Source organism: Ovis canadensis, chromosome 11, assembly GCF_042477335.2.
Source record: "Ovis canadensis isolate MfBH-ARS-UI-01 breed Bighorn chromosome 11, ARS-UI_OviCan_v2, whole genome shotgun sequence".
Lineage (NCBI taxonomy): Eukaryota > Metazoa > Chordata > Mammalia > Artiodactyla > Bovidae > Ovis > Ovis canadensis.
The window spans coordinates 17,008,211-17,120,651 of record NC_091255.1 but is presented as its reverse complement, the minus strand read 5'-3'; the positions used below and the strand labels follow the sequence as shown (position 1 = coordinate 17,120,651).

The 112,441-nt window shown below is 53.4% G+C and overlaps 2 protein-coding genes across 6 annotated transcripts; both read left to right on the top strand.

Moving 5' to 3' along the window:
* Positions 1-11,744: 11,744 nt before the first annotated feature.
* CUEDC1 (CUE domain containing 1) lies at positions 11,745-97,051 on the top strand. 5 transcript variants are annotated; one of them, XM_069602565.1, is made up of 11 exons: positions 11,745-11,895; positions 75,794-76,320; positions 80,266-80,393; positions 85,622-85,748; positions 86,455-86,647; positions 87,689-87,769; positions 89,554-89,625; positions 90,380-90,473; positions 91,543-91,601; positions 93,490-93,560; positions 95,639-97,051. In XM_069602565.1, exons 2-10 carry the CDS (start codon positions 76,000-76,002, stop codon positions 93,555-93,557), a joined length of 1,143 nt encoding a protein of 380 aa, XP_069458666.1. In that variant the 5' UTR covers positions 11,745-11,895; positions 75,794-75,999; the 3' UTR covers positions 93,558-93,560; positions 95,639-97,051. The 5 variants fall into 5 exon arrangements, with proteins under 5 accessions (XP_069458666.1, XP_069458668.1, XP_069458665.1 ...); XM_069602567.1 differs by having other exon boundaries at positions 11,748-11,841; XM_069602564.1 differs by lacking the exon at positions 11,745-11,895 and adding an exon at positions 12,487-12,637.
* An 8,558-nt stretch (positions 97,052-105,609) lies between these two features.
* Positions 105,610-112,044, top strand: MRPS23 (mitochondrial ribosomal protein S23). Its single transcript, XM_069602563.1, has 5 exons — positions 105,610-106,902; positions 107,722-107,892; positions 110,898-110,975; positions 111,176-111,302; positions 111,652-112,044. Exons 1-5 carry the CDS (start codon positions 106,859-106,861, stop codon positions 111,802-111,804), a joined length of 573 nt encoding a protein of 190 aa, XP_069458664.1. The 5' UTR covers positions 105,610-106,858; the 3' UTR covers positions 111,805-112,044.
* The last annotated feature ends 397 nt before the right edge of the window (positions 112,045-112,441 follow it).

The following is a 112,441-nucleotide window of genomic DNA, read 5'->3' as shown; positions in this document are numbered from 1 at the left end:
TGACTGCAGCCATGAAATTAAAAGATGCTTCCTCCTTGGAAGAAAAGTTATGACCAACCTAGATAGCATATTGAAAAGCAGAGACATTACTGTGCCAACAAAGGTCTATCTAGTCAAGGCTATGGTTTTTCCTGTGGTCATGTATGGATGTGAGAGTTGGACTGTGAAGAAAGCTGAGCACCGAAGAATTGATGCTTTTGAACTGTGGTGTTGGAGAAGACTCTTGAGAGTCCCTTGGACTGCAAGGAGATCCAACCAGTCCATTCTGAAGATCCGCCCTGGGATTTCTTTGGAGGGAATGATGCTAAAGCTGAAACTCCAATACTTTGGCCACCTCATATGAAGAGTTGACTCATTGGAGAGGACTCTGATGCTGGGAGGGATTGGGGGCAGGAGGAGAAGGGGACGACAGAAGATGAGATGGCTGGATGGCATCACTGACTCAATGGAAGTGAGTCTGAGTGAACTCCGGGAGAGGGTGATGGACAGGGAGGCCTGGCGTGCTGCGATTCATGGGGTCACAAAGAGTCGGACACGACTGAGCGACTGGACTGACACTTCACATTTCCCTGCCTTCTGTTGTGCTGTTCCACATGGTAGGGGTGCTTTTCCTTCTCATTTATTTTTGTTGTTGTTGTTGATTTTTTTTCAAGTTCTTATTTTGTATTTGAGTATAGCTGATTAACGGGCTTTCCCGGTGGCTCAGTGGTGAAGAAACCGCCTGCAAGGCAGGATGACCCAGGAGATGCGGGTTGGATCCTAGGTTGGGAAGATCCCTTGGAGGAGGGCATGGCAACCCACTCCAGTATTCTTGCCTGAAGAATCCCATGGACAGAGGAGACTGGTGGACTACAGTACTTAAGAGTCGCAGCACGACTTAAAGACACAGTAGGGCACGACTGAAACGGTGGAGCTCGCAGGCACACCTAGCCCTTTCACAATGTCTTGATGGTTTCAGGTGAAACGCGAAGGGACTCAGCGATACATGTTCCCCAAACATCCCTCCCATCCAGACTGGCACAAAACATTGAGTAGAGTTCCATATGCTATACAATAGGTCCTTATTGGTTATCCATTTTGAATACATAAGTGTACATGACCTTCCCAAACTCCCTAAGTATTCCTCCCCTCCCCCAACCATAAATTCCTTTTTTAAGTCTGTGTCCTTCTCTCTGTTTTGTAAGTTCGTTCGTATAATTTCTTTTTAGATTCCACGCATAAAGGGTGTCATACAATATTTCTCCTCTGATTGACTTACTTCACTCAGTATGACAGTCTCTTAGTCCAACCGTGTTGCTGCAAATGGTATGATTTCGTTCTTTTAATGGCTAAGTAATATTCCATTGTATGTATGTTCCACAGCCTCTTTATTCATCCCTCTGTCGATGGACATTTAGGTAGCTGCCGTCTCTGGGGTCCCAAAGAGTTGGACACGACAGAAGCGACTTAGCAGCAGCAGCAGCATGTCTTGGCGGTTGCAAACAGTACTGCAGTGAACACTGGAGTGCTTGCAGCCTTTCAGATCATGTTTTTCCTCCAGATATATGCCCAGGAGTGGGACTGCAGAGTCATATGACAGCTCTATCTTTAGTTTTTTAAGGAGCCTCCATAGTAGCTGTACCAATTTGCATTCCCACCAACGGTGCAACAAGGCTCCCTTCTCTCCACATCCTCTCCAGAACTGGATGTTTGTGAATTTTTTGATGATGGCCATTCTGACCAGTGTGAGATGATATCTCATCGCAGTTTTCATTTGCCTTTCTCTAATAACTAGCCATGGTGAACATCTTTTCATGTGTGGCCATTTGGAGAAATGTCTATTCAGGTCTTCTGCCCATTTTTTGAGTGGGCTGTTTGTTTTGATGCTGTTATGTGTCATAAACTGTAAATTTTGAAGGCTAATCCCTTATCAGTCATATTATTTGCAAATATTTTCTCCCAATATATGGCTTACTTTTTAAAAAAATGTTCTTAGGGACTTCCACGGTGGTCCAGTGGTTAAGACTCTGTGCTTCCAATGCAGGGCTCACAGGTTCGATCCCTGTTCCAGGGACTAGGATCCCACATGCTGTGTGGTGCAGCCAAAAAATAAGAATTAAAAAAAATATAAAAAAATTTAAAAATGTGCTTAAATATTCTTGATCCCCAAGCTCTACTGGAGAAAAAGTTGATTTTAGGGCTCGGGCAGCAAAAACCACAAAGTGAACCTGCAACTGTTTTGAAAAACTTTTATTTGGAAATAATTTCAAACTTACAAAAGCTGCAAAGGTGCAAATAGTACGAGACACCTGTACACTCTTTAACCAGATTCACGTATTGCTAACATTTTATCCCTTGCTTATTCACATGTGTGCTCCCTCTAAATTTTTTTTTCTGAACCATTCCATGGTTTCCTACATCATGAACCTTACCCCCGAGTACTTCTGTGAAGTTTTATACATTTACACTTATATAATACGTTTATTTAATCTACAGCCCATATTTCAGTTATGATCTGATTATGTCCTTGACAGCAAGCATCTTCATCCTAGGACAAGGTCCAGTTTAGGGTCAGGTGTTGCATTTAGTTGCCCTGTCTTTTTAATCTCCTTAAACCTAGGCCATTTTTATAGCTGGCTTTTTTTTTTTTTTAATTACAGACCCTTGCTTTTTTTTTTAAAAAAAAAAAAGAAATTCTTTATTTTGTGTTTGTCTGATGTTCCCCATGATTACATTGATATTATGCATTCTCAGCTGGAATCCTGCCGAGGCAGCGTGTCCTTGGGATATCATATCTGCAGGCACATGACAGCCTCTGTCCCTTCAAGGTGACGACCGCTCAGTCAAGGCATTGCTTAGTTTCTCCCTTGTATAATTATTGTTTTCCCTCTTGCAACTAATAGGAAGTCTGTGGAGAAACACTTTAAGACCATTCAAATATCCTCCTCATCAACACATCCCCCTAGATTTAGGACCGATGGAGGTCTGATGCAGCCTTTGCAGTGATGGTGAAAACATCTCTGTGCAAGAAAGTCAGGATGGGAATGTATCAAAGATGGGATGTATCAGAAGAACACAGGAGGGACGTGCCCGGTGGTCCAGTGGCTAAGACCTCATGTTCCCAATGCAGGGGGCCCAGGTTAGACCCCTGGTTAGGGAACTAGATCCTACAAGTGGAAACTAAGACTGAAGATCCCACCTGCCACAACTAAAACCTAGTATATCCAAATATATAAGTTAATAGACTGGGGGGGGGGGGGGGCTTCCCTCATAGCTCAGTTGGTAAAGAATCTGCCTGCAATGCAGATCCTGAATTCTGGGTTGGGAAGACACCCTGGAGAAGGGATAGGCTACCCACTATTCTAAACTGCAAGGAGATCCAACCAGTCCATTCTAAAGGAGATCAGTCCTACGCCAATATTTTGGCCACCTCATGCAAAGAGTTGACTCTTTGGAAAAGACACTGATGCTGGGAGGGATTGGAGGCAGGAGGAGAAGGGGACGACAGAGGATGAGATGGCTGGATGACATCACCCACTCGATGGACATGAGTCTGAGTAAACTCTGGGGGTTGGTGATGGACAGGGAGGCCTGGCGTGCTGCAATTCATGGGGTAGCAGAGAGTCGGACACGAATGAGTGAACTGAACTGAACTGATTCTGGCCTGGAGAATTTCATGGACTATAGTCCATGGGGTCACAAAGAATCAGACGTGACTGAGCGACTTTCACTTTCAAATATATTTTTAAAAAGAACACAGGAGTCAGCAAATGGCCAAATTCAGAGCAATCTATGCATCAAAATAAATATTAGTAACAATAATAATAAATTACAAGCTGTTGAGAATTCCCTGGCAGTCCAGTGGTTAGGACTCAGCACGCTCACTGCTGTGGCTGGGGTTCAATCCCTGGTCAAGAAACTAAGATCCCACAAGCCATGCATTGGGGCCCAAAATACATGTACCTATAATGTATAAATATATCTATATATTTATATATGTACATGTGCCTGCGTGCTAAGTCACTTCAGTTGTGTGCGATTCTTTGTGACCCTGTGGACTGTAGCCTGCCAGGCTCCTCTGTCCATGGGATTCTTCAGGCAAGAACACTGGAGTGGGTTGCCATGCCCTCCTCCAGGGGATCTTCCAAACCAGGGACTGAACCTGCATCTCTTGTGTCTCCTGCGTTGGCAGGTGGGTTCTTTACCACCAGCGCCCCACAGGAAGCCCATATGTATACGTATCTATAGGCTCTTGAAAAAGGGAAGGATCCATGACTGCATAAGTAAACAAATTAGTGCCTCCTGCTGCTCCTTGAACTCTCAGTTTCACTTTCTGGTGAAGCGGTCCTGCAGTGGCAGCTGTGCCCCTCTCGCCAGCTGTGCTGGTCCTCTGACTAGCCACCACCGTGTGACAGTTCCCTGGGGAACAGAGCTGAACTGAGCCCAGGCTCTACTCCCTCCCCCCGAAGGGGAGCAGGCCTTACAGCCTCAAGTGCAGGACCTGAGCTGAAGGTCTGGACCCTAGGACCCCATCTTGCCATAGCCCCAGGGTCCTCGTGCCCCGAGGGGCTCAGCCCTGCTTCAGGGAGGGGTTTCTGTATTCCTTTTCAAAGAGACACCTGGTGAGTGAAATCTCCTTCAAAGACATCACTCAGCCCCTTAGGGTCCTCCACCCACCACCCTGGAACTAGCTGTGGTATGTACAGCTCCACCCAGGGAGGTTCTTCCAGTGAAGAATAAGACATTTTTGCCATTTCCCCTAGTGCCCAGAGCCCGGCTCAGGGGCTAAAGAGGTAGTGTCCGCTTCCTCTCCTTCCTTTTCCTGGCCATTTACTGGTGCTCCAAAGGGTCCCTTCCCCAAAGCACAAAGGAGCCCTCCCCAGGACAGCAAGGCCCAAAGGCTCCTCCGCCCGTTGCCCTGCTGCCCAAGCCCCCCAGGCATATGCCTCCTGTCCCATCCCCAACATCCTCCATGGATCTCCATCCCTGGAGAGAATCAGATCTGAACATCAGGATGAAATTGATTGCAGGCAGGCCTCCTTGAAATGAAAGTGAAAGTCGCCCAGTTGTGTCCAATTCTTTGGGACCCCGTGGGCTACAGTCCACGGAATTCTCCAGGCCAGAAAACTGGAGTGGGTAGCCTTTACCTTCTCCGGTGGATCTTCCTGACCCAGGAATTGAACCCAGGTCTTCTGCACTGCAGGCAGATTCTTTACCAGCTGAGCTACCAGGGAAGCCCCCTTGAAATGAAAAGCATGACAATAAGTTAAATTGTCATCATTCATGAAGTGTATCCGAGCGACAAAGAACAGACTTTGCAGCCAGACCCCCTGAGCTCCTCTCCTGGCTCTGTGAAGAAACTTGGGCAAGTTACTTAATCTCTTTGCCTCTCGGTTTCCTAGAGTGTAAACAGGGTCTCGAGCATTGGAAGGCAGATTCCTAACCACTGGACCACCAGGAAAGTCCCTAGTTTTTGTAATTATCTCCAGGAGTACAGTGAAGTGCATGGGCTCCAGAGACACAGGCTGGGGCCATGTCTTGGCTGACTGTTGGTCTACTTATTGTTGGATCCTGGGAACACTTCTGAGCTCGCTTTGTCTCAGTTTCCACATCTGTAAAATAGATAGGGTAATAACACCTGCCCCTTGGGGTTTTTCTGAAGACTAAATGAGCTAAAATGTGCAAAAGTACTTAAAACAGGACCAGACATTGTAAATGTTCAAGAAAATTTATTATTATTTTTATCTAGTGAGGAGAAAGGTGATATTTTAGAGATGAGGGAATCAGAGAGGTTAAGTAATTCACCCAAGGTCACCCAGCTTGTAAAGAGATACAGCAGGAACTTATTAGTACCCTGGTCTGACTGGCACGAAGGTCTGGGCACTTAGCCGCTACACTGTACCTAAGGGTTTAGAGGGCGATCAGGAGGAAGAAGGAATCTGCTACTTCAAGCTGGGATTGAACCTCTAACCTCTGTGAATGTTTTGTAGCAAATGCTTAACTCCAAGCTGGCTTTTCCCAGCAGCTGATTTGGTGCAGGACCGGTGGAGGTGGACTTCACCGTCTCAACTCTTGGAATTGTCAAGAAAATAAAAATGAAGGTTGATATTCTGTTTTTAGATTCGAGCTTGTGCCCTCTCTGTAGATTCCTTGGTGTGGTGTGCCAGGCCTTCCACTGCACAGTCTCACCTTTCCAGCTTCATCTGGCTACATTATCCGTCACCCACCCCACACTCCGGCCATCGTGGACATTCACCCACATCCAAATATGCTTCAATGTCCTCACCTCTGTGTCTCTTCTTATGCTCTGCCCCTCAGATAGGAGCACCCTTATCCTCAGTTAAAACCTTTTTCATCTCCCAAGGTACAGCACGAAAGTCAGCTCTTCAAAGCGGCCTTCTCTGACGGGCCCTCCATGAGAATGAACCATTTGCTTTCCTGGGTAGCCTCAGAGTCCTCTACTTACACCTTAAATTTAGTGTCACCCTCTGCCTTGTATTATTTTGCTAGTTGCTTCAAATCCACCTTGCCCTTTGATTTGAGGGAGTGAAGAGGGGCTACATATTGTTCATCTTTGGGATCTCAGTATGGGCATATGGGAAGTCAACAAAAATGGTCATGGAACTGGATTGAAATAGCCTAAGTTAGACAAAATTATGAAGGAAAGCTACTTATATTCACTTTCCTCTTTCCAATCATACCTAATGATTTGCAGGGGAGGGTCTGCACCTCTTGGCATGTAGGATTGAAGTTCCCTGGCTACAGTCCACCAGGGATCAAACCCATGCCCCCAGGAATGGAAGCACAGAGTCTTAACCACTGGATCACCAGGGAAATCCCCACACATAATGATCTAGAAGGCTACATATATATATGATTATAAAGGAATGTATGTTCAAGGTAGGAAGTTTGGAAAATCCGGGAAAATATTCATAATGCAGTAAAAGTTATCTATAAACCCTCATCCAATAATTGGTTAACATGTTGTCATATCAGTTCAGTTCAGTCGCTCAGTTGTGTCCGATTCCATTAATCGCAGCACGCCAGGCCTCCCTGTCCATCACCAACTCCCGGAGTTCACTCAAACTCATGTGCATCGAGTCGGTGATTCCATCCAGCCATCTCATCCTCTGTCGTCTCCTTCACCTCCTGCCCCCAATCCCTCCCAGCATCAGGGTCTTTTCCAATGAGTCAACTCGTCTCATGAGGTGGCCAAAGTATTGGAGTTTTAGCTTTAGCATCAGTCCTTCCAAAAAACACCCAGGACTGATCTCCTTCAGAATGGACTGGTTGGATCTCCTTGCAGTCCAAGGGACTCTCAAGAGTCTTCTCCAACACCGCAGTTCAAAAGCATCAATTCTTCGGCACTCAGCAGTCTTCACAGTCCAACTCTCACATCCATACATCACCACTGGAAAAACCATTGTCTTGACTAGATGGACCTTTGTTGGCAAGTAATGTCTCTGTTTTTCAATATGCTATATAGGTTGGTCATAACTTTCCTTCCAAGGAGTAAGTGTCTTTTAATTTCATGGCTTCAGTCACCATCTGCAGTGATTTTGGAGCCCAAAAAAATAAAGTCTGACACTGTTTCCACTGTTTCCCCATCTATTTGCCATGAAGTGATGGGACCAGATGCCATGATCTTCGTTTTCTGAATGTTGAGCTTTAAGCCAACTTTTTCACTCTCCTCTCTCACTTTCATCAAGAGGCTTTTTAGTTCCTCTTCCCTTTCTGCCATAAGGATGGTATCATCTGCATATCGGAGGTTACTGATATTTCTCCTGGCAATCTGATTCCAGCTTGTGTTTCTTCCAGCCCAGCGTTTCTCATGATGTACTCTGCACAGAAGTTACATAAGCAGGGTCACAATATACAGCCTTGATGTACTCCTTTTCCTATTTGGAACCAGTCTGTTGTTCCACGTCCAGTTCTAACTGTTGCTTCCTGACCTGCATATAGGTTTCTCAAGAGGCAGGTCAGGTGGTCTGGTATTACCATCTCTTTCAGAATTTTCCACAGTTTATTGTGATCCACACAGTCAAATAGTTAGACCTATAACTAAATAAACCAAATAGCCTCATATTGCATATACTGTTTTTTCCTTTTTTTTGGCTGCACCGCAAGGCATGTGGAACTTCCCTGACCAGGGATTGAACCTGTACCCCCAGCAGTGGAAGCATGGCATCTTAACCACTGAACTGCCTCAGATTCCAAATATACTGTTTTGTAGCCTACCTTTCCCATAAAATATTTTGAATAGTTTCCTAGACATGTAATATTCTTTTATTCTCCTTTAAAAAAAAGTTTAATCAGAGGATAATCGCTTTACAATATTGTGTTGGTTTCTGCCGTGCATCAACATGAAGCAACCTAGGTGTGCGTAGGTCCCCTCCCTCTTGAACCTCTCTCCCACCTCCCAACCCCACATCTAATAGTCTTTAAAAATCATTTTAATGGTTGCACAGAATTCCATTTATCTACACCTAATCTCCACACCTGGGGCTTCCCGGGTGGCTGAATGGTAAAGAGCCTGTCGTGCCAGTGCAGGGAGTGGGGATTTGATCCCCGAGTCAGGAAGATCCCCTGGAGAAGGACATGGCAACCGACTCCAGTATCCTTGCCTGGAGAATCCCATGGACAGAGGAGCCTGGCAGGCTGAAGTCTATGGGGTCACAAAAGAGTTGGACATCGCTGAGGGACTAAACAAGAAAAATCTCCACCCCATCACCTTGTAGAGGAGAAGCTGACAATCTCCGTACAGGAAGGCAGGGCTCCTGGGACCTTACAAACATTTACCAGCGAAGAGAAGACCTGGTTTTATTAAGGGCATACCAGGCAGGTCTCACGACCCGTCGCAAGTCAGTCCTTTGGCAAATATTTACACACTCATGGGAGCAGCCAGGCCTTGGGCTGGAAGGTGTGGGCTCTGAGACAGAAGACACGACTGACCTCCCAGGAGCTCATTCGTTGAGCTCAGCCACAATACCATACGCTCTATAGAGGCCGGCAGGCGGGACAGGAGTCCGTGGGGGCAAACTGTTATGCAGGGCAAGAGGGTTCAAGGGAAGTGCCAGAGGCACCTGGGGGTGTGCAGGTGGGGGAGCAGGAAGGTGGTGGGTGAAGTGGTAACTGGGATGAATGGGAGGTGCGCTCTTCTGGGCAGAGACTCTGCCACATGAGAGGCAGAGATGAAGGATCCCAGAGCTGCCATGCTGAAGGGGAGGTGGCTGTGGGGCAGGCTGTCCAACCAGGAGTTCACAAGAGGCAGCAGGCCCAGGAACGGACATTCAACACACTCTTTTTTTTCCCTAACATTATATTTAATTTAAAAATTTTTAGATTTATTTTTGGGGCCGTGCCACAGGGCTGGTGGGATCTTAGTTTCCTGACCAGGGATGGAATCTGCCCCCCTTGCAGTGGAAGCTCGGAGTTTTAACCACTGGACTGCCAGCAAAATCCAACACACTCTTTATGGGTACTGACACCAGCGCTCGTTGAACATTTAAGGTGTCAGGCAATGTTCTGGGCACGTCACGTGTGTGAATTTGTATTATCTTCCCCACAGTCTTTTGAGGTAGGCACTGTTGTAAGCCCCAAATACCCATCAGGAGACCGAGGCACAGAGGGAGTTAAGCAACCCAGAGTCATGCAGCAACAGGTGGGGTGATCAGGGATTGGTGTCCATGAGAGCATGGTGAGATTTACGGAAAAGTGGAGAGGACCATGCCCTAGAAATGTCCCTGGGGCAGGCAGAGCTGAAGAACTGAAGGAATGAATTGGCAGAAAAACCACGGAGGCCTTGGGTAAGAGTTTCCTCAAGAAGGTGGTCAGAGCACCTCGGTGGCAAGAGAAGGGTGGGGAGGAGGCCCATGGGTTGAAATGACTGCAAGCTGGCTGGTGCCTCCTGGAAAAAGGTGACTCTGGAATGATGGGGAACTAAGCTGGATTCTGAGGGTTGTAAAGGGACTGAGGAAGCAGAGAGGGGATGCAAGGTTGGTTTTTTCTCAGAGGAAGTTAACTGATAAATGGGCAAGAGAGAAATAGGGCAATGGTCTAAGGGCAGGTTGGGGTAAGGGTTTCTTACCAGGGCACATTCTGTAGCGTTTGTAGGTATGAAGTAAAGAGAGAGAGAAGGAAAGGACCGGTAGGTCTCCTAAGGCAGGCAGCAGGGCAAGGGCTTGAAAGCCAAGGGAGCTCTCCTGCACTGTGATGCGCAGAGATGCGGGGGCCTGAACCAGGGCCGAGCAGGGAAACTAAGGGAGTAGAAGAGGGCGGTGGCTTCCCTGTGGGCTCAGCGTTAAAGACTCTGCATGCGATGCAGGAGACTCAGGTTCAATCCCTTGGTCAGGAAGATCCCCTGGAGGAGGGCATGGCAACCCCCTCCAGTATTCTTGCCTGGAGGATCCCATGGACAGAGCCTGGTGGGCTACAGTCCATAGCGTCGCAAAGTCGGACAACAGAAACGACAGAGCACAGCACAGCTCAGGAGAGTGAGGAGGAAGGAGCAGGACTTGATAACCAGTAGATCACAGGGCAAGGACACCGCGCACTGAGGTTTCCAGCTGTGAAGCCAGATGGAACAGGGAGGGAAGGAAATGCTCTGGGCCTCTTGCCTCCTTGCATTTGGGGTGTCCAAGGGTCCCACAGGTGAGGAGCCTCCATAGGCAGCTGGGTGTGTGGGGCTAGAGCCCAGGAGGGTGGTTTGGCCTGGTATCCTGGGAAACATTCAGCTCACAGGCAGTGGCGGGAGCAAGGGAGGTTACCCAGTGCGGGTGAGAGGCAGGGAAGCAGTCTGAGAGAAAGCCTCCTGGAAGAGAGCCCGGAAAGGAAGCGTATGTTACCAATGCCTAGGAAGCATTCTTCAAGGAGGAGCCACCATCACAGTGATCAGTTTCATCTGATGACTATGTGAATAATATATGAAAAGATTCCGTGAGCACTTGCCTAACAGCCAAAACTTCCAGTTTGCAGATGCATTTTCCCAGCTCCAAAATGCCAAGGTGACAGGGAAAGGAACTGCAGCAGGATCTCACCAGTAAGCAGAGAAGTGGCAGATGAACTGCACCCTGGGCAAGTGTAACATAATCTAGCGGAGAGGATTTGGGAAAGGAGACAGGAGTCATCACGGAGGCATGGGTCAGTCCATCTAGATTAAGGATCTTTAACCTGGGGTCTAGGGACCACCTCTAGGAGTTTGAAGGGCCCCCCAAACTGAATATACCACGGCGTGAAGGGGCCTGGGGAGAGGTGGGTGGGAGAGAGGAGGTCCTCAGAGGAGTCTGGGAACCTGGCCCTGGAGCTCAACTCGACAGGCTAGTCAACAACGGGCCTCCCCAGAAGGTTCTGAGGTTGCTCCCCTTCCCAGGTTCCCAACCTGCTGAAGAAACACCCTCGACAAGCAAATGATGGAGACACATGGGTGTCTGGTGCACTCTGGTTTGTGGTTTTTACCTTCGGATGTCTCTGTAGCTAGCACAGAGTCCTCTAGCCTTGTCTCAGCAGGCTAGGGGACTGCAAGCCCTGGTTGGTGGGAGTGGGGGTGCTGTTCTCTAAGATCTGTACCCAGATGGGCAAGTGGGTCTCTAAGGCAGGTTGTCCAGGAGGAGGGTGCGGGTCCTTGGCAAGCTGCCCCGGGGGCAGGACTGGAACTGCCCTTCATGGGTTTCAGATCCCTTCCTTAGGTAGCGCCTCTTCGCAGCAGGATGTTTGGCACCTGACCCGCCCTACCCCCATCCCCCAATTAGGATGTGAAACTAAAACACGTGGAAAAGGAAGAGCCAAAGCTGATTTCCCGTTTATGAAACAAGTTCTTCCCCGGGAGATCTTTTCAAAAAGTTCAGACGTCCCTGAGGTGACCTGGTATGCTGGGGAGGAGATGGGGAGATGACAAGTGGTATCCAATGGTGTGAATGGGTAATAACTTTGATTTCTTGATCTCCTCTGATCTCAACCTTTTGTTTCCTCTCCTGAATGCTAATACCCCGGGGGCCGCCCTCCTCTCCACTTCAGCTGTCCCAGGCCCCAGAGGCGCGGCCACACCCTCTGGGCAGCCCTGCTTTTAGGTCCCCCCACCCCCAGCTGAGGTCTCGGGTCCCCCGCCCCACCTTCTCCCGGGTGCGCCCTCCCGGCGCCGCTCCTGGAGCAGGGAGGCGCAAGACTCCCCGCGCGGCCCGGGGGACCGAGGCTCCCCGATCGCGTCCTCCGGCCCTCCAGCCGGGAGTCCCCGTGGCTGCCGCGGGGGTCGGTCCCCGGGGATCCGCCTCGTCTTTTCCAGGCCCCCACCCTCCAACCCCCCACCCCCAGCCCCTGCGATTGGCGTCGCTGGAGGCCCCCGACCCCGCTACCCTCCCTTCTCCGAGGGGCCGGCCGCGGAGAGGGTCTGGGGGCCGCGGCCCGGCCCGCGCCCCGCCCGCAGGCCCGCTCCTCCCCGCGCGGCCCCACTTGTGGCCTCGCGGCGGCCGCGCAGGGACAGCTGCATTTCGCGCCGCCCGCCGCTAGGAAGCCGGCCGCGCCTCGCTTTCCCCGCCTCCCGCGCCCCGGCCGCGCCGCCGCGCCGGGCCCGCCGCCGCCGCCGCCGCCGCCGCCGCGGGGCCGCGCCCCGCCCCCAGCCCCCGGCCCCTCCGGCCCGCGGGGAGCGGACGCGCGCGGCTGCTCGGTAAGACCCCCTTCGCCCCCGCCGGCGCCGCCCGGCCCGCGCGCGCATCGGCCCCACCTTCCAGGCCCGCTCGCCGAGGCGCCGCCGCGAGGGTCGGGCGGGCGCGAGTTTGATTCCCGGGGCGGCCGCCCGGAGCCCGCGCCGCCCCAGCCTCGCGCGGCGGGTCCGGCTCCGCGTCCTTTCCGGGCCGCCGCCACCGCCTCCCGGGCCGCGGGCGCGCCGGGAGCGCGGGGACCCGGGGGGCCGGGAGGGGAGCGCGCGGGGAGGCGGGTGGTCGCCGGCGGGCGGGCGGCGCGGGCAAGGCGGGCCAGGCCTCGGCGAGCTGGCGCCGCCCGGAGCCCCTTCCCCGGTCGCTGCCCCTTTTGTGTGGGCGCCCCTCCCCGCTCGGCCCGGGCCGGGGGGAGCCAGCTGCTTGGCGACGGCTGGCAGGGGGCGGCGGGGCGGTGGCGGGGGGCGCCTGCCGGGGCCTGAGCTCCTTTTAGGAAAAGGGGAGGTGCGCTTCCTGCCCCCGCCGGGGTCGGCTTCGCTTTCTCTGGTCCCACCCGGTCCCTCGGGAGCTGCATCTCCCGCGGCTCGGCCAGGGAAAGTTCACCGGGCGCCGTCCCCGCCCCTCGGCCCCCGCCCCTCCGGCTCTCGGTGCCCCGGGCTCTAAGCTCCAGGGGGGTGGTGTTGGCGCTAATTCATCCTTTCCTCTCCGTTTGCGGCATGCATTGTTCATTTTACACCTAGCACGGGCTTGTCCGTTTCTTTTCCCCTTGAAAGAAGTTTTCGTTCCAAGAAATTTACACTGAAAGGAAATTCCTGGAGAGGAATCTGATGTCAGCAGAGGAAGCTTTTAGATTTTCTTCCTTTCGGTGAGAGTGGAGGGTGAGGCGGAACGACTGGGAATTTTTCAGTTATCCTAGGGGTGACCTAGGAGACAGGACCACCTCCCTCCCCTCCTACCGCTCAGGCAGGGGCTTGCTGAGCACCGGGAGTAAGCCCTCCGGTTGGCTGGGCTTCCTGAAAACCCTGAGCCACCCGGTTCAGGAGAAAGGACTCAGGGAGGTGCCTGAGCCACTCGTTCCTTTTCCTTGCCACGCATGCTCACCTTGCCAGCCTGGGTGGAGCTGGCCAGGTGTGCCTGAAGGAGGTGAGGGACGCCAGGAGTTCTCTGAGAGGGAGTCGTCTCACCATGAGATTTGGCGGCAAGGAATTAAGTGTGAAATGGGGCCCTCTCTGCTGTTGGCTGATGAGGTCTTTGGGACCTCTGTTGGCATGAAGGATAGCATCTCTGGGATGGAGAGAGAAACCTGGCTCAGGTCACCAGGAAGCTGGAAGGTGTGTGTGGGAGGGTTGGCTTTGAACTCACTCCCACTCCTGCCCCAGTCCACCTTCTGCAGCTAGAAGGAGCAGGAGGCAAGGGACCAGGAGTGGGGCCTCAGGCCTGGACACATCCTTAGACAGGAGAAAGGCCTTGGGCAACTCGCATGACCCAGGGATGATAATACGCGGGGGTGGGGGTGGGGTGGGGTGGGGGGGTGGAGATTGGGGCCAGAGGTAGGGGTCATGGGCCTCTCTGAGTATCTGGTGAAAGCTCTAACTCCCCTCTCCCTCCCTCTGGCACAGGCAGGTGTGCAGGGACACATTTTGTATGCAGCGTCAGAGGGTCACTGTGCCCCTTGCAACTGGGACCCCTGTTAAGATCTCAAATCTGTGGTTCAGCCTAGGTGGTTCAGAACAGTTCCCTCTTTTGTGTTGAGTCAGTGAATAGTTCCAGGGTGTGAAGAGCAGATCTCTCAAGAGGGCTTTTCTCATGACCTTCTGATGCAACTTTGGGCTTGTGGCCATGGAGACCTGGAAACTCTGAACTGGATCCCAACTCCTGACAGTGAGCCAGAGAATGGGGGCCAGTGGGGTGGCCGTTCTCCAGGGGCTGATTTTGTTGCTTTTGTGGTGAGAAGGCTCTGGGTGCTAACTAGGCCAACGCCACAGAACTGCTGAATTAGAGGTAAATATAGGGATTAGGGGCTTCCTTGGTGGCTCAACTGGTAAAGAATCTGCCTGCAATGTGGGAGACCTGAGTTCGATCCCTGGGCTGGGAAGATCCCTTAGAGAAGGGATCAGCAACCCCCTCCAGGATTCTGGCCTGGAGAATTCCATGGACTATATAGTCCATGGGATTGCAAAAAGTTGGACACAACTGAGCAATTTTCACTCTGAGTTCCCTGGTGGCTCAGATGGTAAAGAGTCTGCCTGCAATGCAGGAGATCTGGGTTTGATCCCTGGGTCGGGAAGATCCCTTGGAGGAGGAAATGGCAACCCACTCCAGTACTCTTGCTTGGAGAATCCCCTGGATGGAGAAGCCTGGCAGGCTACAGTCCATGCAATCACAGAGTCAGACACAACTGAGCGACTAAGCACAGCACAAAGGGATTAGGGTGAGGGATGCTGTCCCAATAAAATAGGAGTCAGACGCTGTAAGAGGCCCATCTCATTCTTGGGGGAGCAGGGTTGAAGTGGTGGAATGTGCTTCAGTGGAGAGTGTAAGTGTGAAAGACACTTCTTCTTCTTCTTCTTTTTTTTTTTTTTCACTTTTTGGTTGAGTAGCTCAGCACATGGGATCCTAGTTCCCTGACCAGGATCCACCCCACGCCCCATGGTGTCTTAACCATTGGACCGCCAGGGAAGGCCCAGGACACTCCTCCTTTTGAGGAGGTCTTTGTGCAGAGTTGTTCAAGGCCAGGATTGAGGTACTGTAGGTTCCTTGTTGTTCAGTCACTAAGTCAGGTCCAACTCTGAGACCCCATGGACTGCAGCATGCCAGGCTTCCCTGTCCTTCGCTATCTCCCAGAGTTTGCTCAAACTCACGTCAGGTTCCTTAGATGCTTATGGACGAGGGAAGGGGGAGCAAGCCAGAAGGAATGGCTGTCACCATCCCCAGTGTGTCCGCAAGGAGACCAGGCCTGCCTTTTCTTTCTTAACCAGAGCTCTCTGGGTCCTGGGCTGCTGCCCAAGCCTTGGTGGCATCACCCTTGTTGGGGATCTGGAAGAGCCTTTAGCAGGGTCTGCCATCTGTGGCTTCTCTGCTTGGTATTGAGAAGCCTTTCTTAGGTACCAGTGGACCCAGACAATGGTAGTTCATGGAGGTTTTTCTTTGACTAACAGACACAGTGTTGAGCAGATAGAAGCACTTAGACTTGTTTCTTCCTTCAGGGTTTCTTATCTGTACTTTGCCTTGATAGATTTCCCCTGATCTGGCAATGAGCAGGATAGGCCAGAGTGTTCTAGAGCCTTGGGAGCAAGAATCCGCTTCGACTATGCAAGGTGCCCTGGAAGGAGGTGAAGCCTCTGTTTGTTTTGGCTTTTATGCTTTCAGGAAGTGAGAACCTTAATGGACCTGGGGGTGCTCTGGTCGAGCGGGGGGTCCCTAACTTGGGACTTGACAGTTATTTTGTGGGCGGGCTGTAAGGGTCCTGCGGCGGTGACGAGAGGTTCCAGGACCAGTCTGCCTGCCGCCACCGCGGCCGCCACGGGTTGGCGAGCATGCTGGTTGTGCTGGCTCGCTCAGTTCCCTGATGGCCTCTGCTTTCAGCCTCCCAGTAGGCCTCTCTGATGTGTCTAACAATGTAATAGATTCCGAATAATCCAGCTATTGCTCTCTTCTTTAAAACAGGTCATAAATGACAGATACAGTAACAATGCCTGTCCACACAAACTCCCTTTTCATAAACTGTGAAATGCACTGAGGAGTGACTGGTGGGATAAAAAGGCTCCAAATCCCTCTAACTGCCACCCCTAGGAGACATCTGCCACTCCGTGTCCATTTCTAGAATGGCTTTGGGGTTTAGCGTGTAGCATCTGAAGTTACATACATTCTCCCCGTTGCACTCCCAGCTCTCCATCTTACTCTATGACTTTGTAGGTCCTTCAGTTTCTCAGCTTTGGAAACAAGTGAAAGGAGATAATATGCCAGACAAAGAGCAAGTCTTCTTTTAGAGTGGAAACTATTATTATCATTCTTCTTTCTTATTTCTGCACTTGGGCGCTAACGTTCCGAGGCATCTTATGATTAAATAAGATCTTTGGTAAAAACTGTAGAGGCTGAGGCTGGCTTTTGGAGATGTGGGATGGAGTGGGGTGAGGCTTAAATTTTGAGCAGAGGGGAACACACAGTGGGGAGATGAGCCTGAAGTGTCAAGGGTGATGACAGAGAAGTATCACTGGGGGCAGAATGACTCAGCACTCATAACCCTGCTGTGGAACTAACTCTCCTCCCTTTTCTTTGGAAAATTTCCCTTCTAAACTGGTGACGGTGGGGTGAGGGGGTGAGGATCATAATTAGTAAAGAGGGTTGGCTGGCTTTTTAGATTACTGTTAACAATTGATTCTGAAGGAAGGGGGCCTAGTGTGGGGGTGGGTAGGCTCAATGACAGCCCAGAGTAGAGGCAGGTCGGGGTTTCTATGAAGCCATAATTCCAGCCTCGCTCAACACTCACTGTGGGTCAGACCCTTTTCCAAGTGCTTCTCATGCATCAGTTCATTTAATCCTCACAAGATCCTATGAAAGGTTAAATCTATGTTTCAGTGAAGAAACGGAGACAGATGGAGGTTAAGTACCACGTCCAAGATTGCATGGTTGGAGAGTAGCAGAGCCAGGATTTGAACCCAAAAGGCTTGGTTACAGAGCTCACATTTTAGAGAAAGTCTGAGCGAGACCCCTACTGAGCTGAGGGCTGAGAGGCGGGGATGGTGCGGTGGTGGGGCTGGAGGAGTGACGGGCTCCTAGTGAAGGCTGACAGTGCAACACTCAGGCATCGCTGGGATGTGCTGAGGGCTCAGCCTAGCACCGTTTACTGAGAACCACTGGCTGAGGGCCAGACTCCCTCCTGGAGCCTGAGCCTGAGCACAGAGGTCACTGAGACGTGCCCCTGCCTTAGAGATGCCTGCAGTCTAGGTGGGGGGAACAAATATGTCAGCCTAGAACTTCAGTTGCCATGGCGAATGCTGCACTGAAATGAGTGCTGAAGAGACAGATGCTTTGGCAGCCAGAGGAGGAACTGGGCAGGGAGGGCTTCCTGCTGGAGAGGGCACTTGAGCTGAGTGAAGGTTAAAGGGGCTGTTGCCCCCAGCCTTTTGATCTGGTCAGAGTATGTATCGCTGTTCCACTCTGTGAACTCCTCAGTAGAGTTGAGTTTTCTGGATCCCACAGCACCCTTGCCTTAGTTGGCTCCCTTGGTACCTTTGTGGTTTTTAATAGTCACCTCCTCTATTGCCGGAGCGAACGTGCTGAAGAAAAAATAAAAATCTTGTCAGCGTTATCGCTCAGCACACAGTGATTCACTCCTGTCTCTCCATACTTAGAAGCAGGACCAGCAGCGAATGAATGTAAACTGCAGAGAAAGGACTTAAGTAAGATCTGAGGACAACATTCCAGACGGGATGTGAGGACAAGTGACTCAGGAGCAGAGGGGAATGGCCATCCCCGAAGGTCTTTAGTAATGGGAGCAAGTTCCATTTGTCTTTGTGGTTTAAGAGGTTTCATCTGGAGACAGGAAGATGAAGTAGAGGCCCCTCGAGATCTGTGTCAGCTCAGCACAGGGAGGGGAAAACAAGCTGGAATTTTTGAGCTAGAATGTCGCTCGAATCTGGCCTAACCCCTCATTTTCCTGTTAAAGTGACTGAAGAATGTCTGCCTCCTTAAGTGGGTCATTCATTAATGAGCCAAGATACAAACCACATCTGCCCACAGCTGGGTGCTGCCCTGCGTTGATCCCTGTCAGAGGGGGTGCACTCTGGGGGCACCCCACAGCCCTACCGGGTGGAGTCCATGCCTTGTGAAGAGGGCTGCAGGAACCCGCAAGGAGTTGGCTGTCTGGTTGCCGGCACTAGAGAAGAGCTTCAGCTCCTCCTCACAAACTGTTCTGAAAGTGGCCCAGTGGGAGCTAGCAGTCGTCTCATTCACTCCAGCATTCTTGCCTGGAGAAGTCCATGGACAGAGGAGCCTGGTGGGCTGCACACTGTGGACTCGAACAGACTTGGACATGGCTGAGTGACTGTCACTCACGCTGCTCACCCTCCTGGCCCAGCACCTAGAAGGCCCCTCGAGGGCCTTCAGTAAACCTGGTTGAATGAAGAGTAAATAGCAGACCACCCAAAAGTTATTTCTCTTTTACCAAACACTTGTTGGCCAGTGCGTTTCCCTTTTCAGCTCTGTGTTGCTTAAGCCAGCAACTGAATCATTACACGATGCCCCCAGCAACAGAGAGAGGCACCCAAAAGTGTGCTGGGGGCAAGCATGACGGACAGAACAGTTTGGGATTTTTCTCAATGTGTCTAATTCTTTTGAAACCATATCAAGGGCGGACATTATGTTCATTGATGATGACTTGCCTTTTTTTGTTTGTTGTAGTTTGTTGTTCCCAGCCTGAAAGTAAAAAGGCTGCATTTTTCAAATTTAGGAAAAGTGTGTGGTCTAGTTATCTAGGATGCATTCAGCAAGATGGCTACAGAGATCACCAAAGAAACAAGGCTTGCTCTCAGAAGAGAATCTGATTAAGGAGGAGCCAAACGGGAGCCAGTGCTAGACAATGAATTTAGAATACTGAGTGGTGAAGTTTACTTCCTGGGGTGAATTTCAGTGGACTTGTGCAAATTAAAGAAAAGCAGCAGCCGAAAACCCTATGGCGGGTCTCTTGCTTCTTAGCTATTCATTAAGGGAGCACTGAGTTCTAGGAGGCACCTGCACAAGGGTTTATTTCCCGCCCTTACCTCCCGCAACCAGCGCGCTAAATCTGGAGCTCTGATGAGAAGATCCTCTGCGGTCATGTAGGGTGATCAGGCTTAGGAAATGATTTCACTTTGTTCAGGTCTGAGATTAGTTTCGGTTTCAGGCTGTACCAGGAGCTGAGAGAGCGAGCCTGAGCTAGAGCGAGGGAGAGGAGGAGGAGGCTGCTGGGAGAGCCTCACCATTGGCTGCCACGAGTGGCAAGGTGGGCGGGCAGGGAACTCCTGCGCTGAGCAGGGAGAGGAGGAAGATGAATCAGAGATACAGTCACGGGAGGCAGCCATTGAGCATCTCTGTGTCTGTGGACCGGACAGCAGCCTATGATGGTGTCAGCAGCTGTGTGGAGGGCAAAAGCCGGCACAGTTACAGGAGTTCTGAGCCGGGGCTGCGAGGTCTTACGGAAGCTGTAAAACACAGACTACCTGGATGGAGTGGGTTTTGCATGAGCAGGTGCCAAGCTCGGAGGAAAGCCGGGTGTCAGTGTGCCACAAACCACCCCGCCCCCTTCTTATACCCGTATCCTTACAACTTGCGTTCTCTTGCATTTGAGTTTCCCCTTAAAAAAAAATAAAGACAAATGAAGGTTTTAGAGCTGATAGTTGAGAACCTGCAGACTTTTGCGAGTTGGCGCATCCTTTAAGATGCTGCCTTCAAGCTGTCGTTTCTCCTTGAGACGGTTTGCGGCCAGTCTGGTGGTTTCACAGGGCGGTCATTATCTCAGAAAATCAGTGCCTTCCCTCCCCTGACTGGCTCTGGGTGCGGCAGACACAGATGTTTCATCCCACCCGAGCAGTGTTACAGCACCATTGCATTTTATTTCTCCAAGTCATACATTCATTTTATTGCTGAAAGAGAGAAGCATTGAATTTTAAAGCCAGGAAGGATTTTGAAGATCATCCAGACTGCTCCTAGAGGAATTTGTGGTCCTGGGTCATTAAGCACCTTGAAAAAGAACTATAGAATGTAGTTAAAAACTCTTGAGTCAGACTGCCTGTGTTTGTATCCATCTTTGCTAGTTGCTGCTGTGTTCTTGGGGCAAGTTAAGTCAATTTCTGAGTCTTAGTTTCCTGAACCATTCAATGGGAGTGATAATATCCCCTAATTGTTGCTGCTGCTAAGTCACTTTGGTCATGTCCAACTCTGTGTGACCCCATAGATGGAGGCCCATCAGGCTCCCCCGTCCCTGGGATTCTCTAGGCAAGAACACTGGAGTAGGTTGCCATTTCCTTCTCCAATGCGTGAAAGTGAAGTCGCTCAGTCCTGTCCGACTCTTCACGACCCCATGGACTGCAGCCTACCAGGCTCTTCCGTCCATGGGATTTTCCAGGCAAGAGTACTGGAGTGGGGTGCCAGTGCCTTCTCTGCTAATTGTTGCTAGTGAGGATCAAATACTCGTTAAGCATTAGCACAGTGCTTGGCAAATCTTTAAGTTCTCAATAAATGTTAGCTACTGCTGTCATTTGTTATTATCCTCATTTCATGAAATCATATCATCATCAGTGGCTAATTGCTGTTAGAGCCAGGGCTATAGTGCTAAACTCTTTATAATACTAGTTTTCTCCAGCATGGCCATGCAGTGATTTAATCACAGTCTTGAAACACACAAAGAGCATTGGTGAAAGTACTTGTGTAGAAATCTAATGCATAAACATTCATAAAAGAGCTGGAAGAAATGGGCTCAATCCATGTATTAGATATAGTTAGACTGTGGGCATGAGGGCATGTATTTAACAAATAATCTGTGTCCACAGACACCCTTTATAGTGTTTAGAGGTTTCCTAAATGCCAGAATGGTTACCTCTGCTGGAAAGGTTGGGGAGTTCTTCGATGTTTTTGTTGAACTCTCCTCAAATTGGAAACATCCATTTCAATGAGTTGTGATGGCAAGCAGGCTTTTGGGTGTAATGGAAATATTTCTGCAGCCTGGCTGCTGCTTATCAAGGGTGAAGACAGTGCATGCTTTTAAAAACTATGGGCTTGGCAGAAGTCCGTCCTCAGGTCTTAGGCCAGGCCAGCACAAATGCCTTCCCAAATGATTTGCACTGACCTTTTTTGCAAATTGCTGACAGCCTGGGAGCCTCCCAAGGGAGGCTGAAATATTGTTGAGGGGGGTGTCATCCTTGGCCTTGAGGGGTCTTTTGACACTTTTGATGGGGTGGCATAAGGCTGCTTTGGTATATTTTCTTGGAATATGAAAACAAATGGAAATTAATTTTGTTTGGCAAATCCTGCAACATTCCCTTGTGATATTGCCACTCTCTGGGGCTTACAGAATTGAAATCTGTTTTTGATGCTGATCCATGGGACTTCTCAAATTTCCGTGCCTGAGGGAGAGAGCTTGTTAGAGTGTGAAATTTGTGAGCGTGTGATTCAGAGTCTAAGATGAGAGATCCAGTCTGAGCTCTATTGTGTGTGGACTGTCATTCTGAGCAGATCACTTTATTTCTTGGTTTGTACTTTTCTTGAGTTTAATCTGTTATTGTACCCGCAACAACAAATGGATTTTGAACACATCTGTTAACCAGAGCTGGTAATAAGAGTCGCTATTGCACTAGATGGGGCTTCCCAGGTGGCGCTAGTGGGAAAGAACCCGCTTGCCAATACAGGAGACGTAAGAGACACGGGTTCGATCCCTGGGTTGGGAAGATCCCCTGGAAAAGGGCATGGCAGCCCTCTCCAGTATTCTTGCCTGGTGAATCCCCACGGACAGAGGAGCCTGGTGGGCTACAGTCCATAGGGTTGCATAGAGTTGGAATGACTGAAGCAACTTAGCATGCATGCATGCATTGCATTAGTTGGCTGTGATGGTCTAACAAGAATTACAGTTTGGTTACCTACTTATTGCATGCCAGTCACCTCTCTGTGCATTTTAAGAGGATATATTTATTTACTCAGCCCATTATGTGTACAGTAGTATTTACCACTTTCCAGATGAGGGGATGGAGACTCAGAGGGCTAAGTCAACATGCCCAAAGGCACACAGTCAGGTAAGGAGGAACTGGGGTCTGAACCCTGAAGGCCAGGCTGCTGACTCTGTAGATGGTGTTTCTAAGACGGCTGTGTTGCCGTGCAGTACTTCTTGCTCTTCCACTGTTCCTCTTGTTGTTTGACGAGCTGAGGGAGGGATAAGCTGAGCCTGGTGGTAGATTAAGTGTACAGATCACAGTGTTGGAAAGAATGAGGAGACGGAGCATATGAGAGCTTTTTTTGGAGTTATAGGGAAACAGCTGTTTCTAAGTTTGGGACAAAGCCGAAGAGCACCGGCAGAGACAGAGAAGGACATTTTCTCGGTGGCTTTTTGCTCTCTGCTGTGAGGGGCTGTTCTGTGGATTTAAGGGCCATGTGTCTCTTTGCTCTCCTATCACATTTTATTGGGAAGCCTGTCTTTCCGTTCCAGCCCTCAGCTGTGACAGCTTCAGAAACTTAGAAAACTGCCATAGATACGGATAGCAAATTCTTGAGCCGTGAAAGGGAAGGTGAAGGATGGGCTTGTTAGTGGAAATTCTTTGTTTTTGTATTTCTGTGAACCTCTGTGGGGGTGAGCCATGGAGTGGCTTGTGCTCAAAGGAGAGAGAATTGAGAACTTGGGTGACTTTCTTCTCAGGAGTTGTCTTAATAAGAGAATGGATCATCCTAGTAGCTTTCATCTTGGAAAAGAGAGCGGGTGCGAGTGGGTGCGATGGTATTTGACGGAAACCAGAGGCCTTCCGTGTGTGTCGTCCCAGGGCAGAGCTGGGCCGACAGAAGGGCCTCGGTGGCTCGAGCCGAGGGTGGGGGGCCCCGGGGGCTTTGGGAAGGGCTGCTGGCTTTGTGGCACTGCTGCCTCCAGCCCTCTCTAGCCCTGAGAGGCTCTGGGGAAGGAATAGGCCCTATGAGAGAAATGGATTGGGGGTTGGGTATGCATCAGTTTTCAATGGGGCTTCCCAGGTGGCTGAATAATAAAGAATCCACCTGCCAGTGTAGGAGGGTTCGATCCCTGGGTCGGGAAGATCCCCGGAGGAGGAGATGGCTACCCACTCCAGTATTCTTGCCTGGAGAATTCCATGGACAGAGGAGCCTGGGGGGCTACAGTCCATGCGGTCGCAAAGAGTCAGTTGTGACTGAGTGTACACTCACGCATTTTTAAATGGCAAACCACTGGTGAAATTCATACATAGCAGTGATAACTTTGAGGATATTAATGTAAAAATTCATCCCATACAACTGGACAACACAAACATAATTTTTGATCTTTAGGGATGTGAATGGCTACTCTGACTCCACCCCTTGAAGGGGGTGGGGCGGGGCCCTCCCTGTGTTAGTTAGTACCTGGTTCCCCTGGTACATTTTGGGGGACCTCTTGTCTTCTTCTAGAACTAAAAAAGGAAGCTTCCAGGTCCTGGAGTCACCCTGTTTGTCTCTGAGTTTGTGAGGAAGCTGCAGGGCACATCCTTCTCTGACCTACTCTCTGTGACCTTTCTGCGGACTCTCTTTTGGATCATGAGCTGAGTCTGGGGTCCCCAGAGGAAGGTGAAGTCCACTTGGGAGGGAGGGATTGCAGGAAGACTCCCTCAGACCAGCCACCCAGTTTAGGGATGGTAACAGGGTGGTTGTGTTTTCAGACTTCCTTTGACCTCATGGCACAGTTTACCCAGAGTGGTTGTGTTTCTCCACAAGGCCCCACGGCCACTGTTTTGCCTCATTTTCCTTCCTTCCCCAGCTAGCAGCAGCAGACACTTTTTTAAAAAAGGAAATAGGTATTTGGCTGTGTTGGGCCCTGCTTGTGGCTTGTGGGACCTTTCCTTGCAGTGCACTGACTCTCTAGTTATGGGGCATGGGCTCAGTTCCTCCGAGACATGTGGAACCTTCCCGGACCAGGGATCAAACCCACGTCCCCTGCATTACAAGGCAGAAGTCCCAGTGCTTACTGTTCTTACACTGCTCCTGTGTATAAGAGGATTTACTCATGTCAAACATTTCACTTCAGTTATTTAATTTGGTCCTGTACCAAACATATACGCCAGGGATTATTGTCTTTTTAGATGGGGGAACTGAGGCTGAGGGCTAAGTAACTTGTCCAAGTAATAGCTACTTACTGTGTGGGATTTTTTTTTCTTTGTTTTACAGTTTATGATAAAAAGTTTCAAGTACACCCAGATTTAGAGACGCTAGTACAATACTTTCCCATGGACCCATTACCAAACTTTTTCACTCTTTGTGGAGAAGCCCCCACTCTGGTGCTTCTGGGGGTGCAGCGTACAGCAGATACCTTTGTGTGAATTCGAAGAAAGGAGCCTTTCTCCAGGGTTCACAACTTAGTGAGCTGAGCATAGGCGGATTCACCCCATCTGACCCTACGGGTGGACCCTCTGTGTAGTGAACAGCCCACATAACTGTATGTGATGGCTCTGCCTGCCTCACTTCTCTTCTCATTTAGCTTTTGACACGAAGAGTCCAGAGTGATTTCTCTGGTTGGCCCTCAATTATAAGGGATGGGGGAAGAAAGCTCAGGTGTTGGGGACTTCTGGGGCTAGAATAAATTAAGCAGGGGGGTAATTCCAGAGGAGATACTCTGGCTGCAGAGGAGGGTGAGGGTGAATGAGCTGTGTCTTTTATTGCTCCTGTTTTTCTGCTCTCTTTGATGGCTCTTCCCTGATGCCTTCTCCCTTCTGTTCTGTGCCCAGGGCAAGGGAGGCACTTGTATGTGTCCACGTGGCTGGCAGGGGGGCAGCTGGTAGAGCCCAGGGTATGAAAACTTGGTGTGGACTCAGTCTTGGCTGCCGCCCTCCTGGAGTCGCTGGGACAAGCTGTCTTTGCCTTCTGGCAGCTTACCTTTTCTTGGGGTGCAGTTGAGCCAGTGGCCCAAGGGGAGGTCCTGCCTTCACGCCTGCAGAACTGCTCCTTTTAGTCCCAAAGTCCGGTCTGTGGGTCACCAGATAGGGGCCGTCTTGAAGAGAGAAATTGGGTCTTTTTTTTTTTTTTTTTTACTGTGCTCTTGTGAAGAGTTGACTCATTGGAAAAGACTCTGATGCTGGGAGGGATTGGGGGCAGGAGGAGAAGGGGACGACAGAGGATGAGATGGCTGGATGGCATCACGGACTCGATGGACGTGAGTCTGAGTGAACTCCGGGAGTTGGTGATGGACAGGGAGGCCTGGCGTGCTGCGATTCATGGGGTCGCAAAGAGTCGGACACGACTGAGCGACTGAACTGAACTGTGCTCTTGGCTGTACCTGTTACAGCGCCTAGTCTAGGGGCGCTAGGAATATTTGTTAAACAAATGAATGTTAGGCAATTCAAGCATCCTGCAGACCAGAGAAATGTGCGGAAGAGCCCTGGTTGAGTGTCTTATGTGTTTCAGTTGGGAGAGTAGCCGCACTATTCTGCAGTAATAACCAAACTCTGACATTGCGGCGGCTTGACACAACTACGTTCCATATGTGCTCATAGGAAGTCTCACATGGGTTAGGCAGTCCTCCCCCCATCTGTAGTCACATCATCTGGAATATGGGGCCGTCACAGTTCCCCAGCCTCTGGCTTTTAACTGCCTTACCAAGGAACTGACACCTATTACTTCTATGCACATTTAATTGGTCAGAACTTCTCACATGGCTCCAACCTAACTGTAAAGGAGGCTGGGAAGTGGAGAGGGGCAAAGGGTTGTCTTCGTGGTTTCAAAGGAGAGGATGTTGCTTTGTTTTTGATAGGTAAGAAGGGAATTTATTCGGATTTGGAGAGGAGCACACTCCACAGATAGAGTGTGGGCCATCACAGAGGGCGCGTGCTGCCTGTATTTCTTATCTCTGGTTTTAATCCATTAGAGTGCCTACAGCCTCATCAATTATCGTCAGTTGTCATATTTTTTTAAAAACACTAACAAGAAGGGAACACCTGCCACTTTCTTTAATCCAGGGAAGAAGGCAAGAAATGGCCGAAGGGGAGTCACACGGCAGGAATTTTAACCTCTCCGTTATTACATTTTTGGGGATTCCCTGGTGGCTCAGAGGTTAAAGCATCTGCCTGTAATGCAGGAGACCTGGGTTCAATCCCTGGGTCGGGAAGATCCCGGAGAAGGAAATGGCAACCTACTCCAGTATTCTTGCCTGGAGAATCCCATGGACGCAGGATCCTGGTGGGCTACAGTCCACGGGGTTGCAAAGAGTCGGACACGACCTCACTTTCACTTTCACTTTTATTACATTTAATCTTGTGATAATCATTTAGTCACTCCACCTGTGTGAGCCTCTTTCCTCATCTGCAAAAGGAGGATAATTATCCAACCCATCTGTTAGTTCAGACTCTACTGACTGCAAGTAACAGAAACCAACTTGAGCTATTTGAAGCCAAGGAGAATGCAAGAATCAAGGGCAGGAAATACCGTCGGCCTCCCTAGTGCCTGGAACTGCAGGATGCCACTGCTTCTGTGGATGTATGCTAGATGTCATGGGTCCTCAGCCCCCAGATATACCCATTTTCCTTCTAGAAACATCAGACTGGATTGCATTTCAGACCTTTGATTCAGATTCGAGAGAAGAATCTGATTGGTCCCTTACTGTCGGTTGTCTCCTGCTGGTCCAATCAGGGATGGCCAGGAGCGCATGGTCATATAGTACCACCTGGCTTGGGCCCTTTCCCCTGTGAATGTGGGTGGGGGCAGTCCTCAGAAAAGGTGCTGATGCTTACCTGGTTCAAGAGTTGTTGAGCTGACTGGATGACTGTAAGAGAGCTTTGAGAACTATTAATATAAAGTGCTGCATAAATATGAGCTGGCAGGGTGGTGTGTGAGGAATCTTGGAGATTGCACTGCCCTGAAGAGGGGTGGGAGAGATTATATTGCCGTGAGAGGGAATTTAAGTTTTGTTGGAGGCAGGGGAGCTGTTTGTTGGAAAGTCATGGAGCAGAGACTGAAGGAAGTGGACGGACTAGCATGGTACATTGCCTGGGTCGCGCTATGTTTATAGGCCATTAGACCATAACGTTGTAAAAGGAGTACTCTGAGTGTGTTTTCACCTCTGTAGTTGAAACTGTGATTGTGGAAATGATGTTAGTCCAGATTATGGCTCTTTAGTCCTTGTCTGAGAAGGCAGTGGCACGCCACTCCAGTATTCTTGCCTGGAAAATCCCATGGACGGAGGAACCTGATGGGGTTGATAAGAGTCGGACACTACTGAGCGACTTCACTTTCACGCATTGGAGAAGGAAATGGCAGCCCACTCCAGTGTTCTTGCCTGGAGAATCCCAGGGACGGGGGAGCCTGATGGGCTGCCATCTATGGGGTCACACAGAGTCGGACACGACTGAAGCGACTTAGCAGCAGCCGTCCTTGTCTGACATGGTCCCAGTGGGCTATGAGCAAGTCATGTCACTTTCCCTGGGCTGAGTTGGTTCCACTCTTTGAAGATGTCCATGTAACGTGGGGATTAAGGCACGAAGTCTGGAAAGAGACGGTTGGGTCTGCATCCTCACCATTCACTTGCTAGCTGTATGACCTGGGGCCATCTCCTAACCTCCTCCAGTCTGTGTCCTCACTTGTGACAGGCGGATATTCATAGTACCTACCTCATAAGGTTATTGTGCCAGCTACAAGAGATGAAGGCTCGGTAAAATGTCAGCTAGTGTGGTTAAGGGGAGCCAAAGCTGCCAGCTGCCAGGGACCCGTGGCCAGTGCGGTAACACTGTGTGCTCAGTACTCGTGAGTCAGAGCGAACACGAGGCCTTCAGGGCGTGGGTGGGGCGCTGGAGGGGCCTGGGGACCCGCCACTAGAGGCAGGCTCCGGGCTGGCGCTCGCGGCTTTCCAATAATGCAGTGCCTCCCTGGAGACTGTGCCGCCCCCGGCCCTCGCAGCCGCTTCGGGGCTGGCGGTCGGCTGGGTTCAGGAAGTTCAGCGGCCCCTTCCCTGCAGTCTTGGGAGGTCCTGGGTCTCAAACCAGAGCCAGGTTTAGGATTAAACTGCTTCCCGTGGTGAAACGGCAGTTTCACCTCTTCAAACAATTTTGAAGATCTCTTCCAAAAATAAATGAAACCCCCCCAGACCACAGGACGGATTGAGGGCTGAATTATTCAGACGCCCGGCTGGCTCCTCGGGACGCGGGGCCCGGCGCGGCGACTGCGAGGGACACGCGGCCCGAGCCAGGGCGAGGAGGCAGGGCCGGGGCGGCAGGGCGAGCCGTCGCCGCGTTCGGGCCCTGGGGCGGCGCCTTCTGACGGCTGAGGGGCGCAGGGGCCGGGCAGGGCCGCGGGGAGGGCCTGGGCGGGTGTCCGGCGCCGCGCCGCCTCCCCGCCGGGGGGCCGTGGCCATGGCAACCCGGCCGGCCGCGGCGGCGCGGGCTCTCAAAGGCGGCCTTGTTCCCGGCGGGGGCCCTCCAGGCCCGGGCAGGGAGGGGCCGCGCGGAGGCCCGGCCTGCGGCGGAGGAAGTGCCGATCCGCGGCCGCCTCCCTGCCCGCTCGTTTCCTGCAGGCCCGGGTTTCCAGAGCTCCTGGAGAATGAAGAGAAACCTCAGCAGGAGGATGTGTTCAGGCGACAGAGAATGTGTGTGTGTGTATGTGTGTGTGTTTCTGGGTGTGTGTGTTTCTGGGTGTGTGTTTCTGGGTGTAACTGAGAGGAAGTAAGAAAGCTTGGGGGGAAAAAATCACTATCTTGCTGGCCTCGTAGAATGGAAGAGTCTGGTGCCTTAGACAGAGTTTAGCAAGCTAGCCAGTGCCACCGGAGGCAGCTCTTTAAGACTCACTCACCCTTTTGGCAATGAATATCAAAGGAGAAAATATCAGAGAAAATACCAAGTCACTCATTAGATGTAACCTAACCACATGGCAATTTACATCCTTATGTATTAGCTAGTGAATTTTGGTGAGAACTCTGGTCTTGAGAGCTTGAATAGCCTTTGCTGTTTTGGGGGGAAGCTTGGCCCCTGGGATTTCCCACCCTTTGTTTAGTCTTCAGTGTTGAAAGTGAAAGTGTTAGTCCCTTAGCTGTATAGGACTCTTTGTGACCCCTTGGACTGTAGCCCGCCAGGCTCTTCTGTCCATGGAATTCCGCAGGCAAGAATACTGGATGGCTTGCCATTCCCTTCTCCAGGGCATCTTCCCCACCCAGGGATGGAATCCTAGTCTCCTGCATTGCCGGCAGATTCCTTACCGACTGAGCCACCAGGGAAGCCCAAGTATAAAAATTGGGAAGGATGGCATGTTTGCTCTCTGAGCAGCTTGTGAGTGACGAATGCATTTCCACTTTGGGCTGCTAGGGGTTAGGAGCCAGATCTTCTTCCTTGACACCTTATCGCTGTTTGGCTTTCTCAGAAGAGGTGGCCTGCAGGGGTAGCCTCAGGTGTGGGGAGTTTGGGCGGCAGGACATGAACTTGACTGCATCCCGTCAACACTGGCCAGGCCACTGTCAATCAGTTCTCCAGATCCTCCTGGAGAACCCTTGAAGCAAGGTGTGGGGAAAGATTCTTGCCTTTGGGTCTCAGAAAAAGGCTAGTTCTGGGCCTGAGTTTAATTCTGAGTCATGATCAGCCCGAGGGAAACAGCACTGTCAGAAAGACTGGATTTTCTACCATTGTGGCCGTGCCTTGGCCTCATACCTTCCATTCTGGCCAAGAAAGGTGGAGAGGGGTCAATAATCTTGAGTACACGTAGGCGGGCACCCTGGCCATTTAGCAAAGGGTCCTCACACCCAAGCGACAGCACGGAGGGGGGCTCCTTCAGAGGCTGGGCACTGAAACCAAAGTCAGGCGGCTGGACTCTCACTGGCCCCCGCCTCTGTCCCCTCCTCCTGGTGAAGCTTGGAAGATGGTGTTAGTAGATTATTCTTGTCATATGCAGTTGAGTCTGGAGGAGATGGTGCTACCTGCAGTGGCTTCTTCATCTGGCGGGGGTGGAGAGGGCTCAAGAACTTTGCAGACTCTTCTGATTAGCATGAAATAGGTGCTGCATGGAGCATTGTCTAGAGTTCCCGAATGAGCTACCAGGGAAGCCCAAGTATAAAGATTGGGAAGGATGGCATGTTTGCTCTCTAAGCAGCTTGTGAGTGACGAATGCATTTCCACTTTGGGCTGCTGGGCATGGGGGGGCGCGGGGGGAATGCAGTTCATGCTTCTGCAGAAATTCCATCTAGTGGATGAACCAACCAGCACATTAAAGGAACATAAAGGGCCTGTAAAGTGATAGACATTCTTGTTTACTTGTAGAATCTTAGACCAGAATTAGAATGTGTGTGAGGTGGGCCCAGGCGCGGGTGAGTCAGAAGCTCCCCAGGTGTTTCTTACGCACAGCCAGGGTTTCAGGCCATCCTCCAGTGCAGTGTTGACAAACAGGGATGGTTTTGTCCCCCTGGGAGACATTGGCAGTGTCTGGAGATGTTTTCGGCTGTCACAAGTACTGACAGGAGTGAGGGCATCTTGTAGGGAAGTAGCACACAGCAGGGTTTGGAGGTAGGAGAATGTGGTTTGGGTTTGCAAAGAAGAAAGCGGTTCGTGGTTTCAAGAGAGTCAGCTGAGATCCGGAGTTGGTTTTTCAGCCTGATTCTCCGCAGTGTGGGTTGTGTCTTGTCCAGGCACTTTTGGTTCAGACATCAAGCCCCACTGGCTGTGTTTGCTGTGTGTGTCAGTAACCCTCAGGCCCTGTTATGAGGGAGATAAAGGAGCTGGTGTCAAGTACCATCAGCCTCAAGGGCCCAGCCCCACCCTGGGGACTGCCTTTCCCCGAGTCCATGCATGAGGGAAAGCTGCTGTGCAGAAGCTCGGCTTCCTCCTGGCTCCAGGAACAGGCCCTTTGCCTGAGTTGATGGAGTCATGGCCCCATTAGTCATTTATTCCCTGCCTCTTAGAAAAGGGTGAGTAAGTAGCCCTTGTCGATCAGGCCCATCGTGGGACCAGGCTCGTGGCAGTTGGTCCAAATATATTTTTGAATGAAAGAGTGAATCCCTAATGAGTGGGAGATCCGAACCTTTTATTGTGAATTGCCCCGTTAATAAGTACGCCTTGGGCCATAAGTTAAATTAGGAGAGACAGAGTGGTAATAAGAAGGACAGTCCCTACAGTCAAGAATTTCCAGGGAATTGGACAGGTAACCTGAAGCAAGTGGAAACTTCCCATTTCCCTCTGGAGTGGCCACTGAGGAGCCATTTCTGCCCTCTGAGGGTGACCCAAAAGTGCATGTGTGGTGATCCTCCCAGGACGCCACTGTCCAAGATCCAGCCACAGGTTGGGACAAGCAGAGCCAAGGCAGGAAGCACAGTTGTCTCTGTGTGTATGTGTGTGTGTGAGCCTCTTTTGCTTAACGTGGTATTCTTGAAATTCATCCATGTTGCTGTATGTATAAAGTGCGTGTATGTGTTCTCTTTTATTGCTGACTAGTCGTCTTCCATTGAATTAAGAATCCACAATTTCTTTTTTTTTTTTTTTAAGACAGGAAGAGCACCTCAAAGAGAAATAGACTTCTCTGAAAAAGCCTGAAATGCTCTTTTTCAGAATCTATGAATTTATGTGTTTGTTTATGGGCTGTGCTAGGTCTTAGTTGCTGTGTAGGCTTTGCTCTGGTGGCTGTACAAGGGCTTCTCACTGCGGTGGCTTCGCTTGCTGTGGAGCCCTGGCTCTGCGGCGTGCGGGCTTCAGTAATTGCAGCAGTCAGGCTCAGGAGTTGCCGTTTCCAGGCCCCAGAGCACAGGCTCAGTAGTTGTGGCCCACGGGCTTAGTCGCTCCTCGGAATGAGGGATCTTCCTGGTCCAGGGATTGAATGCATGTCTCCTACATCAGCATGAGGATTCTTTACCACCAAGCCACCAGGGAAGCCGCAGGAAGCACAGTTTAATCAGAATACCTCCTTTTCTCTGGTCTGGTTATAGGTAGCAAATGCTTCAGAGCTGCTTTTCTCTGCCTTTGAGGCCTTGTTTCTGCAACTCAGGAGAAAAGGGGCCTGGTGTCCCAGGCTTGGGCTAGGGTGGGGAAGGTGTGTTTCTGAGGTTGCCTATGATAGGAGCCCGGTCCCATGCAGGCATCCCGCCCTCTCACAGCCCAGGGGCTGTGCCTGTTCTTGGGCCAGTTGCTGGGTTCTGGCTGGCTTTGTCCAGTGGAGCTCCCGGTTCCACCTTATCTGCTCCTGAGTGATGTGCAGTTAGAACCTTGCTCCTTGATGTCAGTTCCCCAGACCAGCAGTACCCATGCCTCCTGGTTAGAAGTGGAGAGTCTTGGGCCCCGCTTGAACTGCCCGCATCAGCCTGCATTTTAACAAGATGCCCAGGTGATGTGTGGGCATGTAAAAGCTTGAGGAGTGCCTGCTAGAAGCCTGTTCTGGAGGAGGCACCTGGGAGAGTGGCCTCTTTTGAGCAGCATAGGTGCTGTGTTTGTAGAGGGCTTTAGGACAGTGTTTCTCAAACTCTGAGGTGAAGGACCAGTGGTTTATTTCATTCATCTGGGGACGGGTATGTGCCCCAGTGAGCACGACCATCACAAGTCTGACATGTCAGGGCTGGTCTGTACGCTTTCTCTATTCCGAGAGACAAGTCTGCCGTCACACGCTCGAGTGTGTAACTATCAAGTTTCTGGGACTTCTCTAAAGCCTTCTTTACTCTCTCTTCCTGTACTTATCTCCCCAAGGACCTACAACTAACAGTTTGGTCTGCAGACCTGCTTTAAGTGATCTTGTTCTCGGGTCCCATCTGCAGGGTCGGACAGACTTGAATCCTGGTTCTGTTACTTCCTCGCTGTGTGTTCTTGGGCAGCTGTTTAACCTCTCTGAGTCTTAATTTTGTCATCTGTAAGTCAGAGATAATAGTGCCCATGCCTCACAGGGTTGGAGTTAGGGATAAATGAGGAAGCGTGGGTGAAGCCTGGAGTGCATACCTGGTAATGTGCTGCGCTGTGCTTCGTCGCTCAGTCGTGTCTGACTCTTTGTGACCCCGTGGACTGTAGCCCACCAGGCTCCTCTGTTCATTGGGGATTCTCCAGGCAAGAATATTGGAGTGGGTTGCCATCTCTTCCTCAAGGGAATGTTCCCAAACCAGATATTGAACCCAGGTCTCCCGCATTGCAGGCAGATTCTTTACCATTCGAGCCACCAGGGAAGCCCGAGAATACTGGAGTGGGTAGCCTATCCTTTCTCCAGGGGATCTTTCTGACCTAGGAATTGAACCGAGGTCTCCTGCATTGCAGGCGGTTTCTTTACCAGCTGAGCTACCAGGGGAGCTCATGCTTGATATTGGCTGTCAAATGTGGGCAACAGCACCATTGTTATTGGTTGCTGTCTTGGAGCATCTGAAAATGAGGACAGTGGCCCCAGTTAAGGGGTACCATTAGTTTTAAAAATATTTATTTATTTATTTTATTTGGCTGTGCTGGGCTGTTAGTTATGGTATGCAGGATCTTTTTAGTTGGGGCATGTGAGATCTAGTTCCCAGCCCAAGGATGGAACCTGGGCCCCCTGCATCGGGAGTGTGGAGTCTTAGCCACTGGACCACCAGGAAAGTCCTTGGACACCATTGTTTTTATGAATAGATAGACAGTGGTCTTTGCATATGTAGCAAATTCATTTGGAACAGAAACTTTCTTCCCCCCTATGAATTTCTGATAGTCTGGGACTGCTGGTAAAGTATTTTCCGCTATGTGAATTCAAGCAAGAATTGGGACAGTGCTGGAACTTGTTTTTCAGTGGCTGAAAGAAGTAAAAAAAAAAAAAATGCTAGGTAGGAGATCCCTTTGATCCTCAGGGCTGGTCTGTTCGCCTTTCTCCTCCCCTACAATGTGTCTCTTGGATACTCTCTGCCAAGCAGGCCAAGGGGATTTTCAGTGCGAAGTTGCCTAATGCTAAACTGCCAGCACATCCTCTACTTCTGGAGAAATTCAGCTTTCCTCTTGGCTGTTTCATTAGCATGTAAGGAAGTGAAGTGAAAAAGCAGAGGACTCAAGTTAAAAGATCTGTGTCCTGGGGTCAACTCAGCAAATCATTGATTGGGGTATCACCTCATTGGCCCACATTTGTTAACCTCTTTTTGGGTTCCAGACCCCTTTTATAATCTAAAGAGAACTTTGACACCCACCTTTACCCTGAAAAGTGCATTCACACCCAAACACATTAAACTGTGCATTTTCTGTCCTTTGGGGTGGGGTGGGGGTAGGGGGGATTCATGGACCTCCTGGAAACCTCAAGGATTCTTGACTAAGCAGCTCCACAAGGCTCGTTTCTCATGAACTAGGGTTTCCCAGTGGCAAGTTTTGGAGTCGGAGTGCAGGAGTCTGAATGATTCCTCTGCTGCTTGCTGCCTTGTTGAGCTTGGGTAAGTTCATTATCTCCTCCAAGCCTCAGTTTCCCTATCTGTGAAGCCGGGACAAGAACAGTCCTTACCTCACTGGGTAGTTGTGAAACTAGGTGAGGCAGCGTTTGGCAGATGTCTGTGTTGTGTAATTAGTGTTTGGCCTACAGAATGGCCCACTGCCCCCTGGAGGAATCCCCCCTTGGTGGCGAGAACTTGTGCCATCCTTGTTTGAGAGCAGACAGAGAGACCGTGAGGTTTTCCTTGGGATGGGTGGGGAGTGGCTCCTCGACACACCACTGGGAAATTTGGAGAGCTGGACAGCTTTGGAGTGAGGCTCCTAGAAGCCCTCTTGGCCCAGCTGCTCCTGTTCAATAATTTCCATGTGCCGTTGTTGGTTTTGGCTCCGGGCTCAAGAGCCCTGCCTCAGGAGCTTCCTTGAAACTAGACGCCAGACCCATAGGAGCAGGGAGGGGGAAGGAAGAATGAAGACGCAGACTTTTTCTCCCTCCTTAATTAACTCTGACTCTTTTGCTCCCTGGGCTTTCAGTCTGTCTGCAGCCCCAGCAATTAGTGGGAGTGTTAACTGGGGTCAGGGCCGAGGCTGGGCTTCAGGGAACTCCCAGGACGGTGCCGGGGGAGGAGGGAAGTGCCCGTCTCCTGGAATGAGGGCTTCACCTCTGGCTGTCCGGCCGCTGCCCCCTTTGAGCTGAGCTGAGCCGCCTCCAGCTCCAGCCCCACACTCAGGCTCGGCTGTCCCCGTCCCGAGATGGGCTGGAGCTAAGGGATTCCAAACCAAGGGCCCCCCCGCCCACCGGGCCTTAATTGCATTAACGCACAAAGCAGGGGTGGCCGCCCTGCCTGTCCCCAAGAACAATCGCGTCGTGTTCTCACGGCCTGTTTTCCCCCAGCTGCTCCTCCCTTTCATCTCAGCGTCTTTCCCAGGGACGCGGGGCTCATTCCCGGGAGACCGGCCTGTGCTTTCTAACCTTCTTCCTTCTTCCTGGTCTCGCTGGTTTTGTGTATCCCTTTCACTCCCCTCTGGTTCAGGAGCCCCCTCCTGTGTTCCTATCCAGTCCTGATTTTAGACTGTGTGGGTGAAGGGTTTGAAAAAAAAGGTTAATGCGTCTGTTTTTGCTTCTCATTTGCATGTTGTCGTGAGAGGGGAGCAAAATGCCCCCACTTTATTATTTAGTTTTTATAATATTTTATTTACTTATTTAGCTGTGCTGGGTCTTAATTGCAGCACACGGGATCTTGTCGCTGTGGTATATGGGATCCAGTTCCCTGACCAGGGGTCGAATTCCCCTGCATTGGGAGCACCGTCTTGGCCGCTGGACCACCAGGGAAGCCCCCGTAATGCCCGCACTTTATAATGATGCTCCACTAGTCATACGATATCTTCTGTTGGTTTAGAATATGATAGTTTTAGGAGTATCATCACAGAAATGTTTTTCATGAATCCACACACATTTTGATGCAACAGCAAGGCTGGGAAGCACTTTCACCTAATTTAGGGGAGGGAAGGGGCATGTCACCAGCCCCACGGCTAGGAAGTCACAGAACAGGGACAAAACCCTGGTCTGACACTCAAGGCCTTCCTGCCTCCTTGGCTTCCTGAGGGTAGGCCTTTTTCACTCCACCCCAGGGTCTTCGGGCCCAGATGCCGTCAGCAGAGGACATCCAGGGGGCCCCGTCAGCGATAGTGAACTCGAGCTCCTTGCTGTGAGCTGTGAGGAAGGAAGCAGCATTTCTGATCTCTCTTCTTACTCTCTCTCCTCCCCAGCTTCAAGGGACAGGGACGTCACTTTTCTCCTGTTTTACTGTTGCAGTTATTCCAGGTGCTTAGTCCTTTAAAGTCTCCAGGGAAGGTGCTTCCCTAGTCCTGTCCCCATTCCGGTGGCCCCCAGTCCTGGCCCCCAGCACAAGTACCCGACTGTGTAACCCTGGAGACTTCTTGGTCAGCAGGACCTGTGTGGGCTGCTTTCTGGACTGGGGCTGCCCTGCCCAGCTGGTGACCGGCCTACAGCCCCAGCCTCAGGCTGGGCCCCGAGCCCGGGCGGCTGGGTGACCGCCTGGCCCCCTGGAGAGGAGCCTTGCTCGCAGAGCCCAGCCTGCTGCAGGCGGTGCAGCCCCCGTAATTGGTGTTGTTTTGACGACAGCTGGTGCCTCCCTTCACTTTAAACGCCTTTCCTCTTTCACATTTTCGCGGGGCTCAGGGACCTGCCGTTCTGCCTCCGCCAGCCTTCCCAGGAGGCTCCTGAGCCCCATATGGTAAAGCGCGTCCCTCTTACATCCTCGCGCTGGCAGGCTTTGTGGCACAGGCAGGAATCCTCGTCAGCCAGGGGTCTCCAAGGGACCCTGGAGCCCTCGGTGGCAACTGTCTTCTGCCCCCTCGCCTGGGGCAGGGCACCTGTCTGGACTGTTTCAGTAGGCATCTTTCACCAGAATCCTTTAGAGCACTTTGAGGGCAAATGGGCTTTTTGTTACGTTCCCTGGCTTCTCCGATGGCTCGGATGGTAAAGAATCTGCCCGCCATGCAGGAGACCCAGGTTCAATCCCCGGGTGGGGAAGATCCCCTGGGAAAGGAAATAGAAACCCACTCCAGTATTCTTGCCTGGAGAATCCCATGGACAGAGGAGCCTGGTGGGCTACAGTCCATGGGGTCATGAGCAGTCGGGCACGACTGACTAACACACACATATGCACACTGGAGAATTAAGCCCCCTGGGAAGGGTCCCCTGCTGGCCTGCTGGCCCACGCATGAGCACCGATGCCCGGGGGCCTTGGACTGCAGCCACACCCGTGTGGTCTCATTGCTGTGGGCTGCCCGCGCTGGGGCTGCGCCATCCCAGAAAAGCTTCATCCTGACCCATCAGACACATGGACTTCAGTCAGAATGCACTCCTCTCGTAAATCAACTGTTCTTCAACTTAAAAAAAAAGTGCTCTGCTTACCCCTGTGTAGTTTGTATTCTCATTAAAAAACAAAGGGAGGGGGGAAATGCTTAATTTACTACAGAGATTGTTCTGGTAATTTAAATATTGCCACCAATTTGGGCTTCCCAGTGGCGCCACTGGCAGAGAACGTACCTGCCAACGCAGGAGACATATGGGATGCGTGTTCAGCCCCTGGGTGGGGAAGAGCCCCTGGAGGTGGTCAGGGCAACCTGCTCCAGTATTTTTGCCTAGAGAATCCCCAGGGACAGAGGAGCTTGGCGGGCGACAGTCCCTGGGGTCTCAAAGAGTCAGACACGACTGAAGCGACTTGGCACACACACCGATAACATTTGATTATATTTCCCTCTGTTCTTTTTATTTTTTAAATTTGTATAGCTTCTTAAAATTAATTGTAATCTTACCGATTACATACTTGAAAAGCTTTGTATGTAGTTTTTTCATGTAACACTGTAGAATGAGCATTTTGAATGACAAGGTGTGGTTTTAAAATATTTTCAGTGACTGTACCATTAGTTCCTTGTGTATTCCCTACTGTTGACCACCCCCACTCCCAGCTCCTCTGGAAGCCTCAGGACTTTGTGGAGCATGACGATCAGGAGCCATTGTTGGATTTGCATGGGCGTAATATGAATCCAGAGTTGCCTGGGTGCTGGGAGGGGAGGCCTGGGGCCCCATAGGATGGAGGCTCCCAGCATGGCCCCTTCAGCCTTCAGTGCCAGAGCCCTTGAAGTGTGGGGCACTCATTCGAACAGGCTGTGTCTGTCTCAGGAGCCTTCTGTGGTTTATACAGAGGTGAGGCTGGGGTACAGGTGCAGGCTGGCTCTCAAGGCCCATCAGTCGGGTTTCATTTCCAGCCTTGGGCCTGGCCTGGTGGCCCAGGTGCCAGGAGCAGGTAGCTGTGACCCAGCTCAGTCTCCTTCCTTGAGCTGTTGGCTTTTTGGGACTGCTATCCCATAGCCAGGGCCTTCTTCTGAAGGTCTGTCAGGGGCCATGCACCCTGCCCAGGAGGGCCTGGAGACTGCAGGGGCCTGGGCTCAGCTGCCTGAATGGCAGGACAGACACCAGCCTTTTCTCCCAGTACCTCTTAACTATACTTCTGATGAGGATAATGACAAGTAATAACTATAATGCTAATAAGCATCATCCTTTCAGTTCTGTTGATTTATACCCTTTCCCCTTTGTCGTGAATGGGTTAAGTTGAGACATTGAGAGATTTAAGAGTTCTGAGCTTGGCTTCCAGTCCTGGCTCTGTCCTCGGTAAGTTCCATTGTCACGTATCCACCGAGCCTCTGTTTCCTCATCTGCACAATGGCAGCAATGATGCCTGACTTGCCGAGTTGATGGGAGGATCAAATAGGAGTATTTCTGTAAAACTCTCTGGCATGTAGTTGGTGACCAGTCAGTGTCATTTTGACGATGTTGTTCAGGGTCACAAAATATGCCAACCTCAAAGCCAGGGGGACTTGTCTGCCCGGTCCCTACCCTGCTCAAGTTTCCCTGGAGTCCCTTCAACCGTGCACTTACCTCGCCAGCTCCAGGCAGGAAGCTTTCCTGCTTGGCTGATCAGAGGAGGCTGGCCCAGCAGAGCTGTGATTGTTTTCAGCTGCTTCTGGATGGAACGTCCTGCCGAGTCGCCCTGCCCCGCTTCACCCCGCTAGTCTGAGTGAAGGTAACTTAGGACCCTTTCCTCCTGCCTTTCCCCCTGGACGGTGTTGAGAAGGCAACTCCAAGTGAATACAGGGTGTGGGGTCACGATTCAGTGTCTTTGTGGCCACACTTGTCTGCAGGCTCTTGGTAGATCATCCCCACTCTGCCCCACCTCCCACCGCCAAAAAAAACAGCATGAAGCCAAAGAGTCATTTGGGGACAGCCTCTAGTTCTGAGTCCTTGTGCCCCAGTCTGAGGCCATTTAGTTGGCTGTCTGCTTTCAGGAAGCCGTGAGCTCTAGCCTGGCTAGACAGAGCTTGCCTTTGAGACTTCCAGAGAAGAATCTTATAAACTTTTCAGCCATCTGCCCAAGACCTTGAGTTTTGAGTGCCATTCCTCCTGAGGCCACGGACCAGTGGCGTCACCAGGGGGCTAGATGGCAATACAGAATCTTCAGGCCTCGGACCAAACCTCTACTGAGCTGGAGCTTGCATTTTAGCAAGACCCTTAGGAGGTTCGTGTGCATGTTAAAGGCTGAGAAGCACAGACTAGAGCACACTTGCCAACCACAGGTGCGCACTGGAATCACCTGCTGCTGCTGCTGCTGAGTCGCTTCAGTCGTGTCCGACGCTGTGCGACCCCAGAGACGGCAGCCCACCAGCCTCCCCCGTCCCTGGGATTCTCCAGGCAAGAGCACTGGAGTGGGTTGCCATTGCCTTCTCCAATGCAAGAAAGTGAAAAGTGAAAGTGAAGTCACTCAGTCGTGTCTGACTCTTAGCGACCCCATGGACTGCAGCCTACCAGGTTCCTCCGTCCCTGGGATTTTCCAGGCAAGAGTACTGGAGTGGGGTGCCATTGCCTTCTCCGCTGGAATCACCTGGAGAGCTGTAAAAAAGGATCTGCTTTCCTAGGTCCTAGTCCAGACCACTGAATCAGAATCACTGAGGATAAGATCTAGGCATTGGCATTTAAAAAACAAACAAACCCCAAAACTTCCTAGGTGATTCTGATGTGCAGTTGGAGTGGAGAACTGATATAGCCAGATCCTTGTCTTTGGAATGAATGGTCCTGAATGAGACGATCATGATAGTAACACTAAGAGTTGCTATGTACTGAGCTCCTACTCCACATGAAAGGCTTTATTCTTATCTGGAATCTTCTTCCAAACCTGAAGCTTTGAGGACTGAGGGTCAGAGAGGTGACGTTAGGTGCCTTAGGCCATGTAAGTATTGTGGCTGGAACTGTCTGCCTGGAGGCTTCTTTTGCAGTGACTTCACTGTAACTGAAGTTCATAATGGTTTCGAAGGGCATGGTTCTTGGAAAATCTGCCCGGGGATTCTTTTCTTCCTCAGTCTCAATGAGACCTTCAGACTGTGTGGTTTCAGGATCGTCCAGTTTGAGAAAAAGCACACCAGCTTTTAGTCTTCAGAATTATGAGTCTCTTAGAGAAAGGGTTTGGGGGTGAGGTCAAGGACAGACATGTTGCAAAGGAATGATGGGAAAATCTTAAGGAAAAGGACATATTGCCAAAGGTCATAGAGAACCTGACCCCCCTTATTTATTTTAAGCTAGCCATGCGGGTTGGGGTAAGTCCCTTTATCCCTGTGGACCCAAACTCCACCCTTCCTCCCCCAGGGGGGACTCGCTGCTCTTTCCAGTTCTGCAAAGCTGAGTTCTAAGATAAAAGTGGGGAAACTAAGGCATCGGCCAGACAGAACCAAACTCTGGGCCCTTGAGCAGCTGGGGGCCAGTGCTGGAGCCGTGCTGGGAAGGCATGGAGAGCCCAGCAGAGTGGAGCATCCACGACCCAGGAAGAACCCTGACACCGCCTCACCAGTCCTGAGCCTGCAGAGAAACCTGGCGAGGAGCAGAGAGAATGAGAAACAGCCCTTTTTGTGTTTTGAACCTCATCCAAACCTAACTTTTAAGTTCGAATAAGGATTTGAAAATCAGCCTGGGGCTCCCACGGACGCTAAATCCAGGTTACTGTGTGTGTCTTCCTTATAAAGTCATGGACTGTCTGTGTTTGGGGAATGGAATGAGTGAGGGGGAAGGTTTCACTGCTTTCTTTCCTGGCTTTTCCTTTCAAGAAACACAGCACCCTGCCCTTCACATGGGCCTCTGGCGCTTGTTGATGCACGATTGGTCCCTGCAGCCACTCTGGGAGCCTAGAAGGGTGTGGGGGGGGACCCCCATTTATGCAGGGAAATAGCGGGCCCAGAGATGCCAAGTGAGGGCCCTGAGGTCCTGAGGCAAATGCAGGGCACAGTCTGGCCTTGAATCTGGATCTTTTGATTCCAAGCCTACACTCCTTTTCCTCCATTGCACTTCCCTAGGGTCCCCCTTCCTGGCCTTCCAGGGGACCATCAGTTGCCTCCTGTAGACATAGCTCATGAAATACCATCAATTTCCAGTGATCTGGAGTGGTTTTTTGTTATATTTCTTCATTTTTTTGGCTACAAGGCATGTGGGATCCCAGCTCCCCAGCCAGAGTTAGAACCTATTGGAAGGTGAAGGCTTAACCACCAGGCTGCCAGGGAAGTCCTCCGGAGTGTGTTTTAAAACATGCTTCTAAGAAAGTTATATAACCAATATACAACTCCATTCCTTTCATTAAAAATTTCAAATAATTCAAATGGTCCCCCTTTGACCACCTCTTCTCCCTGTCTCACACCACTCCTCAGAGGTAGCTGCTGATGACACTTTGATATGAGTCCTCCTAGCCCTTTTTAAAACATGGATTTTTCATATGTTCAGTTCAGTTCAGTTGCTCAGTTGTGTTCGACTCTTTGCAGCCCCATGGACTGTAGCACGCCAGGCCTCCCTGTCCATCACCAACTCCTGGAATTTATTCAAACTCATGTCCATTGAGTCTGTGATGCCATCCAACCATCTCATCCTCTATCGTCCCCTTCTCCTCCCGCCTTTAATCTTTCCCAGCATCAGTGTCTTTTCCAATGAGTCAGCTTTTCGCATCAGGTGGCCATAGTATTGGAGTTTCAGCTTCAGCATCAGTCCTTCCAGTGAATATTCAGGACTGATTTCCTTTATGATGGACTGGTTGGATCTCCTTGCTGTCCAAGGAACTCTCAAGAGTCTTCTCCAACAGCTCAGTTCAAAGGCATCAATTCTTCGGCATGTGTTACTGATGGATTATTGTAATCTCTAACTATCTTGCTTGCTTTAATTGCCAGCTGTGTGTGTGTGCGTGGGGAGAAAGCAAATATTCTAACATTACCTTCAGCAAGATAAAACCAGGATGTAAATCAGCTGGGCTGGTGGTTTAGAGCAATGTGTCTCTAGCTTGGATGTGCGTGGTGTAGGAATCATGCATCGATTTTGCTAGAACGCAGATTCTGATTCCATAGGTTATGGAGTAGGCGCTGGGATCCTGAATTTCTTAGAGGCTCTCGGTGCAGATGCTGCCAGTTGGAGACCACTCTTTGAGCAGAGTGAGTTGACAGCAAATGCTCTAGAATTGAACAAACCCACCGATCCTTGTGGCTTCCCTGGCGGCTCAGGTGATAGAGTCTGCCTGCAGTACAGGAGACTCAGCTTTGATCCCTTGGTTGGGAATATCCCCTGGAGAAGGGCATGTCTACCCACTCCAGTATTGCCTAAAGAATTATCTGGACAGAGAAGCCTGGCAGGCTAGAGTCCATGGAGTCGCAAAGGGTCAGACACAACTGAGCGACTAACACTTTCACTTTCATTGGGCCTTAAGGGCTTTCCTGGTGGCTCAGCGGTAAAGAATCCACTTGCAATGCAGGGGTCACAGGAAAGAGACGTGGCAACCCCCTCCAGTATTCTTGCCTGAAGAATCCCATGGACAGAGGAGCCTGGCAGGCTACAATCCATAGGTTCACAAGGAGTCAGACACAACTGAAGCGACTTAGCACGCACACACGTTGGACCCTAAATGCTTGGCAAGTATGTAAGGTTTCTGTGCTTGTAAACTGGGAGGATGAGGACGCTCCACCCATAAGACAGATGTGCAAACAAAGTGAACGAGGCCTGCGAAACACCTAGTCCAGTGCCTGGCATACAGTGGATGCTCAGTAAGTATCAGTGATCAGCATCGTCTGGAGACAAAAGACCATAAAGTTTTCCAAGCCAAACAGAAAGCACTTGCTGGTTGGCTACTATTTGGGGCTATTTCTGTAGTGCACTTCTCCGTTACTCATTTAATATTATCATCATCACCATATCAGGATTTTTAATATGTCTCTTATGGTATTATTCCCATGAGCTTATGGGTAACTTTATCTCGGCGAGTGTGTGTAAGTTTACCAGATCCACACAGCTAAGAAGTAGCAGAAATAAACTCACACCCAGGTGTTAGGTGTAACGCTTGCCATGTCCCTTGCAGCTGCCTTCTGAGAATCTATTACACTCATGGCCCAGTGGGTGGTGTGGAGGTTATAGCCCCTGAGTATAGCTCCAGGGAAGGAAAGACACAGTCTTAAAACTGTTTTTGCTCTCACAGCTGTCAAAAGAATAAAAACAACAGCAACAACAAAAAACTGTATCCCCTTATGTGTGGGTGTGTTCAGTTGTTCAGTCATGTCCAACTCTTTGTGACTCCATGGACGGTAGCCTGCCACGCCCCTCTGTCCGTGGAATTCTCCAGGTAAGAGTCCTGGAGTGGGTTGTCATTTCCTACTTTAGGGGATCTTCCCAACCCAGGGATCGAACCCGAGTCTCTTACGTTTCCTGCATTGTCAGGCCGCTGTGCCCCCTGGGAAGCCCCATACACTTAAAAATTCACATAAGCATTTTTTTCTCATAAGTGTAAGTAGAGAGTATTTCCTGGCTTATTGTATGTCATATTCTTCAAATATATGTTCATGAAAGCCTAGAATGGCAAATTCAGTTCACACGGTTGTGGAAAATGTCTGCTGTAGCTCTTAATTTGCAAGGCCAGATCTTGCCGTTAGACGATGAGCCAAATCATGCTTTGTGTTAGAAAAAGTCTGACTCCATTGTTTGATTCAAACGAATGTGTTAAGCAAGCACCCCTGTGTCGGCTTCCTTGCTTCCTAATTCTAATCCTGGAATACCCAGATGGGTATGCATGGGAGAGTCGGTCTTGGTAAGATGAGGCCAGCTCCCTTCTCAGTGTCCATCCTCAGGAGACTCCTTCCAGGAGCGCTGCATTCTTGAGTTGTCCCTCTGTCTGGTCAAAGTGCCAGGGCAAAGCCGGCATGGCCTTTCTTTTGGGAAGTCTTGAGGAGGGCCACCTTGAAGGAGAACTGGTGGGCTCAGATGGTTCCCAGTACATCGATACCAAAGGATACCACGGGGATGTGGAGGTTCTGGAAACTGATTCCCTGAAGGCCTGCCATGTCAGGGAGTTAAATTTCCCAGATGCACCTTGGTGGGCAGACCATTGACCAGATGCCTTCTGGAGAGGCTGCCCTGGGTTGTGGCTCTGTGAACATTACATTGCTCACTTCAAAGCCTGTGGCTCTTTGGGAATCTTGAGCCCGAACCTCCCAGGGTCTCCCTGGTGACAACCCTGGCCCTTGTTCGGTGTTTCTTCCCAGGTCCTTGCAGTTAGCTAGCAGGGGCACCGAGGCTACAGTAGTGAGCAGCAGAGCGGTACACTGAAGCCTGGGCCTGCTGAGTGGCTTCATGGCCCCAGAGCAGTCCACATACCCCACCAGAAAAGCTGGGTGCCATCCCAGGGGGGTGATCACAAAGCAAACCAGCCTTGGGTGTGTCAGAACTGGTCCTCTGAGCTCGTCCCCTGCCTCAGGGCAACTCACTTGCATTCTCTCCTCCTCGGCATCTTTGTCTGTGAAACGGGCTGATGCGGCAGGCATTTAGCCTTCAGAGACCTTGAAGTTGGGCAGACCTTTGTTTTGAATCCTGGCTTTGTCACTTAGTAGCTGTGTGACCAAGTTACATGCTTCTGTGTGCCTGTCTCCACGTGGGTAAATGGGCAATGACAGTGTCTCTCTCATGGGCTGGTTGAGGGGATACAGGAGACGATGGCTAGTGGGCACACTCAGGAAATAGTCTTGCCGTGGTTATACTTGTTCCTTGTAGGAATTAACCAAAAGACGGGGTGGCATGAAGGCCTGGTTGAGACTCTCCGAGGGCAGGGCGCCCCTCCCTGGGATGGCACCACACGCACAGAGGTGCTTCGCGGGTGTCACCTGATAAAGGGCAGAGCGGGCCCTGCCATCTGCTGAGCTCCCTGCTGGCCTCCTGCCTTCTTGCTCCCCTAGAGGAAAAGGCCACCCCTGATTGCTTGCTGCTTTCCCTGCAGCCTGAGGGCCCTGGGGTCCACCCTGTGGGAACCTGTTGGAAGCCTTGCTGCCTGGTCTCCCCGACTGGGCCCTTTCTGGGGGATGGGCTGCAGGCTCTCAAGCCTTCTGTCTGAAAGCTGCCTTGGTTGGATTTCCCGAGGGCCTCTCCCAGCAAATGTTTTAGAAGCAGAGTCGACTCCATCCCCTGTGCCTTCCCCGCAGGAATTTTGTCATCTTGTCTAAACCGACTTTCAGCTGGAGCTCAGTCTCTCCTCCTCCGCCCCAGAGGAGTAAATAAAGAAACAAAGCAGTGCTCCTGTGCACCTTGGGATCTGCCCCTTGCAAGGAATCTCTTTGTCAAGCAAAGAATCCTTTTGTAAAGTGAATAATGACTCCCTTTGGACTCCGGTTGGGATTTTTTTTGTTGTTGTTCAGGGTCTTTCTCAAGAGTGGGGGCCAGGCTAATTTGTAGGCTTGGGGGCGGGCGGAGTGGGGTGGCGGCAGGCCACCGCGTCCCTCGCAGCAGCTGAAAGCGCGCTCGGTTTGGCTGCTGATCTTCTGATCACCCTTCTTTCTTCCAGTGTCTTCCTGTCAGGGCTCTGGCCCACCGACATCGATCACGCAGGCCCGGAAGGTGGTGGCGGTTTGTGTTTCTTGCTCTGTTTTGTTCCTTTGCTTCACTGATCTCGTCTCCATGGAAACAGGCGCAGCCTTTGTGTTCCTTTTGCTTTGGGCAAATCGATGCCAACTGGGGATTTTTCTTTGCTCTCCACCTTCTTTGGGATCAAAGGGAAAGGTGGGGGCCAGGCAGGAGGACCTGCCGAGGCCTGGAGCTCCTGGAGTGGGGGGCTCCTCCCCCAGGGACCATGGGGTCAGTCCTCCGGTCGGGGACCCCTGCCTGGCCCGACCTGTGTGGGGGTGCTGTGCCTCGAGTGTCATGAGGTCCCGGGTGGAGCACGTGCGCTGCGGTTCATGGACACTCAGCACCCCCACCCCCCGGTCCCCCTCGACTCAGAGGTGGCTACTGGCCACTGGGAACAGGAGGCTGGTGGGAAAGCCGCTCCTGCTGGCAGGAACTTTGGGCGAGGCCTTTAACCTTTCCAGGGCTGGGTTTCTCGCAAGAGGGTGGAGAGGTTTTGAACCCCTTTGGTCCTGGGACCCCTTAAGGAAGCCCCACATCTGGGTAAACTGCAAAATCACTGTCATATGATTGTTCGATGGCGAATAGTAAATTCTGTGTTTGATTCGAACCAGTAAGTTGTGTAGTTTGACATGAAACTTCAGAATCAGGAACCTCTCTAGACTAGACTGAACATCCCGTGTGTGATCCAGGCCCCCCCGCCCCCCACCAGAGTGTCCTGCGTTCCCGGACTGATCATGACCTACTAGAGGAGACTTCTGTTCCAGGCCAAGGCAAAAGCGTTGGCCTGAGCAACCAGGGAACAACAGATCGGCCCTGTGTCCTCGGAGACCTCCTGGTGGGCGTGCCCACACAGGACGGGGCTTCCTGGGCGGGTTGCCTACCACTCTCCCTTGGTCGTCTCGGTCACTGCTGGCTTGACCAACTATGTTATTCATCAGGCGAAACAGGAGGCTTCTATCAGTCAGTACCACACTCGTGCCAACTTTATAGTCACTGACTAAAACCGCCGACTCCACACTTCATTTCAGTATCAGGACTCTCTACCCCATCTGTTTGTCAAATTTGGCAAAGGGTTTTTTGAAGAAAGTGTTTAATTATTTGGCTGTGCCGAGTCCTAGTTGCGGCATGCGAGCTCTTCGTTGTGTGTAGCACGTGGGGTCTAATTCTCTGACCAGGGATCAAACCCTGAGCCCTTGCATTGGGAGCCTGGAGTCTCCACCACTGGGTCACCAGGGAAGTCCCACAAAGGATGAGTTTAACCTCAGATTTACGTTGTCCAAGAGCCTCCCTTGAGACTGAAGCTAGAGCCAAGTTGTCTGAGGAGACCTCCGAGTATGTCAGTGGCCTCATGGTGACGGAGACCAGGCGGTCCGGTCTCCTGCCTGCAGAAAGGCGCTTGCTGGAGCGAAACACCATTCAGGGGTCCCTCCCAGGAAGTGTTCTCTCTGACCCCTCTTTACAGTCAAGCAAGTTTCTTCTGGAGTCTAAGTCCCATTTTATTTGTTCTGTCTTGAAGAAAGAGAACAAAGACCAAGTATCCTTGCCGCTTTGCCCAGAGACCCTTACGTTCCCACTCAGCCTCGGCCAAACACCCCAATCTGGCAGGGTTGCCTCCTCGCTCTCACGCGTTCCGGCAGAACAGGGCCTGAGTGTCCTGTTGGTTAGACAAGGAGAATGACAACCGCCTCACTGGGTGGATGTGAAAATTAAATCCTGCGGGGACCCACCTCTGCAGGTGCCTGGCGTACGGTTCATTTTCAGTCACTCTGGTTGATTCTAATACATTTTCTTTCCTGCCTACCTTATTTGGGGCGGCGGGGGTGCTGTGCCCGAAGCATGTGGGTGGATCTTAGTTTCTTGACCAGGGGTTGAACCTGAGCCCCCGGCAGTTGAAGCAGCCTTAACTGCTGGACCGCCAGGGAAGTCCTTTCCTGCCCACTTTGAAGCCCCCCGGAGTTCCTGCTCTTCTCCACAGCTTCCCCTGAGTGAAGCCCCCTGGGCCGCTGAGCCATCTTCCCAACTAGCCTGTCTCTGGGCCTAGAGGGGCCAGGTGGGGCAGGTACACAGAGGCCCTGGGTGGCATTGGCCTTGTTCCTGGTCTGGGCCTCCTAGAGCTCCCAGCTGGGAACGCTGACTCCCAGACTCTCCCAGAGGCTGCAGAAGGGTCCCCGGCACCTCACTGAGAGACCTTCCACATGAACTGCCTCTGCTTCCTTGGACGGCAGCCTCAACTGTGCTTTGTCCAAACGGTGACGTGTGGAGTTGCCGTGAACCCCTACACCCAGGAGCAAGGACTGCAGAGGGAGCTTTTATTTTTTTTTTCCGGATTTTACTCCATCTTTCCTTTGAACCATCGGTATCGTGGCAGAGGGTTGAGAGGAGGAGCCATACTGCCTGGGTTCTGACCCAACTCTGCCACTGTGGGCACCCTTCCTCCCTGTGTCTTAGGTTTCTCCGTGGCAATAGGCAGTGCTTAAGAAAATATTTGCTTTAATTTGCCGAGTGCTTTGAAAAATTTTCCATTGTTTGACTTTGAATTTCCTCCCCTCCGTTTCTCCCAATCTGCATAAATATACAGGCAGACCTCAGAGATGTAGGTTCACTTCCAGACCGCCACGGTAAAGTGCATATTGCGGCAGAGTGAGCCACACACGTGTTTTGGTTTCCCAATACATATAAAAATTATGTTTACATTACACTGTGGTCTATTAAGTGCATAATAGCATGATGTCTTTAAAAAAAAACAATGTGTATGCCTTAATTAAAAAGTATTTTAGTGCAGAAAAAAATGCTAACCGTCATGTGAGCATTCAGCCAGAATAGTAACATCAAAAGTCACTGATCACCATCACGAATACAATAATAATGGAGAAGCTTGAAATATGGTGAGAATTACCAAAATGTGACACAGAGACACAAAATGAACAAATGCTGTTGGAGAAATGGTGCTAATAGATTGCTCATTGTAGGGTTGCCACAACCTTTAATTTGTAAAAAAAAACAAAACAAACAAAAAAAAACCTCAGTATCTGTGAAGTGAAAAAGTGAAGGGCAGTGCAGTGAGGGTTGCCTGTGCACATTGCTGCCTGTTTTATGCTGCGCACTGAACTAGGTATTGGGGGCAGAGAGCTGAGTAAGACCAAGAGAAGCCTGCTCTGGTATGGCCACCAATGGCACGGTGAAAGTGAAAGTGAAAGGTTAGTCACTCAGTCGTGTCTGACTCTCTGCAACCCCATGGACTATATCCCGCCAGGCTCCTCTGTCCAGGCAAGAATACTGGAGTGGCTTGCCATTCCTTTCTCCAGGGGATCTTCCCAACCCAGGGATCAAAGCCGGGTCTCGTGCATTGCAGAAAGATGCTTTACCATCTGAATCACCAAGGCCCTAGTGCGCACATTGGTGACTGTGATGTGTAACTAGTGCTGCCGTCTTAATGGTGCAGTGAGAACCTAACTGGCCCAGGCCATGTGGGAGTGAGCCAAGGAGTGCATCCGGGAAGGCTTCCTGGAGAAGGAGGTCTGTGTTCTGAATCCTGAAATTGCACTTGAGCAGGGTGGGTCTGTTAGGGCCGAGGCGTTAAGTGCGTGGGACTAGGGAAGTGTGCTGGGACAGTGTGGTGGCCGGATGAAGGGTCACCCCAGCACTCGGCTGAAACAGCAGGTGCCTAAGGGCCGGTCAGCCTGCAGAAGGAGGGGGTTGTCTGCTCTCCAGAAGCAGACCTCTAGAGTGGGGAGCAGAAAGGAAGGGCGCTTCACTTGTGACGGTCCTTCTTGGTGCCCGCTGGGCTCCGGGCTCCCTTGGGGTTTGCTCTGGGGCCGAGGCCCCTCCCCTCCTCCTCTTTTAGAGAACGATTTATCCCCACCTCTGAGCTCATGTCTCCTAACTATGAGTGGTTCAGAATACCTCAGGCCTCTCTGACTTGCTGGGGGTTTGGTGGACGAGGATTGTGTGCCGCTAGTCAGTAGAGCTCCCGAGACCTCTGCCTTTGAGAAGCTCCCCGAGATTCTGCTGCACCCTCCACCTGAGAATCCAGCGCCGTGGACGCCTGAGTGCATCCGGGGCTCCCTGCCCCAAGGCATCCATGATGGGTCGTCCCTGCCCGACCTCCTTGCACATCCTCTTGCTTTTACAGACTGGCATTGTTATTGTTTGTTTTCATCTCTCCTTTTATTTTTCCGACAGGGATGTCTAGCATCTTGTTTTTTGGCTTTGCTACTTAAAAAAATCGTCTTGATAGTAGTAGTGTTAGTCGCTCAGTCATGTCCGACTCTTTGTGATCCCATGGACTGTAGCCTGCCAGACTCTTCTGTCCATGGGGATTCTTCAGGCAAGAAGACTGGAGCGGGTTGCCATTCCCTTCTCCCCTGGGTCTCCTGTGCAGCCGGCAGATTCTTTACCGTTTGAGCTACAGCTCTGCTACTGCTAAGTCACTTCAGTCGTGTCCGACTCTGTGCAACCCCATAGACAGCAGCCCACCAGGCTCCCCCGTCCCTGGGATTCTCCAGGCAAGAACACTGGAGAGGGTTGCCATTGCCTTCTCCAATGCATGAATGTGAAAAGTGAAAGTGAAGTCGCTCAGTCGTGTCCAACTCTTTGCGAGCCCATGGACTGTAGCCCACCAGGCTCCTCCGTCCATGGGATTTTCCAGGCAAGAGTACTGGAGCTACAGAGAAGACTCAAAACAATTTTTTTTTCTTAAGGTTATTTAATTTCTTTACTTAATTAAAATATTTACTTAGTTACTTGGCTGTGCTCGATCTTAGTTGTGGCATGCAGGGTCTTTAGTTGCAGCATGTAAGACCTAGTTCCCTGACCAGGGATCAAACCCGGCCCCTCTGGTTAAAAAGGTGTTATTAGTTAGTGAAACTGGGGCACAAAGAAGGAAACGTTGTCCAAGGTTATGGAGAAGCCAGAGCCTGCCCTACAGTCCACGGTGTCTTTAGCCTGCATGTGTCCCCCTGGGTAGAGGGCCTCAGGGCACAGTGCCCAGGTGTTTGCAGCAACAGGCTGGGGGCCTGCTCCTCAGGCACTTACTGCCTCAGACGCTGCAGGGTGTTCTTGCCTCCCTCCAGAGGGGCTCAGGCTGGCACAGTCACGGCCGTTGTTCCCAGTTGCTCTGCCTGCCTGCCTGGACATCTGTTCTCCTAACAATATCTGCCATAAATCCTCGCCCTGACTCCAGGGCGGCTTAGCCGGGGGACAACGGAGCCTGTGACGGGCGGCCAAGCCTGCCCCATGGCTGCACAAGGGCGCATCCTCAACTGTGTGTTTCCTGGCAGCAGCAACACCTGCCTCTCCGGCCGAGGTGGTCTGCGCAGCGGTCTCCGGGGCTGCAGTTGGAAAGGCTCCTCACAGAGCTCTTTCTGTTCTAACTCACACTGTTGTAATTCTTGGCCTTTGTGAAGAAAAGCTATTTTTTTAAAAAAATCTCGTGTATCCTGGTGTACAGTAGGTCCTCACTTGGTCTGTTTTGCCTGACAGTGAATGAATGAGGGGATAATTAGCAGCCTGTGCGCGAAGGTCACTGGGGTGCCTGTGATGAAACAGACCCCGTTCCCCTGGCACATGCAGAACGCCCTCCGGGCGGCACAGGACCCTGGGACGTCCCTCCCCGAGTCTGCCCGGAGGAGCTGGTCTGATGGAGGGAGACAGCAAGTGATGAAGTGCCACCTTGCCCGTCGTTACAGCCACTTGGTGCTCTCTCCTCTTCCAGAGGGCTCTGAGCGCTAGGGCTGACCTGGAAGAGCAGGGAGGGATCAGTATCGGCTGAAGTTTCCAGAGACCGCCTCCTGGCAAAGAGGACCCTGAGCCGGGTCTTGAAAGCTGGACAGGCCTTGTCTGTGAGGACAGAGGAGAGGTGCAGATGGCTGCTCTGCGGTCCCTGAGGCAGTCGTGTTGGGGGTGAAACCCAGTGTGTGCTGACAAGCCCTGCAAGTGACCCCGATGCTCACCGAGTGTGGTGACAGCTGATGCAGGAAAAAAGAGAGACCGAGGAGCTGGGAGGTGACCTGGCGTGTTTTAGATGAGTTATTCTGTAGGCGGCACAGAGAGAGGACAGAAAGGAGATGGGCAGGGAAGCCAGGAGGCATCAAGGGAGGCAGACTTGGGATGCTCAGGGTCCCAGCTGGGTTGATGGTGGCTGTGGGCGCAGAGAGCAGAGCCAGGTGGTCCTGTGAAGGGAGAGTGACACAGTTGATCGCATGCCACACTTTCAGAGCACTCTTTTCTTTAAGATGTTTCAAGGTGGTCTGTGTCCTAGCACGTTGTTATATGCTAATTATGGAAATGTAAGAAAGAAACAGAGACATTACTTTGCCGACTAAGGTCCATCTAGTCAAAGCTATGGTTTTTCCAGGGGTCATGTATGGATGTGAGAGTTGGCCCATAAAGAAGGCTGAGCACTGACGAATTGATGCTTTCGAACTGTAGTGTTGGAGAAGACTCTTGAGAGTCCCTTGGACTGTAAGGAGATCAACCAGTCCTTCCTAAAGGAGATCAGTCCTGGGTGTTCTTTGGAAGGACTGATGTTGAAGCTGAAACTCCAATACTTTGGCCACCTGATGCGAAGAACTGACTCATCGGAAAAGACCCTGATGCTGGGAAAGATTGAAGGCGGGAGGAGAAGGGGATGACAGAGGATGAGATGGCTGGATGGCATCACCGACTCGAGTCACGAGTTTGGGTGAACTCCGGGAGTTGGTGATGGACAGGGAGGCCTGGGGTGCTGTGGTCCATGGGGTCACAAAGAGTCGGACACGACTGAGCAACTGGACTAAACTGAACTGAAGAAAGAATTGGGGTGCACAGAATTCCACTACCACCCAGGACGACTATTGATACATGGGCATATTTCCTCTGCTCCTTTTTCCTACACATCTTGCCTTTACGTAGCTGAAAGCGTACCCTGTGTATCAGCTTGCATCCTGCATCCTTTGTTTAACAAAATATCATCAGCGTTTCCTGACGTTCTCTGAGGCTGTCTCTCTTTATTGTGAGAGGAGGGCCAGAAGATGAGCAGGGCGGTGCTGGTAAGGAAGCAGTAACTCTGGCTCAGGGAGAAAAGGAAGCTTGCTCCATGAACTTCAGATAGTGGGGAAGTCTGCAGTTATGCAGCCTGGGTTCGTCAACTCATAAATTACAGGGATGAAGGGGAAACCTGTAGATTAAAATAGACATTAAAGACGACGAGCAGGACTTAAGTATAGTGTCCAGGCATGTGCTTTTGAGGGTCAAGAAATGCAAAAGGGCGATTACCACACAAGCAGCTTGTAGTCCGCAGAGAGGGCGTTGGAGCGGCTGGCAGAGTTTCGTTTCTTGACATGAGTGGTTGTAAGGTGTTTGTCTTGTGCTACTTCATCAGACTGACATGCATTCCGTTCAGTTCTCTGTATCTGATTGTTTTTTTCGGCTGTGCTGGGTCTCCAGCGCTGCACGGGCTTCCTCTAGCTGCGGTGAGCAGGGGCTGCTCTTGGCCGCGGTGTGCGACTTCTGGTCATGGTGGCTTGGCTCATCACTGAGCAGGGGCTCGAGGCCACGCAGGCTTCAGTAGCTGTGGCACAGGGCTTAAGCTGCCCTGCAGCGTGTGGGATCCTGCCTGACCAGGGGTTGAGCCCATGTCCCCTGCATGGGCAGACAGACTTCTAACCACCGGACCACCAGGAAAGTCCTCTGTTTTATCGTTCTATATTTTCTTAAAGGTTGAAAGGAAAGAGGAACTTGCTCAAGAATCCGTGTGGCAGAGCTCGTTCCAGAACCCCTGTTCACAGGTCCTCCCTTGGGCCGCATGTCCCGCTGCTCCCACCCTGCGGGGGCTGCCTTCTTACCCCCTCCCAGCCCCAGCCCCCCGTCTGCAGCTTGCAGGAAAACCTGCAGATTCACAGCTCATTTTGTTTGACTTCCGGGGCCAAAGCTGAAATAGCCTTGGGAAAGAACGGTGATTCCCCTTTGACTCAAATGGGGACATTTTTGAGGAGATTGGTTAGTCAGAAGTGAAGACATCTCAGCCGTTTTCCATCGCCATGTGCAAGGGTGGGAGATGCCTGGACCTCTTTCTCTCTCTCTCGTTAGTGCAGAGAGACAGGCTCTAGCCCCCAGGTTCTGTGTTTTCAGAATCCCTTTCTGTTCATTTCCTTGGCCTCGCCCTTTGGGTTCCTGGAAAGGATGGTTTTTCCTTTTAATGAGCACCATCCCTCCCTCTCCCCTTGCCACACACATACCCCCTGCCTCAGTTCAGTTCAGTCGCTCAGTCGTGTCCGACTCTTTGTGACCCCATGGACCGCAGCACGCCAGGCCTCCCTGTCCATCACCAACTCCCGGAGCTTGCTCAAACCCATGTCCATTGAGTCGGTGATGCCATCCAACCATCTCATCTTCTGTCACCCCCTTCTCCTCCTGCCTTCAATCTTTCCCAGCATCAGGGTCTTTTCCAATGAGTCAACTCTTTGCACGAGGTGGCCACAGTTTTGGAGTTTCAGCTTCAGCATCAGTCCTTCCAATGAACACCCAGGACTGATTTCCTTTAGGATGGACTGGTTGGATCTCCTTGCAGTCCAAGGCACTCTCAAGAGTCTTCTCCAACACCACAGTTCAAAAGCATCAAGTCTTCTGCGCTCAGCTTTCTTCACAGTCCAACTCTCACATCCATACCCCCTGCCTCAGCTACCCTCTACCTCTGATTCCTTCTCATTGCTCTGAAGAAGCCCAAAGAGGCAGTGCCAGGGCCACCCTAGGGCACACCCAGGAGAGGGGCCAGTGGGTGAGCCCTGCCAAAGCCAAGCGCCCCCTTCGTCCTGGAGAGCCCAGGGTCCTGCAGGTGCTGACTCTAGACTTGGGCTCCTCGCCGGACTCCTGCTTCCCTGCCTGGGCGTCAGATCTCACCATGGGAACCAGGCCAAGGTTCTGATCTTGGATGAGGCCATGACCACCAGCAGGGAGAGGGACTAGTGCTCACCCTAGCTCTGCCTGCCCAGGAGAAGGGGTCTTTGTACTTAGCTGCCCTTCCCAGGAGGATGTGGAAGGGCTTTTCCATTGGGGAATCAATTGTTCACCGGCCTTGGTCTCCCCAGATAATTCTAACAATGCAGGACACCAGGGCTTCCTGCTCCTCTTAGGTTCTGGAACAGCACTGTCTGATAGAACTTCTGTGATGTGAGGAATGTTCTAATGTGTGTGCTGGGCCTTGTGATGGCCTTTCAGCACTTGAAACGTGGTAGTGTGATTGAGGAACTGAATTTCTAATTAATTGATTTACTTATTATTTACTTATTTATGTGGCCACATTGGGTCTTAGTGTGGCATGTGGGATCTTTTTACTTGCGCCGTGCAAATCCTGACTTACTTGCATCTTAGCTGCAACATTGTGGGCTGCGGTTCCCTGATCAGGGATCAAACCTGGGCCCCCCGCATTGGGAACGTGGAGTCTTAGCCACCGGACCACCAGGGAAGTCCCTTACTTAATTTTAAATAATGTAAATTTATCTTGCCACACGGTGACTAGTGGCTACCTTCTTGGGCAGTACAGTTCTGAAAGGAGGGGGTGTCTGAGAAGGCTCTAAGTGGCCAGGCCAAGGTGTTTCAGAACCTCTGGCTCCCCTTTCGTCTCTGCACACGTATGCACACAGGACACATTTCAGGAAGGCCCTGAAGGCAGTATCTTTTTATAGCAAAGTCTGCTGGTTAAATAGTCTTATCTCAAGTGAGGCAGAGCTGCCATTAACCATGACTGTGCCCCACATGTGACTTCTCTCTGTCCTTGTACACCTGGAGGTAAGGGGGGGTGAGACCTCAGGAACCAGGCACTTGGGTCTGGATTCAGTGGTCAGAGGCCGCAGACCCTGGTCTCCCACCCCGGCTGCCCCTGCTCCCCTCTGCCCCTCCCTTTTGGGAAGAAAGAACTCGGTATGGGTGGATGCCTGGCAGCTGGTAGACAGCTCTCTTGTGAGCCACCGGTGGCGGGGGCAAGGTGGAGGTGGCAGCCCACGTGGGCAGTTTTGATCTTATTTCCTGTTCTGAACAGCTCAAGTAAGAGGGATCTTTGTCTTTCTTCAGAAGGTGGGGATGAGGAACAGCTTTTAATTTCTTGTTTGGTTGCTGTTCAGTCGCTAAGTTGTGTCCGACTCTGTGACCCCATGGACCACAGCGTGCCAGGCTTCCCTGTCTGTCACCATCTCTCTGGAGCTTTATATGTGGGTATATTTTTTGAGTGAGGGGTGAAGCTGCATCAGGGGCTAAACCAGCTGATCTGGTCCCCTTATCCCCACTTTGCCCCCAGTTTCCCACCGCCTAGCGTGCCCTGTGATGTCTGTGGAGTGAATGAATGGAGTGGTTGCTGCCGGCCAGAGCACCCTCAGGACAGACTTCTGCTCGTCTTCTCTCCCCCTGCTGCAGTGCAGGTCAGCCAGCTCTCTCCACCCCGCTCCGTCCTCCCCGTCCCCCGCCCTGCTCCTTCTACCCAAGGCATGTGCTGGCACACTGACCTTTTCTAATAGCTGTTTCCTAGTGTATCATAGGAGAAGACGATGGCACCCCACTCCAGTACTCTTGCCTGGAAAATCCCATGGACGGAGGAGCCTGGTGGGCTGCAGTCCATGGGGTCGCAAAGAGTTGGACACGACTGAGCGACTTCACTTTCACTTTTTGCTTTCATGCATTGGAGAAAGCAATGGCAACCCACTCCAGTGTTCTTGCCTGGAGAATCCCAGGGACGGGGGAGCCTGGTGGGCTGCCGTCTGTGGGGTCGCACAGAGTCGGACACGACTGAAGCGACTTAGCAGCAGCAGCAGTGTATCATAACTTGACTATTCCAAATGTCCCACGGAGCATCCCTGTGTGGCCACCTCTCCACCACCCCCAGCCCTGTGGCATGTGTGACTCTGGAGATCATGTGAACAGTCCCCATCAACAGGGCTGTCATTGTCCCCCGGCCCACCCCGTGCAGATGTGGACAGAGCCCCTCTGTGCCGGCAGGATTCCCTGGGCTGGTGGCTCTATCTCTGCACAGCCCGAGGAGTGCCCCCTTCTGCCTGGTGACTCGCAATCTCTCCTGCAACCCGGTGCCTTGTTCTGCCTGACTTGCATCTTTGTTTATTGTCATTGCAGTAAAACCCACATGACATAAAATCTACCATCTTAGCTGTCTTTACGCGGCAGTCCGGTGGCACTCAGTATTCGGACAGTATTGTGTAGTCCTCACCGTTGTCCATGTGTAGAACTTGATCATCACCCCAAACAGAAACTCTGTGCCCGTTAAACGGTATCTCTCCATTCTCCTGTTTGCTCAGCTCATGGGAAACTCTTCCGGTTTCTGTCTCCAGGAATCTGCCTGCTCTAGGTACCTCATAAAGTGAATCATAAAGCGTCTGTCCTTTTGTGTCTGGCTTATATTACTTATCGTGTTTTCAGGGTTCATCCACGTTATAGCATGTATCAGAATTTCATGCCTTTTTTTGTGGCTGAGTTCCGTGGTTCCATATGTGTAGTCTAATTTTGTTCATCCATTCACCTGGTGACGGACGCCGGGGTTGTTTCTGCCTTTGGGCTGTTGTGAATGCTGTTGGCGTCAACACTGATGTTCAGATACCTGAATCTCTGCTTTCGGTTCTTTGGCGAGAAGACCTAGGAGCCGAACCGCTGGATCATATGACAATTCTGGGTTTAACTTTTCGAGGAGCTACCAAACCGTTTTCTGCAGCAGCTTCACATTCTATGTTGCAATGCATCTTTTAAAAAAAGTCTTAATGTGGGGGACTTCCCCGGTGGTCCCGTGCTTGAGAGTCTACCTGCCAGTGCAGGGAACATGGGTTCGACCCCTGGCCCAGGAAGATCCCACATGCCCATGAGCCACAGCTACTCAGGCCATGCCCCTAGGGGCCGTTCTCTGCGGTAAGAGACGCCACCACTGTGAGAAACCCAGGCGCTGCCTCTCGAGAGTAGCCCCTGCGAGCTGCAGCTGGAGAAGCCCCGAGGGCAGCAGTGAAGACCCAGCACCGCTGAAAAGAAATAAATGAATGGTTTTTTAAAAAAAAGAAACAAAAAAATTCTTAATTTTTAGCTATAAAAACATGCATGTTTGTTAAAAAAAAAAAAAAAGCAACTTCAACGGATGCAAAGATGCATGAAGTAGTCAGCAAACCCCTCATGCAGCCCTACCTCTTAGACAACTGCTGCTTAGTGCTGGGTGTGTATTCACTTGGTGGCCTCCCCGTGCATTTCAAATATACAAGCATACACTCTGACATTTCGACAAAAATACTGTAGGGGACACCTGGCCCTTCCGCTTGGTTTTTTCATGTCATCTGGTGCTGGAGGTCTCTGCTGCCTGCCTCTCCTTTCTTCTGAGGCACCTTGTGTCGTGTTTGGTTCCTGGGTATTGAGAAATTTCCACAAACCCTCTGCACGCACAGCTTTGCACACATGGGCAACCGTCTCACCAGATGGGAGATGCAAGCTGACCTTGGCACTGGGAAGGCCGTGCAACCCCAAATCACCTTCTTTCCTCATCAGTCTTGGCTTTTCCTCAGTTGCTCTACACTCGAGGGAGCTAAAAGAGCTGAGCTGCAAGCTGCTTGCTGAAGGAGGGCCACCCACCTGCCCTTCTCAAGCTGCAGCCTGGCCAGGCACATCGTCCCCTCTGGGAATTCCAGGAGTCAGCCTCCTCTGAAATGAGGAAGTAACTTAGAACTGGGCAGAGAAGTGAGCTGCGTGGAAGTGAGTTGCGTATGTGTGTCCAGGCTCTAGGAACATGGGGTGGGCAGGGTTTCTCTTTGGGGCTCCGAGGAGGAGCACGCAGTCCCCTCATACACTTGGCAAGACCCAGCCGAGGCTTGACAAAAGGCCACCTTTCAAGCCAACGGCCAGCCTGCCTTTTGCCAGCACCTTTTTCTGCAGAGCCCCAGGCAGCTGGTGGGAGAGTACAAAGAGGCCTGGAAAATCCATAAACTGCATAATCAGCCCCTGCATCTTGGCCGCTTGACTCTGTTTATTGCTTCCTGTCCCCGAAAGCCCTTTCCAAACAGACGGGCTTTGAGGGGGGTGAGCTGGACCTGGTGGGTGGCCTGCCCCTGCCAGACGTGAGGGAGCAGGCGGCTTCCCTAAACAAGCCGGCTCCTTTCCACTTCTCGCTGCCACCCCCAAGGGAACAGGGGTTGTCTAAGAGCCCGAGAGGGCCCCCCAGAGGAGGGCCATCTCCCCAGAGGGCTGTTTTCTTTCTAATTGACAAAGGACAAGGGTCTCATTTCTGCCAATTTCCTTGAGGGCCTGGAGGTTAAGTTCTAATGAGGTGCAAGAAGGGTGCAGGGTAAACCCTTAGCCTCTGACTGACCCCTGCAAGGTGGGGAGGGGAGCAGGGGTCTGTTCCTCAGGATCTAGGGATGAATGGTACTTTTCCAGGGACGCCGAGGCTCACTGGAAGCCATTTTATTCTTATTTGTATTACATTTTTGGGGGGCGGGCCACTCAGCTTGAGGGATCTTGGTTCCCCAGCCAGGGATTGAACCCACGCCCTCAGCAGTGAAAGCATAGGATCCTAACCACTGGACCACCGGGGAGTTCCTTGTGTTGTGTTACCTTTTTAAAGTCAGATTTCTCCCTGTTGACTAACTGTCCTCTCTTCCTCTCTCCTCCCCAACCTTCATCCTCCCTGTTCCAGGGTTAACTAATTCGCTTTGCCGCCTTTCCCACTCTGCTGGTGGCAGAGATGTGACTCTTGCAGGGAAGAGCTGCCCCTTCGAAACATTTACCTGGATACTCACGGTGGGGGGCACCCTGGAGGGCTGTTTGCTGTGCTTTCCTGGATTCTGGGAGACGCTCGTGTGGTTGGAGGAGGGATGGTGTATTTTGGAAGAGGGGCAAATAGGGAGGTAGTCTCCCTCAACTGGGGCTGTCCCTCCAAGCCAGATGTGGAGGGCATTGTGCCCCTCCCACCTGGGGTTCCTGCTGTGCTGGGACCAGAGGCCCGAGATCCCCACCTCCCCCTCTGCTGCATGTCTGCGTCCTCCCGGCCTTAGAAGCCCCGATGTACCCCTGCTGGATGGAGGGCTTCCCTGGGGCTCAGACGGTAAAGAACCTGGCTGCAGTGCAGGAGACCAGGATTCAATCCCTGGGTCGGGAAGATCCCCTGGAGGAGGGCATAGCAACCCACTCCAGTACTCTTGCCTGGAGGATCCCATGGACGGAGGAGCCTGGCGGGCTGCAGTCCACGGGGCCACAAAGAGTCAGACACGACTGAGCCACTAACACTTTAACCCCCGCTGGAAGGCCTCTCTGATTGAAAACGCCGAGGGAATGAGTGAGCCTGTGCTCTCTGTGTGGACCTGCCGTGTCTGAGGGCCGTGGGTCAGCTTGTAGTTTTCCACAGGGGCCGGGGCCGTCTCAGCAGACTTTCCACGTGGGACCTCTGTGTGTCTGAGCCTGTGCTTCTGGTTGTGCAATTCTGAGCCTGCCCCACCCTCCCCGCTCCTTCCTGAAAGTGAAATGCTACAGTCCTTGCTCAAGAACAAAGGCCCAGAGCTCAGCCCTGCATGTTAACGATTTTCGAGCGCGGCCACTTCCTCCTCCCGGGCTTGATTCACTCACACTGCCCAGGGTGGTTGGGGTGGAAACCCAACTTGAAGAGCCCAGAGCCAGACAGGGGGGCCTTGCTGGGTGTGGGAGCCGGAGCAGGGCAGGGTCCCCGCCGGTCCTCCGCCCCTGCAGGCGGGGGCGCCTGTGGCAGGCAGGCCGTGCCTGCTCAGCTCGGTGCTGCGGGGCCCCCACTTGTTTTCTGTCTCCCTGCTCCCCGCCACTGCACCTAGCGCTTCTCTCTTGCTCCGGGGTAACGCCACGTTCCTAGCCCTTCTGGAGCCCGTTTCCCCCTTATCCCCGTGCAAGGCTCCCCGTTACAAGTAGGCTGACGGTGTGGTGAGTGCTTGGGAACCTGGGTTGTGGGGTAGCATCCTCACTCCACCACTTCCTGGCTGTGGGGCTCGGGCAGGTTGTCCACAGGGTAACACCTCCTACCTGGTGAGGTTGTGGTGAGGATGTGGTGGAGGTGGAGTGCCCAGCACGGTGCCAGGTGAGCCCCTGCTCTCGGGCACAGGCCCAGCCTAGAGCCCGGCCGGATGGAGAGGGCTCCCCCAGCCCTGGAAACCGCCAAGTGCCACGCACATGGAAAGCACCATCGTTTGGGGGCAGTCAGCGCATTCAGGGTGAGAGAATGATCTGTTCTTAAGGGCTGGGATCAGCAGTTGTGGGCTTCAAGCCACAGGTGTTTGCCGCTGGGGAAGCCGGGTTTTCACTCTTGCCTTGCCTGCCAATCTTTCCTCTCTGGTTTGCACACGCACACGGGTCCCCCCACCTACACAGAGGTCGCTTGAATCTGAAATCATCCCGTGTCTGTGGACTGCAGGTCTGATAAGCCCCATGGCTCCTCTGTCAAGGACTCATAAACCTCGAAGGATGACTCAGTTGTGTTTGCCACCAGCCAGCAGTGCTTGAGCACTGGCTGAATACCTCGCGGTGTTTCCACAGTGCGCATTGAGGAGCCGTGGGACTAGGGGATGTCCAGCTGCTTTTGAAAGGTCCCAGCGATTGCTGGACTTGCCCCACCGTCACCTCGCACCCTTTAAAGTCTGGCTGACACGCAACCCACCTGTAGATTGGGGCCATTCTGGCTACACCCTCTCTCCCCTCCAGCCCTCTCACCCATCCTCTGCTGGGAGAAAGGGTCCACGCACCTCTGGCTGTCGGCTCCTCAGGAGGGACAGAGCGGCTGCAAGTTTGGGCTTGTGGGATGATTTGGCAGAGCCTTTGTTTGACGACTGTTGATCAAGCCCAGGTGTGCGGACCTAATGTTTACAGAATCCTGGTTGACTCAGGCTGGAATGAAGAAAATGGATATTCAGGGGAGTAGGGAGGTGGCACTGGATAATCCAAAAGCCATTTGTTTAGGGCTTGGAGCCAGAGATAAGTAAGGTATTTTTGCAGATCTCCCTAAGTCAGCCAGACAGGAATTCTTTTTAATGTATTCCTGCAGTGTACATTGGTGGCTCCAGGGACTGAACAGTCCATGAAACTCCGCTCAAACAGCTGTGGACCATCTGGAGACTCAGGGCAGACACGGAGGATGCCAAGAATGAAAGGGGGCTTGGAGATCCATGCCCATTTTTCAGACGGGAATCTGAAAGCAAGGTCACTTGGCTGGTTCGTGATGGGGCTGAGATCAGAATCCAGGGCTCCAGACTGTAAGGGAGTGGTCCTCACACTTTCCTGGTCATTAGAATGATCTGGGGATCTTGTGAATATGCAGATTCCCAGGGTGTCTCCCCAGAAATTCTGATTTACCAGTGAGGTGGAGAAGATGTGATCTTCGCACACCTCTCAGAAGACTCTGGTGAAGGTGGTCTCCGCCATCCTGAGATACGTTGCTCTGAAGCAAAGGGCATTTGCTTCTTAGACTGGTAGAGAAGTACCTTTGCGCTTCCCAGAGCCATGTGAGCAGGTCAGCAGCAGTGCAGGGAACAAGTGGAGATACACACAGCTCTGGGTAAACCCAGTCTTGAAAGCTGGTAGCAAGCCACTGGTGTGTCAGAAGATGTGACAGGCTCATGCTCTCTCTCCTGGAAGGCCATGCCATCTGGATATGGTGCGGCCCTGGACAGCCTTTAGGTCATACGCGCCTCCTTGTCCTTGTCTGCAAACTGTCTGATCATGGTAGAAGGTAATGATCTGCAGGATTAGATTACTGTGAGGATTAGCAAGAGGCACGGAAACCCAGCCCAGCACTTGGTAAATGGCAGGTTCCCTCATCACTAATTGCTGGGGGAGGGAGGCAGGGCAGGCCTCTGCCTAATGTCTTCATAGAATGGGCTTCTGCTGGGGACTTCCTCTGAGGACAGGCATTCTAATTCTGCAGCTTCAGAAAGGGGACAGGTCCTTCCAGCCCCAGGGTCCCCAGGATGCAGCCACCCGCTTCTGCAGAGCAGCCATCATAGTGGTACCTAGCATAGGGGTGCCTTTCTCTGGCACCCCTCTCCCGCCCCCCACTCCCACTCATGTCCTTGCATCTCTGGGAAGTTTCAGTGATGGGTGAGGTCAGACTGAATAGGGACTGCTTCTCTCCATTTTCTGGAGCTGGAGACTGAGGCTCTCTGAGGCAAAGAAGGCTGGTTCTATGACCCCGCCCCTGCCTGGGCGAGGGCCAGAGCTCCCAGCCCCAGCGGGCTGAGGTCCATGTCTTGACTCCCTTCCAGGAGCCGGTCCTGCAGGGAACCAGTAAGCCGCTGCCTCGGTCAGGGTGTGCCACTTTCCTGTTCTATTCTGACCAGATTGGCTGCAGAGCAGGTCAGCCCGACCTCTCCCCTCACCATCGGTGCACCTGATGCTGTGCAAACCGTGGTGGGCATGGCTGGGGAAGAGAGGAGGGCCTCATCTGGCCCCGCTGTCAGCCTGGGGAAGGGAGGGGGTTGCAGCATGGGACCATGGGAAGGCTGAGGGTGCGTGCGCTCAGGGCACGTTATTGTGTGTGTAGGACAGCATGGCTGGAAAAAACACAGCTTCCGAGTTGGGCGAAGAGGGAGTGGACGGCATGCCTGGGCTGCGGGGAGAGTTTGGGAAAATCTAAAGGAGTGTGGCCCCACAGTTGTGGCACCCTCTCAGCAGTGAATGCGCTGCTGGAGCTGGTGTGTGCAGCACACTCAGGCGTGTGAGCTGTGTGTTGGTGTGCTGGGTGCACACACACACAGGGAGAGAGTGCTGACCCAGGAGGCCACGATCTGAGTTCAGGTCCCAGCTCTGTGGCCGCTGAGCTCAGACCTGGGCAACACACACACCCCCCCGTCAACACACACACACAGAGATCCCAGCTCTGTGGCCTCTGAGCTTGGACCTGGGCAACACATACACACCCTGTCTGGCAGGGAGAACATGGACACAGACACACACACACACACACAGACAGAGACACACATGCACACAGCCCCCGTCAACACACACATACACCCCCCCCCCCCCATCAACACACACACACAGATCCCAGCTCTGTGGCCGCTGAGCTCAGACCTTGGGCAACACAAACACACGTGCACCATCTGGCAGGGAGAGCATGGCCTTTCTCCCTGCCTTCCTAACCCTGGCATCTCTGGAGGGCATGTGCGGGCCCGCGGGTACATGGCACGGAGCAGCGTGGGTCAGGGACGGCCAGCAGCTGGCCTCTGGGCGCCCCGCCGAGGGGGGTGGGAGCGAGGGGAGGGGGCCGCCCGCGGCTGGGAGAGGAGCTGGTCTGGTAATGGCTCTAAACAATCCCATCTGCCGCCAGGCCGCTGGAATTTCTGACGGTGTCCGCCGCCTGCTGAGGGGGCCGTGGCCCTCCCCCTGCAGCTGCTGCCTGCTCTTTTGAAGCCGGGCCCTCCCCAGGCCTCTGTTCCCCTGCCCTCGGCCTGCATTCCTTGGCCGCCCAGGCGCACTTCTGAGAAGGGCCCCCGCTGCCCAGCCCAGGCCCTCTGCGGGGGGCAGGCCCCGTCAGACCCACCGTGCCCCCAGCAGCAGCAGGAGGCTCCGCACAGGGCTCCCGGAGCATCCTAACCCTGAGTGCCGCGTTCTGCTGCACGCTCCCCTCGCCCCCACAATCCAGACCGGATTCAGGATCACGACCCCGGGTCTGACTTCTAGGCCAGGCTCTGGAAACAGACCCTCTTATGCACCCTGAGACTGAGTGCACGTGATGTCCCACAGGATCAGGGGATACAGGTGTCCCCAGTCCACCCGCGAAGACACGTGCTCAGAGCAGTGCCGCTCACCCAGGCAGCAGGGACCAGGGTGGAAGCCGGGCTCGGCCCCAAGGTGAAGCTTACCCTGAACTGCTGCGCTCTTACCCCAGACTCAGCGCCAGTAAAAACCAGAGCGTGGTGTTCCCTCCGTGAGGAGCTTTCTGGCTAGACCCCACCTTGCGCTGCCCTCGGGAAGGGGGCCCACACCGGTCTGACCTCTGAAGCGACCGCAGCATCAGCCATCACCTTGCCCCGGAGGGAAGCGTTTTGCTCCTTGCAGCTCTGCCAGGAGGTGGGCGGCGCCCTTACCTGGAAGCGGGGCTCAGGGGAGCGTGTGGGAGCAGCCTGGTTCCCACCGAGGCAGGGCTGGGGGGGCTTGCCCAGAAAGTCCAGGCAGGGAGGACTGGGTTGGGATGTGAAGGATTACAAAAGTTTTAAAGCCCTGGAGGCTCTGTGGTTTGCTTTTTTCTTAAGATGTTTTCCCTATCTTCATTCAGTGTTTGTTTGGTTTAGTTTTTTAAAGTCAGAGAACAGTGTAAGGCGGGGGCTCGGGAGAGCGCGGACTCTGGGGACAGATTGTTTGGACTCACATTTTGGCTCTGTCACTGACTCTGACGCCACGTAAGTTACTTAAACTCTCCTGGTCTTCATTCGGGCTTCCCAGGTAGCGTTAGTGGTAAAGACGCTGCCTGCCAGCACAGGAGATGTAAAGGATGGCAATTCGGTCCCTGGGTTGGGAAGATGCCCTGGAGGAGGGCATGGCCACCCCCTCCAGATTCTTGCCTGGAGAATCCCATGGACAGAGGAGCCTGGTGGGCTACAGTTCATGGGGCTGCAGAGTCAGACATGACTGAAATGACTTAGCACAGCACACAGTCTCAGCTTATCTGTACAATGAGTATAATAATGGCTTAACTGTGGGACTTTGATAAGATCACGCATGCCACGTGCTTAGAAAGCGGCAGTAGTAAGTATCCACAGATATTCACTATAGCTGTTATTAAAAAGTAAGTCATGTCCATTGCAGCGATACGTATATGAAAAGGAACAGAGAAAATCACCGCAGTGCCGTCACTCTGCTGCTCTGCATTTGCTCATCTCACTTACCTGTTGTTCAGGGCTGTGCTGGGCCTTCGTTTCTGCGTGCAGGCTTTCTCCAGTTGTGGCGAGTGGGGCGGCTCTCGGTTGCAATGCACCGGCTTCTTGCAGTGGCTTCTCTCGCTGCAGAGCGCGGGCTCTAGGCAAACAGGGTTTAGTAACTGCGGTGCGTGGGCTCGGTAGTTGCAGCTCTGGGGCTTTAAGAGCACTGGCTCAGTAGTTCCGAAGCAGGCGCCTAGCTGTCCCTTGGATGTGGGATCCTTTTGGACGGACCAGGGATCAAACTTGTGGCCCCCGCGTCGGGGACTCTTCAATACAGAGGCACCAGGGAAGCCCCTCTGCCTATTTCACTTTTAAATCAATGAGCATGAATAAAAATTTGAAAGATGCAAAAGGATTTACAGAGAAAAGTTTCCTTGATCTGTCTCTCGTGACCTAAGTCTCCCCAGTGAAAACCCATGTTATCGATTTCTTAAGAATTTCTTTTGGAGCCCACTCCCTCACCCTCTCCATATGTACAGACGTGCGTGCGTGCTAATCGCTTCAGTCGCGTCGGACTCTTCGCGACACTGTAGCCCTCCAGGCTCCTCTGTCCATGGGGTTCTCCAGGTAAGAATAGTGGGGATCAAACCTGGGTCTCCTGCATTGCAGGCGGAGTGGCTCAGATGGTAAAGAGTCTGCCTGCAGTGCAGGAGACCTGAGTTCTATCCCTAAGTTAGGAAGATCCCCTGGAGAAGGAAATGGGACCCTGCTGCAGTATTCTTGCCTGGAGAATCCCATGGACAGCAGAGCCTGGTGGGCTACAGTCCTTGGGGTCACAAAGATTCAGACATGACTGAGCCACCAGTGCCACCTGGGAAGCGCACGTGTAGACATACACATACCATAAGGCCGTAGAGGACAGAGAATACACTCACTGTCCTGTGCCTTGCCTTGTTCCCCTAAGCACTGGGCACAGAGGTACCGCATTTTTGTTCACCATCGTATGGTGGTGGTGGTGCTTTAGTCGATAAGCTGTGTCTGACTCTCACAATTCCATGGACTGTAGCCTGCTGGGCTCCTCTGTCCAGGGGAATTCTCTAGGCAAGAATACTGGAGTGGGTTGCCATTTCCTTCTCCAGGGGATCTTCCTGACCCAGGAATCTCCTGCACCCGGGTCTCCTGCACTGCAGGCAGATTCTTTACTGACTGAGCTATGAGGGAAGCCTTATGGTGTTCCATTAAATATGTTATGCGACTCCCAGAGAAATGGAATTCATGGATCAGTGGGGGAGGGACGCGAAGTGTGTGTTAGTGTGGGAAGGAGGGCACTCCGCTGCTCTGAGCGCCCCTCCCTGATATGGGCTCCTTGGCACGTGCAGACCCTGAATTGTGTGGCATCACTGACCGATCACCTGTCCCAGGGGCCCAGAGGCATCTCTCGTTCCTGCCCAGGCCTCGGGGTGCAGGCCCAGCCTGCGGAGGGGCCTTCTCCTGCCTGAAGGGGAGCTCTTTCCCGAGGAACTGGCCCTGGGCCAGTGTGAGCTCACGCTTGGAGCCAGCCCAGCCTCACCGCCTTGCACCTGAGCTGGCTGCCAGTGCCCCTTTCTCCCAGCTTGGGCTGCTGCAGTTGGTCCCAGGCACAGACACGTTCCTGCCAGCCCACAGTGGCTCCCCAAGGCTGCAACCCCTGGGCGGGCCCCTGGGGAGCAGCCTCCCCTCTGTCCACTGAGGGCTGATCTCCTCTCCTCCTCGGCACCTGGGTTGAGTGTCTTGGCTGAGCTGATGGCGTTGATGGAGAGAGGGACTGTTATGGAAATAGTCCTGGCCAGGTCAGGTGGAGATGGAAAGCATTTGGTTGCCCAGGCAACAGACAACCTTGGCAGAGTGGGACAAAGGTTTATGTAAGGAAGTTGCCGTGGTTCTCTCTCTGGTAAGCTTTGCCTGCAGACTCCTTCCTCTCCCTTCTCCCCTGGACAGGAGCGCCAGGGGCAACTCTGCCCCATGACGACTCCACTCAGTTCACACTTGCTGAGTGTTTGCCGGGGGGGCCTGGCCCCCCTGCACAGCTCTGGGAATGCAGAGGGCGGTCAGGCCTGACAGTACGAGACTGTCAGGTCTGGAATCAGATCTGGGTTCACACGTCATTTTGGCCACTCGGCTGTGTGACCTTAAGCAAGCTCCTCTGTGCCTCACTTTTCTCTCTGTAAAGTAGAAATAGCATTGGTAACATGTACCTTCTAGGGCTGTAGAGGGGATGAAAAGTCATTAGCTTGCATTAGGCCCTTGGAGTAGTGGTTGGTGCATAAAGAAGCAAGTGGTAAGTGCTATGTTATTGTTGCTGTTATTACCACCATTCTACCTAGACGAGCCAAGCAAATGACAGGTCACTCATGCCCGGGGGCGCTTCGTCTTGAGTCTTTTCAACTGGAAGGCAGAGTTGACTTCTTGGCCCTTTGGCAGTGGCCAAGCCCAATCTTTGGGCCTCAGAAACAAACATGAACAATGGTGTCCTTAGAGCTGAGGCTCTGGGGCCAGTCCTTTCATAGGGGAGGGATTTTATTCAAGTCCTTTGAAACGTCTCACCCTCATTTTTTTCTTGCAGAGGTTTCTTTAAAGTTTTATTTATTTGGTCCGTTGTTTTTGGCTGTTCTGGGTCATCGCTGCTGCGCACGGGCTTTCTCTAGCTGCGGCCGTCCGGCCGCTCCTCACGGCGGTGCTCGGGCCTCTCGTTACTTCCTTGCTTTCGGACACAGGCTCTAGGTGCGCTGCACGTTTGAGTAGTTGTAGCCACGGGCTTAGTGGCCCCTTGGCATGTAGGATCTTCCCAGACCAGGGATGGAACCAGTGTCCCCTGCATTTCAAGGCAGACTCTTAACCACTGGACCACCAGGGAAGCCCCTCCTATAGATTTTTTAAAGATATTTTGGGGGGGAGGCAGATATATATATAGTTTTTCTGCCCCAGCCTTAGATTGGACTGAATGGTGGAGGATGGCCCAGAGAGGTAAGTGGCTAACCCGAGGTCACACAGCCAGGCGTGGCAGAACTGAGTCTGTCTTTCCCCTTCTTCCCCCACCTCTTCCACTCAGGTCCAGCCGGGCCTCCGTTTCCCGATGGCTGTGCCCGAGGGTCCCCCCTGCCCTTTCCTGACAACCCCTCCCCTGGGAGTGGGCACAGGTGTGGCTCCCCAGCAGCTCCTCGAGCCTCGGGAAAGAGGCTGGCTTTGTTGCGGGCCCAGCAGCTGGGGCCGTTTGAGTTTCCATTAAGCTGTTTCTGCGCCTTGGGCGGGAGCAGAACGCTCGGCATTTAAAGGTCACCCGGCTTTTGAAGCTGCAATGACATTAATAGCTTGGGAAGAAAACAAGCCTGTACGCGGCCGGAGGACAAGGAGCCTCTGTTGGGGCTGCCACCCCACCCCCTGCCCCCACCCCCGCCCTGCGCCGGACACTCACACACACATACACACTCGAACACGCACACACACACACAGCCCCTGACAGCCTCTCTCTGTCTCTTGTCCCCACCTTTCCTTTCTCCCCCTTTGGGGCCTCTCCAGCTCAGAAGCCAAGAAGCTCGGGCAGACTTCCCTGCACCCTGCCCCTACCACGTCCGAGGTGGCCATTGCACAGATGCCCTGGGCCCAGCGGTCCCTCTGTGAACACAGCCGTCTCCCACTTGAGGTTTCCCCAGGACTTAGCCACGGTTACACAAGCACCCCAGGGGTCATATGACCTCATTCCGGCCCTGCTGGCCTTTGCAGCCTGGATTCCTAATGAGACAAAATAAGCCTGGGCCTGGTCTTCTCATACGGGAAATGGAATGGCTAGTAAGGAGGGTGTACCTTGCATGCCAGTTCTAATCACTCGGTGGCGGCTTGTCCAGAGCGCCGGGATGAACAGGCTCCTGAGGCCGTGTGGGTTGCAGAGGACAGTGTCTCGATGGATCAGTGATGTCTGCCCCGGATGCCAGGGAGAAGTGAGCGGCATGTGTACCTTGTGTTTCCCACCTTGAGAATAAATTGGCCTGAAATCCTCCCCGTCTTGTATTCTGAGACCCCTGGGGCGGTGGGGGGCTCCCATCCCCTTTAATCATGAGGGAGTGGGGGTGGAGCTGATCCTCTGGTCCCTGGGGAGAAGCCGCTCAGCGTTTCCTTTGCTGGGAGCAGCTGTGGCCTGAGCCCTTGGACACCACCTAGTGGCCTGGCACGGCGGGGCCATTGGGCTGGGCCCAGATCTTATTAGGCAAGAAGGGACAGCGCGTCCCTCTGATGGCTGCGATCACAGCAGCTCAGACAGATCACAAGATCTGGCCTGTCCCTCGGCCCTGGGGGTTTTCAGAGAAGAGAGCTGGGGGCGTGCAGGGACACGGCTGGCCTCGGGTAGTCGCTCCAGAATGACAGAAGAATCGGTGGGGGCTGGGGGGTGATGCAGAACAATGCTTGCCACGGGGGCCTCTGGTGTCCCAGCCCCGCACCTCCTGTGCTAACCGCCGCCTTTTGGGGTTGAGTCCTGGCCCGCCCAGGAGGCAGCAGAATTTCAATTCAGCTCTTGGAGAGGGGTCGATCTCCTGCCCTCCAGAGCTGTCGTTGGCTTGGAAAGAAGACCAGCGTGCCATCTGCCTGGTGTGCCAGGGAGGAGGCCCTCAGGCCAAGTGGTAGGGGCGCAGGTACCTGAACTGTGTCTCGGGGCTGCCCTGGCCTTGGTCGCTTCGTCCGTGGGGTGGGGCAGTACCGCACACCCTGTGTAAGTGATGGGTTTGCTGTGAGCACTAAATGAAAACGTGGAAGAGAACAGGCTTTGGAAATGAAGCACCCCGCCCCCCACCGTTGCGATGAGCGGGGGGAGGAAGATGGGAGGAGAACCCCAGTTGCTGCGCTCCCAGCTTCTTTCCTTCCCGTCCTTACTGTCCACCTGATAAGTTATGCTGGAGATGCTGTTGGACATCCGTGTGGGGGCAGCAGGTCGGCCATGCAGGTGTGGGGTTGAAGGGTGTGTTCCTGGGAGACTTCACGGCAAGAGAAATTTGGGAGGCGACATTCGGCATGTGGTTCAGTCGCTCAGTCGTGTCCGACTCTGCGACCCCAGGGACTGCAGCAGGCCAGGCCTCCCTGTCCCCCGCCATCTCTCAGAGTTTGCCCAGGTTCATGTCCATTGCATTGGTGATGCCATCCGGCCATCTCATCCTCTGACGCCCTCTTCTTCTGCCCTCAATCTTTCCCAGCATTGGGGACTTTTCCAGTTTGGCATGTAGATAGTATTTAATGATGTGGGACTAGATAAGATCACTCAGGGTGTAAGTGCAGCTCTGGAAAAGGGCCATGACCTGGGCCAGAGGTCACAGCATCTTATCTTGTCAGGTGCTTCGTATGCTCAGTTACCCGTGTAAATTTTATCATAACACCACTTCCATGTAGGTGTTAGCTCAACTTTGACACACGAGGAAGCTGAGGTTTAGAGAAGTGAAGTGATTTCTCGAAGTCACACAGCCTTTCCAGGACCAGGCAGAACTAGGACCAGGATTCTGGCTCCTGGACTCTCCCCTCCCCGATGTGGGCCCTACCTGGCCCTGCAGGAGACTCACTGGGATGACCTTGGGCGAAGTCAGGAGAATGACTCTTGGGCAGCTGGCCCACCTCCCTGGGCCAGGCCTGGAGTGACTCAGGCCTTGGCTGTCTGCACAGGCTTGGAGGGAAGCTTGGCTGTCTGCCGCCCTTGCCAGGCCTGGGTTCCTCTCCGGGGATGCTGGACGGCCTGGCTCCCCAGGGCCTGGGGGAGGACAGGTGTGGGGTTCTGCCTCCCAGTCCCCAGGTTGCTCACAAGCTGTGAGTTCAGGCGAGCTTTTGAGCCGGCCTCCAAGGTGTCTAACGGGCTTGGCAGGTTTCACTCACTTCCTTTTTCAGCAGTCAGAGGTTATTTCCCTCTGTTTCCCTGCCAGTGCCCCGTAGCCAGGATTCAGAGAGGTGGGGGAGTGCTTTCCTCAAGGTCACGGAGCTGGTTCTGAGGTGGGGCCAGCAGACCCCCTCCCTGCCCACCCACCACCCACTCCAGAGCTGTCTGGATCCCCTTTCCTCTGTGGAATGGCAGCCTGGCTGGGCCCAGTCTCCTGAGCCTTTTTGAGGCTCCAGGGCTCCTAGACTTGCAAGCCTGACTTGGCGTTTTGGGCTCTTAGGAAGTGGGTGCCTGATTTTGGCCTCTTTGCTTGCTGGCTGTGTGACTTTGTGCAAGTTACCTGACTTCTCTGAATTGGTCTCCGTAGCTGTGAGATGGGGACGATCAGATCTGTCTCTGGAGTTGTAAAAGATTACACGTGAAGGCGCTGGCAGGAGCGCGTGACCCTGTCTCCTGCCTTAATTTTTCCGTGTGTTTTAAGCGGCTTTCCATTTCAGCTGTGCTGGTTGCAGACGGCAGCCTGGCATGGATGACTCTGACCCGAGGACAGTCCTCCTTGCTGCCAGCCACGCTGGCCAAGCCTCAGTCCTGACCTCAGCTTCTGCATTTGACCTCAGTGAGGGGTGGGGGGTGGGGGTGGTGCCCTGAGAAGCGGGAGCTCTCACATCCTCACCTGTGTTAATTAAAGGCATCCTGGTTTGGGGAGTCCGTGGGTCCTTGCAGAGTCCTGTGAAAATGGTATTTCTGCACATCACATCCTGTTTCCCTGTGTTTTCCATTATGTTTCGGAGCCACCTTCTCCTCATCCACGGAAACACCCTTTCATGGAAAAGTTGAGGCCTTGCCACTGCTTGCACTGTGTCTTGGGCACCTCCTCTGGTCTTAGGTGTCATCTCTTCTTCTGTAATGTGGAGCAGCCTATGGGGCTGGCTGAGTTGTCGGCTTGTTTACATGTCATGGCAGACACACAGAAATGTTCCTTTTCAAGGCTTTGCACCGGGGATAAATGGAAGTGGCCACTGGGGCTGTGGGGTCTCCAGCTGCCCAGGGAAGCCAGCCTCCCCCAGGGCTGCGAGGATCGGGATCGCCTTCCTGAGGGCTGACAGAATTCTCGGGGTTGATATGCAGATGCAGGGGAAGCCTCCCCTAAAAGCCCCTACCCCATCAGCTCTGGGATCTGGCTGGGATGCCAACCGCCCCTGGCTCTGCGCCAACCTTCTAGGGCAGTAGCAGCGACAGTGATGCAGCTAACCACGTTTCAGGCAGCGTGCTCAGGATTATCCTGTTAATTCTCACTGAAGCCCCGTTCATATAGGTGAGGTCCTGGACACAGAGAGGAGAGGGTACATGGACGAGGTCCTGCAGCTGGAGTGGCAGAGAGGAGGGGTGCAGCCAGGGGCTGAATAGGCGGACTTGCGTAAATGGTAGGAGGGCGAGAATGCCTCGTGCGGGCTTCGCGACACTGAGGCCCAGAGGCCAAGGGACCTGTCAAGAGGGCTGCTAATGGGGAAAACGTGGTCCCCATCATCTCCCTTCTTCCTCTCTCGGGGTGCATCAGGTCCTGGCCTCTTTCTCCAAGGTACTGCCTTTTGGCAATGTGAAAACTGGGTCCCTCAGTCTCCTGCAGATTACTCGAGGGGGAGGCTGAAGGTGGCTTTGCCCCAGAGGCCGCAGCCCCAGGCACCGGCCCCTAAGTCTGATGGCAGCAGCCTGGCAGTCCTGGTCTGCCACCCGGGCCCCCAGGGCCCTGGCTTCCGGGGCCTCCTGGCCCTCAGGTCCTAGTTGGAGGCCTCAGGGCACGTTTCCAGAACCCAGGACAAGGACAGCCACCAGGGTGGGGCCCCACTGTGGAGGACATTTTGGCAGCATCCCCTGACCTTCCGGTGTGTCAGGGGTGATGGGAGGCATGGCTGCGGGCACTGGGGTGTCCGGAGCTGGCCGTGGGAGGCCTTCCTTCCTGTGTTCATTCTCACAACTGATTTCTTGGACTGGCCATTTGAGGTCACTCCTCTGCGCTTCCTTGTGAGATAGCTTTGGCCTCTCTGAGCTGTGACTCACTCATCTAGGCAAGAGATGGGGTGGAGGAGGCTGGATAATAAATCATACTTAACCCAGTCATCAGAATCCTACTCAGGCATTAAAAATCATGAAGTAGATCTCTGTGTTCTGACATAAGATGGCTACAATCAATTATTAAGTGGAAAAAAACAAGCTGCATAGTAGAATTTATGGTTTGATCACATTTGAGTAAAATGAATTCATGCATATGGCAGTATATGCATAGAAAAAAGTATCTAGATGTAGGTATGTGATATGCTGTTCTCAGTGGCTTCAGTCGTGTCCGACTCTTCGGTCCATGGACTGTAGCCCACCTGGCTCCTCTGTCCACAGGGTTTTCCAGGCAAAAACACGGGAGTGGGTTGCCATGCCCTCCTCCAGGGGATCTTCCCAACCCAGGGATCAAACCCACATTCTTTACCGCTGAGCCACCAGGGAAGCCCAAATATAGGGTATTAACTGGTTTCCTCTGCGGGTGGGAGGCAATGATAGTTCTGTAACACAGTGTCCGGAGGCTGCTTGGGGCCCATGTGCTTCTAGATTTGAAAACAGGCCGCCTCCCTGGGACTAGGCAGACACCACCCAGCAAGTCCCAGAACAGGAGACTGAGACAATTTCCACGTCCCTTGGAGGAGGTGGCGATCTGAAGGACATAAAAATCTCAGCACGGTGGCACTGGAAGGGCTAGGGGGGGCAGTATGAAGTCCCATTTTACCTGTGAGAGGACTGACCTATAGGGACGGAAGGAGCCAGTGGCCAGGATGGGTCTTCTGACCTTGGGGTGAGGGAGGGCACTTCCACCGCCCCTTCCACACCCTCTGGTCTAGTTTTCTGTCCCTCACCAGTTAACTGTCGAGATCACGGCAAGGAAGAACCTCGCACTGTTTTGCTCACACTGGCGTTTATCTATCAGCTGTTAGGACCATGACCTAACATTAGGGAAGTCTTAGGAATATCCTTTGATGCAACAGTCCCTTAAAATAAAGCTGGCACTTTTCTACAATTAGCAAAATTACTGTACATCCTGGGATAAGCCTGAGAAAAGTCAGAACTTGATGGTTTTAGACACATTGAACACTCAGTTGACGGCAGTAACACAAATGTGACCTTGGTAGTGATTGACACTCTGGTTCTGAGTGGGCTGCACAGTATTCTCTGTGGTTTTGCAGAGGTCTGTGTAGAATGGGAGGCAGGATGGTGGGGCGCTGAGGGTGGGAGGTGAGGCAAGCAGAGACTGGATGGGGCTGGAGACCAGAGCGGGTGTGCAAAAGCCACGTGCCCCAATCATGGCCCCGCGAGTGCTGGGCAGTGTGTGTGACAGTTGAGACCAGCGGCTGAGGGGCCACAGAAAGAAGTAAAAGTGAACGTGTGAGTCGCTCAGTCGTGTCCGACTCTTTGCGACCCCATGGACTGTAGTCCGCCAGGCTCCTCTGTCCATGGGATTCTCCAGGCAAGGATACTGGAGTGGGTTGCCATTCCCTTCTCTAGGGGATCTTCCCAATCCAGGGACTGAACCCCCATCTCTGGCATTGGAGGCAGATTGTTTACCATCTGAACCACCAGGGAAGGCCCTCGGGGCCACAGTCCTGGCTTCAAATCCCCACCTCCTCCACTTGCTCAGGTCTGTGCCTCAGGTTTCCCATCTGCATAAGGGGGATCCAAGCACCCACCTCATAGTGGTGTCATGAGTTAACCAGCAGGGAAATCTGTAGGATGTAAGCTCTTGTTAATTCGGAGAGAGCTATAGCTGCCTATCTACCATAGGTGGAGAGAAAGTAGAAAGCAGCAGTTCTCCGGAGGGCGTGGCCCTGGGGTGGGGAATCGCCCTAACCGCCTTGTTTACCACCCTGAGCTGGAGTGGGTTGCATTCCCGCTGACTCTGTGTCCCTCCGTTTCAGGTGGGATGGTCCGTGGAACCAGCCCCAGGATGCTCCCCGGCTGTGGATGACCGAGCCGCCAGCCCCCTACGGATGCCGCGCCCCAGTCTTCTGACCCGGGGATCCCGCCCGGCGCGGGCCTGAGCTTCCGAGCAGCCACGGCGCAGGGACCCGGGGGAAGGGGCTCGGCGCCGGCGGGAAACATTCTCCCCCAGCGACTCGGCAAGATGACCAGCCTGTTCCGCCGGAGCAGCGGCGGCGGGGGCGCGGCGGGCGCGCGCGGGGCTGGGTCCGGCGCGGCCGCCTCGCAGGAGCTCAACAACAGCCGGCCAGCCCGCCAGGTGCGCCGCCTCGAGTTCAACCAGGCCATGGACGACTTCACGACCATGTTCCCCAACATGGACTACGACATCATCGAGTGCGTGCTGCGGGCCAACAGCGGCGCCGTGGACGCCACCATCGACCAGCTGCTGCAGATGAACCTGGAGGCGGGCGGGGGCGGCGTCTACGAGGACAGCTCCGACTCGGAGGACAGCATACCCCCAGAGGTAGGGGCGCGGCCCCCATCGATCCTTCAGCAGGAGCTGAAGCAACTAGTTTGAACCTCTTAGAGGACTTGAGTTATACTCCTGTCTGGGTTCCACCTGGGGAAACTGGTACCCAAGTCAGCCCAGTGGCCTTGGTTTCCGGGCAAAAATCAGGCAGTCGCTGAGCAAACACTGAGCACCTTCTCAGGGCTGTGCCAGGCACTTGCTAGCCCCTGGGTCAGGGGTCATCAGAGTCGAGGAGCTTGTTCAAAATGTAGACACGTGAGTCCCACCCCAAGAGACCGAACCCCCTCTCCAGGCTGGCACTGTCTGGTCTGCATGTTGGAGTCTTGGGGCATCCACTTAGGCCAGCGCAGTTTCTGCCCTCATCAGAGTTCACAGTCCCAGGGGGACTGGAGGCTGGGGTGCGGCAGTGGCAGGCCACAGGAGTGAGGGCTCAGATGGGGAGAGCGGAAGCAGCAGAGGAAGAAACGGCTGCCCAGAGGAAGGGTAAAGAAGAGGGAAAGGCGTGCGGAAGGAACAGCTGGTGCAGAGGCGGAGTAGAGCAGGAGTCCTTAGGAGCTGGCAGCGGGACCTCTGTCAGGCTCCTTGACTGAGCAGAGAGCAGGAGGCCTTGTGGCCGAGAGAGAAGGGAGAATGTTCTAGAGCAGCGGGAACCACGGGAGACAGGTGACACGTCAGACTCGAGAGTTCAGTTCCTTTGACGGAGGCATGCGGGATGTTCAGGCAGTTGTTTCCTTTCTCCAGGAGTGTGGCTGGGGGAGAAGGGACCCACCCACCACCTTGGCCCACCTGCTGGGTGTGGCCAGGCCTCCGTGACCCCTCCAAGAGTTCACATCTGGCCTTCCACCCTTGGTAGGACCTGCAGTCCTGGGCCCAGAAGGGGCATCCGGAGCCTTTCTGCAGAGGGTCACTGCCTGCAGAGTCACCTGGCACATATAGCCATAGTTCCAAGAACATTCCGTTCCAAGATGGAGCGACCCAGCTGATTGGATTCAGCTCTGCTCTTCGCTGAGTCCCAGCCTGGGCCAGGCACCATGCTATATGCTTTAGGTATATCATCGCTTCGAGTCTTCACACACTTTGTGAGGTTGCATGGTTATTACCCCGTTTACAGTGAGAAACCTAGACCCTGGTGTGGCCTCAGGGGCCTTCTGAACACAGCCCTCCATGTGGCCATTCTCCGTTAATCAGAGTCATCCTGCCGGGCAAAGCCTCCTCGCTCTTCCTCCTATCGGGCTGCTGCCTGGGGGGAGGAGAAGCTCTGTGGCCAGTGACATCTGGCTCATCCCCCTGTCACCCGCAGCACCCAGGACGGTCACCGTACGTAGCAGGCGCTTGGGGAGTTTATTGAATGACTCAGTGTTGCTGCTGTGTTTGCACAGCTTTCTTTGGTCTCTTTTCCTGGGAGAGCACGCCTTGGCTCTGCTTGGATCAGCCAGTGGTTCCTCTTTGCGAGGAGGAGGTGTGTGTGTGCCTTGGCAGATGCCACCTTTAATTGTGAGCTGGAAGGAAAGTTCTCTGCAAACACTGACCCCTTCCACAGTCTCATTTGTCCTGACTGTCTGGCAGGTAGGATTGTGTCTCCTCCCTCACTCATGGCACCCACAGCCCCGTGACCCTCTGTAAAAGTCCCCTGATGCCCTCGACAGGCCTGTGCTGTGTATGCTTCTGTTTTTCTAAGTATCTGGCTTTCCAGATGGAGCCCCTTCTCAGCAGCCCCCTTGGCTGTTTCCCCAGCCCTCATCTTTGGAGCTCTGCGTGGGCCCGTCGGCAGGCAGTTCCTGAGCCAGCGGAAAGTGCTGCGGAAAATTTATGAGCAGCAGCTGGGCTGACAATAACTGCTGACTGGAAAAAGCCCCCTCTCTGGGGGCTGATGAATGGTGGGCTGGCCTAGGGGTATCCTCGCCACAGAGAAATGTCTCCCGTCAGATAAATGGCCTGGACCTTGGCCCCCAGAGCACCTGGCAGGCATCCATCACCCACACGGGGATAAGCTGGGAGGCCATGGAACGAGAAACTTCAGCACCTTTAGAGCCAGAAGGACAGCCTTGCTGTGGCTCTCGTGGAGCTGCGGAGGAAAGGGGAGGCCAGAAACATGATGGGGGTTACTTCTCCCCGAAGGCTGGGGCTCAGCCTTTTCCGGAGTGTGCCTGGCCTGCTGTCTGCCTTCTTGCTTCATCCTGCTCCAAGAGCCTCTGATGGGCGTCTGGTTCTCGGAGCCCCTGGAGGCCGCACTAAGGGGCAGGAGCGGCTGAGGAGAAAGACCTCACTGCCCCCTCCTATGCGGCGGGCTGCAGAGGCCTGAAGGGCAACTGCTACGGGCCTCAGTCAGAGGGACCCCCAGCAGCTTCCCTCTGGGAACAGCTCTTTCGGAACTCGCCCCTCCTCACTCGTCTGACTCAGAGCGGCTTCAGTGGGGCCAGGCTGGCCGCCGAGGGGCGGCCATGGGCTTGGCCTGCGGGCCCAGCTTGGAGCTCGGTCCCTTAGAGTCAGGGTGTGCCAGGGACCAGGACTGGATCTTACGGTGCTCTCGCTTGCTCTCCTTTTCGTATGGAAATTCGGGCTAAGGAGAGCAGTGGGCCGAAAGGCAGCTACTGTCTTTTTTTTTTTTTTTTTTTTAATGCAAAAGCATCTGTTTAAATACTTTCCGCCTCAAAGGAAAGAACGCTAGTGCATTCCAGAGCAGGAGGCCTCCTTGGGTCAGACTGGCTGGGTGTGTACAAAGCATGGCAGTGTGCGTGCAATGGTGGTACGGTGGTGAGCACAGATGCCTTCTGAAACACGAGGCAGTGTGTGTATGTGTGCGTGCATGCTTGCTCACCCACCCTCCCACCCGCTGTGGTGTCCCTGTTGAGACTGGGTGCCCAAGAGTGGCTGGGCGTGGGCAGGGACGTGCAGAGGCGTCTTAGTGGTGACTTCTGCAGACTCACTTGGGATTCAGATTTCGGGCCAGTTGATAGCCTCCGAGCCCTTCATGTGTCCTTTGGTCTCAGAGGTGAGATAGACACAGAGCTGGGGAAGGGCTCGGGTGGGGACTGTGTGACCTGGGCTCTCCAGGTTGGTGGCTTCCTGCTGCTCCAGACTGCGCTGGGCAAGGGTGCAGATCAGCCCATACAGCAGGGAGCCTGGCCTTTGCCCAGCCTCTGGCCTCTCTTGCCCCCTTTCTCTGGCTCCTGGACGAGGAGAGGAGTCCATGAGGAAGGGCCTGGTCCCTCATTTTGCTGTTCTCTGCCCTGAGAATCCAACCTGGGCATGCCGGCATTGTGTGCGAAGGAGAGATTCCTGCTGTAGACACCACATCCAAGTTAGAGACTCAGTTCTAAAAACAGTGCGTAGCTTTTGCCGTGTTCATCAGTCAGCCTGTGCCTCAGTTTCCTCATCTGTAAAATGGGGGTGATGATCCAAACCTACTTTGCCAAGTTGTTTGAGCTTAAGGTGAGTTAATTGATGTGGAAATTCTTTGAAAGGATAGGAATGATGTGAAAGCTATTTACCAAAAGTAACACGTGAACAGAAGCGTTCACAAGGCACAAGTGGGTAGCTCAGTGAAGGTTCATCAGCACCCGGGTCAAGAAGCACCTGCAGAGCCTGGAATCCCCCTTACGCCCCTTCTCAGCCTCCCCATCCCCAGAGGTCACACTGCTCCACCTGTGATCTGTGTGAAGTTGTTTTGCCTGGCTCTGAGCATTCCTCCGGGGACGTGTGCATCCACGTCTGCTGTGTGTGCTGGAATAGTAGGCTCAGAGGTAGCCCATGTGCTGAGTGCCAGTGCAGGAACCCAGACAGCTTTGCAGAGCGGCGGCTGTACCCCTTTCCACTCCCACCGGCAGTACTGGAGTTCCCTGACTACACATGCTCGCCCACGCTTGATTTTTTGTCGACATGTTATTTCAGTTCAAGGAAGGGTTGTTAATATTTCTTCCTTTGTTGTCTCTGATGCAGATTTTGGAGAGGACCTTGGAACCCGATAGCTCTGACGAGGAGCCCCCACCTGTGTACTCCCCACCTGCCTACCACATGCACGTGTTGGACAGGCCTTACCCCCTGGCTCCCCCAACTCCACCTCCCCGGTAAGCATCTCCCCCACAGTGCAGGGCGAGGGGCAGGAGGATCGGGGTCGGGATGAGTACAACAAGCCCAGAGGGCACCTTGGCTGGCTCCCTCTGTATCCCACCCGGAACAGGCTTCTACTGCAGCAAAGCGCACTTTAGCTAGAGCCCAGGGAGAATTTTCAAGCCCTAAGCATTCTGAGAACAGACAGCCACTGAATTCCTACTCTGGGCTAGGACTGTGCTGAACACCCGGCAGGACACAGAGTTAAACAAGGCTCAGCCTTCACTTTCTGGGAGTCTGTATTCGAGGGAGACCCAGAGTGGGGATGACAGGAGGTGTACGGACGCTTCCCCTCCTGTGCCCACGGCAGACATCACTACCTGATCGCCGTGCTCTTGCCGGCTCAGGTAAGCCGGAACCTCAGAATCCTCCGCAACACAGCGCTCACTGCCAGACAGTCATCAATAATCAATGACGTGGATATTTGGGGTTCTAGGGAGATTGTGGGGATGAGCAAGTAAGTCTCTTTTTCTAGGGCCATTTGATAATCAGAAGCAGAACAGTAGACTGCTGGCTGCCCGGAGACTTTTTCCAGGTCAGGAACTCTGTAATTTAGAAGTTTAAAATGAAGCTGGTCTCTGAAGTGCTTGTTTTTCTGGGCTCTGCATTTGAGGTGGGGCTTCCAGTATCCTTGCCTGGGAAATCCCACGGACAGAGGAGCCTGGCAGCCTATAGTCTACGGGGTCACAAAGAGTCAGACACGACTGACCGACTAACACACTTTGCCTGGTGGCTCAGGTGGTAAAGAATCCGCCTGCCAATGCAGGAGACCCGGGTTCAATCCCTGGGTCGGGAAGATCCCCTGGAGAAGGAGATGGCAACGCACTGCCGTATTCTTGTCGGGAAAACCCCATGGACAGAGGAGCCTGGCGGCTGCAGGTCATGGGATTGCAGGGTTGGATATGACTTAACAACTAAGCAGCAACAACAAGCGTCTGAGGCGGCTGTTGGGAGCCCAGGTTTCTCTTTGTCCTGGAGCTGCTCGTCCTGAGAATGACTGAGGCCTGGGATGGGGAGGGGTGGGGGGACTGATGGGACAGTCCTTGGGGCCTGATCTTGCCTTCTCGGGATCCTGGGAGTCCTAGGCAGTAGTAGTGGAAAACTTTGTGATCATCCAGGCATAGCTAAGAATAACAACTGCTGTTATTAAGCACCCTTCAAACGCCAGAAAATGGCAAGATTCTTTACCTATACGCTGGCATTCAAACCATCTAACAGCTGTGAGGTAGGCGCTGGTGTCATCCCCATTTTATAGATGAAGAAACTGAGCCCCAAAGAGGTTTCATAACTTCCCTAAGACCACAGAGCTCGAACCTGAACCCAGGTCATTCTGACTCCAGAGCCAATAAACGCCATCCCCTGGTGTGTCCCGTCATCCCCTAATGAGAAAAACTTCTGTGATTGTAGCTCAGGGAGCAGACAGTGGCCTGTGACGTTGTTGGGGTGAGGAGCGTTGTTTGAAGTCAGGGACAGAAGCGGAGCTGAGGCTGTAATGAGGGAGGCATAAGTAGATATTCTGGGCGAAATCTTCATAGGACTTGCAGCCCAGGATGGGTCACGATGCCCAGGGCTAAATGATTTTCCTTTGACATTTTCTTAATATTCCAAGATGGTTAAAAAAAAAAAAAGTTCAGTTTCTATTAGGCAGAATAGTTCTGCCTATTTTTCCAAAGGGAAAACTTAGCCCATCAGAGACAGCATCCCACTGTAAACCGGGCACGGATATCCCAGCTGCATCCTTCTCCCCCTCCCCCGGCATCGTGGCTGGAGGAGGGCAGAGGCCATGCAGCCTAGTGACAGGAGCCCCAGTGGGCACTAAGCGACCTCTGGACCTGACCAAGGCTCCAGAAGCCTCACTCACACCCCGTGACTTTGGACGAGCTACTGCCCTTGCCTGAGGTTCAGGAGCCTGACCTGGGAAGGAAGGCTTTGCTGGGCTGGGGGTGGATCCAGGGAAGAGAGCCTGTGAGTTGTGGAGTCAGACAGAGGCCGTGTTTCCCCCCACCTCCCCCATCCCTCAGCCGTCTAACTTCTGATTCTTGAGGTGCCTTTGGCTCACTGCTTACCCTCTCTGGGCTCCATTTGCCTCATCTGTGAAATGGGAACACTCATCCCCATCTCAGCACTCTGGTGAGGGTTGAATGAGATGCTATGTGCGGGGCACTTAGCACGGGCCCAGGTGTGAACCAGACGTGTCAGCAGACGTCCCACCCCGGCTGCACAGCGGGCCTCTGAAGTCAGCTCTGATGGTGAACACCGAGACCAGAGTTAAGGCTGTTCCCAGAGGCTGGTGTTCAAAAGAGGCAGGCCTCACCTCTGAACACCTGCCGCTTTGCTCTGGGCTGGCCCTGCTAGGCCCAGATGGCCCAGATTCCCACCCCCACGACCGCCCCCAGGGCCTCATGCAGTCTCTCCATCCGGGACGTGCATTCCTAGCATTTAGGAGCCATCTGAAGCGGACAGGTGCTGAACCGTGTGTGATACAGAGAAGAGGACCCTGCTACCCTGACCTCCCAAGGAGTTCGGAGTCTGGGGGCAGGTATAGACACAGGGCAGGGTACAGGGAAGGCAGCCTAGAGGAGCTGAGGTCCAAGCTGTAGTCTGCCGAAGCGGAGGACAGGAGGGCATTCCAGGCAAAGGCAACAGTACATGCAAAAAGGCCTGGAGGCAGGAGACGGGGCCCATCCGAGAGAACTCCAGGAAGTGTGAAAATGCCTGGTGGGACTGAGGCTGGCAGACAGTGGAAGCCCTCGTGGGTCCTCCGAGGAGCTCTGACCTTATGCTGCACCCAGGGGTTCAAGCAGGAGGGTGGCGGGATCATGTTAGTGTTTTAAGCATCTCCTGGATGCTGGGGGCAGTAAGAGGTGAGTTGGGGGAGGAGGAGGGGGCAGGAATGGCCTGGCTGCTTTCTGCCACCTCCAGGCACTGGACTGCCTTTGAGACCAAAGGTGGAGCCGGGTTTGGGAGCTGCTGGGGTGCAGAGAGGCAGGGAGCCTGCCTGGAATGCTGGGATCCCTAGGCCCAGGTTTCACCAGGATGATCTGTGTGCCCGGTGACAGGCCTGACCCATCTGGACTTCCTTGCCTTTACCAGAAATCTTGCTTGGAAGGCTTGTCACTGAAATCCTTCTGGGCTCTGATATTCTTTGGGTAAGCCTAGGGGTCTGAGTCTGTTGGCACTTGGAATTCTAGTTCTGGGTGCAGTCAGAAACTCTAGGCCAGAAGAGCCTTCCCAGCCTTCCCTCTCCTTTCCTTCCCGCAGCCTGTCCTTGCCTCTTTCTCCTGAATGAAAGACTACTCTGAAGCCCCAGCACCCCTCCTTACAGGCCACCTGCTGTTCTTCTGTTGAAATTACAGCCTTGGAAGTTTTCGTTTGCCTCTCAGCTCATTTCTGACATTCCTTTCCGACCACAATGGAGTTGCCTGGCCCAGCCTGTGCTCAGGGTCGCCCCTGGCTCTTGCAGCTGTGGGCTGACCTCATCTCAGCCCGAGCCAGGGCAGGGGGATGGGCCCACCCCCCGCTCCAGGACCGTGGGCCCAGCATCCAAGGACCCTCAGCCTCCAGCTCCTTGTCCCCCTCCTGACTTGGGTGCTCAGTAACAAATGTCTACAGGGGGCTGGCTGCAACTCTGGGGCACTCTCCAGGGCTTTCCTGGGTAACTCTGGGTGTGGTTGAGGTGGGGTGGGCACCCATGGCCCAGTGAGGACCCTGAAACCACAGGAAGGGTGGTGAGGCTGGAGGCGATTTCTCCAGGGTGTCGTGGAGTGGGGGGTGGGAGATGGTCTGGCCCTTGGAGCAAAATGAAGTTGCCAGCTCAGAGGCAGAGGAGTGATGGAGCAGAAAATATGCCCGGGATTCGGAGTCCCGGCTGTGATGCCGGGCACCCCCTCCCCCCGCCCTCTGGAACAGCGAGAGGGGCCCGGGGTTCCCTGGCTGCCGTCTGGAGCTGCGCTCCCACCACGCACTTAGCAGCTTGTTATCCTGTCTGCTGCCGCCCCCGCCCTTCCCCCTGGGCCGCCAGGCCACCCGCCCAAAATAGAAAAGGAAAGGAAGTTATTTCCATCGTCAGTGGCAGCCCGGAAAAGCTCCCCTCCAGTGAGTGGGCGGGCGGGATTCCTGGAGCTGGAGACCAAATCAAAGCCGGCCCCGCGAGAGCGGCCCCCACCGCCCCCGGCCCTGGCCTGCCTTCGCTGTGTGTCATTTCCCTGATTCAGCAGAACACGTGTTCTGCGGTTGCCACGCTGCAGGCCGCCGGGGAGCTGTGGGGAGCTCCTGGCCCGGCCCCAGGCTGCCCTCGGGCCGGGACGGCGGGGCAGGAGGCCGGGGGGGTCAGGGCGGGCACGTGCCCACGGCCCCCTTCCTAGCCCCCCTCCCGCTGTGGCCTCTGCCTGAGGCCAGGAGAGCAGCCCCTGCCAGTCCCATCCTCAGTGTGACCTTCCAGCTGCCAGTCAAGGCAGCTTCGTGAGGGGCTCCCACACACCAGAGCAGGGCGGCAGTGGTTTGCAGATGAGGGGAAAGCCCCACAGGGGATAGGTCTCCCCTGGGACCACCCACCAGGTCTGGAGCCTGGGTCTGCTTGCCCTCTAGAGACCCTGGTGTCCCCGTGTCCCCTGATTCCAGCAAACCAACACTGGGGAAGGCTGGGCTGTCAGCCACTCTGGGTGTCTCTTCCCTGGGAGCACACCTATCACTCAGCACCCAGGAGCTCGTGTTATCCTGGATGCTAGAGACAGAAGGCTGAAGGGCTGTGACCCCTGCATCTGTGTCCACATCCACAGCACCCAACATGAGCTCTGCCAACGCAGGCCAGAGACCTTTTGTTTGTTTGGCCAAGACACGCATGGCGTCTCACCTCCCTGACTCGGGATTGAATCTGCACCCCGTGCGTTGGAAGGTGAAGTCATGGCCCCTGGACTGCCAGGGAAGCCCCTACGCCCAGAGACTTTGCAGACACCAGGTGGCTGGAAGCAGTGAGTGTCTGGCGCAGTAGGCGTCCAGGCCCAGAGGTGAGGGCTCAGCCAAGGCCTGGCTGAAAGGGGAGCTAGGGGGCTGGGCCTCCGTGCTGGAGGCGGCTGGAAGCTTGGGCACGTGGGTGCCATTCTGAGCAGGATCCCAGGGTGGTGGGCCAGGACACCTGTGTGTGGGCCTGACTGTTCCCTCCTCATCCTCACCTGTCGCCCTCCAGCATCGACGTGCTGGGCTCCGTGCCCCCTTCCAGCCAGAGGCGCTACCGCAACTGGAACCCCCCACTGTTGGGCAACCTCCCCGAAGACTTTCTCCGCATCCTGCCCCAGCAGTTGGACAGCATACAGGTAATGGGGGTCCCCCCGCCCCCAGCCTGTGCAGCGTCTCTATGTTCGCGCCAGTCACTGACCCTCCCTGACGTTTAAGCCCAGGCTAAGCTGCCCTGGGGTGGTACGGAAAGAAGGCTGAACCAAAAGCCTCCTTCCCCATCGGGGCCTGTAAGGTTTCCCCTTCCACTTAGGAAGGGGACCGCCCTGAGGATACTCTCTGGTGAATGGCATCACCCTAGGGTGGCAGGAGTTGGGCAGGGGCAGGGTGGGGGGTCACTCAGTGACAGAAAGGCAGAGCAGCTTCCTTCCTTCCTTCCCCGGGGAAAGGGCCAGGATGCTTCTCCCCAGAGGCTGGCCCTTGCAAGCAGTCTCCTCTGAGATGGCCAGGACAAGGAAAGTATGAGTATGGGGACTCTGAGCCATTTGAAGATCACTCTTCAGGACTATTCAGGTTTTGACGAAGGGCATGCTGGGGGGAAGGTCCAAGGTGTCAAGCTGGGGAGGTGGAGAGTAGTTCCTAAGCCCCTGATGCTTCCTCAGCACAGAGGGCTCTGGTCTGTTACGTTGAGTCTTGGCTAACAGCTCGCTCTGGGTGGAGGAGGTCCTGGCCTCAGGGTGTGGCCGCAGCATCCCGGGAAGGACGCTTGTACCCCCCGTGCGCATGGGTGTTGGTGCAGCATGCGCCCTTGTGAGTAGGGGGTCCGTGTGCTTGCTCCCTCCTCAGGCCACCTCCAGGGGCTCCAAGCTCGCAAGCACGGAGGGAAGCCTGCCGCCCGTGGCGGGGCCTGAGCCCCGGGACCAGGAGAGCCGCTGGAAGCAGTACCTGGAGGACGAGAGGATCGCGCTCTTCCTGCAGAACGAGGAGTTCATGAAGGAGCTGCAGCGCAACCGGGACTTCCTGCTCGCCCTGGAGAGAGGTGGTGCCCTGGGCCAGGGCAGCCGGGCCGGGGCGAGGGGTGTCGGCCGTAGCCTGGGGCTCCGAGCCGGAGGTCTGAGTTGTCCAGGAGAAAGTATGAAAGCGTGAGTCGCTCAGTCATGTCGCTCTTTGCGACCGCATGGACTGTAGCCCACCAGGCTCCTCTGTCCATGGGATTCTCCAGGCAAGAGTACTGGAGTTGCCCTGCCCTCCTCCAGGAGATCTTCCCCACCCAGGGATGGAACCCACGTCTCTCATGTCTCCTGCACTGGCAGGCAGGTTCTTTACGCCTAGCGCCGCCTGGGAAGCAGAGTTCTGCTCACAGGGACCTGAGTCATCGGGACTTAGCGGGAGTGCGGGGCGCCCTCTGGGCTCTGCCCCTCCTTGCGCCCCCGCACTTCTGCTCTGTGCCAGGCGCTGGCGGCTGCCCTGTGCGACGGGAGCTCCAGCAGTAGAGGGACTGTGTGGCTGGGTGCCAGGGTGCGTTCCTCCCTGAGCCGAGGACGTTAGAGCAGGGCCTCTGGAGGGTTTGGGGGTGTTGGGGTTGTTTCTGGGCCAAGGATCCTACTCCTCCGAGCCTGGCTGCCTTCCCCCTTTAGAGTGGGAAGGTTTGGGGTGGCGCACAGTGAGGGGCCTGTGGGAGAGAGGTGTTGTGTGTACACGTGTGTGTGACTGGCAGTGTGTTTTGGTCAGGAACATGGTGTGCAGAGGAAAGTCTGGCCTGAGACAGAGGAGCCGAAGGCTGGTCCCAGCTCTGCAGTAAAGATGCTGGTGGGAGTCTCCAGGCCTTTCCTTTTAGATGAAGGGCTGGACATTCCAGTTTCTCAGGGGCCTGTTAATTTTGACATTCTCACCTTCCAGGCAGTGCTTTCTGTGTCTTTGAGAGTTCTGGTTCTTTGAGAGCCCATAGGTGTCACGTGTGCACGTGTGTGTGTGTGTGTGTGTGTGTGTGTTTCTCAGGGTTTGGCCTCCAACCACCTCTCAGCTCAGGCGGCCCTGGGTGTGAGCTAGCTTCCCTGACCAGACTGTGGGCCTTTTCCAGATCGACTGAAATACGAGTCCCAGAAATCATCCAGCAGCGTGGCCGTGGGAAATGACTTTGACTTCCCCTCTCCTGTCCCAGGTAACCTTGCCTTCGAGAGAGAGAGAGAGAGAGAGAGAGAGAGAGAGGGGCCTGGAGGGTGTGGGGGGCTCACAGCCCAGGGGTGTCTGCATATTTGGAGTTTGGAGAGAGGGTGGGGAACAGGCTGCAGAGGATGGTTTTGCCCTATCAGCATATGCCCGAGAGGGGTGAGACGGGCCCTCCCCTCGGCAGCCCTGGTTCCTGCCAACCCAGCGGCTGATGAAGCCCTCACCTGGGGCAGGCCTGCAGACTCGCTCCACTCCTTAGAGGCACTTGGAGCCTGGGCAAGAAGGGGACACAGCACACCACATAATGTCCCATAGGGTGCTGGGGCTGGCAAGGGACTCAGAGACCCAGGCACTGCCCCAGGGGAGCTTATGGTCTTGTGGGGAGTGCAGGAGATGCCTCCAAGAAACAGGGAGCCCGAACCAGCAAAGCTGAGGACGCTTCTTAATTATAGCAAGCACATGCTGGGGGACAGGGAGGGTCCATCTGGGGAAGGTTCATTCATTCATTCGGTAGCTGGGGACTGTCTCCCCCAGGCCAGGCCCAGCCTTAGTATTGGAAGAAGAGAATTTTGAAAGTTTTATATACAAGACGGGGAGAAGCAGGAATTGCCCAAGCGGCTGAAGGAGGGCCCGGGGTGGACGGCAGGCTACTAGGCTGCATGGATGGGGGTGGAGCTGGAGCTGGGGACCCCTCGAGAGCCCCGGTTCCACTCTCAACATCTAGACTGTGTGTGTGTGTGTACAGTGGCCCTGGTCAGTACCCGCCACGCACACACGGGCCTCCTGCCTCAGAGGAAGAATGTGCAGCTTTTGCCCCAAACAGATCTTGCATTGAGTGGTGGAGTGGGGGAGGGGGGCAGAAGGAGGGGGACTCAGTTGATCCCAGCCTGGAGAGAGAAAATCCCATGGAACTGATACATAAGCAACAGGCTGGGAGCTTAGGCCCCACCAGATGTGCAGCGGGGGGTTTAACGGCAGCCACGTGTCCTTGATCCCGAATTAACCATAGACACCGGGATGGCTGAGATGGATCAGAATGACTCACAGGGACTTAGTGGACAAGGTGACTCGGGATTAGCGTGGGGACCTCAGGAAGGCAGTGAGGGACCCAGGTGGGTGCTGAGTGATCCGGGAGACTCCGGCCGGCCAGCTGGGTTCTGACTTAGGGACTCGCCCCACTCTCATTCCTGCTTATGGTCTAACGAGTCAGAAACCCGTGTCTGGGGGAGTCATGGAGAGGTGGACCCTGGCCAGGGGAGAAGGGCATCCCCATGGCGGGGGCCTGCTGTGCACCCTGAGCCTCCGTCCACTGCCGTGTTGATTCTCACACTGCGTCAGGACGCAGGCCAGCCGGCCACACGTGGGTGAACTTTCAACAGCCTGCAGGGGTGCGGGGGAGCCCCGGGGCCTAGCATCTGGTAGCTTCCATGGTGTGAACACTCCAGTCACAGCTGATTTCAAGCTCCCAAGGAGCCTTCACGGGACACGAAGTGGTCAGAGGAGCAGAATTGGGAGCCGGCCCTCCACACAGAATCTTCAGAAAAGGGCCAAGTGAGACTTGGATGAGGAAGGAAGCAAATGCTCTTTGAAGCCTAGTGTGACTCCCTGCCTGAAGCTCCCTCCGGGTTAGGGAGGAAGCCTGTGCTCCCTTCCTCACCTGGAAGGGTGGGGCCGAGGCCCTCTGCTGGGGAGACAGTCCTGACCCGCTGCCTCAGGCCTCGACCAGGGCACTGTCCCCTCTCCAGCTGGCCCTCAGCGATGTCTTCCCCTTTCCAGGAAACAGCGACGCCAACCCCGCTGTGTCTGAAGATGCCTTATTCAGGGACAAGTTGAAACACATGGGAAAATGTGAGTCCGGCCCACGCCCCCTCCCCAGCTGTTCCCAAACAGGCCTGTGGCTTCCTGGGAGGGGAGGGAGCCACCTGGCATTGTTAATGCCCACTGATTCTTGGTGAACCAAAGTGACATTTTAATCACTGACTGGCTCCCTCCGCTTCCCTGCCTCACTTCCCTGTGCAGCTGAGTCTGGATACAAATTAAGTTTTAAATCCTCTTGAGCCAGCTGTCTGCAGAAAATAATATTGTACTGGGACCACCCCCCCACCCCACCCCACCTCCCTTAAGAGTTCACATTCTCTGTGCTTTGAGGCTACTGCTTGGCCGGGGCCAACCGAGTGGGGAGGCCAAGCTCGGTCCACTTTGTGTGGGTGGGAGGCCCGCCAGGTCAGTGGCCTCTTCCTGTGGAGTCCTGCCAGCCTGGGCATGCCTTCCCATACCCCTCCGTCCCCACAGACACACAGCCACGCGTGAACGAGGCTGCCATGCTCTCAGACCCCATTTGAGAGTCTCGGATTCGTCATGGACATCCCAGAGCCAGCTCTGGAGGTGGATGGGGGGAGACGGGGAGGTCTCCCTCTGGGCCGGAGAGGAAGCCCAGCTGCGTGGCCGTCTGTCCCAGCGGGGCCAGGAGGAGCACCCGGATCTCCGCTGTGGGCGGCAGGTCCTGCTCGTGCGCTCGGTGGCCCGAGCTGCCCCTGCAGTAACCCCCACCAGCCTGCCCCAGTCCTGGGGGCTGCCGGCTCACAGGTCTCTTTGTCCCCAGCCACCCGGAGGAAGCTGTTTGAGCTGGCCAGGGCCTTCTCAGAGAAGACCAAGATGAGGAAGTCAAAGAGGAAACACTTGCTGAAGCATCAGTCGTATCCTTGTCCAGCCTGGCACTGGGTGGCGGTGCCGGTGGATGCCAAGGGCACTGAATCCTGCGCTGTGCTCCCTTGGGCTACGCCCTCCCCAGGAGTGGGATGGGCCCTCCCTCGCCCCTGCCGTCTCCACGGGGAGCCTTATCTCTGGGTGCCATTTCTTGACACCCCCACCCCTGGCATGGGGAGCAGGCCAGTGTCAACCCGCTTTGGGCTCAGAAGTTGTCCTACCACTTTTTAACAACTTCTCTGGGGTCATCTTGGGAGAAAGCTTGGTTCTTCCATCGAAATCAGCAAACCTTTCCCTGATTTCTTAAGTTGAATTGCTCCACAGACCTTCCCACCTCCTCATTTCAGATGTTGGTCCTGCCTTCTCACTCTTAGTTCCTCCAGTAGAAATACGGCCTTCCACAATTTTACCCAGATTCCCACCCATACTCATCAGACAGGGCCCAAGATATTAGATGCTGAGCGGCCAAGTGAAGTGAAGAAGTGAAGCCGCTCAGTCATGTGCGACTCTTTGCGACCCCATGGACTGTAACCCGCCAGGCTCCTCCGTCCATGGGATTTCCCAGGCGAGAATACTGGGGTGGGTAGCCTTTCCCTTCTCTGGGGATCTTCCCAACCCAGGGATTGAACCCAGGTCTCCTGCATTGCAGGCGGATGCTTTACCAGCTGAGCCAATAGGGAAGCCCAAGAACACTGGAGTGGGTTGCCATTTCCTTTTCCAGGGAATCTTCCCAACCCAGGGGTCAAACCCGCGTCTCCCGTATTGCAGGCAGACTCTTTACCCTCTGAGCCACCACAGCAGCCAAAAGTGAACAGAAAGAAAGTTGTCCCCAGACATGGGAGCCGGGTGAGAGAGGCAGGTCCTGGCTACTCAGTAGACCCCCAGAAAAGGAGCCTGTGGGAGGTACTGGGATGTTGTCAGGGGATAAGGCTGGTGTGAGGGAGGCCACCTGAGCTCTGGCTGGGAGGTAGAAGGCCAGGGCCAGAGTGTGGGGAGGCCTGGGAGCCCCGAGGCAATGCCTACCAACTCCTGGGACAGTTTTCCTGAACGGCCCGGCAGGCTGGGGGCTGCGGCATCAACGGCCAATCTCCTGGATGACGTGGAGGGCCATGCTTGTGGTAAGGTGGAGAGGGCAGGGAGGCTGGAGCTTTGAGTTGCCAGAATGGGTAGTCCTCCAAGAGTAGGGCCTGGGTGTTTCACAGGTGAACCCAACCAGTCAGGGTGGCGACTCCCAACTACGGGACACATATCAGGGTTGGTGGGCAGGTGACCCAAAGAAATCGGTCCCCCCAACTTGGTCCCACTTTATCAACTACGCCAAAGCCTTTGACTGTGTGGATCACAACAAACTGGAAAATTCTTCAAGAGATGGGAATACCAGACCACCTGACCTGCCTCCTAAGAAACCTCTTTGCAGGTCAAGAAGCAACAGTTAGAACTGGACATGGAACAACAGAATGGTTCCAAATAGAAAAAAGGAGTACATTAAGGTTGTATATTGTCACCCTGCTTATTTAACTTATATGCAGAGTACATCATGAGAAATGCTGGACTGGAAGAAACACAAGCTGGAATCAAGATTGCCGGGAGAAATATCAATAACCTTAGATATGTAGATGACACCACCCTTATGGCAGAAAGCGAAGAAGAACTAAAGAGCCTCCTGATGAAAGTGAAAGAGGAGAGTGAAAAAGTTGGCTTAAAGCTCAACATTCAGAAAACGAAGATCATGGCATCTGGTCCCATCACTTCATGGGAAATAGATGGGGAAACAGTGGAAACAGTGACAGACTATTTTGGGGGCTCCAAATCACTGCAGATGGTGACTGCAGCCATGAAATTAAAAGACACTTGCTCCTTGGAAGAAAAGCTGTAACCAACCTAGACAGCATATTAAAAAGCAGAGACATTACTTTGCCAACAAAGATCTATCTAGTCAAAGCTGTGGTAGTCATTTATGGATGTGAGAGTTGGACTGTGAAGAAAGCTGAGCACAGAAGAATTGATGCTTTTGAACTGTGGTGTTGGAGAAGACTCTTGAGAGTCCCTTGGACTACAAGGAGATCAAACCAGTACAGCCCAAAGGAAATCAGTCCTGAATATTCCTTGGAAGGACTGATGCTGAAGCTGAAACTCCAATACTTTGGCCACCTGATGTGAAGAACTGACTCATTTGAAAAGACCCTGATGCTGGGAAAGATTGAAGGCAGGCGAAGAAGGGGGTGACAGAGGATGAGATGGTTGGATGGCATCACCAACTCGATGGACATGAGTTTGAGCAAGCTCCGGGAGTTGGTGATGGACAGGGAGGCCTGGAGTGCTGCAGTCCGTGGGGTTGCAGAGTCGGACACGACTTAGCGACGGAACTGAACCTGGTCCACATTGCCTTTCCTTTCCTTTCACTTCGTAAAGGGGGCCCAGCCACGTCTCCACCTAGATCTTTACCTGGAGCACAAAGAGCCGAGTGACGCTTCTGGGGAATATTCTCTTGGGCGTGAGGGGACAGACAAGCCCAGATGCATGGAAGGACTGTACCTTGAGAACCATGCTCTGGGCAGTCTCGGTGTTGGAGCCCAGAGGCCTTTCTGCCTCCATTCAGTCCCTCCCAGTGGCACGTGGGCCAGAAGACACTGCCTCAGACCTCCTTGGGCCCACAGCTGAGCCCTGGTTCTGGTGCCCCAGAGTAGGAGGGCCCTTCGGTGGTCAGGAGACATCCTAAACAAGGGCTAGGAGGGCCTCGGAGGTCATCGGGACAGTCCCGCGTTTCCCATCTCATTTTATAGGTGAGGAATCTGAGAGAAGAACTTGAGTTCTCCGAGCTCAGAGATGGAGACAGAGCAGCAGGCAGGGGTCCTGACCCCACGTCTGTAGCCTCTCCCCAGGGGTCAGCATGGACTTCAGCCACTGCAGTGCAGAGAATGGGTCAGCCATCTTCCCCAGCCTGGGGGATGTGTCTGAGTGAGGCTGTGCAGTGGGGAGGCTGAGGTCCTTTCCTCTGCTTTTCAGATGAAGACTTCCGGGGAAGGCGACAGGAGGTGCCCACGGTGGAGGAGGCGCTCAAGGAAGGGCAGTAGGAGGTAAGGCCCAGGGCCACTCTGCCCAAGACTGCGGGCTGCACGCCCCGGCCATCTCCCCAGGGTGGGGGCGGCAGGCTCAGGCAACTAGATGCTGCAAGGGCCCGGCTTCTTCCCCTAGGCGTTGTGACAGGGGAGCTCGTGGTTGGCATTTTCTCCATTATTTATTCATTTGACAAAAGATAATCACAGCTGCCTGTGCCAGATGCTAGCAACAGGAAAAGAAAAGCCAGCTTTGACCTTGAATAGTTGACAGCACGGTTGAGAATAAAGTCCAGGACGCACAGAGCACACTAAGAACAGCGTGAGAAAAGCCGAGATGGCTTCACCCCGGCTGGAGCCACACCGTCCCTCGCTCCGCCCCACCGCAGCCGGCTTGGGCTTCGTGGACCAGGGGATGCTGACGCCTCCCCCAGGACCACCCCCGGGGGAGGACTAAGGGATGTTGACGCCTCCCCCAGGACCACCCCCTGGGGAGGACTAAGGGATGTTGACACCTCCCCCAGGACCACCCCGGGGGGAGGACCAGGGGATGTTGACACCTCCCCCAGGGCTGGAGGACCCGGTCCCGCCTCCAGCCCCTCCCCCTGCCCCGACCCTGCCCCGGTTGCTCTGCTGGTCTCAGAGTATGGAGGACGCAGCCAGGGACAGTAAGGGGCCTTCCGTCCTCAGCCTGGGCCTCTGGCCCTCAGGTCCAGTTGGCTCGCCATGACACCCCCATCAGGCACCTTCACACCATACTGTGCTCCGAGGCTTTCCTCACTCCTGTGACTGCAGCCTTGCGTCCCTGTCATCTGGAATGCTGGAAAAAAAACAAACCCAGCCAGGGGAAGGACCCCCTCCCACACAATGTTACTGCCACATCCTTCCCGCTGGCCCAGAGCCACCTCGTCAGGAGCTTGCTCGTCACTTATTTCTCTCCTGAACGGCCCACCTTTTCCCTTTCTAGCTCCGTCCTCAAGCCTACATACCCCCGCTTCCCATCTTAAAAGCCACGAGTCCTCAATATGCTTTGAGCCACCCAACCTGCAGAGAAGCCGCACCCTCCTTCGCCCACGCTGGGTTGGCTGCCCCCTACTCCCAGACTGACTCACGGTCACCTGCCTGCTCGGGGGCCTTTGACCGATCCGCCCCCGGTGCTGTCTTCTGCCCGCTGTGCCCATTGTCTCCCCGCAGCCTCCTGTGGCCCCAGCAATCCTGGGCCCCCTTTCTGTCTGCTGTTGCTTCTCTGTGTGCCTTTGGGCCCCCAGCGCTCCTGGCAGCTCTGGTCTTGACCCCCCTCAAAGTCTCCCTTCGCCCCACTCTCCCAGCCGTGCCACCAGCCTCTCTGACGGCAACCCTCGTGTGTGGTTGGCTCCAAAGCCTGACTCTCCGTGGTGGTTCTCCAGATCTGTCCCACAGCCCCCACTGTGCGCACCACGGTCTTCCTCGCCCCAGCTGTCCGCTCACTGAAGCCAGAGAGTCCCCTCCTCCCGAAGCACCCCCCCCTTCACTTCTCTTCTTTATCCCTCTCATCACCACCCTGCGGACTCTCGCCACCTGGCTCACTGCTGTGGGCTCTTCCCTGCCCCTGCCCTCTCAGCCATCACCAGGACGCCTCTTGAGTCCCGCTTCTCCCTCGCTCTCTGAACGGGTCTTCTACATAAAGGCTCTTTGGCTTGGTGCGGGGTCCCACCAAGTTCCGGCCCCATTTTGCTTTTCTGCCCCTACAAGCGCCCTGGGTATAGTTCGTGTAGTTCTGCTGAGTTCCCGCTGCGTCTGGTCACAGAAGAGGTCAGGCAGCCGGCACAGTTCTCAGCCCTCTACGGACAGAAGCTTCACATCCACCAGGAGTTCCAGACCCCCACTCCACCTCTAGCAGCCGGAGGCCCCCCTGGTTTGCACGTTGGGATGTTTCTAGACCTTGGATTGGCGTGTGTGACCCTAGCCCAAGTTCCAAGGCTGACACAGAGTCCCTGGGGGAAGGAGAGGGCCCCTGTCTTTAGAAGCTTGTGCCCTGGACTCTCTCTCCAGGAGCTAGTGATGAGGGAAGACCACGGGGCTCTGTTGAAAAAGACCTCTCCCATCCTCTCTCCTTCCAGATACCAGCAGTTCCTCCTTGCCGGGGGCGATCCGACTGGCAGAGGCATCCCAGCTGCCGTCGGACAGATGGTGCTTCAGTTCTGAGGCCTGGTGATTCTCTGGCCACAGTCCAGCCCAGCCACTGCCACTTTCCAAGGGACTCAGAACTTCCAAGTTGCCCGCTGTGATTGCAGGAAGGGAGGAGGGTGGAGGCAGCAGCCAACCACAGCGCCTCTGTAACCAGGCTGTTCTAGGGGGAATGGATGGAGATGCAGGAGCTAACCCCTCTTCTGTTGGAAAAAGAAAACCCAACAAAACAGAAAGCAGGCAAGGTGGGAATACCCAAAAGGGGAGGATGATCCTACCAGAGCCTTCTTGGCCTGAGGGTGGAGCTCCTGCCTCCCTCCTGTCCTGCAGGAGAGACCACAGACATGGCCTGACCCCCCCGCCCTCACCCCCGCTCCCTCTGGGCACCTGGGGCCCTTCCTCCCTGTGGCCACCTGCCTTTCAGTGGCCCTCCGCTGCACAGAGCCCTGGGCCGTCCCTGGAGCCCTGTCTGAGGGGTGACGGGCCGCCTGTTCCGCATGAGCTCCTTGCTGCCTCTGTTGGGGGCTGGCAAGGGTCCTCAGAGGGATCCGGAGACAGGCCACCCTGGAGCTGGAGGATTCCAGCGGGGGCAGGGTCGGGCGGGCGGGGGGGTCTTCAGTTTGGCAGAAGACAAAAAGCTGGTTCTGGATGGGATCCTGTAGCCCCTGTCCAGCGACGCTGAGCTCCCACCTGGACTAGACGTTCTGCTGCCTCCGGGTGGGCAGCGATCAGTTTCTTGGTAACCCCGGGAAGGTGTGGGATTGGGGGGCACGAAGAGGAGGCTGCCAGCCGGCCTGCAGCCCCGGGCCACAAGGGCGTCCTGGGTGCCCCTTGCCAAGAGCAACAGGGTGAATGGCCAGGTGAACAAGGGACCTATGGACCTGAGCCAGCACCAGCCACTGCCAGCGGGAGGGCTGGGGGGCGGCCAGCCCCGCCTCTGTGGCCCCCCGCCTGGAGATGGGGGTGTGCTGACCTGGGGGAAGCCTGGGTGGGTAAGAGGCTCCAGCTGGAGCGGGGAGTCCGCCCAGCTGCACAGCGTTGGGGCGTTAAGAGGAGACGGCAGGCCCGCTAGGGCTGGGTGACCGCAAGTCACCCTGAGATAAAGAGGGCCTGGCGTGCCCCACACGGTGCCCGGGGCTGGGGGGACCCTGGCCGCCTCCCCGTTGCGCGGAAGTGCAGTTGCCCTTCGGCTCCCCACTGATTCCCCGCAGCCCCGCACGATAGAGGGGAGCCCCAGTCCATGCGTGTGACCCTGTTAGTTCTGCCTGTCCTCCTGTGGGTTTCTTCCTGGAGCTGTTTCGTAGGAATTGGTGTAATAAAGACTTGGTGTTCTCTTGGTGCTCTGACTTGACGGCGCCTGAGCTGACCCTCTTCTCCTCTCTGCACCCCGCATCCTCGGGCACCCCACGCCCCAGGGCCGCCGGCCTGGCGCACCCACAGCTAACGCAGGCCCGGGGTGTGGCCTCTCAGAGGCCCAGTGACACCCGTGTTGCACCACAGCCTCGCCCGCCTGCTGGGCGGCCCGCTTTCCTGTCTGCCTGGGAAGGTAAACCGCTTGCCGACAGTCTGTTGCAGAAGCTCCAGCCGATCACCTCCCTAAATAAACAGAAAGCTGCCAGAGTATCAGCCGCCTGGGGCTGTGGGAATGTGCAGTCTCAGACTTCAAAGGGCCCACAGAGATCTTCCAGTTCAAATCTCTCTGGCTTTCTCCCTACTGCCTTCCGGGCCAGGGAGCTCACTGCCCAAGGAGGGAGCTGATGCCCTTTTCAGACAGGGCAGTTCTCAAGGTTAAAAAGTTCTTCCTGGTATTGAGCGGTGGGCCTCCTTGTGGCTTCAACCACACATATCTCGATTCTGGGCTCGAAGTCACCCGGGCCAAGTCTCTTCCAATGCTGTATTGGAGTACAGTGGCCTTTCTTCTGGATAAACAATAATGCGGTTCCCTCCTGCCTCCCCTAAGAAAACATTCTGCTCGGACCCCTGCCCTACCCCCAGCCCAGGTAGATGAAGTTGGTCTCCTAGATGGACATACCCGCTGATGCCCCAGACAGACCTGGAGTTTGTGTGCTCAGCTGCATCCTACTCTGTGATTCTGTGGACTGTAGCCTGCCAGGCTCCTCTGTCCATGGAATTTTCCAGGCAAGAGTACTAGAGCGGGTTGCCATTTCCTGCTCCAGGGGATCTTCTTGACCCAAGGGGTCAAACCCTCGTCTCTTGCATCTCCTGCATTGGCAGAGGGATTCTTGACCACTGTCACCTGGGAAGTTGAATCTGGGCCTCGGCAAACCAAGAGGAAACTAAAAGACACTTGCCCTGTGGAAGGAAAGTTATGACAAATCTAGACAGCATATTAGAGAGCAGAGACATCACTTTGCCAACAAAGGCAAAGAAAGCTTACCAGGCCCTGCAGGGGTGCAGAAGAGGAAGCCCCTGCTCCACGAGTTCCTCCTGGCTGAACAGTATCTAGAGCACCCAGGAAGGCGTCCGGCTGGGCCAGGTGACTGCCCCAGCCATCTACCTTCCCATTCTGCTCATCTGTGGGTTCTGGGCTCTTGGGGTCCACAAGGTGATACCTGAAGATTTATCGTCTGCAAAAATGAGCCCGACTATCTGGACTTTGGTCCAACCAGAGCCCCTCCCACTTTTTATGCTTTGCTGTCCTCGGGGCTCAGTCCCAGCTTGAGAGGAGCTCATAGGACTAGGGAGTGCTGTGTCCAGAGGAACTAGGCTGTTGATGACCACAGGGGGGTCTCAGCCTCCCGCTGGGCTCACGTGTTTATTTCTGGCTGCGCTGGGTCTCCGCTGTTGTGCAGGGTTTTCCCTAGTTTCCATGAGCGGGAGCCACTCTAGTTGTGGTGCGTGAGCTGCTCATTGCAGAGCGTGAGCTCTAGGGTGCATGGGCCTCAGCAGTTGTGGCACGCTGGGCTCAGGAGTCGCGGCTCCCAGGCTCTAAAGCGCAGTAGAGTGGCTCCCAGACTTAGTTGCTCCAAGGCACGTGGGATCTTCTCAGACCAGGGATTGAATCCACGTCTCCTGCATCGGCAGGTGGATTCTTTACCACTGAGCTGCCAGGGAAGCCCCTCTCTAGTGTCCTGAGGCACCGGCTAGAGGGTTGAGGCTGCACGAAACACAAGAGAACTTGGTTTGAAGAAGGCAGGCATGATATGAAATGAAGATACTGAGAGCTGCTTACTGTATGTCAGTCACTTTTGGGGGGTGCTTTGTTCACATTATTTTGCCACGCAACTATGCTATGAAGTCAGTATTAATACTTCCATTTCCTAGATCAGGAAGCTGGAGCACAGAGAAGATCAGGTCCTTATTCAGTAAGTGGTACTACCAGAATCTGAACCCAGGCAGCTTCCCTGGGGGCCCAGCTGGTAAAGAATCTGCCCGCAATGCCGGAGACCTGAGTTCGATCCCTGGGTTGGGAAGATCCCCTGGAGAAGGGAACAGCTACGCATTTCAGTATTCTGGCCTGGAGAATTCCATGGACTGTATAGTCGATGGGGTCACAAGAAGTCAGACACAACTGAGTGAATTTCACTTTCAGTGGAACTCTGAGCTGGTGCCTGAACACTAGGTGATACACTCGGGTGGGGGAACAGGTGGTAAGACTTAGAACCCTTGCATAAATGCAGTCTGTAGAGCCCAGAAAGGTCCACCTGCTTCAAAGCCTTTCCAACAGCATGCCCAAAAGTCAGCTATTAGCATCCTTTGTCTGGTTTTAGTAACAGAAACGGTCTCAGCATTTCCGTCAAACGGCAGATGTGCTGCTGAGGGAGAAGCGCTGCACCGCTTTGTCCAGTATCACAGCCTTAGACTGATACTTGTTGACCTGGCTCGCTGGGCCAGCTGGAGGAAGGTGTAGATGTTTCTGGAGCTGGTAGTGGGGAGGTGGGGTGTTGAGGGGGCTGTGTGGGTCTACTGCCACCTGGTGGCTGTCTCTCAGAAGTGGCGGTTGCTGGTCACTGCAAGGCCAGACCACCGCCATCCCAGAAGGGAGACCTCAGCACCTGTTTTTTCCTCAAGCCAAACAGACAGAGGATGTTTACTCTGTTCACATGGTCTTATGTTTGGTAAAATTTGCAAAGGTATTTTTGTACTTTTTTTTTCTTAAGAGGGTCACTAAGATTATATAAGCTTCAGGCCCCACAAAACTAGCATCTACGCTGCCTGTCATTTCTATAGAGTCACAATTTTTTTTAAAAAAACCAATCCAGGAGGATTATTCCAGGGACTCTGCAAGAAGTACTGGTGGAGCTCAATACAAACTCAGCACAAGCCTGCCTTGCTCTGACCTTGCCATTCAAAGTGTGGTCTGTGGATACAGTGACCAACTGTTCTGGTTTTCCAGGAATGAGTGGTTTCCTCCGATGTAAAACTTTCAGTGCTAAACCAGGAAAGTCTGGGGCAAGCTTGGACAAGTTTATGGCTCTTATCTGCAGACCAGCAGCCTTGGTGTCAGCCTGGAAGTCTGTTAGAAATGCAGAGTTTCAGGCATCACTCCAGACCTACTGAGTCAGAATCTGCATTTTCTAAGAATTCTAGAAGCTTCAAGGGCACATTAAAGATGGAGGGCTCTGCTTTCCCCAAGAAAAGAAGGGCCCACACCAGCCCTGAAATGTGTGCTTTCAAGGGTCTCATCTGCTGAGAAAACCCCATAGGGTGATTCCAACTGCCCTTTAATTTTGATAACCAGAGGTCAGGACTAACTGGCTCCTATTTCCTTGGCTACCAGAGGAGCCACGGTGATACTGTGAGACCTCCCAGGGCAGGTAGGCATAAAGTGCTTCTCTCTCCTTTGCCTGAACTGGATTATTCTTGGGGATAAAGCTGCTGTTTGCTGAAGCATTGAATGGGCAGCCATGTGAAAATGCCTTGAAAACTGTTAGGTGTGCTCCGTGGTGGCTCAGATGGTAAAGAATCTGCCAGCATTGCGGGAGACCCAGGGTTGGGGAGATCCCCTGCAGGAGGGCATGGCGACCCACTCGTATTCTTGCCTGGAGAATCCCGTGGACAGAGGAGCCTCGTGGACTGCAGTCCATGCAGTCACAGAGTCAGACGCAACTTAGCAACTAACACACACACGACTGAATAAGTTGTGATTTATTGCTCTTAGGCATGGAATGGTCAGAAGTCATTATCATCATTACTCCTATTTGTTGAGCAATTACTATATACCGGGCATGGTTTTAAGCACTTTGCAGTGCTTAAAGGGAGTGCCCTGACTCCTTACAACAAGGCTATGTGGTGGGTGCTATGATGTTGCCCATTTCACAGATGACAAAGCTGAGGCCCAGAGGTTTGTAAAAGGGATCTGTCAGTGAGGCACAGAAGACAGCCGGGACTGGAAGTGAGCCAGGGCATGATGGGGTGGAGGACTGCTTCCACTGAACCACAGCTTTCTCCCCATGGGTGTACCCAGGGAAGGCCTCCAGCGAGGAGCGCTGGGTGTACCCAGGGAAGGCCTCCAGTGAGGAGCGCTGAGATCACCGCATCCTCATTTGCCCTATCTTGGTTTTATTTCTCGGTGCTGTTCAAGGAGGAAATTCTTTCAAAGAGTCAGCTCTAGGCTCAGCACCAGGCTGGGTGTCAGGAGGCAGAGATAAGCATCCTGGTTGCTGCTTCAAAGAGGCCCAGACTCAGACAAGCAGTGTTACAACACCAGGCAGGCCATATGGGAGCGATAAGCTGAGGGAGTGAACAGGCCCCGGGGACACAGCAGTCCGGTGGAGTGTGTGCTGGCCTGACACACCTTCCCGGCTGACTGTGAGAGGAAGTGGAGGCGTGGGCCTCAAATCAGGGAGGGTTTGGGCCAGGAGGTGAGAGGGGACCCTCCTGCTGCTTCCTTGAGGACCCGCCCGCCTCCATGCGCTTCACCTTCCTGGGCCCTGTCCTGTGGACTGAATGTATGTCCTTGCTTGCCTCCTCTCTCAAAGCAACAGCTAGCTGCTCCCTGACCCTGGCCCCCCACCAAAGGCGAGCAGCAGTGATCAGGATTTCATCGACTTGCCAAAGCTGTTCTGCCACTGGAAAAGCTCTTTCTTTCAGACAGACAAACTCCTGGGCACTAATTACAAAGATGTGGGCAGAGTGTAGGGAAGTCACCAGGGTGGCCTGGCCCCTACAGCTGGCACAGACGGGCACAGTTGGCCGTGTCAAGGCCTAAAGGGAAGGGAGGTGACAAAGGCTGGAAGCTGGGGAGAGCTGGGCATGAAGAGGCTGCCCTGCAGACTTTATGGTCCTGGACTGTACAGGGAGGGGGCGATGGCAGGGGTGGGGAGCAACTTCTATCTCCTTCTTCTTCCCTGTCCCAGGCCAATGCCACCCATTGGTGATAACTGGAACCCGACTGGGAGCAGAGGGCAAGGGGCTGGAGGATGCAGTCCTAGAAGTCAGCCTCCGGGCGTACAGAGCAGGGTGAGAAGGACACAGAGAGGGTGTGGCCCTGGGAGGGAAAATGGAAATATTCAGTACAAGTACTTGCTGCTCAGGGGTGTGGGCTGAATTGTGTTCCTCCAAAATTCATTCGCGGAGGTCCCAGTACCTCAGGATGTGACTGTGTTTGGAGATAGCCTCTTTAAAGAGGCATTTAAGTTAAAATGAAGTCATTAGTTTGGGCCAGAATCCAGTGTGGTGAGGTCATAGCAGAGGACACAGACTCACACAAAGGGAAGACCGTGTGAAGCTCGGGGGAGATGACAGCTGTCTCCAAACCCGGGAGGGAGACCTCTGCAGAAACTAACCCTGCCAACACCTTGATCTCTTGACTTCCAGCCTCCAGAACCGTGAGACAATAGATTTCTGTTGTTCAAGGCATTTGTCCTGTCGTCTTTTGTTATGGCAGCCCGAGCCAGTCAACAGTGTCAATAAATTATTCAGCGTATGACATCAATTATGGATTTCCCTCTCTTGTCTTCCTCTCCAGACAGCCAGTTTCTCCAGGACTCAGCACCGGGTCAGGTAGGTGCCGAAATGTTTCTGGGACAAATGGATCATTTAACAAGAGAAGAAAACATTAAGGTGATCTATGAAACAGTATCAAAAGGCTAAAGTCTCAGGTGGCAATCAGTGGATTACAGGACATGACCGCAAGAGTGAGGCCGTGACAGCCACTAGGCTTGTTTGTTACTCACCAGCCCCCGCCGTGTGCCAGGCACTGTGATTCGTGCTTTACACGAACGGTCGCTTTTAATCTGGCAACAGGCCACTTAGATAGCTGACAGATGTCAGCTGGGGAAAGAGTCTTGAAAAGTTACCTGAGTCCCCAAGATGCTAGGATTAGTGGGCACATCTACCGTGTGATACGGTGGGACAAAATGGGGCTGAGTGGTGTCATGGAAGGAATATGGCCTTTTGGCTGGAGGAGGGCATGGCGACCCACTCCACTGCTCTTGACTGGAGAATCCCATGGGCAGAGGGGCCTGGCGGGTTACGGTCCATGGGGGCGCAAAGAGTCGGACACAACTGAAGTGACTGAGCGCGCAGCAAGCATGGCCTTTTGGAGTTTACAAGCTCTAGTCTCTCATCTGTACGACAGTCAGGACCTGACCGATGGCCTCAGGGAGTTGAACAATGGGAGGAGACAATCCAGGTCTCTAGAGTGGTGCCTGGCGTGGGTGCATCAGCTTTTGCAGCCTTGAGAGGCCTGGGTAAGGAGACAGAAAACCCTTACTGTCCATTCTGCTTGCCCCTAGCTTCTCCTGCGTGAAGAGCGAATGCTCACGGGAGTGCACACTTCCCCTTGCAGGCTCAGAGGCTTCCCAATCCATCTTGGGGTGTGTGTGTGTGTGTGTGTGTGTGCATGTGTGTGTGCTAAGTCACTTCAGTCGTGTCTGACTCTTTGTGACGCCATGGACCGTAACCCGCCAGGATCCTCTGTCCATGGGATTCTCCAGGCAAGAACACTGGAGTGAGTTGCCATTTTTCTCCTCCAGGGGATCTTCCCGACCCAGAGATCAGCTTGAACCGGAATCTCTTATGTCTCCTGCATTGGCAAGCGGCTTCTTTCCCAGTAGCCCCACCTGGAAAGCCCACCCTTACTCTACCCATTAATATTCTGTTCTCAGTTACAGAAGCATGAAATAGGATGCTGGAGGGGAAACTTTGAAGGCTCAGAAGAGGAAGGGACTTCCCGAAGAAGATCTCAAGAGAAAACTGCCCCCTTGCAATCCCTCCCCCACAGACGGTTTGGGTCTTTGGCTCCCCTCCCTGAACTTGGAATGAGCCCTTCTCATTCTTTAGCAGCAGTAACTGGGTGATGGCGGTGGCCCGCGGGGCAGGCCTGAGTGGGAGAAGGGAAGTGTGTCTGTGGTCGGGGTTGGCAGCTGGCTCTGACTTGGACAGAATTAGAAGCTTGTTTTGAAGCCTGGAAAGACTATATTTAGCTGGGAGCGTGTTTACGCTTCCTAGAGCAAGGTCTTACAGACCTGCCTAGGACTTCATGCTCGGCCCAGCGGCCAGGCCTATGCTGTCTCTTCCCTGTTCCAGAGGGTCCCAAGGCAGCCGTGAAACCCCGCTCTCAGCCCCTGGCCTCAGATCAGCCTGTCCCCGGCCCCTGGGGCCTGTTTTGCCTGTCTTCCTCAGCCCACCAGTCTCCAGCTGGAGGCACCGGTAAGGGGCATTGTGGAGTCCCAGAAAGTACCCAGGCGGGGCTGGAGGCCTAGCTTTGACTGTTACTTATCAGACAAGTAACTTAACCCCCTGTGGCCTCACATTCTCATCTATAATGAGGATAACAACAGCCGCTTGTGGATAGGTGTGTGGATTCAGTGAGATAACACAAAGACACAGTAACAGCTTATGAGACAATCCCCTCCTGCACCTCACCAGCCTCCTAGAAGAGGACTCTGGGATGGCTTGACACTTTTTCTTGCTGATAAAGATACTGGACTCCTGAGAGAGAGCTTGTATGTACGTGATTCAAAACATTTCCTTGGATTTGTTGTTGTTCTGTTGACTAAGTCATGTCTGACTCTTTGCGACCCCATGGACTGCAGCACGCCAGTCCTCCCTGCCCCTCACTATCTTCTGGAGTTTGCCTAAGTTCATGTTTACTGAATCGGTGATGCTATCCAATTGTCTCATCCTTTGCCGCCCTCTTCTTTTGCCTTCAATCTTTCCCCACATCAGAGTCTTTCCCAAGAGCTTTTCCCTTAGATTCAAAAGTTCAGAAGTGAATGCAGGGGCTTCCCTGGCAGCTCCGTGGTAAAGAATCCACTGCAGTGCAGGAGAAACGGGTTTGATCCCTGGCCTGGGAAGATCCCACAGGCGTGGGAGCAACCAAGCCCGTGTGCCACAACCGCTGAGCCGGCGCTCTGGAGCCAGGGAGCTGCAATGACTGCGGCCTGAACGCCCTAGAGCCTGTGTCCCACGACAAGAGGAGCTGCAGAATGAGAAGCCCTCACGGCACAACCAGAGCAGCCCCTACTCAGCTGCAACCAGAGAAAGCCACACACCAATGGGGACCCAGCACAGCTGCCCCCACCGCCCCAGAAGACCTCTGTCTTAAAAAAAAACACCCATGAATATAGACTCTTCACAGGTCAAACTCTGAAGGACACATAAAGAAAAAAAGTCTCTCTTCCCCTCCTGCAATCTCACTGGAGATCATCAACTTTCACAGCCCATGGGCGCCTTTCCACATAGTTTCTATCTCCATGCAAACACAAACACTGGAAAACGTTCTCCTTGTAGCAGGTTAAAGATGCTTCTCTGCGAGTTCCTTTTTCATTTTACAGTAAGTCACGGGCATTCGTCTACGGCAATACATGTGGGTCTAGCTCGTTGGTGTTAATAGCTGCATAAGACTCCACAGATTATATGAAGCATAGTTTTCCAGCCATTTCCCATTCGATGGATGGGAGGGTGCATTACAAACAATGCTGCAGCGACGGTCCTTGCACAAATATCCTTGTGAAACTGTGCTTTAATTTCTACAGGATACTTTACGCGAAGTATGATTATTGGGCTAAAAGGTTATCCTGAGAGTGTATTTCCCCCAGATTTTTGAGTTTCCTTCTCGGAATTTGTTTGTTCCGGACACTTTCACTTTTCAAGCTCCAAGGAGCAGCTAGCTAGCGACGCCTCCAGGGGAGAAGACACTAGCTGTCTGCAGCGACCGGATGCAGGTGGCGCTTCAGGGCCTAAGGGTTTAGTGGGGAGCGCTTAAGGGCAGGAGATGCAGGAAGGAGGCTTGGGCTCCAGAGTGACCCTGGTCTGGTGACGTCCCTCCACGGGGCTCGGTTTCCTTCTGCGTAGACCGTGATATCGTGGCGCGGGTTGGAAAAGAATTTCCAGACATTAGACAGAATGAAAGAAGAATAAAGCTTATTAGAGTGGGAGATGCTGTTAGAACGGCGAGCCAATTCAAGGGAGAACCGACCTTGAATGGGGAGGGGGGTCCTTCAGTTCAGTTCAGGGGGGTCCTTAGTCCACTTTTATAGCCAGGGTACAAGGAGTGCGATAGGGGTCTTGCGGGGCATTTGCTGATTGGATGAGGCTCCTATACTGGATGGGGGAAAGAGTAGGGCAAATGCCTCCCCCCTACGGGGCAGGAGGCGAGACAGGTTATACTGTTCCATTAATAGTTACACCGTGGGCGAGGGGAGGACGATGAGGGTCTGGTTTTTCCGTTCCTGCGTTCCAAGACCCTCCTTGGTTATCTGCTCTTCCGTCCTTGGGTCACCACATGTGACTCCAACCAAAATGAGTCGCAGACGGAGCCTAGAGCTGGTGATCTCTGATCTCTGCCTTATGAATTCCTGGCCTTGTTGGCTCCCTCAGGACCTAGGCTGCCTCTCCCTACTCCCTCCCCATCATCTTCCCTCGTTCCTTGAAGGCAGCGGTGGCCAGAAAGGGTAAAGCGACAATTAACCCCTCCCCTGGATCGGTCATGTATTGCTTTTGCCCGGCTGTGGCTCTCTCCCGCCCTGGCGGCTCGGCTATCGAGTGCTCCTGTCTGAGCCTGGCGAGTAGCCGAGGGTGCGGGGATTCGGCCATCCTTTGCTTCTGCCTGGCCCCGCCCTCCCGTTGAAGCCGCAACCCGGGCACTGCGATCGGTGGCTCGGCCCGCGACTTTCTCCCACTTTACCTGCCGCAGGCGCTTCCGGTTCCGGTACAGGGACAGCGCGGGATCCAAGGCCCCGGGCATGGCGGGGAGCAGGCTGGAAACCGTGGGGAGCGTTTTCACGCGGTGCGTGCTCGGAGCCGGGGGTGTGCCGACGGCGCGAGGGCGTCTCCCCCTTTTACGCCCTTTCTTGGGTGGGTCTGATCCTGGCCAGGCCCCTCTCGTGCTTTGTCCTGCTTCTGAAAAATTGTGCTTGGCTGCGTCACCCCTCGAATTTCTTAGCTCGCACGTTCAAGATCGCACCTTTCCGCTCTCCAAGTGGAAAATGAAGTGAAAGTCGCTCAGTCGTGTCCGACTCTGCGACCCCTTGGACTACACAGTCCATGGAATTCTCCAGGCCAGAATACTGGAGTGCGTTGCGTAGCCTTTCCCTTCTGCAGGGGGTCTTCCCAACCCAGGGATCAAACCTGGGTCTCCCGCATTGCAGGCGATTCTTTACCATCGGAACCACCAGGGAAACCCAAGAATACTGGAATGAGTAGCCTATCCCTTCTCTAGGGGATGTTCCCGACCCACGAATTGAACCGGGGTCTCCTGCCTTGCAGGCGGATTCTTTACCAGCCGAGCTCCAAGTGTAGGTCTCTGGGAGAAGTAAGGGAGGATGGGGCTGTTGGGCCTGGCCAGAACAGTCTTTGCATTGTCCTTGATGGGACGTGGGTGAGGCGAGGGGAGTGGAACGCACATGAGAAGGTGGATTAACCCTGAGCACTGTTCGGTTGGTTTGGAGCTTGGAAACATTCTACCATTTAGCGGGTAGAGGACCCCCTACCTGCCCTCCTTCCGGTTGTCTTCTGGACTCCGCGACCCTGCCAGTGTCTCAGGCTGCATCAGGCGCTCAGACAGGCTGTTGTCACTTACTGACCTTTGTTCTTTACCCTTCCTTAGGACGCGAGACCTGATTCGGGCTGGGGTGCTGAAGGAGAAACCCCTTTGGTTTGACATATATAACGCCTTCCCTCCACTGCGGGAGCCAGTCTTCCGAAGGCCTCGCTTGCGATATGGCAAAGCTAAATCTCCTACCCAGGACATCTTTTACCACGAGGATCAGATTAGAGCGTGAGTGTGGAGCCCATGCGGTGGGCCAGAGGCGGCCCAACTTCAGAAGAAAAGGTTTAGCCAGCAGACTGGCCACTTAAATAGGAATTGAGTAAGGGCTTGCCCTGTGTAGGTGGTCTTGTCCATCTGGCCAGATTAGGGAATCAGTGCCCCTCCCCCAGGACAGAGAAGCAGAAGTTCGGAGTAGAACCTGGTGCCCAGCAGCTGACCAGCCATTGCAGTTCTAGTTACCTGTTTCTGGGCATCTGTTTGGTCGCTGGCACTGTGTTAAGCCCCTAACAAACATTACTTCAAACATTACTGAATGTAATGTGAAAGTTTAGGTCTTACTCTAACCCTGCAAGATAGGTATCCTCTCCGTTTTAGTCATGAGAACTATGAGGCTCAAGGAGGTCAACTTGACTGGGAATTCACAGGACAAATCTCTTTCCCTTAAATACTGATGTCAGTTTTTAACATCTGGAATGTTAGGATCAGAGACTGTCTAATTGAAATGAATACATATCCCTTATTCTTGCCCCAATTCCTGAATAAGAAAAAAACTTAGAAAGTCATCATATTCTTTATTGAGGTCCAGGCACCCACCTTTCACTCGAGGAACACCATACTGCCCCCCTTGCCCAACACACCTCTGAGGTAGGAGAACAAGTATGTTCTGGCTCTATTTGGAAATTTTCAGAGATCTTTAGGACATTAAATGTTTTTCCAGTACTTTCTGCTCAGGCCCATTCCATTCACTTGGTTGGGATGCTCTCAGGGTTATTTGTATGTTAACATCGTTTGTGCTTCTGCTGTGTACGTGGCAGTGGAACTGGGTGGTGGTCATTGAAGAATGGAATATTTTACTGCGTTCTCTTTTGTTACTCGTAATGCCCAGATTATAACACTGTGGACTTAAATAGTTTTTTGAACCTTTATCCTTTTTGGCTTTTTTGGTTTGTTTTGCTGTTTTTGATATTTTAAGGACTTACAACAACAAAATAAATTTCAGGTGTATCAAAGGGAATGTGTGCTTGCCCAGTTGCGTCTGACTCTGCGATCCCATGGACAGTAGCCCGCCAGGCTCCTCTGTCCGTGGGATTCTCCAGGCAAGAATACTGAAGTGGGTTGCCATGTCCTCCTCCAGGGGATTTTCCTGACCCAGGGATAGAACCTGAGTCTCCTTTGTCTCCAGCACTGGCAGGTGGATTCTTTACCACTGAGCCATCTAGGAAGCCAAAACCTTAATGGAAAAAGCGAAATCATGAAAGTAATAGAAGAAAACCTGGGATAATTGAAAAATAATCCCAGTGATATTGATAAAAGCCTGCCTACATGTGACATGAAAACCCAGAAGCCAGGGCTTTCCTGATGGTTCAGTGGCTAAGACTCTTTGTTCTCGATACAGGGGACCAGGTTCAATCCCTAGTCAGGGAACTAGGTCCCACCTGTCGCAACTGAGAGTTCACATGCTGTAACTAAAGATTCTTGTGCCATAACTAATTCCTGGCATAGCCAAATAACTATTTAAATAAACATTTAAGTTAAAAAAAAAAACCCACCAAATCTAGAAGCCATAAATGAAAGCATTAAACTTTTCTGCACATAAAAACTACCGTAAGCAAAATGAAAAATCAGCTGACATACTGGGAAGAACTTTGGCAACGTGTATGACAAAGGGCTAGTTTCCTGTTTATGTTGCTGTCAAGTTTGCTTGTAAGTCTATAAAAAACTAAAAGGAAAAAATGGGCAAAGAACATAGATAGGTCACAGAAAAGGGAATTCCTTTTTGCTTTTAAACATGAAAAGATATTGAGTCTGATAAGTAAAACTACAGGGAAGTACAGTATGTGACCTGTCAGACTGATAAAGATCAAAAAGTTGGGAAATACAATTTGGTCAGGGTTTGGGGAATAGGCAGTCTCCTATCTGCCTATTGATACCCTTGTCTGGGTATAAATGGATACAGCTCCTCCCTTTGGAAAGCATTTTGGCAGTTTGGAAGGTCAAATTACAAATTAAGGTATCTTGACCCAACAGTAGTATTTTTAAAAACTAATTTTTTAATTTATTTATTTTTGGCTGTGCTGGGTCTTCATTGCTCCGAAGGCTTTTCTCTAGTTGCGGAGAGTGGGGGCTGCACCCTCGCGGTGCCCAGGCTTCTCAGTGCAGTGGCTTCTCTCGGGAAGCATGGGCTCTAAGGTGTGCGGGCTTCAGTGAGTGGATGAAGTCGCTCAGTTGTGTCCGACTCTTTGCGCCCCTGTGGACTGTAGCCTACCAGGCTCCTCTGTCCGTGGGATTCTCCAGGCAAGGATACTGGAGTGGGGTGCCATTTGTGGCAAGTGGGCTCAGTAGTTGCAGCTCCTGGGTTCTAGAGCTCAGGCTCAGTAGTTGTGCATGGACTTAGTGGCTCCGTGGCATGTGGGAGTTTCCTGACCAGGGATCCAGCCCGTGTCTCTTGCATTGGCAGGCGGGTTCTTCACCACTGAGCCACCAGGAAAGCCCCAGTAATCCATTTTTATGAAGTGACTCCATAGTACACCAAGAGATGTAGATAAAGGTAATCACTGCAGCACTGAAATAGCCAAGGACTAAAAGCAGTCTACATGCAGTGAGTTGACATGATCTCTGAGAAATACTAAGTAGAAAGGCGAGATGTGTTTACTGTCCTGGGGGTTAAACAGTGTGGCTGAGCACAGGGTATGATAGATATGTGTGTGCTCATATTGATAGAACATTCCTGGGTGGATACACAGGAAACTGGTTAGTGTTGCTTACAGGGAGGGGAACTGGGAGATTGGGGTACAGGGGTGAGGGGGAGTGCTGCTTTTCTCTGGATACCTTTCTGTAACATTTCATGTATTTACCATACACACACATTGCTTAATGAAGACAAAAGCTGTTTGGCTCAGGGTCTGTAAGTCATGTTATCCTCAATTTCTCAGGGTCCAGCAATTATTCTTTACTCCATTCTTGGCCATGATCTATAATTGGAGATTTACATTGTGTTGTTTTGTATTTTCAAGGAAATTTTATTCAGCCTATGGATCTGGTCCAAAAGCTTTTGATCTGTTCAACCCAAACTTCAAGTCTACCTGCCAACGGTAAGTCAGTCTACAAGTCTTGGGTTACCTTCCCTTGTTTTAGAGTTTAGTTGTCAGTTTGAGGAGGCTTGTTGAATTCCACTTGAGGAAAAAGATGTTCCTGTGGGAAGATCTCTTAAGGGAATACTTGGTACTGTGTAACAGCAGGATTTGACAGCTCTCAGTATACAGACCAAAGATGTGACTGCTTGGAATTCTAGGTTCGTGGAGAAGTACATTGAGCTACAGAAACTTGGAGAAACAGATGAAGAGAAGTTATTTGTGGAAGCAGGGAAGGCTTTGTTGGCAGAAGGTGTCATTTTAAGACGAGTAGAAAAAGCGAGGACTGTGAGTATTTTATTATCACAGCTATTACTAGGATTGATTGTCTGTCGGAGGTTAAAGGAAGGCTTGGTTTTCTTTCTCCATCCATGGTTCCGGATCAAATCCTGTTAGACTGAGTAAACTAGAATGTTGTGGTAAGGATTGCTGCATGGAACAAGTGAATTGTCGTGAGGGCTTTTAAAATTGTGATTCTGTAGAGCGTTTTCATGTTTATTGTGTGTAATTGAGTTTGACCTGAGATGGTAATGCTAAATTTTTGACTCAGTGATAGAATGTGCCTAGTCATATATTAATACTTTCAGCCAATTGACTGATAACATTTGAGTGATGTACTTATATCTGGTGTTTTAAGCAACAGGAAGGTAGTCAAGTTTCCCAGAAATCTGAATCCATGGGTGTCGAATCCCAAACTGCGTTGGAGGAGAACCCGCCTTTGAAAGAAGTTCCACAGGCCCAGCATCTGGAGGCACCTGGAGAAGAGTCGAAAGGCCTCTCACCTCCCTGAAGAACGTGTATACCGTGTATACTGACATCCAGACTGGATTCACTACTGGAATGTTGAACTGGTTTTAACAGTCGAACTTTGTAAATGTTTCCTGATCGCTGAGGCATCGTGTTTGCCTTCTTTGGGTTCCCACTTCTGGGTTGTCATAAAGCTCTGTATTATGGTTTGGAGAAGCAGTTATGTGAAGTTTTATGTTATGGTGGTATTAAATAAAGAATTCCTCGGTGCTTATAAAGTAAATTTACTCAAAAATTGTCAATAGCATGAGAAAACCTTTATAAGCATTGTTTGAACGAGATTCACTCTGAGTTGGCTTGCTTGGAGCCTTGTGTTCACATGTGATTCTCTGGTCCGTTCCTTTTCTCGAGGCCATCCGACTGTCGCTCCCATATCACATGTGGTTCCCTGGCCAGCTGTTTCTGTCTGTGAATAATCTTTGTACTGTTTGCTTGAGAGGCCAGGCTGACTTGCGCTTTGCAGTAAGAGCAAGGACCTATCACTGATGATGAAGTAAGGTCAGAACTACAATCTCATGAATTGAGTGCTGGAGACAGCGCAGACCTGCACATAGTAGGCTGCTCAGGAAAGATTTCTTGAATGAATGACTGATCACATCTAGCTGAAAAATGAATTCAGA

Bases quoted from the DNA above. Each gene is read 5' to 3' on its own strand.
- CUEDC1 (XM_069602565.1), top strand. From the start codon at position 76,000: ATGACCAGCCTGTTCCGCCGGAGCAGCGGCGGCGGGGGCGCGGCGGGC. The intron at 76,321-80,265 runs GTAGGGGCGCGG...TCTCTGATGCAG, and splicing joins AGGACAGCATACCCCCAGAG to ATTTTGGAGAGGACCTTGGA. The intron at 86,648-87,688 runs GTGGTGCCCTGG...GGCCTTTTCCAG, and splicing joins CCTGCTCGCCCTGGAGAGAG to ATCGACTGAAATACGAGTCC.
- MRPS23 (XM_069602563.1), top strand. From the start codon at position 106,859: ATGGCGGGGAGCAGGCTGGAAACCGTGGGGAGCGTTTTCACGCG. The intron at 110,976-111,175 runs GTAAGTCAGTCT...TTGGAATTCTAG, and splicing joins TTCAAGTCTACCTGCCAACG to GTTCGTGGAGAAGTACATTG. The intron at 111,303-111,651 runs GTGAGTATTTTA...TGGTGTTTTAAG, and splicing joins GAGTAGAAAAAGCGAGGACT to CAACAGGAAGGTAGTCAAGT.